The sequence below is a fragment of the Paramormyrops kingsleyae genome, chromosome 3 (assembly GCF_048594095.1).
Source record: "Paramormyrops kingsleyae isolate MSU_618 chromosome 3, PKINGS_0.4, whole genome shotgun sequence".
NCBI classification, from domain to species: domain Eukaryota; kingdom Metazoa; phylum Chordata; class Actinopteri; order Osteoglossiformes; family Mormyridae; genus Paramormyrops; species Paramormyrops kingsleyae.
This window is the reverse complement of record NC_132799.1, coordinates 7,282,076-7,426,254: the sequence shown is the minus strand read 5'-3', so window position 1 is coordinate 7,426,254 and position 144,179 is coordinate 7,282,076. Positions and strand designations below refer to the sequence as shown.

The 144,179-nt window shown below is 48.6% G+C and overlaps 2 protein-coding genes across 3 annotated transcripts in view; one reads left to right on the top strand and one right to left on the bottom strand.

The window, feature by feature from the left end:
• The window catches only part of LOC111859274 (sprouty-related, EVH1 domain-containing protein 2-like), a 24,706-nt gene extending 13,958 nt beyond the window's left edge, over positions 1-10,748 (bottom strand). Inside the window, exon 1 of the mRNA XM_023841806.2 lies at positions 10,250-10,748. Within this exon, the coding sequence (XP_023697574.1) occupies positions 10,250-10,275 (26 nt within the window). The 5' untranslated portion in view covers positions 10,276-10,748. The remainder of the gene's footprint in view (positions 1-10,249) is intronic.
• Positions 10,749-93,013: 82,265 nt separating this feature from the next.
• On the top strand, positions 93,014-143,463 carry LOC111858682 (homeobox protein Meis1). Of its 2 annotated transcripts, none has more exons than XM_072709511.1 (13): positions 93,014-93,625; positions 94,755-94,975; positions 96,173-96,314; positions 96,637-96,687; positions 97,269-97,319; positions 98,301-98,447; positions 106,487-106,598; positions 118,522-118,664; positions 130,389-130,465; positions 137,308-137,370; positions 138,263-138,348; positions 138,547-138,638; positions 142,560-143,463. In XM_072709511.1, exons 1-12 carry the CDS (start codon positions 93,614-93,616, stop codon positions 138,603-138,605), a joined length of 1,164 nt encoding a protein of 387 aa, XP_072565612.1. In that variant the 5' UTR covers positions 93,014-93,613; the 3' UTR covers positions 138,606-138,638; positions 142,560-143,463. The 2 variants fall into 2 exon arrangements, with proteins under 2 accessions (XP_072565612.1, XP_072565611.1); XM_072709510.1 differs by having other exon boundaries at positions 93,016-93,625; positions 137,308-137,366; positions 138,259-138,348.
• The last annotated feature ends 716 nt before the right edge of the window (positions 143,464-144,179 follow it).

The window sequence follows — 144,179 nt, the reverse complement described above, 5'->3', positions numbered from 1 at the left end:
CGGGGGGGGATCCAGGAACCACGCATCCTGTGTTTCTAAAAGGTACACAGAAAGCTATTTGGAGAAGAGGACACCGGGGAACAGGGGGACAAAGTCAACAGAAACACAGGAATTTTTTTTTACTGTCCCTGCAGAACGAGAGACCTTAAAGACGCCTGTTTCCATCTCCCAGGCCGCAGGGAAGTCCCAGCCAATCCGGTGCCTTCCAATGACAATCAGGCAGGTATGGTGTCCCCAAGCAAGGCCACCAGTGAATAATCGCCAGTCACAAGGCAGAACTGTGACTCGCTTTATTTGTTGTTACAGTATTATTTGTTTTTGCAAATGACTGCTATATAACTAGTCCAGTAGAACCAAAGCTGCAATAAAATTTAAGTATGAAAGAAAAACTATTTGAATCCTGTACCCATGCAAATAAAACCCAGATGGGCTAGTGGGCTGAGATCCAATCACAGAGAGCCTGCATTTTTAGGGGGAGGATCGCTATTGGTGCGTATGTGATGGGTAACGTGCCAGGTAAACTGTGAGTGTTTCATACAGCTTCCCCTTTTATTTGTTGGTTCTGCCCCCTCCCACATGAAGATCTGAATCACGGCAAAAAAAAAAAAAAAAAAACACGAAGTGACCCCCCCCCCGCCATTATCTTGACGATCAGCCAATACATGTGAGAACGGAAATCTCTCTGTAATGTCCAGAAACACTTTTTCTTTTAGCAAATAAATGGTCTGATTTTGTTTCAAGGTGAGATCGCCTTGGGGCACGTTGGAAAAAAAATAAAATGTTTTTTATCATGTCTGCGTCTCATGGTCACTGAATTTGCACGAAACGCAGAGCAGCAGTTATCGAATAAGCAAACCTGGTACACAAAGCAACCCAGAAGTAACCGCCAAACAACCAGACAGGTATGTGGAACATTCGCAAAATACCCACCCCAATCAAAAGAATCCATGCTGAGTCGAAGATGTACAATGAAGTAAATAATGTGCATTTGACCAGCAATTATGGAGCAAATATGTCATATCATATATAGTTATATAGTCCTACATGCACCAGTAATACCAGTTCTTCACAGGAAAGAAAAAACACACACACACACACACACACACACACACAAACCAGGTGTACATTGCTAGCATTATCTTGGCTCAACCATACTTAAAGACATTCTGCTTAATTAAAGTGCCTTTTGTATTAAGCGAATGATTTAAAACCACACTATCAATAAGTTCACTGAGCTCAAGATTAAAAATAGCAGAAAGTGAGAAACATTTTGGTTTAAGCAATTTATGAAACTCCTGAGAAAAGTGCAATTGTTGTCACAAACAGTTATTAATGAGGAACGTTTCAGACAGAGTACACTGAAGAGTGTTGCTGCACGTTCTTTAGAAACCTGAGGGCATACAGTACAGGGCCTCTCAGACAGCACTGCATTTCAGAATAAAAGCATGACAGAGCTCACCACCCCCCCCCCCCACACATTTTGCTTCAAACAGAGTTTGGCACCTGAGGGCCTTCAGCAGAAAATGCCGAACTGCCCACATAAATTCAGATGTTTTATGCAGAGAGGTCAGCAAATTCCTTGAGGTCTGCTTTTCCTATGATAACCAAACTCTCAGAAACACTTTGTCACCTGCTTAGAAATTTATGATTGGACAGGCCCCTGAGAACTGGGCAGGATGTAATATTTAAAAAGCAAAAAGGTTGTATTTTTAATGCAAAGTATAAAATCAATGATGGCTCTTCGATACAGAAGTGCCTCTTCCCAATATTATACATCTACAGGAGATGATCTGGTGATCTACAGTGCCAGTGATCAACAGGAGATCTACAGGGTCCTCCCACTCGTCATCTGTGAAAGTAACAACACCTACACCACTATGCACTTATAAACTGGTAGCAAACATGTGACAAGACTGCAGTAAGTACAGTCACGCATTTTAACTGCGATGACTCGTCGCAACGCCTTAGATGGCTGAAACCGGAGAAACATCAACTGTTAAAACCGATTGACATCATAGTACAAAGATAACAGAGACAGTAAATGGTCTTTAAATCCAAGTCGATATCATGACTAACCCCGAGTTAAGTGTATTTTTATGATCCCCTCTTAATAGGAGTGGCTAAAATAATCGGGGTTCCATGACACGTTAAAATAACGCAAGGATGAGGCCGAGGAACCATCGCATAGACAAATGCAGTCTCGCGCAGAAACGCAGTCGCGGTCGTTTGAAATGGATGAGTCTAGAACTGACGACTTAATCTGTGAATCGTGCCTGCTACTCCTCCCTGATGCTTATAAACGCCCTTACAATCAAATTTAAAAGGAAAAAAAAACCTTCTACATAAAAATACATGCAGGTAACGGCAAACACTAAATGTGGGAATGAAAAGTTTATTGGGCTGCTTCCGCCCTTAAAGGCAGGTGAGAAGAACAGTTGTAACCAAGACCTTGATAAGACCAAGCGATAAGCCTTCAAGTCTGTCTGCTCCTCACTGTCACCAGCCCAAACCGCCAAGAGAAACAGAACTACACACACCCCCTACCAGAAAAACACTCATTCGTACTAAGGGCATATTTTATGCCCCGGAGGGGGGGAAGCATTTTGGCCTTACTCTATCCAGGGCTGGAGGTTTAAGCCTCTGTGGAGGCTGCAAGCTCTCTCCCAGTGCAGAACACGGCCTACCTTCCACAGGCCTGTAACATGCTGTTAGGCCAACCAGTGTCTCCAAATGGACTTCAGTGTATAACTGAGTGTGTGTGCGTGCATGTGCTTTGTGATTAATTGACATCCTGTGCAGGATGCACCCCAGCTTTGTGTCCTGTGCTGTCAGGGAAAGGATCCAGGCAACACTGACCAGGATAAGCAGCAGGAAAATATGTGGCTGATTTTGTTAAGAGAGAACAACCAAGTGTACAGTTCTCACAGTAATAGGACCTGCAGCGCTTGACATTTGACTGTGATCTGGAGCAATTTGTACGGGACGTGAGAGACTTGATGTGGGCCGAGGATACACTGAGGACTACAGGAACCTTTATGTATTTTATTGTTTATGCATCTATTTATCATGTTATTTGTATGTTAAAACCATGGAGGAGTATCAAACACTAAATATTGTCCAGATGTGCAATTTCTCATCTCTTAAACGAAGTATTTCTTATATCCTTAATGTTGATTGAACTTTGGCAAACTCAGACTCACTCACAAGGTTACAAAGTGAAAACTTTCTGCTTGGGCGAAAATTCTGTAGCCCCGCCCCCTCGCAGTTACCCACAATTCCGATGGCACGGCTACCGGCTTCTATCCCTGGAGACCCCGTCACCAGGAGCCAATAACCTAAATAAGAAAAATAAGAGAAGCACTCCCATGCAGAGGAGGCCTGGGTAGAAACTTTGCCCGTTAGCCCATTAGCATCCCTGCGAGTGTTTTTAGCGGCCGGCCCAGCCGGGACACACCCTGTTGGATGCCACCGGGGGTGGGGGGGGGACGACCACTGCGAGGCTGCCGGAGATAGGCCACACAGGGGGGCCCGCCGAGGTATTTTCAGTCTGGCCTTTAAAGCGAGACGGGGAGCAGGCCTGCAAAGCCAGGCAGCGGAGGCCTATTTGTGGCCGACCGAATCCTATAGAAGGCCGAAAGCCAGAAAGAGGCTGGGCAGGCTGACTTGGCGCCATTCTTCCTGAGACGAGACGAGCTTTTATTATACGGCGTCTGCCATACAAGACCACGGCAAAAAAAAAAAAACTAAACATACTAACTTCATTTTCTCCAAATAATCATTTTGAATGGTACATCCTCACTACCAAAATCCAAAAATCAAAATCCCCCCTCCCCCCCCCAAAACAAAAAAAAAACACCATTTTCCATGCAACACATGCAGAGTGTCACAGTTCCACAGCACACCCATCTGCATCTGGCGGCCTTTGTGGAATCAATCAGACATGGGCAAGACCCTCGAGCTCAAACAAGGACCAAACAAGCCCCAGATAAGAGATCAGGTCCCAATGGCGGGTGAGGAGAGGAGCTGGGCGATAGCACATCGATATTATATCGCGCGACAATCACCAGGGCTTCCAGTGATGGGTGTTAAGCAGATTAGTAGTGCGCATAAAATATTAATGAGATGCGTTTTGTGACTCCCAGAAGTTACATAAACTTGGCGTATATGTTTATTAAATTTGGTTAGCGGAGTAGACTACATTATACTGTTTTGGTATACTATGGTCTGGTATACTTCAGTGTGATATGCACTCAGTGGTACTTTTTGCAGTTCAAACTCAGACATTTATTATTAGTTATTAACTTTAGGCATTAGAAAATGCCTCATTAATATTTAGGGTATTACTAATACAAAACTGTAGGCGTAAATCAATATCTGTACAGGACCAAAAAAGCTGGCGTTCAGCCAAGTGTTTCACCCATCATCTGAAGCCTTGGTGATCATTGCCCATGCGCAATATAATATCCATCTGATATTGCCCAGCCCTAGTCAGGAGACCCCCCCCCCCCCCATAGCAATGCACCATTAACTCACTTTTCTTTTCTTTTTAGCAACCTGGTGGTTCTCCAAGCAGAGCACAGCTCCACCACGCTGGAGGTCACCAGGCCTAAACAACCAAGGGTGTGTCACACTGCAAGAGCCTGAGAAAAACAATCCCTCATCGGTGGAGGGTGAGGCTGGGGGTGGAGGGTGAGGCTGGGGGTGGGGGGGGGGCGGCTAGGCTCAGGTATCGATGCCAGGGCCCTGTTGACTCACGGCTCGTTTTTCAGATGCCCCCGCTGCCTAAGCAAGAAAAACGGAGGACGACCTGAAATCGATTCTCACAGACGGGTCTGGGGTGGCCGCAGGCGACCTTCATCCGGCTCCACCGAGCCACATCCCTCCGAGAGCGCGGGGCGAGGCATATATATATATGTAACCAAGGGAACGTTTCCACGGTTTCTCAAGGCGTTTACCGGCAAACACGAGGGAGTCTGCGAAACCAATGGCATCCTGGAGGTGTCTGGCACTAAACAGAAGCTCGGTGGAATCGATTGGCGTATCAGTGTCGCTGGAGCTGCCTCGCCCCGCGCTCCAGATATTGAGGTACGTGACTTCCCCGTGGGGAACTTGAAAGGAAAAAAAATATATATATATATATATATATATATATATATATATATATATATATATATATATATATATATATATATATATATATATTTTTTTTTTTTTCCTTTCAAGTTCCCCACGGGGAAGTCACGTACCTCACTGCACACTGAATGTTACCAAAACAGAAAAGAAAGAAAATCGTTGCTTTATACCATAATTCTGAAATATCTATGAAAGACAGAAAAATAAAGGAGACCGATGATTAGCTAGCTAATTTCACTCATCCAACTTGAACAATCACATTAGTCACATCCGAGCAAGATTCAGGAAGTTACAGCCATTCGTAGTTTTTTTCTGGATATGTCGAGATACCTCAGCTTTTGCTAAACTCAAAAGAGCAGCCCGATTTCCTTGTACGCAACACTGAAGAAATGCTTATATTTTTAAGCACTGGAAGGCAATCCGGAAAGCTGGCGATTTCACTAACAGAAACAATATACACCAATACAAAATTATTATTTTTACGAAGCATCAAATAGCCTTTTTTATTTAAAAAAAAAAAAGGCTATTGTCATCAAAGGGCTGAGGTAGACGGAGATGCGCTACATATAAAAAGTCTAACTAAGTAAGGGATGTCGAAAGTCGAGACACCGAAATAAACTTCAGTCCCTATAGTGCTGTTTGAGCAGAAGAATCGCTGAACTGTTGCAGCTGTGAAAATAAGGAAAAGTCACTTTGGACAAAAGCACCAGCCAAGTCACTAATTCACTAAGATATACACCACATCTAAAGCAGAGAGAAGCTTTTACCATTGTGCAGTGAAATGCCAGTGAACCCCAGCTTAATATTACCAAGACGGCAGCTGAACAGGTGTGCAGAAGATATTTAACTCCCCCCCCCAAAACGGACATTTTTCTGTATTTTAACATAAACAAATTTACCCCTATGGATGGAAACTTAAACTAGGTTATCAAACTAAGAATAGACAGCCAAAAGACTAAAATAAAAATAGCAACCATATTTCACTAAATTAAATGTAATATACAAACAAATTAAGCGCGCCAGTTTAGCTGTAGTAGGTTGGATTTAGAAAGTGTTGTGGTGGCGACACAAGAAGAAAAAACAGGATTCCTGGTAATAACCGCTGTCAGTTTCTTCATAGGATTACGGTTGTAAGGCCTCTTTGGTGGTGTGACCACATTATCTTCTGCTACAATCTGATTGGTTATATAAAAAAATGATAAATTAGGCATCGCGATCAGCACCTTTAAATTTGTTTCTTTCAGCTGTCCTGTGGCCTCAGCAACACAATTAGCAGTCTTTCAAGATAAAGTGGCCAGCTAAGAAAAGAACTCTATTTTGCTCATTTGGCAATGCCAATGGCTATTAAACCAAATGTAACCCCCCTCTGGACTATCACAGAATTTCTTCATTAAAATGCATTTATATTTAAAGTGAGAGAAAAGTACAATCGCTGATAAAGTACGATAAAGTACTTTGTATTCCTTCAATATATAAAATACATTTTCTGCAAGCACATACTTATGTAAATTACCAATACATGCTAGTCTAATTTTAAAGAATTAAGTCTGTTCTGTTTTTGGCATATAAATATATGGAGATGACACATTAATATAACACGGAAATGACCTTTGAAAGAGAGCAGAGTGCACATTGATTAAAGTCATTTCGTTCTTTATCTTTGGAGTTCATTGTGTGTACATTACAGGTAAGATAATGACACGCCTATTATCTTTACTGTTTGGAGTGAGGAAATGACTATTCTGAAAATTACCTGTCACATTCTTTCATTTGTGCCATGTTTTTATATACACTGCATTCAGAATTTATTCAAACCCCTTCACCATTTCACATTTTATGTTGCAACCTTAGGCTAAAAACATTTAATCTTTTCTCTTTATACATCTACACACAATATCCCACCATGACAATGAGCGAAAATTGGCCTTTCGAATTTTTTGGCATATTTATTAGAAGTAAAAAAAACTGAACCATCACATTGACATAAGTATTCAGACCCTTTACTCCGTCCTTAATTGACGCACATCTGGCAGCGCTTACAGCCTTAAGTCTTCTTGGGTATGACAAGACCAGCTTCGTGCACCTCCATCTGTGGATATTCTGCCATTCTACACTGCGGATCCTCTCGAGCTCTGTCATTTTGGATGGGGACTGTCGGTAGACGGCTATTTTCAAGTCTCTCCAGAGAAGTTTGACTGGGTTCAAGTCCGGGCTCCGGCTGAGCCACTCAAGGACATTCAGAGTTGCCTCTAAGCTGATTCTGCGTCGTCTCTGCTTTGTGCTTAGGGTCAGTGTCCTGTTGGAAGGTAAACCTTCAGCACAGTCAGAGTTCTGCAGCACTATGGAGTAGGTTTTCATTAAGTATATATTCCTGTACTGTGTTCTGTTCAGCATTCCCTTGACTCTGACTAGTCTCTCAGTCCCTGCCTACGAAAAATATGACCACAGCATGATCCCCCACCGTACTGGACCACTGGGATGGTATTGTGTAAGCAATGAGCTTCACCTGACTTCCTCCAGACATTCAGTTAGAATTGAGGCCAAACAGTTCATGGGTTCTGCCAGACCAGAGAATTTTTTTCCCCCTCACAGTCTGAAAGTCCTTCAGATGCCTTTTTGCAAACTCTGAGTGGCCTTTCATTGGTCTTTAACTGAGAATAGGCTTCAGTCCCTTTACTCAGCCATAAAGCCCCGATCAGTGCAGTGTCGCAAGGACAGTTCTCCTTATGGAAGGTTTTCTAATCGGCATACAGGACTTTTTTAGCTCAGTCAGAGTGACCATCAGGTTCTCAGTCACCACTCGTACGAAAGGCCCTTCTCCACGAACCGCTCAGTGCGGGCAGACGGCTATGTCTTGGAAGCGGCTTGACTGGGGGCACCGTAAAGGGGGGAGAGACAGTTTAGATGATTTCAAGAGCCCCTGAGAGATAGAGGCCCTAAAACAATTGAACATAATTGGATTGGTCCGGGTTGGGGGTCCAATTTGATATGCAGTCGCGGGGCCCAAAAGCTATAGAGGAGCCCCGGTTCTTGGTTGTTACAAAATTCCATCCATTTAAAAATTAGGGGGGCCACAATACTCTTGGGAAACTTCAATGTAACAGAAAGTTCTGTAACCTTCCTCAGATCTGTACCTCAACACAATCCTGTCTCCGAGTTCTTCAATCTCGTGGCTTGGTTTTTGTTCCAATATACATTGCTAGCTGTGTGTGTTGTATTGACAAGTGTGTACTTTTCCAAATCATGTCTAAATCAATTGATCTAGCCACAAGTGGACTCCAAACAAGGTTCAGAAACATCTCAAAGTTGATCAATAAAAACGGGCCGCACCTGAGCTAAATTTAAAGCGTCACGGCTTAACTTTTATTTTTTAATAAACTTGCCAACGTTTCTAAAATCCAGTTTTCACTTTGACATTATGCCGTAGAGTGTAAATTGACACCGGGAAGGAAATTAATTCAAACATTTTTAGCATAAGGCTGCAACATAAAATGTAAAAGGATCGTGACTCTTCCTGAATGCACTGTAGCCGATACATGTCAGCTTTAATGAATGAGTTTGGATTGAAACTTTTAAGGGCAAATATAAACACTTCAAAGCAGCCTGTAATATCCTATTGAATTTCGCATCGCCGCTTGAGTAATTCGTGTAGAGAGCAGAGAAAGTCACACGTCGGCGTGAGACGAGGCTGCGGCGCGGTTTCCTGCAGCCATGAGCCCTGCTTCGGGATACCTACGTCTATCTCTGAGATCACAACTGTAAAAATGAAAATGACTGATGAAAACGAGAGCGAAAAAAAAAGAAAACCCCGGTAATTTCTGTTCCCTTTGTGGCCCAGTAAAACCACACTACGATTTAGATAACGACGCCGGTGTGGCGTATCGTATAGTGTTAATCTAAACACATGATATCTGGTGTCGTAATGGCATAGAAATAGACATAGACATCTTATTACTGCGCACTCGGACCAGCCGATTGAAAGCGGACATATACGCCTTTGCATTTTGCCTCGCTGACCCATTTGCAGGTGACACCGGCTCCACTTTAAATCCCTTTTAGGTCAGGCAGCCTGATTTAAGTTTATGAATGGACCGGCGTTATGGGACTATTCCCATCTTCACAATTCAGCATTTTGTGTCCAACATCGCTCGCATTTGCCCCATTATGCGGCCTGCCAGGCACACGGGTAATACGGTTATTGCAACGCCTATACCATATTTTTTTCGCTCGTCTGCAACGCCCTATTTATACGGATAAGGCCGACTGACGTTATTTAAAGACATAATTTAAGAGATCGCCGGTGCACTACCTCCCCAGATATAGCCAGATATTTATTCAAGACCATGTGTTTACGTTGCAAAATTAGACAAACCGCTCCGTGTCCCGAGCGATCGGCGGTGTTTCGGCCGCGCGCATTTAAAACTGCATATCAGTTTACACAAATCCATTTATAATAGGAAAATAATATAATCCGATTGCCAAATAAATCATATCGGGTATGCAGCTCCCCAAGATGCAAGCCCCGGGTCTCACCCGATTGGTGTTTTTTTTTATGAATGAAGTGCGGTATGCAAATTAGAGCGATTCAAGAAAAGAAATGGCGGATGTTACATATCAGTCGGTCCGGCCGCACGGCGACTTTCTGGGCGCCCCGGAGCCTGCGGTCCGCAGAAACCCCATCATTCCTCCACGTCGTAACTCCTCGTTTGCGTTAAACGCCGGAAGGGAGGGATCGTGCGCATTTTTACCTTTAAAAGCCGCGTCACTGGAGAATTTTTCTGTGTTTTTGAATGGCCTATTCAGTTGTAAATCCCTTTTAGAAAATGTTTCCGATCCACCCCACCCCCGTCCCTCCTTCCCTTCCCTTTCTCGAGACTGAATCCGTGAGGGGGCCCACTCTCCCCCCTTTTTCTCCGTGCACTGTCAACGCATATTGCCCACTGCTTTACAACTCGGAAAACAGTGCGGCAACTTGGTCGAACTTCATAATAACGCAAATCCCCCCCACCGCATGCAGAAAAAGTATACACACATGCAGGCAAATATAAAAGCACAAGCGGATAACCTAGTGCAATTTAAAGCATGAAAGAAAAAAATGGTCTTTTGATGTACTTACTCGTCTGGGTGTGTTTCTTCGGTCATTTTTTTTTTCCGTTTCACCTACAGCAGTTTCCCACAGTGAGCATACGCTCCGTGCTCTTCATTTTCCTTGCCGTCTTCACTGCAAACCACCTTCATATCACAGAGTATCCGCTTTTATCCGCGACTGCTTTGCTCTTCGCTCCTCTTCGCCTCGGTACCTTTACTTCTTCTCGCTTGCGGGTAATTGATCACGGACGCGCAATACCACCGAATGCGCATATCCAGCCCCCACCCTCCCTCCCAGGTTAACGTCTTCCGACCTCCCCCCTCCTTTTCTTCGCTTCTCCGCCTGTAATTATTATTACGATAATTATTATTATTGTTGTTATTATTATTACCGAGATCCGCCGGCTTTGGCTTTGCGCTGATGTCGCGGAAGGTGGCCCCGTACGAGCCCCATCTCCAGTTACTCCATGTTGGATTCTGTAGGCAGCGGCCAGCGCTGAGGAGGAGGGAGGGAGGGAGGGATAATGTGTGTGTGTGTGTGCGTGCGTGCGTGAGAGAGAGAGAGAGAGAGAGAGAGCGCGCAGGCGGAAGCCATGACGTCAGCGCAACAGCCTCTAACGGCGGCCCATGCCGCTGGGGGGGGGCTGCCTTCCCTGACGGGGAATCACCCTGGCATTTTCTATAACCAACACTCATTTACATCCATAGTCATCATAACTAACATAAACGATTCAAGCGTATTTTCCAACGCAATTAGCACTTCCGTTGCTGAAGGCATTAACGAAACTAGTGTGTGTGCTATGGGAATTGTATACAGCTATTATTATTATTGGCCGACAGACTTTGGCTCTGGAAAGGAGTTAGCGAATGGATATACTGTACTGTAACATGTTTTATTACTCAGTCTTAACCCTCACACCTAGCTGTGACCACATGATCAAAGATTGTGCTTAGTTCGCGCAATTATTTTACTACAAGAATAAATTACCAAAAACAAATCCGACAAAGACTACACATATTAGTGGAAGGATAGATCTGCCACATTTAGCTGTTATCTGTTATAAATAGGCCTACATCATTCAGTGATATTATTAGGAAGATGTTATTGAGCGAGCTCCTCATTTTATTGATTATTTTCCCGGGAACATAATGATAACTCAGGTTGATTAATTGTCATGTGAGAAACCTAAATAAGCATTTCCTTCTTATAAACAGTTAATTGTCATTCGCAAAATGGTTGCAGGTAATATACGGTAAACGAACTGGATATACTATGCTATTTTAAGCTTTAAGATGTAGACAAATGTAATTAGATAATTAGGCATTAGTTATTTAGTTAGTTGTTTTGTTTCTAAAAACGCATTAAAATATTCCTAAGAATGGGCTGGCATTCCACCTAGGCCATCCGCAGTCTTATGCTGCTTGGCAGAGACTCTAGGCAACTAAAGACTTCACACCAACATGAATTACAAAAGTTTAATTTGCCCGTACTTTAACTATTTTGCCTTGTTATTTATTGCGTTAATAAACAAGCACATTATTATATCACACATATAAATAACATATTTCAGTAACAGTGTTCTAACCCTATATATCTTGAAATATTAATTAAATATGCTGAGGAAGAGAGAAAACATGATTGATGAACACGTTTAAGTTTGTGTAATTTTTCTCTTGTTGAGAACTGGTTAAAATTCTTGTTTGGGAACCGCAATGATAATGGTAATAGTACATTTCATAGACTGTGCCTGGATACGTGGCTGATGACGCTTGAATTTAGTTTTATGGTTTGTAGCGTCATCTGGTGGTGAAATATGGCCAAGCCAATTTAGGCTTAAAGGTTTTCCCGGAATGGTGAGCGTCTATTATTAACCCCACGGACTTTATAATGCCCATCTATTAATTGTGGCAGAAATATCACCGTAATATACGCAAATGCCATAAAGGCTAGTATGTATTACAAAAGGTTCAACTAAAACTGAAAACAATATATCCCAAGGCAAGATTCGCTTGTATCAGGTGAGGAACAATGACACGGCAAGGACTTTATGCATTTAATTATTAGTCATTTTTATCAATGAATTATTTATGCTCTAGGAAAATAGATTTAAAACCTTGTCCACACCATTTATATTTTATCACAAGCCAAATGTTTTTCAGTTTCAAAACCAGACATTCCCATCCAATTTTAAGTCTCAGTCCAGTTTCAGTAAACTCTTTAATTTCTCTTTTCTCCATAGATTTCCTCATGACAGCAGCTTCAGCCACAAATGGATACATCTTGTAGTGAGTCAGTTGTGTGTTAACTGTAAAAAACCTGCTGAAGTAAAGGGAAATGAAAAGGGAAGTTTTGACTGTGTACCTAAACTCTGGGCTTTAATATTTTAGAAGAAATGAAAAGAAAAGAAAAAAATAGCCTTTTTTAAATTTACCCAGATGGAACAGACCTTATTGAAGCTGAATTTGTTTCTCTTTGGTATGTATGTATTGTGCTGTCTCATTCCAAGAGTCATAGGGAAGTTAAACTGGTTTTTGAAGATTTACCGCCAGCTAATTCATTCTGACATCTAAATCTTTCAATGCTCTGCAGGTTGCAGTGTGATGAGATGGACAAGAACATGGACATAAATCACTGTAAGGCTGTCGCTGGAAAAGGGAATATTGTTGTGGAATTTATGTAAAACACCGTAAAAGAAAAGCAAAACTATTTCAGGGAAAATCTATTTTTTTAAGGCCTCAGAATATGAATTATTTTTTGTTACTCTAGTTTTTGTATTATTATTTATTGAGTGGATACGTTATGGCAATGTACAACTCAGGATCAGGCAGTGTCTGTGGAATAGTTGGAGGTTAAGGGCTTTGCTCAAGAGCCCAGTAGCCATATGATTAAACTGCTGGCAATGGGACCTGAACCCATAACCTTCTGAACATGGGCTCAGACTCTAACTCACTAAGGTATTGTACACCCCTATATGTATGAGTGTGTGAGAAAATATGTAAATAGGCCAGTGCCAAAGTGACATTGCAACTATGGCTGGACTGTTTATGTTCTAACCTCGATGTTTTCGAGTGAAGCCTGCGGCCATGTTGCTGACAGGCAGGTATGGGGGTGGGATGGAGCAGCGAGAAGCAAAGGCTTCTTTACACAAGACAGAGGCTGAAGAGTAATTCTGTCCTTTAACCTTTTGGGACCCACAGGCCTGCCCTCTTCTTTAGGATGTAGCCTGAACACACACAGAACTGTTTTAAAGACAGATCAGGCGCCAGTGGAAAATGAATGGGGGGGGGGGTGAGCAAATTGAAATGCAGAGCGGGGGTAGTGACTTAACCCAAAAACATTGTGCACACTGCACACAGCTCTACAACTCTAGCAAGTGCACAATTACACCACATGCACACTAACAGATCAACAAACCCCAGGAAATATGTACCATTCACGCCGTCACATGATAGCGACTCTCTAAGCTTGATTTCAACCGAACCAACAATGTTTGCCGACATAAAGCAGCTACCTACTTGAAATACTGCAGGAAAGATGCTAATTCGGAGTCCACCAAACTCAACGCGACCCAACAAGCTTGCGCTATGTTAATTAGCTTGCACTCACCCAGGCAACCAATCGAATGGATTTTGAGGATTTGAAAACGTAGGCTAGATCGTGACTTTGGATTTGCTAAATTATGTATTAGTATTTTCAAATGAAAATAAAAATAAAATTCGACCTTAATCTTCACTGAGAGGTGGTGGGGTAGTTCACTTGAGGGGGCGACGTCCCCTTATGCCCCCCAGTGGCGCCAGACCTATTTAAAGAGTTCCCATGGATCCAGATATTTTCCATGGGGAGCCCCAAGGTCAAAGGTCATTGTGAAAAATCAGCAAATGACAGAGGGGAAGGTAGATATGTAAACCATGCAGAGTGCCATTTAAATTGCTTTTAGCCAAAATGGAAAAGCACACAGAATAAACTGGACTTGATTTGAAGAAAGAAAAATCACGGTGACCCCTGACCGCAGCCCAGATTGAGGCCAGTGGGATTTGCAGAGGCTAAGGCGGCACTCTGTAAGGATGCTGTGATTTTTTTTCTCTCTTTTTAGCTTGTGACCTCTGCAAATGGAGCACTGACAGGGAGAACACAAACAGTTTCAATTATGTTTTTTTTTTCGGAGGGGGGGGGGTAGGAATCGGTTCCCTTGATTAGCACTGTGTTTAGGAAAAAAAAAAACAAAAAAAACAGAAATTTGTTCTCACTCAAATCAATCCACCAAGATGGCAGCCGTATACAGCGAAAGTGACAGTTCATAGTCACAATTAAACAACATTCTTCACCTAACTTAAAGAGAGTTTGATAAGCTGTACAATAGCACAAAGGTCATGGTTCTACAGGTCACTGCAGTTAGCATAGCTGTTATGGGGCTGCAAACATTTTTTAGTGGCTTTATTGGACACATGACCAGCCTGAATTGCTTCTTTAAGGCTTTCGATATCACGGTGCGTCCTGGGTTTACTGGGTTTTACATTTTGGCAGAAGTAGACTGACTGACAGGTGGAAAAAAAAAAGTTTTGATCTTGTTTTTCTGGCAGCTGCTCACAGATGCATGGGCTTTTGGTCTGCCTTTGCCGATTCGGGCATTGGTCAAGTTTTTTTAAGTTTCCAAAGCATGCTGGGAATATTGTGCGCATCTCATTTTCATTATTAACCAATGGCAGTGGAGCTGTAATGTGGCAGCTTGTGAGTCGTTGTTTTGATGTTTAGGTATTTTGAATAGTAATAACAAATAAAAATTGCTAGATGTGTTATTGGCATTTTCTGAAACATTGTATAAAGTGCAAATTGTGATAAATGTAATTCCTTACCGAGTCACCATATTAGTACTTCTCTATTCTGGTTGTGCCCTGAGAGGGTGGCACTCACACAGAGCATCAAACAAGGTCCTAATGGGACTGTAATCTCCTTCATGCTATGCCTCTACTCTCCCAGACCAGCTGAGTAATGAAGCATGTCAGCAGGACCCCCCTCCTCTCTGAAGGCCCCTCCCATTGCCTTCACATGCACAGTGTGGGGAGGGGCTTGGTGGGCTAATTCGCAGGTTGCTGGGAAAAGCTTCAAAATGGCATCAGATATTAAATTTGATTTTGTTTATCTGGGATGTTTGGCCGAACAATTAGCAAAGTTGACAGACTCCGCAAGTGCGAAGATTGGTGGGATTACTTTGTGTTTAGGGAGATGGGGGATTCTGATTTGGACCCTAGATGGGGATTCTGATTTGGACCCTAGATGGGGATTCTGATTTGGACCCTACCAATGCTGACACCAAACCTACACCTTTCAGTCTTTGCTATTTGCAGGTTCTTTCAACTGCTGTGTAAACTGTATCTAGACCAGGGGTGTCAAATTCCAGTCCTGGGGGGGGGGGGGGGGGGGGAGCCCTGTGTAGCTTAGTTCTTTCTCTGTTCCACCAAAAATGATTCAGCTCAAGAGCTGTGTGGTAATTAGCACAAGGACCTGAATCAGGTGTGTTAAACGAAGGGAAACCAAAGACTGTGCAGGGCTCCGGCCCCCCAGGACTGGAGTCTGACACCCCTGATCGAGACTTCTAAAAGGTGCAACACCCTGATTACGTCAATAGGGGGAGTCAAAGATCCTTTTCTTGGTGAAAAAAGTGGCACTAATAGAAAAAGTGACTGCTTACTTTGACTCCTAATTGAGCCTGATTGACCTTACAGGGAATCAATCTCCCCCATAGCCCTGGGGGGCAGCGTGTCCCTTTTGTGCTTGTGGGGGCATTGGCTGGATGAACGTGCACGCCATGGATAAGGGGCGTACCTGAGCCCTCAGAATCGCAAGCAAAGGCCAAACAAAGGTTAACGACTACAGAAGACACTCAGTATCAGTTTTCTACCCATAATTCCTCACCTCAGGCAGGCATTTTCAACTGTTTTGACTTGTAATTGTATTTAATTGCTAGTGGAAAGCAATTTTCCCCGCCAACCAGGTATAAACATGGTGATGTCTGGATGTTTCGCTCTCGAATCAATTCCTCACTCTGGTTTTAATTAGCTTTCCGAGCATTTACTTGCACTTGTCCCTAGACAGCAAACCAATAATCAAGTACATTTGCAACAGTCCCACTCTGTTGCGGACGCACCATATAATTCATCATTTTTAGGAAATGGTAACCAATCAAGGTTTAGCTCTTGAGGGCCCTGGGAAGCGAGATCAAAGAGCTGTAAGAATGCAAGCCCATGCAATTTGCTTTTGTGATTGGATGGTATGGTTTGGTTAGTGCAGTAGCCTCAATTCTCCAGCATTAGGAATTTCAGTCCCGCCTCTCGATCTCTCTGGGTGGGGCTTGGATGTTCCTGGAATAGATCCCAGCCTGACTGTGATCTAGTACTGGGTTAACAGTTTTGGAAGGTGGAATGATGGTTACATGACTAGAAAAACTGAGACGAACCAGTTAGGAGGACCCAATGCCCTAGAGCTGGGTATCGTTACAACAGACACATAAGGCCTGCATCCATTTCTATTCCTGGTCCAAAACTCTGTCCAGTTGGTTGTGGTTTCCTCTATTTGGCATGGCGTCTATGAGTCTGGTGGCCAACAAGACTGCTTAAGTCAGGGGACCATGCTTACTCTTGGGTTCTCCAAGAAAATGATGAATTCTTGCCCAGCTTTCTCTCTTCATTTTTTCCACAGTGGTGGATTGTCTTTACTCTACGTAATTAATCGGTTGGCGAGGCCACCTTGGACGACATGTCCGAACGGTAGAGATGCTGAGGTTCAAATCTGCGTGACCCACGTGGTGTCTGCTTCCTCATAGGTTCAGATCCAGGCTTCCAAAGCCGTGATTGGTGGGATTCCTGGGTTCTGTCACTCATTGATTAAACTAACCTCTTTCCAATGGAGTTACACTGGGCAGTGATTGGTAGGGCACAGAAAGCCCACCCACTATGCCATCTGTACCACATTAGCCGGCAAAGTTACTGATGCTGTATCGGATGATCCCTGTCTTTTAACTACATTTTTGAGCAGGCATCAGTGATTTTATCAGTTTTAAATTATATTGATACGCCGAGCAGATACCACAAAGTAATATGTTTGTGAGTCTGGCAAGAAGATAAATCAGAGCCTGGACTCAGATGTATGTTATATCAGTAAGAGTCCCTTAACAATGTTCTCTTTCTGGCTCTGATAGGTTAGGCTTCTGGGCTGGGTATGGATGTTTACACGTACCTTAAAGGGTCTGCTTTACTCTCCCGAGGTGGTCCTCTATGAGTTATGTTTTGTTTGGTGTGAGACACTGTTTTACAACTTTGAAATAGACAACCAACAGGCATGTTTTCATTATTCCGTCAGTTTCATTTTTAGATGTTATTTAGTTAACAGACGCTTTCATCCCAGGTGACATACTATTGAGAAAGTAGGGGCAGTCAGTCCATGGAGCACTCGTGGTCCCTGATTATGGGACTCGAACCAGCAACCTTCTGATCAAGGCCACAGCACGCTTTGAGCACCCTACACATAATGCTATCTCATTCAGCCACACCCCGCACTGCCCTCACTGCCCCCCCTTGTCATACCAGTCCTACGTGGGAAAGATTCGCCACACACACGACAGAAATAGTAACCTCTTTGTCTGTCTCGGTGTCTCTGCCGCTCGCGTACACACGCATGCACACACACTCGCAGTCAGGCAGAACGCGGAGAGGGAACTGTTCTGAGCGCGCTAACAGACGCCCCTGAGATATGCCAACGAAATCGGCGAACCGTGCCAGCGCGCCTCAGAACCCTCGGCCTTTCATCTGAGCGCGCCTTAGAAGAACGCGCTCCACCTCTGGCAGTCTCATCAGCGAAGATCAGGAGATCTTTCTGTTTCCACTTCTGACTCTCTTCTGCTTGTTGGGCCCGGCACTATGCTCCTCTCATCTTCCATCACGCGCTCGTAAGACAATCCCGACGAGAAAAATTAGGTGCTTCGTAGATTCCCCTTCCACATAATTCCCCTCGAGCGGAAAATAATAATTCACATTCTCTTCTTTCACTTATGTTTTCAATCTTCATCATCTTCGTTTTTTTTGCGAGAGGAAAACGTCAGCCAGAAATGCTCCCCTCCTCCACGTTTCATTCTCTTATTTTCTTACACAACAAGATTGTGGGCCTAGAATCTGTTCAGCAGAAAGACAATGCGTGTGAGAACAATTGAGGAGACCATCTACAGTCCGCTGGACATCAGCACTTTGGATTATTACGAGAGACTCGTGTCCATTAACTGTGAATTGGCCTCACGGTGAACGAGTCCTTCATCACGGCCCTGTCAGATAACCTCTGCTGGATTCTCACCCCGCAGGGATCGATAGGACAGATGGGAAGACGGGGAAGCTCTTTATCCTAATCTCCTACGGAGAGTGTTCTTGGCCCAGACCTCAGGGGTGTGATTTTCTTTTGCCGGAGCGGGACCACGGACGAGGGTGAATCCGTCTCACGTATCAGAGCTCATCCTGTGCAGTAGTCACCATTGGTTCCACATAATGTGATTCGGCTCAGGGCTAAATGCAATCCCCTTTTCTTCATTGTTGCGGTTCGGTGGGGGTGCGTGGACAGATTTTGATAATATGTCCACCAACGTTTCCTGAGCAGACAAGCCCTGCTGCTGTTCAAAAATGCGTTGCCAGCTTATTTCTATATTTTAGCTAAAGAGTTGTGCACTACACCCTCTCACCTCCAGGGTTTTGGGGTCGAGTCCCATCCCAAGGTCTTTCTGACAGCTCGTGTGAGCGTGTGCCCTTTGATTGGCTGGCATCAGTGTACAGGCTACATCCTGCCTCGTACCCTGTGCTGACTTGGGTTTGATGCAGGCTTGCAGTCGCTCTGTACTGGATGAACAGTTATGAAAGACAGACTGAAATCAGGACATGAGAGCAGGACTGTAAGATCTGCTGCCCTCTATATGTCAAACTTTAATAACTAAGCAGCCTGTTTATTGATATGGAAACAATGTTCAGGAAGGTAGTAAAGAGTGTTGAAGAGTACTTAACACAGGTTAGTGTTGAGGTACTTTGGGAACAAGAAACTTCTAGTTAGTAGGTTAATAATGTGATTCTTTGGTGTTGGATCACTTGGTCATATGTGTTGTGGTTAGATACTGCATGTTAGTTTACTCGCCTTCCAAATATTTTTCCTTCTTCTTGAGCATCTACGGGTGTTAAATAAAAGAATTTTCGGGTTTCAGATGTTTGAGGAGGGAAAACCAAGTTTTGTAGATGTGTTTTACTCTGATTTCTGGCAAAGATGGTTCACGATTCTGTTTTAGTGAGGGCATCAGTACAAGAGGAGAAGCACAGCCCTTTCCCAGAACTCCCAAGGGAATCGGCTTGGTTTACAAAGAGCAGCTCCTGACATCACAGTGTAAACTGAGGACTCGCCCCCGTGGACCTGGGGAGCCGCTGTGGGCACCTGGGGTCGAGAGGCAGGCAGCCCATGGTGGGATGAGGGGGGCAGGAGCCCCGGCAGCATCGCCCCAGGTCAGAGACACCGGAGAGGCTGTGTGCTGTTTAGTCTGCTGCTGGTCAAACCGCTTTGAATTATGGGAGAGCCTTTAAATCGAGATGCAACCACAGGGAGAAACAACTAGCCTTCCGTTCTCAAATATATAGTAAACCCAGCAAACCATTTTCAGTGTATGGTCACGTGTGCATGTGTGTGTGTGGGTAGGTGAGTTATGTATACATTACATTATGGGGACCAAATGTCCCCACAGTGTGATTAAAAACCTGTTACTTTGAAGTTGTGGGGACCACCTTTTCGGTCCCCAGAAGGGAAAATTCAATTTTATAAAAATCTGTGACTGTAGTCAAAAAATTGAAAAAGCCAATAGTCTACTATTTAGTTTGGTTACTTATGGTTGCAGTTAGGGCTGGGTAGGGTTAGGGTTGTTAGAAAAGAAAGGACGGTAAACACAAAAGATATGAATGCATGGAGACACTCACACACTCACACACACACACACACACACACACACACACAAATTTATGCTTTAAAACCATCTGTGACCTTCCCCTCCAGTAGCTATGTCGCTTTTTGTTTCCACCACATACATTTCACCATAATAACTCAAATACTTTTAAGTCTAGGAGCAAATTTTTTTGCCCGTAATAACATCCATTACAGGAACTTTCCGGCATCCTCAGGTTTCGTGGCAGGGACGATCATGAAATATGACTTTATTTTTTACGGAGAAATAAGAGTTTGTGCTGCTTAACTCACTGGCTTACTAAATTTAGCCGCCAGCAAAGCAATATGTTCACTTTGCATCGTTAAATGCTGGAAAATGAAGACAGAGAGACTTAATATAATAACATAACAAAGGCTTGTGAGGACAGTATTTTTTCCTTTAAAAAGCTACAGCCGTACATGTATCTGTATTATTTAATACTCAGCGTGCAGGACATTCCTGGACTGTGTGGAAAGGAAGAAAAAAGACCTGAGGGGAGAAAAATCTAGTTGTTGTCATGCCAGTTGTTAATCATGCAGAAAATGCGGAACTTAAATCTGCTTTTGGCTTAATTTGTAATGGGGTCTCTAGGGAGGAGTCTGCGTAGGAGGGGTGGCGGGCTGGCTGCGAGGCAGAACCGAAATCAAGGAGCATATGCATGCATGCCTCCTCCCCCCCTCGCCCCCCCCCACACACACACATGCACACACACACACACACACACACACCACACAGAACCAGAACTGTAAACTGGGAATCTGGTAAATCAGTGTTTTCCAATCCGGTCCTCGAGGACCCGCAGACAGTCCATGTTTCTGCTCCCTCCCAGCTTCCGGCAGGGAGCAAAAATGTAGACTGTCTGGCAGGGAGCTGGGAGGGGACAAAAATGTAGACTGTCTGGCAGGGAGCTGGGAGGGAGCAAAAATGTAGACTGTCTGGCAGGGAGCTGGGAGGGGACAAAAATGTAGACTGTCTGGCAGGGAGCTGGGAGGGAGCAAAGGCATGGGGGTCTGGGGGTCCCCAAGAACCGGGTTGGGAAACAGTGAGATAAATGAATGCACTATACAAGCTGTTAGGGTATTCCGTGGAGGACAGGCCTCTTCCGTGGAGGACAGGCCTCCGACTCTGGTGCCATATTTATGAATCGTGGTCGGATTCTCGGCTGCCACGTTCCTTTGACCGGGTCACAGCTGGATACCCGTCTCCGAGCGGCCAAGTTAAAAAATATATCTGCCCAAAAGGAAGTGATGTGATGAGGGTCAGGGCGTCTCCTGTCATCACTCTAAAATACATGTTTTTTTTGGAGGGGTGGAATGTGATCATAAACGTGAGGCACATTGTGGTCCAGTTTGTTTGGTGTTTTTTTTGACTTGCCTGCAGACGACCCATAGTGGGTCGGGGGCGTTGAGACTGAACGTGGGTCAGCTTTGTTACCGTGACGCTCAGACTTGGACATCAGCCCTAGGTTTAAGGAAACAGTAGCCAAAAGAGCTTGTAAAGGGTTAACAGGGACGTGACCCCTGGCCCTCGAGCCGTGTTTCCCAGCCCGGTCCTCGGAACCCACAACCAGTCCATGTTTTTGCTCCCTCCACACTCCCTGCCAGGGAGAAACATAGCTTCATTTCACAAGAGCATAAGCCTATAAGAAGAGCCATATTGCTGTTAAAATGCAACCTCAGGAGATAACATTACAATAAGTGTATTAAACAGAAACATTCCAATAAACAAGTGTATTATTTGGGGGTGCGGGGGGGTAGATATTCATTATTACAAACGCCGGCCCCCTAGAGGCGGCAGAATGTTTTCGGTGCAGCAGACCAACATAGAACGCAAGACACGCATTGTGGTTAGTGGCTGAGACCTTTTAATAATAGATATGGCGGCTCTTTTAAGCTCTTGGAAATTGCTCTCATTGTTAGCAGCCACAATTGGTTTAATACTAGCAGTGACAGACAGGGAAGCCAACAGCTAATTATACGGTTATGACATTTACCTTTAACACAAATACATAAAACATGCATATTAATTTACACTATTTAAAGATGCACATGGTGCGCTGCAAAGCATGCTGGTAACTGCATAATTAGTACCGCTGACCAACCCCAAGGCATCACATTTATGTCAGCCAATCATGGACAGCGGGCAGGATCAGAACGAATGAAAAATTCCACCTCGGGGGCCCTGCTCAGGCAGTGCGGTGAAACGTCAACTTGCGGTCATACGATGTGGTACCGCTAAAACGACGTTGATTCTTTCGATTACGTTTCAAATTTACAGCCAGGGGGCAGATAATTTACACCATCTACTGTTGTATGTGCATAATGACATTTAAATTCTAGTTCTCAAAATTTTAAATGTGTTTTTATTTTTTTTTGGGCCATCACAAAGATTTAATTCCAGATATAATACCAGTGTGTTAGCAATGGGGGGGGGGGGGTGGGAACAGGAATGTGTTCCAGAAAAAAAACAGTATTACATCATAAATACGCAACAGTGGAGTGGTGTAAACTCCACCCAGCCGGAAGCCGTATGCATCCCCGGCTGGGGCAGGTGTGCTGCTGTAGGCCTTTGCCGTCCCATGATGCACTGCGGCGAGGTTCTGCAGGAAGTTCACGGCACATGGACTCGGTTCCAGCTGCTGTCTGACATTGACTGTGATATCGGTCCATGTCTGAGACCAGGTCTCTGTTAAAGTGAAGCTGGAGGAACATTGTCATGGTGGGGGATGGGTTTGTGGGGGGGGGGGTTATAGTGGCAATATGACCTGCTATTCAGGGCTTGGGGGGGGGGGGGGGACAAGTGTTGGTGCTAAGAGAACTTGTGGGGGGGGGGGGCCACAGAGTGCGATCCTGTGCTCTGGCCTGCTGACAGCGCCACTCGGACCCGCTTTAAATTACTCTTTTCACCGTTAATTGGCAATTACAGGATCCCCCCCCCCCCCCCGCCATGCCTGATGGAATGGGGGAAAGTGGAACTGGCCTGCTTTTTAAGGCAAGAAGAGACATCACAGAAAGCCTGCTTGGGTGGCTGTCGTCTTACATGGGGAGGGAATTGGCTGTTAATTAGCCGGCTGATCCCGCGGGAAACACTGCGGTTCTGGGTGTGAATGCGAGCGGGTGGGTGCTGATGGCATGGCCCACTTATCATATGGCCCTCCCCCCCCCCCATTGCCGTTTTGGAGTCTCACAGGGAGTGTCATCCTTTATGGTGGGAAGTGCCCCTCCCCTTCTGCCTACGGAGATAATTGCTTTGAACCACAGTGCGTGTTGGACGCTGCAACTCTTGCAGACACGCTGGTGTTCCTGTCTTCGCACCCGCTGCCCTGCTGTAGGCTGGTGACCGGGGGGCTACGACCAATTCCAGACCCTGATTTCATTGTTTTTTAGCTCGTTACATCACCGCTGACTGCCAGCACTGAGACTCTGCCCAGCCAGTAGAGCTCATGACACCCAGAATGTTTTTGTAAATATTGCTGCGTTCCATTTACATCAAAGGTTGGAAGCTGGAGCTTGGAATTCCAGTACAAGAAATCGGAAATAAAAGTGCAGCTCTCACTAATGTTGATGAAGGGCGCGGCCATCTTGAATTATGAGGTCAAGGTTGCAGAGGTGCCCCTGACTTTCTGAGTCGCAGTTCCGACTTCAGGAGGCGTGCCAGTTGAAATTCCGGACTAGGAAGTCGGAAATTCCGACTCAAACGGAGAGCAGCATAAGGCCAGCTGCACTGAAGGGAGAATGGCTACAGATTCCCCATCCCAATGTTCAAAATATTGTTGACAGGTTAAATGGGAACAGATACCGTGATTACCTCCATACTTTTACGTTTTTAATAAATAAAAACTCCCCAGTGTAAAAGGACAAATGATCTGCTAAATAAAATGCAAGATCACCATCGCCCCAATCTTTACCCAAATTAGACAGACTAGGCGAGCCAGTGTCCCATTTAAAGCAAAATAAACAGCTAAGTGTTTGTGAATGAGAACCCCCCCCACCCCCATCCTGAGAAATGTGGTGGGGGGGGGGGGCAGGGTGGGAATGATCGGGCAGAGGTTTGCAGACGTTGCCTCGCACCCCCCAACCATGGTCATGTGACACCCCTTATGCCGCAGGTGAAATGCATAAAGAGGTCGACTTGTACCGGAGACGGCTGTGACATCAAGGAGGCAATACCTGTAATCTCCAGGCCCTGGGTGTCTACTGCCCCCCCCCCCCCCCCTCCATCATGGCGGGGGGGTCGCTTTCGTCTTTTGACACTAATTCATTCAGGTCTCTCCTGTTGCCTCTTTGGAATCATCATTATTATTAACATACAAAAATCACCTTTTCGCAAACTGTTTGTTGTCCTTAAATGAAGTCATCATGGAGAGCTGTTTTGAGCTGTTTTATTTCTCCTTTTGCCAGATGAATCTTTAATGTGCTGCATTTAATCCCACTCCGCCTATGGCTTTTTCACAATGTATTTCCGTCTCATTTCTCTGCCTCCTTCAGCTCTCTCTCTCTCTCTCTCTCTCTCTCTCTCTCTCTCACGTCCACGTTGTGCAGATACCCCTCCTATGGACAGCTGATCATGCAATATCTTGCTTACTAACAAGGCTCAGCGCCTGCTTACGAGGACACCCCCCCCCCCCCCCAGTGGCAAACCAGTGGCCAACCAGTGGCCATGGAGAGGGAGTCGCTGTGGGGGAGGCCAGGTCAGTTTGGGGAGCTGAGACCTAGCGTGAGGGGCTCGGGGGGGGTGGGATACTGTGGCTATGATCAGCTGTTATAATGTGAGGACCAGGAACATAGACATTTCAGGCCTGGAAAGGGTAAAAGCCCATGGCCGTGGGCATCTTGGTGGGTGGGTTAGGGTACATCTATGTTCAAGTCAGTAGAACCAACCGGCTGTTTCATTATTAACCACACTCACACACACACACACACACACTCACACACAGACACTCACACACAGACGTGCCCATATCAGAGTCTTTTTTCCGCTGTTCTCTTGTTCGTCCCAAATCTTTGCGATCGCTCAGAATTCACGGCTGGAGCGTCTAACGTCCATGCTAAGCCGCATGAGGAGTTACCAGGTTAAACGGCAATTACTAGGATGCTGATACCCCCCCCCCCCCCAAAGAGAATTTTTGGTGCCACACAGTGATTGAGTAAGCAAACCTCCCTGAGGTGAGCCCCTCCACCCCCCTCCGCCCCCCCTCCTCTCCTGGCAGTCCGCGCTGCCAAAGTCACGACAGAACATGTTCAGATTTCACCTTTTATACGGCGTGACGTCGTGTGTTTATTCTCTCTTGCCTTTTCTGTTCCAATTACAAAGAGGCGAGAGGGGGATTAGCTGTGTGTGTTCATGAAGGCATCTCGACGGTTGGTTATGGAGGTTAAGGACTAGCTGCCAAAGCCTCCTCTTCTGCCCCAGAGCCCTCGGTGATGCTGGTAGGGAGGTAGGTGCCAGACAGGCCCAGATTCAGGGCTCACACACCCAGGATGCCAGTATGTTATGAGCCAGAGTGGAAGATACCTGTAGGACGGGGTATGTGTGGAGGATGGTGCATACCATCACCATCTGGGGGGGGGGGGGTCTGGGTGAGATCAGGTCTCACCTGGAATATTACAGTGAACATATCGGGCTGGGGGGGGGGGGGCACGATGGGCTCTTTTCCACTGTGACTGGCGCTGAAGACAATCCTCCTACACAAAGGCAAAGAATTTTTATTGACACCTTTAGCTCTGTGATTCATGGGTCAAATATGGTAAAATTAATATGAAAATGCATTTAAACACTGACACAATGTAATAATTTAAACGCAAACACTGAGACACAGACATTTTTTTTTTTTTAAGAAAAGCTAAACTGTCTCAAAAACCCAAGTTGAGCCTCTTGCACTGGTTTTGACAGAATACCTACAGTTTCTAACAAACATTTTGAACACAAATGGATAGAGTTATGGAAGGAACAGCCTGACTTATGGTTAGCTAATAGTCACTTTTGCGTTGAATGAATTGTAATCAGCACTGAATGGATATACGTCAGTATGAAAGGTTTAGGTCTGTCTATCCAAATTAGGTACCTGATTTAGGAGTCAACATAAAGGCGACACCACAAACATTTGGAAAGAGCACGATGGTTAAGGTTATGCACTTGCGACCTTTAGAGACCTTCTGTGGCACTTTGGAGAAAGCGACTTATTTCGTTATTGCAGCTGTTATGAACTGTTTGCTGTTCGCAAGCATTGTCTCAGCGTTACAATAATAATGTTGTGTAATTTTTTCTTTGACTGTTTTCCATGAGAGCCTTTATCCTCTATTCTCAAAAACAGCTCAAAAGACAAAAGTGGGTACTAGGAACCAAAAAATAAAACTCCCTTTACTGATAGTTTCTTGTCTTACACAGCGTGAGCAAGTTCAAGCGCTCTTCCGCTGGGTTGTAATATTCCAGGCGGCCACTGGAGGGCAGTGTCTCACCGAAAGTGAAGCTGGCAGGGACCCTCCCCTCGATCCGCGAGGGCGTCCGAAAGTTGCTCGGGGTTGAGGAACTTGCTGTTAGAGTTCCACCGGGCAGATGGCGGCTGTCAGTGTCAGGTACCCGTCCGGACAGGTGTCCGGGGCTGGAAGTCCGGGACGTGGGCGCGGAGCTAATGCCGCGGTGGCAGACGCCTGGCAGCCCTGTGGCGGCGTCCGGGAATAAAGTTTCCGAATTTTTTTTGGTTCATATTTAATAGATACTTTTACTTTTAAAGTCTGAATAATCTGAGTTGTCATTTTTTAACTTTATGTTTTTAAATATCTATTCATCTGTTTAATTATGCATTTCCTCATGAAATCCTTTGTTTCTCTGGGAATATTACATATATGGGGAAATTATATGGGATGATATTACATATATTATTCATGACGGCCTAATATAGATATAAACAATGATTTGTACTGTAATATACAGGTAATCTGGTCTGTCACCGTGTTACAAAATGTGAAAACAATGAAAATATGGAGGTGACTGTCGAAGATGAATCTGACATTACAGTCTCATCTTTGCCAGACAATTTTCACCATTTATTTTAGAAAGGCAAAAAAAATCTTCTGAAGCGTGTGTGTGTGTATGTGTGTGTGGGGGGGGGGGTAACTGGTGTAGAAGATGTGGGGAATTTTGAGGGGAGTATGAGGTAGATTGGATAAGGTTTTGGGTGAGGGGGGAGGCCAAAGCAACGTCGCGATGCAGACCAGATTAGCACCACCTGGGAGTTGGGGGTTGGGGGGAGGGGGGGGGGTGTGATGGCCAGGCATGCCAGGGAATGGAATGAATGAAAAATGAGTGGCAGCTCACTGGGAATACTGGAGATACACTGACATCATTGTATTGCATAGAGGTGTGTGGTCCAGATGTTTACCTCCTTGGTTTAAATAATCCCTGAAATGGCTGCATCGCTTCAGAGATTTAAGGCAATTTAAGAGATAAGTGAAAAAATACACTTCATTTTTTTTTTTACTTTTGGCTAATTCCTGTGATCGTCATACTGTATGACTAGCTGTCAGATGTGCTGTAGGCGGGCCGGCAAGCAAGACCATGTGACTCGGAGATGGGGAGGACAGAATGGGGACGTTTTAATGTATGGGGGGGGGGGAGTGGATGAAAACAAAAGACAGCCATTATGACTTCGACATGATGGAAAAGGGGACGAGCCGTGGGTCTCGGGAAGGGCGTAGAAGCGGGTGAGGGGCTGCGGGGGTGTTTTCTGGAAGCCCAGAGGCAAGGAGCCGGTTCGACTTTAGCAGTAATAAGGTTCTGCTGAATGATTGAAAAAGCCTGTCACCCAGTTTTGCCCCACCCTGGGACATCCAGCCCCACCCCCAAAACTGATCCTGCAGAAGCTGATTTAAAATAGAGTAACTTACTGAGACAAAACAAGGCTGTTTTTATGACTGTCCATTTAAATACATTTTCACATCAGGTGGTTCAGGAACAGTGACTCACTATTTTTTTGATAGTTCCAACCCCCCGTTATGACTGTGGGGGACAGGGCAGGAGAGGACGCAGAGTCACACGTCCCAAGGGTGCTCTGTGCACGGCGGGGGGGGGGGGCAGCTGTCGGATGTCCCGACCTGTCCTGTGTGAGGTCACGTCGCCACGGTGATGAACCGCGTTCAGTTCCATGGGAGAACCTCCGGTGTTTAACTGTGTTGCACTGAATCTGTGACCACTGTCTTTGTGGAGACCTACTGTCTCCATATCCCTGTGGGAAGAATCTCAACCTTCCAGACAGCGAATAGATCCACAGGATATAGGGTTTGGAATATGAAGTGATGTGATTTTATTAATATTCCTGGGATGAGATGGGTAGCTTACTGAGCAACTTACATAATATTTTACTCTCTAACTTAACCCTCCTGTTATGTTCAAATTCAATGACACCTTTTATTTTACATTATATGCATCAATTTTAACATCTTCAGAAATATTAACATGAAAATTATTTTTCCAAATTGTGCCCGCTGTTTAAAGTGTACATATTAATCATTCTGTTTTCCCAAAATACAAAAGATAACCATACTCTTACTCCCATAAATCAACCACGCAAATGTCAAGAGCACTTTTAACAATAAAAGACAACGTGCCATTTGAACAGGAAATAATAATACTCTGCCAAGAAATTAAACGAGCAAAATCGTAAAACAGACAATAGCCTGTCTATTGTCTCTGGACTCTCTCTCTAGCACAGCAAACCTGCTTCGTACTCGTGGAATATTACTTACAGGTGTACAGAAGGTCTTGTACTCTGACCTCCTGCATCACATACTGGCTTTGTGTCGATAGCCCCCCGGATACCGTTACGATGTCATTAATGTCCCCCCCTAACCCAAAACCACCAGATAAAATGCTATAAAAGAAAAAGGTTTGATTCTTAGTTCCTCTCCTGCCCCAAGAAGGACCAAAACGAGCAACTTTTCACCCCTTCCTGACCACTCAGGGTCAACAGGAGACCCCTCTGCCTGCTTTGTCAGCTACCCTTTCATTTTTTTGGGTGGTGGGGGCACAGGATGGATTGTGAAACTGCCAAAAGTGCCAAAGCATCCCAAAGGACAGTTAGCCTGCTTTGTGAAATGGCCCCCGCCAGGCTCCCCATGGGGTGTGTTGAACGATGATGAAATAGCGATGCAGTGAGGGCGGTGGTGGTGGGGGGGGGTTCAAAAAGCAGATCAAGCACTTCACTAACCGGCCCCTGTCCGTATACTCTGATTGGACTTCAGAAGCGGGCTGGGTTCAGTGTCGTCTGTCATGCAAGATTATCTGCTTGGTATTTTCTCCTCTCCTCGGAGGTCAAAGTTCAGAAATTCACAGAAGACAAAACCCCCCCGCCTTCAAGACGGGGAGGGATACGGGGCGGGAATCTCAGGGAAGGATCCACTTTGTAACGTCTGTTCTTCAAAAAATGATTCTCTGCCCTGGGTTTCATTAGAAAGCCTCCTAGCTGCTGTCGATGGTGTGGAAGGTGAAGGTCATTCTACGTTGGCTCCATGGGTCACGGCTTGAAGTCCAGGGTCCATAAGCTCTGGCGGATAGAGCTGCAGCTGCTTATTTCTCAGGGACGTCCAGTGTTTCGAAAACAAAATCTGTGCCTATATGAGGTTGTGTGTGTGTTTGTGTGTTTGACTGTGGGCATGAGTGTGTGTGGGTTTGCGTGTGTGTATGACAGCCGACCAGTGTTTGACACCAGAGCCAAGACAAAGGCAGTGATCCCATTCGGCTGAAAAGCAAGAGGGCTGGGGTCACATGGAGGGGGGGTTAGTTAACCTCCTGAGGGTCTGACCCTCCTGCCATCAGCAGTAAATATATTCCTTCCCACCTGTCTTGCTGTAACAGTCTGGATTCACAGCTGGGGGGGGGGGGGGGGGGCATGACTCTTCTCCACGGAGACTGAGCCCTGGCGTCCTTGCCTTCTGGGCACTGTCCCTACCCCAGGGGTGCGGAGAAGCTGGCCGACCCTTGGTGGATAAACGGAGATGCGGCCGTTCCCTGTTTCTCCTAGACGAGGAGCGTGAGACTGGTGTGGTGAGAGACACTTACAGTTTTCATTCCTCAAACGTACGGAAAACCTATAAATATTATTGCTTGGGAAACATAAGGGTGAGGAGCAGTGAGGAGGTGGCACAAGGCCGGGGCTGGTTTTGACATCGGCTCCCCCCTGCCTGTTATTCACCTCCTTGCTGGACCTTCACTCCTGTTTTGGTGGGATTGCTGGTTTTCTCTCTCTCTCTCTCTCTCTCTCTCTCTCGCTCTCTCTCATCCCAGCATCTGCTCTGGTAGCGCACAAACCTGGCCACACCCAGTCCCAAGCAGCCAATCAGAGGCCAGGACTCGGAACAGAATGTATGGAATGGATATTTGGAAGGGGGTGGGTGAGATGTAGACGGAGAGGTCTACAAATGCGGCTGGCACTGCAGACCCGTAACCCCCCCCCCCCCCCATCCCTTTCCTGACAGGTTGCTTTAAGAATAAAGTCACATCAAGAATAAAGTAACACAGAAAATGATGAAATTTTAATTGGGAAACAAAAGCAATGTCACGGGAAGTCGGAGACGCACTGGGGGCGCGGGGAAGTGTGAACAGGAAAAACACATCAGGGAGGGTCTGGACCCATATTGGGGCGGTGTCGTCTTGGAAAAAGCCATCTTCAAAAGACAGGCCGTGAAGTAACGGCTCCCAAAATGAGTCAGGACTTTTTTTCAGAGTCCAATTCCCACATTTATATGTATAAATGAAGCACAAACATAGCATCAGCTACATGCTAATTTTGTTTTCCGGGAATTAAACTTGTTGGGGGCGGGGGGGTAAAGCCACAAGCAGGTGCGAGTTAGGAGGTTGGGGGGGGCGGTCACCAGAGGACATCCTTCCCCCTCTGGCGTGTGCTCCCTCCTCACTACCCCCCCCCCCCATTTGCCAAGTTTGGTGTTTGTCTCAGGCATCTCCAGGTCCTCCGCCATCGGCGGGGAGGGGAGGGGGGGGGAGATAGGCTGAAAAAGCAGGGAATTGCTTAAGTTAATTAAATATCTGAGGGATGTCGCTCCGCACCCACCTGCCCCCAAACGCTGCAGTGAGGTATTCTAATTTCCGCTCGGAAGTCTCCTGGAAGAAGCGTGCCGGATAAACACGCAGCTCCGGGTGGAGACGGGAGTGCCCTCTAACCACGGCGAGCGTGGAAGCAAACAGCTCCGTCCTGCGTGGGGGCGGCGTGGGGGGGCTGAGACAGGCTCCCCAGGCTTCCCCAGCCCAGATGCTTGGTGGAGTCTCTCTTCGATGAACTCGCCAGCTCCCCCTGTTCGTCGCTGCGGTGACGGGGCCGCAGGGTACATCTGCAGGTGTGCTGGGCATTCCTGCGCTCCCACTGAAGCTCGACAGCACGCCAGTGAAGCTCTTCCCACAGTCTAGTTTATCAAACTGTGCAAAAGCCTCTGTTTTAATTGAAGTTCTATTGTGCATTTCAAGTTAAATGAGAAAGCTGCCCCCCCTTGCCATCTAAACACTCCTGAAATCGCAGTTATGAGATGGATGGATGGGTGGATGGATGGATGGATGGGCGGATGGATGGATGGATGGGCGGATGGATGGATGGATGGATGAGGTGAATCCTTTGTAATCAGGGCCCCCCCCCACCAGCTATAGGCGGTTGTTTACATGGCACATAATTAGCAGACACTTTTGTCCAAAGCAACATACAAGTTCAGCACTTTACAAACATACATGCTGTCGAGGAGTCAGTGAGGCATAAGTGCAGCTAGGCTGAGCTTCCAGTGAAAGCCCAGGTACGGCTAGGCTGAGCTTCCAGTGAAAGCCCAGGTACGGCTAGGCTGAGCTTCCAGTGAAAGCCCAGGTACGGCTAGGCTGAGCTTCCAGTGAAAGCCCAGGTACGGCTAGGCTGAGCTTCCAGTGAAAGCCCAGGTACGGCTAGGCTGAGCTTGCAGTGAAAGCCCAGGTACGGCTAGGCTGAGCTTCCAGTGAAATCCCAGGGACGGCTAGGCTGAGCTTCCAGTGAAAGCCTAGGTACAGCTAGGCTGAGCTTCCAGTGAAAGCCCAGGTACGAGTGTAAGCAGGATTGGAGCAGGAGCGACACAACAACAAGTAACAAAGCAAGAACCTAATAAGACTATTTAAGGACCAGAAGTTCAAAGTAAGAACATTCAGGGAACGTAAAAAAGCATGAGGCTAGTAGAGGAATCTCTGGAACAGATGGGTCTTGAAAGGTTCCTTGATGGTGGAGAGGGAGCCTGATTAGTGGGCGTGGTTTGGCAATTCGTTCCACCAAGTTTTCTTGGTCAGGGGGTGGTGGGGGGGGCGAAAAGGCAGAGGCGTCCCTGAGCGAGACCCTGTGCAGTGTTCAGTCCTTACAGTTAGCGTCCGAGCATTAAGGTAATATCTCTTACTCTTCACATAATGCCTCCCCAGGAGGGGGAGGGGTGCCGGGAAGCTGACTTACAGTTTCATTTGCAAACCTGCAGTCCCCCCCCCCCCAACCTGATTAATGAGCCGGTGTGACAAAAACAAGAGCTTTGCAGGCTTTGAAGATGTTAATTTTTAATAACTCTGGCATGGTAGCACTCCCCTGAGCCCCCAACCCCCCCTCCACCCTGCAGAAATCTGCTGACCGCTTTCAGGTTGCTGTTTTTCATGGCGTCCATTGAAAGCTGGGGGGGAGGGGGGTGCAAATTAGGGCAATAAATTTAGCCACTTTTCACAGTTAGATTTTAATGGTTAAAAGGGAGGGGCAGCCGGATGCTCATTGTTCAGGTGTCCTGTGAGCGGTTGAGTGTATATGTTTTGCATGTCGTGGCATAGAAATGCATATTCAGCTGGACGAAACCAGTTACCCCCCCCCAGAACCCCCAAGTCCCAGGATCAATTTCAATAAGGCAAGACTACCAGAAATCCAGGAGTCCATGAGCAGCTGCTATATTAACATTAAAGCTTGTTTGTTCCACGGACGTTTTTCTGGTACATGTGTGTAACTATTCCTCATCTTTCACGGTTCAATTCTGCCATTTTATTACGAGGGGTAAAGATTTCAAATTACGCCCAGTCCTTGAATACTGGGGGACACCTACAACTGGAGGGTGTAATGCCCCCAAGACAGTCCTGCCCCTCCACCGGGGAACATGGGAAATGACTAATTGCCTCATCCCCATGAGGACGCCGTCCCCTGACCCTTGACCCCCCCCCCAGTACCTTGTAACAGTGCCCAACATTAGTCAGGCGGTGATGTCGATTCGTCGCACGATGCAGTAATCTGACTGACTCTGAGCGAAGGCAGTGGCTGGCGGTGGACTTTTCTCAGCGCCCTCCATGATTCTACCCTGAATTAAAAATTGATCTTCCATCACAATGGAGCCATGCTATTGGGTCAGTCCATCAGGGGTATATACAGGAGGCGGGCCACTGACCCCAGCTGAAAGCTGATTGGCTGCCAAAATCACTCACCGATTCAAAGCATATCATTGGTTAAGGATAAGGTTGGTCCCTATATATGAATTATGCCCCCTCCTCTTCCTTCAGTATCACCTAGGTTTTGAATGAGTGAGGACAGACACTGACTGCCAGTGTGGTCTCTGTTAAAGGTCCCATGCGCGACGAGGTACGGTGCTGCAGTGCTCTCCTGTCATGCCCCCCCCCCCCCACACCCAACACAGCCCGTCATCACAGCCCCCGGGACACACCTTCCGCCGCACAGCCTGTCTCAAGTGTATGGGTGACAGCAGGGGTCATATTTATGCAAAGTGAAGGGCTTATGAATTATTTGTGGCAGTGAGACAGCATGCCTCCACACGGGGGGGGGGGGGTCAGCTGTGGTTGACGGGCCGATCGTACCCCAGTGTGACCCAGCTGCTGTTTCATTTCAGTTATTTTTGCAAAAAACGGAGCATTGTTTAGATCGTGCAAATGCGACGTCCTATTATCCCGTTTCCGTTCTCACGGTCTGGCTCGTGATAAGTGCTTTACTGTGGACCCAAATGCTGCTGAGTGAGAAGCTGGCCGACGGGAACCCAGACACACGACACAACCTGGATCTGCAAACCTGCAGCTTGTCAGACCAGCCGATCTCCATCTCCGTGCCACGATGGGAGCCATAATTTATGCATAGGGGCCAACTTTATTATTAGCCAATGATATGTTTTGGACTGGGTGAGTGACAGGGGAGGGGACACTGCTGGGACCAATCAGCTTTCAGTTGGAGCCAGTTGCCCCACCCCTGTATAGATCCCTGCACTTCTGGATGGGGGTCAGCGTCTGGTGCCCCCAAGCTGGGGCAGCATCTTGCATCTTGGCAGGGAACCTACTGTGGACCCCATGGAATATCAGGGATCGACCCCATCATCACCCGGCGTCGTGCAGGACTGTCCCATGGCCAATATCCCACATCTTGGCTCCATAACTCTACAACTATGAGTTTTCAAGGGACTGTAACTTTCCTGAAAAACTTGACTTTTTTTGGCACAGATTAATTATGGCACCAGCCTGTAATGTTGCAAGAGTAACTAAAATATTTAATAATGATCCCACAGCTAACAATTAGCTTTGCGTGTTCCTGAAACAGAAAGGGGGGGGATTGCGACACCTGGCCCAGAAGCCCCTACCCACTCGTACCACAATAATACCTCAACCCCCCTGCCAGGCCTCGTCACCACCCACCCTAAGCTCCTGACTGGAGAGGAGGGTGTCGAAACTGCCGCCACTGGTCCCCCCACCCCCCCGTAAATATTCCCTCACCCCGGTGGCTTTCGGAGAATCACAGAGTGAGAGAACGGGCCAGTCGGGTTGGAGACGTTTCCGGAACACATGGTGCGGGCTGTCAGCCTGGCTGCTGTGGCGATTCTGCGCACGCGACCACGGACGCGGACTTAAACGGGGGACGTAAATGAGCGCTTAATGAGACATCTCAGGGGTGGGGGGCAGCGCGGTGCGGGGAGGAGGGGGTGAGGGGTCGCAGCCGAGGCATCCGTTTGATGCATAGATCATCAAACAGCGAACCCATCAGTTGATCCGGTGGAGCGTGGTCGAGATTAATCATGTCGGGGGGGGTGGGGGAATGTAAGGAGGCAGGGTTTTGGGGGGGTGAAAATGACCGTGATGTGATAAGACGCTGGGGCAGGCTGATCCATTCGCAATACTCTGTCCGTAAAAGCAGGAACGCAAGGGCCGGGCATTCAGAAACACCCTGTATGAACTCGATCGATAAACATCGGGGGTAGATGATTAAATGGTGAAAGACAGAAAAACAAGCCTGTGGATTTCGTCCGACGTCGTGAGGCCTTCGAAGAGGAGCGTCCTCCACCCTCCTCTCTCATCCTCTCGGTGTGATTCGTCAGCTTGTCCTGAACAAGGCTCCTTCCTGTCCTGTTGTCTGTTGGGCAGTTGGTTTGCGGGGAGAGGGAGCGGCGGGTCAGAGCCCGGAATTCAGGCTTGACAGAGGGAGAACTGACGTCCACAGGACAGCAATTCGCTAAGCAAGGCGTGGGACAGCCTTACACAGCCTGGCACTAAACACCCCCCCCATCCTCATAAGGAGCCAGGTCTCCCAGTTACTACCCCCCCCCCCCCACACCCCCGCCCACCCGACTTCCTCACGCCGGGGCCCCTCCGAAATCCGACAGAAGGGCCTTTATCCCCTGGAGATACAGTACAAATCATCGTCGGTTTTATCTCAGCTGGGGGTGTCAGTTTTCTAAATGGGCTTACGCTTTTCCAGCTGTCCATCAGGCGCATTTTCCCTCACGGCTGCCCCCCCTCCCCCCCGCCTCTAACTTTGACCACCCCCCCCCCCCCCCACCCCAAACCGTGACTCTGTGGCTTTTCTGTGCCGGGGGTTTTATGGCCTCTCTCTCGCCCCTTTGTTGGCTGGGGGTAGGGGGAGCGGACGCCGCGGGTCGATCCTCTGCTCGCTGCCTGGTTTTGTTCCAGCCGCCTCATCAATAGGCCCGATCCTGGGGATGCATTGACTGGAAGAGAAGGGCAAGATTGAAATCCGCCACCCCCCCCCACCCCCGTCACCCCCCCTCACCCCCCCTTCGTTTTTTGTTCTGGCCTCTTTTTGTGTGCAGCGGAATGTCCCTAATCTGGCGGCCGCCGCTTGGAGATGCTCGCCATCGACATGCAAATGAGCCGCTCAGGCCTCGCCCCTGGGGCCTGGGGAGGGGCGGAGGGAGTGTGTGTGTGTGTGTGTGTGGGGGGGGGTGACTGGGGGGGGGGGGGGCATGCCTGGACCCAGAGTGTCATGCCCGACGTGGAGAGCCACGCTAGAGTGTTCTCTGGGTCTTCACTTTCCACTTTTGTTATTCTTTTTGCATAAATCTGTTATTCCCTTAATATCTGGAAATAAAACTGCATCCTTTTATCCGTTAATGCCCCCCCCCGCCTCATTGCACTCATTGTCGTCCGTGTGCTCCAGGGTAGGTAAAACAACAGCAATGTAAAAATTAAACTCAAGAACGGTGGCAAATCCCCGTCATCATCAAGGAGGATCACGATAACACTGGCAAGAGTGATACAGGACATGCAATAAATAAATAAATAAATAAATGTATCTCCCAGGGTGCATTGCAAAAAGTTTGCAGTAGACCTGGAGTTTTGTAACTGCAGCTGGAGTATTTTATCAGATAATGCAGAGGGGGATCCTTTCACTCTATGCAGACCATCTCCTGTTTTTTTTTAACAAATTCAGCACCCGGGAGTCTCCAGTATGTCACGACTGGTCCTCGAGTCGGCTGCTGGTTCCTGCACGTGTGGCCCAGTGCATCGGGAAAATACGCTAAACAGCCGCCTTTTAATATTAATTGAACTCTCAGGTAGAAAGTCCCACTTTTAAAAATTAAAGTTGAAGTAAAACCATTGCAAATCAAAAAGTAATTAATGTCTCTGCCTCAAACTTGAATTCCTGGCTTCTAGGGTGGTGGTGCTGGTGGGGGGGGGGGGGTTAATGCTCCATTGAGGTGCTCTCAAAGTGGCTGCATGGTAAAGTGTGTGTGGGGGCGGTGGTCCGTACCATCTGTGCTGAAAACCCCAACTTCTGTTGCATTAAACAATTAGGCCTCCCTGGCTTTCAAAATAAAAGCTTAAAATGCAGTCCCACTGCCAGCCTCCGCAGGTTTAACTTTTCATATTTAATTCAGGTACTTAGAGTGCTGCCGCATAATATCAAAACCTCCCCTTTTTAAGGATATTTCATGGTAACTGCGACCCTCCGTACCACTAGGGGGCGACGTTAATCAACAGAGAGTCACCTAGCTAGTGCCTTCCTTTGTCTTTCCTGGATGTTGGATAGAGGGACTTTTATTAGCAACGAAAGATGCCTTGTTAAATGAAGCTAAATGACGAGTGAGTGACTTTTCTCCATGAGCGCTAATTGCTAATGCAGGCGCATGTAAGCTAATGGGCCTGAAAAAAACACAATGGCCTTCTAACCCTAAAACTCATTACCGCTGTCAGAAGTGTCCTGTAAATGTATTTCAGACTCGGTCACAACGTCTCCTCATCCGTCTTTTTGATCTAGATAAACACATAGCACTCCCAGCAACAATTAAAGCAAACCATCACCCTGAGCCTCATGCAGAAAATGCCATTTAGAAAATATATGAAGATGTTGCTGATGTTTCTTTCTAATGTATAGGTTGGAATGTTGCAGAAGTAAGAGATGTACAGCTATCAGGCCTAACTTGTTCTCCGGTCCGGTCTGAACGGTGTCTCTGAGTAGAACAGGTACCCTTAGTGGAACTGGATTAATGTGGAAGGATGAGAGCCTAGGGACCAGTGAAGGTTGACTTGTGACATCTATTTTCCTTATCATGGCTGAACCATCTGCTCTGTCCTGATCCCCCATCAGCTTTTTTTAGGAAGGAAGTGATGTCAATGAGAAGGTCAGGGGTCAGAGAGACAGAGGTCCATGCTCCCTGCTCCTAAACCTAACCCTGCCCAGCACTCAGCTAGGATCTCCTCCCTCCAAGCTAGAACATGCAAAGATTCTGATGGGTACGTGATGGTTTAGTGCTTCAGTAGCATCAGATGCTGAGGGTCTTCATCCAGGAAGAAGCTTTGGGCTTGTTACTTTACCTGACCCTGGTTCTGAACTTCCTGTCTTATTTCCTGCATTGCTTCAACAGCCTGTACCTAAGAATCTAGTGCTAATAGGAGTTGCTCCAGAGTCTGTATTGAGCTCCTTGATCTTGCCTTCAGCCTGAAGTGCAGAATATCTAGATATGGAGTTTGAGGAGTGATCAGTGTATTTTTCTGTCGCTACCGTGAATGTAGGCAAGCTTGTGTGTGTATGGGTTTGAGCATATGTCCGAAAGAAATTTACTTCTTGTGCTTGACTGAATTTCAGATCCTGGTTGTTGACATGACCCAATTACAGACCTCCATCAAGAAAGCCACGCCCCCTACTCTTAATGGATAAACCTCCCTGGCATATAAATGGGTGAGGAAACGTGAGGTTGTAATTAAACACCTTGCTCAATCTAATGTGCTTCCAGAGGTGTGCTGTTTGTATTGTTTATGGAGATCTTCGCCACTGCGTCATAGTAATGAAAATGAATTGGGGGGGTGAAGGGGGTCTGCAGATATATCAGATTGGCTACCCAGAATTCCCTCTGCATTTCCAGCCAACTGTATAAAAGGGGTGGATCAAGTAATGTCTAAATATGATCAGGATAACTAACTCTACTTCGCTTCATAACCGAACATATGAATATTTAATATATATAGAAGGACATTTTCGATCATTGTTAGTGTGCAATACATTCATGAGTGGTAGGGTACCCTCACAGAATTTAGAGAGACATCATTATCTGTATGATGCTCCAGGTTGAGCAATAGCTACCAATAACATACAATAAATATGGAAAGTTCCAGAAAATCATCCTCCATTTCTCACGGCTTCCGAGGCCTAAAATCCTTCTTAGCACCTGTGGTCCACAGATTTGTTAATGAAGGGGAGTTCAAGTCATGGTGGACCTTCTGTGTGGGTCTTCTGCTGGTGGAGGGGGGGCGAGGTGTGGGGGTCGAGATCGTCGCCGTGGCGCCAGGCCGTCATACGTCTTGAAAATTACAGCACAAGCTAATGACGCAGTCCTCGGTCAGCATGACTCCTGTCTGATCGGAAGCCCGCTTCATTAGCGGCACGCTGGTAACAAAGCGACTCCATCCGCGGCGATGATGGAGAGCAGGTCCTGCTGAAGGGGGCAAGGAGATTGAAATTATAATTATAATTGGAAATGGTCGGCTGAAGTTATTACGTGGCTATTGAAGGGTGCAGGATTATTATTTTTTGGAGTCTGGAGCTATTTCATCACCCCCGACAGCGTGAAAACAGAGTGGAGAAGCAGGGGGTCTGTCCTGTCATGTGGTCATGGTTCTGCAGTGACTCTGGGTCAAATCCATGGTGGTGGGACACTCAACCTGTGCAAGGGGGCTCCAGACAACCTGGAGATCTGGAGACCTACACCTGATGGGGGGGGGGTGGGGGGGTGGGGCGAAGAGTGCATGCGAGGAACTTTGGGTTCTTAAGAGCCGTGTTTCTCAAGACAGTCCTCAGGGCCCCCCAAACGGTTCACATTCCCCCCAGGGAATTGGGAAAGAGCAGAAATGTAGACTCTCTTGGGGTCCCTGCGGACTGGTTTGGAAAGCCCTGCTGAAGGGCGCTGCATACATGAAACCACAGACGAATGACAAACCAATCACATGGAAGCTGTCCATTGCATTCCCATGGGCTCTTGGGTGCTGGTTGAACTTCCTTTGTCTGAGTCACACTAAGCCTTAGTATTTAAAGCAGGGACACCAGCCATTTTCTAAGTAAAGCAAGTGCTGTTATCCAACGTGACATACCGTTGCTAAAGCAGGCTGAGACAGTACCTGGAGAAACTGGTGTTAAGGGCCTTTCTCAAGAGCCCAGTGGTAACATCACAGTGCCACCCACAGGATTGGAACCAACAACCTTCTGATCACAGACAGAGTGTCTTTACCTGCTGAGCCACGTACGGCCCTTTGTCTTGCTGGAACCAATCCCTGGAGACACACTGAGATTAAACAGGACGATTGGGTAGGGGCCCGATCAAGGACACAAACTGCAGGATAAAAACGAGGAGCCTTTGCCTCTAAGTATTAATTGCCTAAATGGTTAATTGCAGCCGCACCTTAATTAACCCACATACCTCTTTTTTTAAAAAGATCTTTTTGCATCGGCCGCTCAGCTAAGCTGGTTGAGACTGATGAGCAAGATCTCGAAAAAAGAACAACAAAGCGAGATTCTGAAGAGAGCCCGGGGTGGCGAGATTTACCCGTGACGAGCGGGGACGTATTTTTTTTCCGAGAGCTCAAAAAGACTTCCCGGGGGGGGGGGCAGGACTCTCCCGGCCTGATAAAAAAACACGGGCCGCTTCAGAAATTTTTTTTTAATTGGTTCATCGAAAATGTTAGCTGTGATTAGTTACACAATCTAACATTAACCTGTAAATTAAAATTCCTCGGTGCAATTTGATGGGTGATTTAATTTGGTGCTGCTCTCTGCTCGCCGGAGGCTCAGCCCATTATGGGTTCTTTATATAGCCTTAATGATCAGCAGGCGCAGTGCGAGTCCTGATTACTATTGTACACTTAGCACTACATAAAGCAGGGGATTAATGTGCCCCAGAAGGATTGTTGCTATGGATCTCCCCCACTCCATTCCAGGAGATGTTTCTACAGCTTCAATTGTCCATAAATTATGATCCCCAGTGAGGAGGCCTTGGGACTGACTTGGAGGATGGCGGGACTAAGAGAGCCAGACCGCACGGGGGCACAAAAATGAACCGAAGGGGTGGGCTGGAGAGGGGTGGTAAGTGAGGAGCAACGTGGGGAATTGGTGTCAGAGCTGGAGGGTGTGACTGCACCCCCGCCTCACCCCACCCTATCCCTGTGTCCCGTGTCTCTATGGTAACGGCTGAGTCAGGGCTAACTGGACAACTTTATTAGAGAGCCTGTGATGCGATAGGGCGCCATCGCCAATGGCAACTGGGGAAGGGGACGTCAAGGTGGGCTGACACCCTGGCGAGCCGGTTAAGCGGCAACGGGGCAGTGTGCTTTACGAGAGCATCTCGCCTCATTGGCTTTGGGAAGCTCCAGCCTTGCACAGGTCCAGATACAGAATCCAGCCTGATATCTCCAAAACTCTCCCCTGGAAGATTCAGAGGGACTCGGCACTTAAATGTGGCCCTTGAATATGTAATACCAGGGCGGGAAGGTGACATTTTGTCAAAGGGCCCAGAATTTCTAGGTTCGGCTCTGCCTCCACGTCGCCACCGCGTCTCCTGCCATCATCTCCTAGTGGCCATGCAGATTCCTCGTCACCAGATCAGGCTCTGGGGACCTTCTGTCAGCCACTGACAGGTCACATGGTCTGTGCCCGCTTTCTGCGATCACATGACCCTGGCAGAATCCCTGTCACACGAGGGCCTGTTTTTCTCCTCATCTCAAAGCTCCCTGTCAGTGTCTTCCTGGTTAGATGTTGTTTTTTTTTTTCGGGTGAGAGGGGGTCTGGCAGAGAAGGGATTCCCCCCCCCCTGTCAACTGGGGGTGACCCAGCGTTATTTCTGGCCTCACTGGGTCTCTTCCTCCCCTCCTTTTAGTGGAGTATGAGAACGACAGAGGGGTGTCCAACGAGGGCTGAATGCGCAATCGGCAGATGATCCACGGCGGCCATGGGAACCTCCATGGGGGGGGGGGGGTTCCCCCCCATCGGATCTGTGCCCGTCTGACTCAGGGGGTTTGCTGGAGGAAGCCAGGCCCGAGCTTCTCCACAAAAGCTCAGAGTAAATCTCCTCCGCTGCGTTCACATGTCTTCCTTTGTATGAAAGATCGCAGATTCCACAGGATAAAAATGATAATTATTTTCCCCCTCCTGTGTAATTCTGAGATTATGGAGCTTTATTATCTCAGCCGAGTCCCAGGGCCAGTAAAAAGAGGAAGTACTTAACTGTGTTCTGTTAGGTCAATGTTATGCATCTCACACGGGCTGTGCTGGATTTAAGATGCCGCGGGTTCGTAATTGGATCGGATCCAAGGCCCAGTGCGCTTTGCGAGCCGCCCACGTGCAGCGCCGCTGTGATTATTAACCGTCTGGTAAAACCCACATGCCTCCCGCCCCGAGCGCACCGGACGGCGCTTCCCGCCGATCCGGATGGTAGAAGGTGCTTCCCGCCGATCCGGAAGGCGGCCGACGCCGCGGGAACGGCTCTCACACGCCGGATGGGTCCTGCTAGATCTGGGGAAAACTGGCGGAAATCAATTTTACCACCTCCCGCCTTGAGTCTAGGTTTGCTGTGCTTCGATCTCCCTGTGGGGAGGGGTGCAATGAGGCAGGTAGAAGGGGTGGGGCCGGGTGCTGTGTCCTCACACATCCGGGGTTAGGGGTTCGAATTCCCTGGCATCCCACCCAGGCTTCGGCCCAGCCCCGCTGCCCTGTGCATTCTGGGATATCCCCATGGCTCTCTATCCCCCCAGTCACCCTGTACTGCCATGGAAACTGGATGATAGATGTTTACTGAAGCCCTTCATTCTCTTAGCAGCATAACAGCGGGGCCCCTCCGGGAGATCTTTCCGGAACCGTGGCGCCGCTTGTCATTGAGACGAGAGGCGTGACAGTGTGCAGCGGGACCCCCCAACGACGCTCTCTGCTGACCCAAAATCGGAGTGGCAGCTTCCGATTCCGGCGAAACCGCGTGTGAATAGGGGTTCGGAATACTTTACAACAGCATCATCAAAGGATCAGTATAATACCGGCAGTTAAATGAGTGTAAAGAACGATAACTCATTTTTCGTCATGATTTATGTAGGCGATGCTTTTATGCAAAGCGTCACACATCATTCTGAGAGAGCAGGGTCAAGCAACCTCTGCAGCAATTGGAGGTTAAGGCCTTATCTTCAGTGGCCCAATGACCCCTCAATGGGATTTGAGTCAGTAACCTTCTGATCACTGATACAGCATTCTAACCTGCCTAGCCACACTGGCCCTGTGTGAAAATGCCCGGGTGTCCGAGCCAGACCATTTCTGTCCCCTGTAAGTGGGAGGAATTGCTAAAAAATGGAGAGGAAGTGAAGATGACTGGTCTTACAGCTGGGTGCCAGGAAGTCTCTGTCTCTGAAGATATTTACCGTGACCCGCTCTGTAACTACCGGAACTGGGCGAATAATGCGAGCCGACTATCGTTAATCTTGCGTTTCACTACGTCGCCGTTAAAATAATGCAAATATGCATGACCATGTGAATTGTATTATGATGTATGAAGCACAGATTGTACTGACCTAATTCAGCTGCAATTCCATCGCATCCGATCTTACAGGGTATTTTTTAAAGCCAAAGGAAGATGAATTTTGAAACGGTGACTTTTTCATTCACTTGCACACATGTCTAGCGCTCCACTCATGTAGAACGTAATAATTTATTTATGTAAGTCTGTTTTTCATCCTTTTGGGGGGGGGGCATGAAAATACCTCAGGGTGGAAACAGGGTAGCGGAGCGAGCTGCAGAAACTCGATTAGGCTTGTTAGCGACACGGTCGTTACGAACGGGATGCCACCCCCGTCCCCTGTCACTGGGGGGGGGGACCCAAGTGGGCCTCCAGCACTGCTGTCACACCGGAACCGTTATAGCGGACCGAGCAAGTTCTGCCAGCTGGCCCAGATGCTTGCGGCAGGGTTCCCAACACCGGACCAGCTGTGTCGGATCTACCCGACTCTCGTCCAGTTTCCTGGGATGTCACCTCCTGTCCTCCTGGTCCATCCATGCGTACAAATCGGGCTTTGCCTTCTGACAGCCCCTCACCCAACCACCCCCCCCCCCCCCAGCCACCTCGCCGTCTGCCTGCGGTCTCCAGGTGGAATAGTGGGGCCCGGGGCCGCTTCTGCTTGGCTTGGCTCAGCGAGGTGTGGGGGTGGGGGGTTGGCCAGATGGGCCGGCTCGTCGGGGCTGGCGGGTACGCCGATTCGTCAGGTACTTCACCCTCCCCCCGCCGTAAAATAATGAAGGGGAAGTCACGCTGTGGTGAAGTTCATTAATGAAGGCGATGCGTGGAGGAGAAGATAAATGAGAGCGGAAGTTTTTCTGGGGCTCGAGCTGGTTCTGGGCGGTTCTGTGTACAGCATCACTGACGGCCATTACCCACATTGCCCTCCACTTTCATTTCATGTAGCCTCACGTCTTATTCTGCTCTTTTTACACTAATTGATCATGTTCGGCTTCATAAAGAAATGGATTTTTATGCGCTGGTGCCCTCGGCTCCCGAGCCATGATTGGCTCATTGATTCCGACACACCCCCATCCCCCCCCCCACCGCCCCCTTGGAGCCGTGGGCCACTCCAGCGATCGCTTCAGTCTTAATTGTTCCCTTAATTAGGCCGTGCGGCTCTCGTGACTGGGGGGTGGGACGCGTGCCATATTGTGCGTGGTCTCTGTCGACTTTTCCTGTGTGCACCGGGGGTCGTCTGTGGAGGCCGTGAACTGTCGAGACCCTGCCCACCTGCGCCCATACACCCCACTGCTCCGCCTCCCTCCTCGAGGCCCCCACGACCCTCCTCCAGAGATCCTACTCCCCCTCTACTCCCCTTCTAAATGTGTTCATTCTCTCCCTGTCTTCCTTTTCCCCCACCCTCTCTGTATGTCTCCCTCCCTGCCCCCTCCCAAGGCCTCCCCTGGCACACCGCCCCCTGCTGGAAAATGAGAAAGTTAGCTGATGCTGTTCCAGGGACCCACGTTGGTCGGCCCGGCCCGGCCCTGGCAGCTGTCTCTGATTACAGCCCTCAGCCCTTGGCTCTCCCGTGCTGGAGCCGATTAAAGCGGAGGGGAGGAAACGTTACCCCTCCAGTTATACACCCCCGCAGCCCACCCCCGGGCGCCTTCTGTCTGGGATAATCGTCGGCACAATATCACTTGATGGTCACAGTGGTGGCATTTACCCTGACAGTGAGGGCGTAAGGTGTGCCACCCCCCCGGCTATAAAATGCCCCCACTGAGCCACACATGGGCATCCCTGATGCAGTGGACCATGCCATGCGGCAGGTGGTGATGGTGGTCGTGGGGGGGGGGGGAGCATTAGGGGATGGTTACGTAAACACTCGAGGGGACAGGCTCGGATTTAACGACTAATTAGCTATTGTTTTCCTTTGTTGGCTCTATCCCGGTCAACCCCCACCTCCCTCTACACGCAAGCGCAGCGATGATAATCGGGTAGGGGTGGAGGTGAGAAACACCTGCTCAGTGCTTGTAGGTGAACCGCTTCCCCTCCTCCATCCCACCGGACCCTGCCCTCCCCATAGGAGACATTTGCGAGATACAGCGGGTCTAGCAAGCCGTGAGCCTTGGAAGCTCTTCGGAACCGGCCGGTTTCTCCAGGGCGGGCCATTACTGTGTAATGCCTCGTGGTTACTGCGGTGCTCCATCACCAGGTCACCGCTCCTGCTTCTCGTCACGACGCCCATTAGACCTTGCTGAACAGGATTTCATCGTCCGGTAATCCAATGAGCCAGGAAGTCGTGTAGGAACGGCGATACGGATTACAGGGTCTAGCAGACCTTTTCACCCAGCAGTAATTTTACCAATGGGCTTCCAGAATGATGGCCGTTGACTCCATAACTGGACCTCGGGTGATTCCCTGTCATCATACCTGCCTCCCCCCCCCCAGCTCTCTCGATGAAATCCTGAGCCTAAATCCCAGCCCTTCAGGAAAAACAATCACTTTGGTTAGAGAGGCGCTTGTAGAGTCAGTAGCCCAGTGGTTCTTCAGAAGTACCCCCCCACCCCCACCACCCGCCAGCCTGGACGGCCCGGGCCCCGCCCGCGTCGCTGCAGATGACAGGTTAGCTGGGAGTCCTGCTGGGCTTCCTCTCAACATGAGGTTAGCTCCGATGTACCAGCAATCAGCAGAGAGCGCACTAAACCCTGACATGAAACCAGCCCTTGCTGTGCTGGATGGCCACAGCGGTATAAATTTCAGGTGATGACTAATCCTGTACGGATGCCCAGATTGTCTGCCTCCCCTGTTCTTCCCACGCGTGCTGTTGTTAACGCTGACGGCCACAGATTAACCTCATATTTTTAGCCAATCACAGTGTGCCGTCAACTGAATTCCACCGTTCCCGCGGCGACGGCTTCCACCCGGAATATGTAAATGTATATGCTGGCGTCTCATCCTCATTGGTGTCAAGGTCGCCGCAGCAACCGGCGTAATGAGGTAGCGACAGTAAGAGAAGTATCTTAGTGGAAATAAATTGATTTTGTCGGTGACGTGTTTACCTCGTCTCGTGTTGCCCTCGTCGTTATCAGGCCTAACCTCTGGAGATATGCCGGTAAATGACGGAGGTGTGTTGTGGGATTACAGCACAATACACCTTGATCAGCCGCGAGCGAACAATGAATTTATCACACGACGAACAAGCAGTCCCATTCAGCCTGTAATTATTGAGGCCTCATTTTGGGTTAATTATTGTCATTAGCATTATACGTTCTAAGTGAGCACATAATTTAGAGAGGGGTGGGGGGGGGGGGGGGCGTGGGGAAAAGTAGAAGAAAAAGGCACAGATGAGCTTTACAGACGAGCAGATCGTTTGGTTTTCAGAAATTGACAGAAAACAGCAGGGAAACAGCCAAAAAGGGAACAATTATTTTAATGATCCGACTCACACAGATGCCACAAATTAGATTTAGCCCACAGATCCCCTGCCGAAAACGGTGAGCACTCATAAACTGAACAGAGATGCAACTCCACATCTCCTACATCTCCAACGATGCCTGTGTGCACCCACAAAACTTTCCTAGCCGGTGTGGAAATCATAAAAAAACTTAATAGCTGCATTCATTAAGCAGTTCTGCTTTTTTAACGGTGGGGATGGATTTTGAGCATTCTCATGTGTTTGTCATGCTGGTGTGGGCATCGTAACGATTGGTTATCAGGAATTTGCATATTGACTTTTGCCTAGCCATTTGTGGCGCCCCCCCCCCCCACCCCCAAATGAATGAGAGCCAGGAGCCAGAATTGCTTCCAAACTCTGTCGCATGTAGTAAGTTATCTTCTGGGCGGGACGGCGAGTGCGAATTATGCTTCTGGATCCAGGGGAAAGGGAGGGGGCACATGGGGGGGGTAGCTCTGTTGGCACTATTGCGGTTCGATTTCTGCCTTGCGAGGCCATAACGCAGACATGTCACTGTAAGTAATAGCTGCACATGGGCAAAAAGAGTAAAAGGGAGTGATGGGGGAGAGACCTAGCCCCCGCTTTGGGGGGAGTAGAGCACCGAGAGCAAAAGCTTGTTAAAATCCTAATAGGAGCTATGAAAGGTTATTGATCATCCTTCCTGCCTTGTTTGGGTGACAAAGTGAGCATTTATAGGACAAATCCACAAGTCCCCAAACTCTCTATAAAACGCTCCCCTGCCCTGCCCCCCCCCCATCAGCTGGACGTTGGTACAGGTCCGCCCTGCCCCCCCCCCCCATCAGCTGGACGTTGGTACAGGCCCACACTTAGACACAGACCTTCCATACCTGGTAGCTGACTGACACCCCCTTCTGGCCTGCAGCCCGTGCAGTAGTGGTGCCCTCACCGGGCCTGAGTGTGATCTCAACTTGATGGTGAAAGGTTCCTGTGCTAGTGATCGGTGTCTTAAAATCTTCCTGGTTAACGTACACTATACGGACAAAAATATGGGGACACACCTCTCAGTCATTGAATTCAGGTGTTTCATTCAGATCCATTGCCACAGGTGTATAAAATCAAGCACCTAGTCATGCAGTCAGGTTTACAAACATTTCTGAAAGCATGGGCCGTTCTGAAGAGCCCAGTGATTACCAAGCATGGTTCTGTCATAGGATGCCGAGCAGCTGCATGCAAACCTCAGATCACCAAACGCAATGGCAAGCATCGGATGGAGTGGTGTAAAGCACGCTGCCATTGGACCCTGGAGCAGCGGAAACCTGTTTTGTGGAGTGACAAAGTGCTTCTCTGTCTGGCAGTCTGATGGAGGAGCCTGGGTTTGACAGATGCCAGGAGAACGTTACCTGCCTGACTGCATTGTGCCAACTGTATAGTTCTGTGGAGTAGGGATAATGGTATGGGGTTGTTTTTCGGGGGTTGGTTTCTAGGTGCCTTAGCTTCAGCATACCAAGATATTTTGGACATTTCTCTGCTGCCAACTTTGTGGGAACGGTTTGGGGAAGAGGCCCTTTTCTGTTCAAGCGTGACTGTGCCCCAGTGCACAAAGCCAGGCCTTCAGGTCCAGCATCAGTGCCTGACAGGCTAACGCAGTGTTTCCCACTCTGGTCCTCAGGGACCGGCAGACAGTCCACATTTTTACTCTCTCCCAGCTGCCTAAAACATGGACTGTCTGTGGGTCCCCAAGGACGGGGTTGGGAAACACTGCCTACCAAGTAGGAAATTCGACCAACGCATAAAGTGTAATAACAAGAGAATTAATAGTTTCATGATAGATATGTCTGTGGTACACCTCCCTTTCGTACACCTCCATTTCGTACACCTCCATTTCATACACCTCCCTTTCGTACACCTCCATTTCATACACCTCCCTTTCGTATACCTCCCTTTCGTACACCTCCATTTCATACACCTCCCTTTTGTACACCTCCCTTTCGTACACCTCCCTTTCGTACACCTCCCTTTCGGCACCCCTGCATGACTCCCACCTTGCTGAACAAGCTGAGGTACTGTGCGGAAGACATTAGGGAAATTTATGATTTTGCTATTTATCTGAGCAGTAAGTGGATACTTGCTTGGCAAAAGCCCTATTTTATCATTAGAACATAGGAAAATAAATGGTAATACAATGAAAAGTAACAAAAATGAAACATTTTCTCCAAAATTTACTGATATCGAGTTAGCTAGAGGAACTTGTATGAAGTTCCCAAACTCCACCTCAGAGGCACTCCAGTATTTGTTCAATTTCACCACCTACTCACTTAATTAATCAGCTTAATTAGTCAAATAACTTGAGGTATTGATTAGCCAAATAAGAGGTGCTATTGGTTAAGTTCCTCAAACACCAGGAGAACAGTAACTACGGTAACTACAAATACTGGGGTGACTCGAGGAGAAGTTTCCAGATGGCTAAGCTGACAAACTTGGACAAACATAAAATCATATTTTTACAGCAATATAAAAATAACCCATAAGCATAATTTGCTTTGGCGGCGTAAGGCTTTAGCACAGTACTGTACGTACAGTTAGATGGGTCATTCACTCATCCAGCTCAGGCTGATATTGTCATCTTAGCCCCCCCCCGACTGTCACCCTGCGTTTGTGAGCTTATGTCTAAACCCAGAGTTGTTTTTATCTTGGCCTCTCCCTACCTACCGATTTATTCTTTTTATTATTTACCTACTGGTTTATTCACTAGTACATATACAAGGTCAATATATACATCCACCATTTTTTTAAGTAAATCTGTTATGTAATTACTCATGTTTTGTTAGAATAAATGACATTCATATGTTGTATGATTGCATTGAATTGAAATGAATTAAATTCCTCTTACCGTCATTTCAACTCAACATCTTACAGGGTGTGACCAAGTCAATTCCACGTCCAATTCATAAATCCTGAACCCTGATAGGCTACATAACGAGCTAAGCAATCAAACTTGCTATGTGTTCAGTCACATCTTTCGAACTGGGAATGTTAATCAACCCTCATGACCAGCCATGGCAGAGAATTGTGCCAGTCAACAGAAGACACCTTTTCAGGCAGCGCCGTCCAGGAAGCCAAGTTGCTTTTACACGTGGCCATGAACCACTTAGACCGTCTCATTAGTGAACAATTCATAGAGAAATACAGGCTGGCCTGTGGTGAAATAATGAGCCTCCTTGGTCTGCTGCAGGATAAATCGATAAGAGGAACATTCCGGAATTTTGCCCTCAGTGCACCGTGCAGCTCCTGACAGCTCTCTGCTTCTATGCCACTGGTGGATTCCTGCAGACCTACAGATGCACATGGCCTCACCAAGGCTGCTGTGTCCTGCATCTGTGCATTGATCGTATTTCTGTTGCAACTACATAGAATCTCCAGCAGGAGGGGATGCCTTACATGACAAGAAGTGGCTCAACCTTATTCATATTTGCAGCCCCTTGAATCCCACCTGCACCTGTCGTATAGGGTTCTTGGCCTTATGGCCTAAATGTCTAAATGATATGCAACCATCAAGGACATTTTACAGACATTGTCACCAAGCGACCTGGGAATCCACATGGTGCTTATATCTGCTCCAGCTTTGGAGAGTGTCAAATGGTAATGGATGGTGTGTTTCTGGTGGCTGGTTAAAGGGAGACATCAGGCATCCTCTTAGCGAATAGCTGCTGATTCCAGTGTTGAATCCCCAAACCGTGGCTGAGGAGAGATATCACACCACACGCCAAAGACACACGCTGCTGTAGAGGGTGCATTTGTCTCTATCTTACCCATATTATTCACCTTTTCGTAAAAGGCCTCATGGCAATGATACAATACATATCAATTATTGCAAAGACCTAGAGAAGTGTTCCATGTGTCAGAATTTTATCAGATTTTAGACTTTTCAAAATAGCCCCCTTTTGCTTCAATGACAGCATTGCAGACCCTTACCATTATTTCAACCAGCTTTCAGATGTAGCCGCCTGGAATGCTTCTCCAGCAGCCCTGAAGGAGCTTCCACAACTTGGCTACCTTGCTCTTACCATTTGACCCAACTCATCCCAAACCAGATCTATAGGGTTTAGGCTGGGGGGGGGGGGCAGGTCATCTGTCACAGGACTCCTTCTCTTTCCTTGCTCACAGGATAACACAGGACTTGCAAAACCTCAAGGTGTGATTAGGGTCGTTATCTTGTGGGAAAGCAAACGAGTTTTACTAGGTGTGTCCAGACTTTTGACTGGTACTGTGTCTCTCGCCCACTAATGCCTCTGCCCAACTGTATCTCCTTTTGTCTCCAGCATCTTCCCATCTCCTGCTCACTCATTACTACTGCATCCTGAGCATCTTACATCCCCTTTTGCTTCCTCCTTCTGTGGCTACCAGTGTACGTCTGCAAACATCTTCCTCTGCCTGTCCTGCTATCTAGGCAGGCTGCTGTTAGCGCCATCCACAGGCCGCTGTTAGCGCCATAGCCGCTGTTAGCGCCATCCACAGGCCGCTGTTAGCGCCATAGCCGCTGTTAGCGCCATCCACAGGCCGCTGTTAGCGCCATAGCCGCTGTTAGCGCCATCCACAGGCCGCTGTTAGCGCCATAGCCGCTGTTAGCGCCATCCACAGGCCGCTGTTAGCGTCATAGCCGCTGTTAGCGCCATCCACAGGCCGCTGTTAGCGCCATAGCCGCTGTTAGCGCCATAGCCGCTGTTAGCCCCATCCACAGGTCGCTCCCCCTCGCCGCTCCCTCTGCTTTCTCTTTCTTGAACTGAAATTTACATCTGAAATAATTTTATGTGCATTACATATTGAACTGATTTTCTATTGCAGTTAATAAAAATCCACTGAGAAGTCACATCAAAAGGTTTTTTTTTGTCATTTTCTCCCAGAAAAATCATGCAGTGCTTCTCTAAACTGACTAATCATTGAGTTCATTTTATGTCTTTTGATGTGTGTCTCAGAATGGAAAAAAAAGGACCAAAAATGAAAGCGGGTGGTCAGGAAGACACAATGTGACATGAGCTGAACGTAGCGCAGCATTTCGGACACGCTCAGCGTCTCTGAGTGTGGCGCGTTCCGTTTCGGTGAGTACGGTGCTCTTTCAGGCTACAAGGAGCACGGAAGGGCTCTGTGAATACGCCCCCCTGCCCTTCGGCTGTCGGCGACGCGCCGGTGCTGTTAGCGTAGCGTGCTGCGGCTATCGCCAGGCTGCAGGACCCTGCGCAACTGGCCGGACGCCTGGCTACCAAATGCACCGTAATGGGTTTTTGATGACAGATTCCACTGGAGCCTATCAGTGTTACACAGAATGACACTGAAACAGGGCTGGACCCGGGTTCCCCTATGGGTTTTGGGAATACTGTGCTCATTGTCTGGGATGTGTTTCTCTTTACACTTACTGGATTATCTCTGAAAAAAAATAAACATTCACGACATTAATATGATGTTTAATGAACAATGAATGCTTTTATTAATACCCTTTCGATGCGTGATATTTATGTTGTGGATCTCTGACCCGTCAGTCATCCGCACGTTTTATGCGCGTGTGTGGACGAATCGGACACTCTTCGTCATCGTCTTCACTGAGATGGGCCACGAGCCTGCAGCACTGCTGATGCACGAGATCAGAAAGACGCGGAATGCGCTTGGGTATACCAGGGCAGCTTGACAACAGTAACCATGACGCTTATGACTGCATAATGACACGTGTTCTTTTGTTTGGAGCAGTGCTTCATAACGTCGCGCTGTCAGGCCTTGGTCTCTGATGTTCGGCGTCCCCTCTCTGAAATGTTTAGCCGCGCCAGTGTGACAATCCGAGTGAACTCTGACAAGACAAATACCTATAAATTATTTAATGATGGCTCCACTTTTGTAGAATTATTTAAAGTATCATAATTGCAGCTCTGCTTCCCAGGATCTGTCTCGGTGCTGGTTTCTCTACTGGGAGTGTCGGTAATCACCGAACGGTGTCACGTTCCAGGCTGGGTACAAAAATATCTCCTTAATGACTGGCAAATTGGCCGAAAGCGTTGACCTGGATCTAGACCAAACAGAAGACGGTGTTTTTTCAGACGGGAGTGAAAGCTCCATAAATTGTCACCATATTGCTGCCCCCCCATTTAACTCTCCAGTGAGTATAAACACAGGATGACGTGCAGGGTGAAATCAAACACCCCTGCAGACCTGCCCCCCCACCCCCACCCCACGCTCTTAATGCCTTTATTATTCTTGCACTTGTTTTCACGCCGCAAGATGAGATACGTGCAGTCAGTGTTTACCTTCTTCGTAGCGCGGTACAAAAGGTATAATTAGGATTCATTTAAGTGTATAATGGTACACTAGAGCTGAAAGAAAATGGGGGGGGAGGGGGGTGCACAACTGGTGTGTCTCCTCATGACAGCCCTTCCGTCTCATTTACCGAGAACATTGCCAGCGAGGAATGAGACATCGGTGCCAAACTGCCACCCTATATTTCTCCTCCTCAGATCCCAAAGAGGGTTACAATTAACCAGCCATTTGCTGAAATCATCTCGGCCCCCTGAAGCTCTCCCCCCCCCCCCCATAAACGCACTGAATTCTCTAGAAAGATTTTTTTCCCTCCCCTTGCCATGACCCAGAAGGCTAGCAGCTCTTAAAAAAAGGGAGCATTTCAGCGTAGAGTGTCGGACAGCAGGTGGCGCAGTGGTCAAGGAACTGATCCCGAGTAGATTTATTTTGGTGAAATCTGGTTGGCTGATCCTGGTAAAAAGCTTTCCCTAAATGATGACAAGGTGACCATTTTGATGGCACGGTGGGGGGGAGCGGTAAAGGGGCAGGACCGTGATTTGTTTCTTTGGTGGAAGTTTGACATCTGGCTCGGCGGCCCGTCAGCAGGGATGTTGGCCCCCGCCTGTGGCAACATGAGAGCCGGTGGCTGGGTGAGAGATGAGTGCCTTGCATTTGCCAAGCAAAACATGCTTTTCTCCCTCATCAACACGCCTCGTGCCAAAGCGATCAGGCCGTCTGCTCTGCTGAAGCTGACTCTTCTTTGGCACATTTTAATATTGTTCTGAGTGTTTGTTATTGAGTTCTGCTTCACATATCCATATGTGCCAAGGTGCCAGGGGTGTATACAGGGGCGGGGCCACAGGGTCACTGACCCCAGCTGAAAGCTGATTGGTCCCCAGAGTGCCCATCCCCTATCACTCACCAACTCAAAACATATCATTGGTTGGCTCCTCTGTATGAATTCTGGCTCCTCTGATGCCCCCCCACACCTTTAAAAAAATCCTAGAATCAGATCCGGAATGTGTCTGCCGTTAATTGCTGGACTCTTCTTAGCTGCATAAAGAGAAAATCAAAAGCTAAATAAACAAATCCTGAAATCTTATGCATAAATTGTAGCTTGCCAATCACGGTTACACGTCATGCCTTTATTGCAGACAATTTTTAAAAATCCCTCACCACTGAGATGACGTTAAGTGTCTCTGATCCTCTGTATCTGACTCCCAGAAAAGTTATTTAAAAAGAAAGATGTGGATGGCTTATTAAAATGTGCCGTTCAGCTATATGAGAGATTAATACCAATGTACGCTTGTATAAAAGAATCACATTGTTAATATCTTTCTTCGTATCTGGCATTTCCATGGAAAGCCAGCCCTGATTTTTTCCTGTCCATCGGTCCAGCTGGGATGGACCGTAAGGCTCTAATCATAACCGCCACAGTCTTTATCCTGCATTAAAACACAGTCTTTGCGGAAGCAGGAAGCGTAGCTGTGGCAGCATACGTCCTGGATCAGGGCCCCTTCCACGCTGGCAGGGAAACCCCTTAGCTGGCCGTCCTGACATGCCCTGGTTCTCTGGGGACTCCCAGGATGCCAAAGCATCGATGGTGTTGGAGGAGGCCTAGTCCTTCATGATTGTGTGGTTGTGTGGAGGTTTTCAAGCTGCCCAGAGAAGCTGCTGGACCCAGTGGTCACGGTGGACCCCACCAGGGCTCCTTTTGCTGGGTCCATCTCGCCCTACCAGCCTCCACCCCACTGTTTAAATTTGAAATACCTTGTGGTGCTGTGCGCCCCCCCCCCCCATTCAGGAAATCAATTAGAGCGTGACCCTGAAGCCCTGGAAAGAGTGATCCTTCCTGACTCTCATCCTCAAGGCCTGTTCTCTGCTTCAGACCCCGCCCCCAGGCCCTGGAGCTGATTTGGAAGGCCTGGTAATCTAGTGGTCCTGGTGAGGAGACCAACAGTCCCCACCTAGGAGGTTAACTGGCCTTCCAGAGGTGCCCTTTGCTCCTTGTGACCCTGGCCGGAACTTTTAAGGAGGGTGGTTTGGTATCTTTAGCTAAGCGATACTCACTGCATGTTCATATGTCACATGATACCTCTGTTTAACAGTAATAAGCCACTCTGCTGTTGATCTGATTTTGCAAAGGATTGTGGGTAAATTTAACATCACCTGTGTTTATTTTTCAGGTGAGTTTTGCTCGTTTTCAAATCTATCCTTTAACTTCAAATCCACCCACCCACCCTCAATGCAGTCTGGCTCTCGACACTTCTTGCTTTCATGGAGGGATCCTAAGCAAGGTTGGGCATCCCTGGGCCACCCCATTTCCTGGGGGGGGGAGCAAAAAAAATGAGACCCTTTCTTAAGGAATGCTCGAGGGAGCAAACCAGGCAGGCCGGGGATGTGATCCTCGGAGGAAGCATTTCAAATTTCCTAATTGCTCGCTAAGGGCTAACGGGGCTGCACGCTAGACCCCGGGAGGGACGGAATGGCGGAGGGGGGTGGCCCATTTATGCCCGTGTAAAAAATAAAAAACAGTGGATTGAAAAAAGCGCGAGAAAGTGAAACAAAACAAAAGGCTGAGAGGAGTTTTTACATAATGAAATGCTTTTCTTTAAACGAGTCGCTCTCTCGAGTCTTGAATTGCTTGGGTAGTGGCCTGTATCTCTCGTCGTTTAGCCGCCGAAGAAACGGGCACCTCGCGAGGCCCGGCGTTCCAAATTAAACGGATTCCTTTTGTGTCCGAGGCGAAATTCCTTCACTCGGCGGAGCACATTTGTGTGTCAAATGGACAGCGTGGATCCTTCTATTTTTTTTTTTTTTTCATTCTAAAGTCCAGAGGAGAGTTTGCATCTCCTTTGTAGAGGCCTGAAGGAAAAATCCATTTTTGTGGAGACGGGGATCTGGGGGCTCCCTGACAAAGCCAGCGGCCCGGGGTCAATGGAGGAGCTGGGTGCGGCAGGGCTCTCCTTTGTCCCGGGGATAATTCAATCGGAAAAGCAAGACAGCGAGGCCCGTCTCTGCATTTACGGCAGCCGGCACCGCCTGTCCGGACCGGTTTCTGCCTCTTCACAGGAGATTTATCCCAACATGGCCGTCTCGCCTTGGAACCTGGCCACTCAAAAGCCCTATTGTCCCCCCGCGGAGAGGAAGGCCCTTCCGGGCCCCGCTCCTTTTACGATCGTGGGGGTGTGGGGGCTTGAGGAGCCGTGTTGATGGTGGGGGGGGTGTGTGTCTGTGGGTGAGGGAGGTGAAAACCGGGGGTGCGGTGATATGGGGGGGGGGCGGGGGTGGAGGGGTCATCTTCCTCCTTACGTCGCATAACCTGTGTAGCTTTTGAGGAGGCCGTCGCAATTAGGCTGCGGATGATGAAGCGCCGCCCCCCCACGATCAAAGCATTCCTGGCGGGGAGGGCTGGGTCTGACCGTGCCATGGCACCCGTTGGGGTTGACAGATGCCCGGCACATTCCGGGGGGGGGGCATGGGATCAGTGCCCACAGCGACGCCCAGGGTGGAACAAGGGCCAGAGGGCGGCAGACTTCAGGTACACACATGCTGTCGGCACCTGGTGTCCAAGAGCATAGGAACCATGGGGGATGGGGGCATGTGTGCCCCCCTGTGTTTAATTTGACTTCATATAGAGCTTCACATTTAAATGATTAAGTTGTCCTTCCATCCATCCATCCATGCATTCATCCATCCATCCATCCATCTATCCGCCCATCAATTTTCTACCCACTTGTCTGATTCAGGTTCCCGGGGTCCTATATCAGAAGCTATGGATCCAAGACATATTAAATTAAATTAAATTAAATTAAATTAAATGCGGTTTTCTTCTTTGCTGTAGTGTTTTTTTCTCAGTGCAGAGGTCGGGGCAAATGCTAAATGCTAAAGGCTAAAGGCTACAGGACGTGACTCAAAGCACAAGCCTGTGCCCCCCCCCCCCCCCCCCATTCCCAGTTTGTGGGCCTCTCTCCTCACAACGTCTGGACACTCTTTTGTGTGCATCACTGAGAGCAGGATTTAGCATGCTGTCTCCTTTACGAGGTACTTCTACCCCTTGGCCCCCGCCAGAGGCCCTGCTCCCCCCCCGCCCACCCCATACCTTTCCCACAGAGGAAGCCACTTCTGACCTGGGCCATAACATGCCGGAATCCCCGTCTTGTGCCGAGGACCGTGGGAGCTCAGGTTAGCCCTACCATCTGCACCTCTCACCAAATATTCCTCTGTGTCAAAATATCTAAAGCTGGGAATAGTTCAGTCATATCCTGGAGAATCCTGGGAGGGCCACTGCAGTTTTACCTTTGAGAAAGGAACTTAACTTCACTCCAGGGCGTCCACCAATCAAAATCCACATACTACAGAAACAAACAAAAGAAGGGAAAAAAAACCTAAGCAAGGGACTCCAGCAAATGTGGAGCACAAATGATTATCTCACCATGTAATTAGGTGGATAAAAGGGGAAATATGAACCGGGAACACAGAGCTTAAAAAGATTTAATGAACTCTACAGCTTAACCCCCCCCCCCAATCCCCATATCCCCATTTTAGCACCGGTGTCCCTTGTTCAAAAAAAAAAAAACTGTTTAATGATTCCAAGAACTCCATCGCGCTCCAACTTTAATCAATGAAGTGCATCAACGGGGAGCCAGATTGGGAGGCATTGTTCACGCGGTCCAGCGCAGTCACCATAGATAACCATGGAGAGAAGCCCCGTCAGAAAGCCTGCTGTTCCCAGGCCTGAATGGCTGGCCCCGGAACGTACACGTTATATAAATCTCCTTTTTAGAATGTCTGCCTTTTTCAGCCAAGATCCCATTCAGTTACAAAAAAAAAAAAATTAAAAAACATGGAGAATGCTGGAGAGACGTCCCTGGTCTTTTAATCGTGTCTGCTAAAGTACTAAAATAAGCGAACGGAGGGGGGAGAAAATGTTCAGGAAATGGAGACATCTTTTACAGTCTGAGTGGTTACTGTATTTTTGTAAATTTCACGAGGACTGGCAATCTCGGGAGCCTGGCCGCTGTGAGACCGCGTTTCCTCCCGCCCAATCCCAGCATTCCCCGTTTCTTTTTTTTTTTTTTCATCCTCCCCCTGGGGCTCCGCAGGCCCTTGGGGAGGGACCGGGACCGTCAAGGACGATGTCTGTGCAGACCGGTCTCTTCGAGAAATACAGATGTGAAACACACGCGTCCCGGCCATGTCGCCCTGGAAGGTCTCCAAGGCGGATTAATGAAACATTTCTACATCTGTTTAATAAAGCCATTCGGTCCACAAGGAGACCGACTGGGTATTTTATCACTGTTCTGGATTGCTGAAAGTGAACAAGATTAGTCTTACGAACACCACGTCAATATATTGTTTCCGCAAAGAATCCTGTCCTTTTTTAAACTTTTATTACACCTGTTTCTGATATATTTTGATATTTTAGTTGTTGAAATACTGTTTTATTATACTATAGCGTGTAACATACTTGTGGTTTTACTGCAGTTGTGTCCCAGACATTGGTCACTAGGATGCGTCTTCTTCAGTCTCAGTGTCATTTTCGCTGCTGACAAAACTCCCAGCAGCACCTGGGGCCGGTGACAGAGTGCATGGCCTGTACGCTTCTCACGCTGCTGCCTGAGACCAAAGACAGCTTCATGCCTTGGCTCGCCTAACGTGACCTGGCGTTTGGGTTGTCGACATGCGCAGGGTGAACCTCTAGTCATTCCAGAGGCACAGAAGACATCTGGAACTACATCTTCTTGTAGGACTTTGCAGACGGTGGGTCAGGACTTTTGGATGGAAGATCGTTCCTCCTGAACGCCTTTGCTTCCCCACACATGCCTCCCCCTCTTCATAACGGGTCTTAAATCCGGAGTTTCACCTCAAAAACGTCGTCAGGCTGGTTTCCGGATACTTCATGGACAGGCCCCTGCCTTGCACGGTCTCCACGGGATGCGAGTAATATCTCTGGTGGTCGATGCACGTCTGTGGTCTGTCAGCGGCATTTCAGCGGTTCATTCTTTTGGTGGAGGATTAAGAAAACTGGTAAAGGGCAGTAATTATCCTTTTTACAGATACTTTATCTGGATTAAGTCCAGATTCAGACAGCGATGCAGGAAATCCGATACCTGATAAAAGACCATTCTCTCTGAACTAAAGACAATACATAAAAATTCGAGTTAGTTAGAAAGAACTTCCTGGAGTTTCTGTCTTACAGCCAGCTCAGGCATTATTAACTGGCTATTTTATCCCACCATCCTGAGCAGGATAAGTAACTGGAAGATGGATATATTGTCTTATTTATAAATCAAACTTCAGTCAGTAGTAGCGACATAAATGTGGTACCTATAGGGCAAATCTTCACAATCATATCAGAGTCAATAGCTTTTGTATTGATGTGTCTAGGGGGTGGATATCAACAAGGCTCCGCCTCCGACACTTTAATTGGCTGCCACAGTTTGACAGACAGGTGATGTATGGAATCACAGCTGAGTTCTGCTGATAAATGTGAAAAAAAATACATGTAACAATGGACTGTGGGAGCATCCCTGAACTGTACGTCTGAACATGGCCGTAGTCTAGCTGCAGGGGGCACAATGTGGGTCACCTAAAATGTGCTAAAATCTGTGACACACTGAGCCTGTCAAGTGATACGCAGTGGCTAATAGACCTCATCGGTTTGGTGGCCACATCAGAAAATTAGATTTCGGGGCGATCATCACTCATTGGGACAGTGCTGACATCCCTCCCCAACCCCAACTGCCGTTTATGTTTTTAAAAGACTGCCCTCTGGCTGGTGCCCTCCGGACTAAACCCTAACAATAGAAAGAAGATGTCTAAGTGAGCGTGCTTTCATTTGTGAAAGCGTGAAGTGGTTTTCAATGGCGTGACTCTGGGGGCTCAGGAACAGTGTAGGGTGGGGTAGGGTGGGGTGGGGTGGGGTGGGGTTGGGGGGGGGGCACACGAATGTACTGTAAATTCTTGATTTACGAGTTCCCTGCAAATTTCAGGGTTATTGGATTGTTTTTGTTCTTAGAACTGAAAATTTTGGAAAATTCATTACTCTGCAAAGCCGAGTGTCTCCAAAGAGTGTACTGGGGGGAGAGAGAGAGAGGGAGAGAGGGAGGGAGAGAGAGAAACAGAGAGAGAGTGGAAGATAGAGACGAAACCAAAGACTTTAGCTGTCTGAAAAGATGCCCCCCCCCGCCCCCATAAAGACAGCGAAAAAAATGAAAAATAAAAGAATACTTTTCCCTCCTCTGCACATGATGATGTTTACTTGTCTCGTTAAATTATTCACCCAGTCTTCGATGGCGAGGCCCCAGCCACACCTGCTTAGATTTTCATGCTGACTTTTTTGTCAGTAACCTTGATGTGCTGAAATTCTTCATATATCTCTGATGCTGAGATCTATCATTTGTGCCACTAATTCTCTGCAGGATTTGGGCACATTTGCCAACATCTGACCAGCAGCTGGACTCTGCTCGCTCCCCCTGGGGAGCGTGGGACGTCATAAACATTTTAGAAGCGGTTTTGTACGTTTTTTTCCCCCCTGTGGGAACTGTGGAATAGTAATTTGGAAGAACACCACACGCACGCGTGTTCAGAGAAGGGCCGGTGACACGATTCGGCCAAAATAGAATAAAACAAAAACATTTTTAAAACCCCATCTGAAATATTCTAAAAAAATATTCATGGTACTGTCTACGGACCGTCCTCGACAAACAAATGTATTTGCTGATCTGAAATTGCCTATAAATGTTGAACCGGGGAAGTTAACATTGAGTAGAAGCATCTTGGGCGCTGGGAGGGCCGAATGTGACGGCCGTACGGTTGGCGTCAGTTTTGATTTGCGGAAACCGGCAGACAATAGGAAACATCTTTAAGGATGAGGCCTCCATCCCATCTTCCACGGTCCTGCGTCGCAACGCTCCAGGCTTGCGTCACAAAGAATTAACCCCTAAGTGTCTCAACACGGGTGTGGACCAGAATAAAGCCCCTTCATGGTGTGTTTCTGATCTGTCCCCGGTGAGAGGGAGGTTATCCTACCGTGTCTGCTCGCCAGTCTTCTCTGTGAGATTATTCTAATTTTTTTCCTCCTCTCTGTCTTTTTTTTTTTTTTTTTTTTTTCTTCAAATTCTCTCCATACTCCTCAGAACGTTCCAGCGATTTTGGATTTGCCGACACAGGCCGGAGCCGGTGTGCCACGCACACGCAGCCGTGGATGCTGGCAAAAACCAAATTGCCGGATTCCCCGAGCCGCGACTGGGCCATCCCATGGGGGGGGGGGTGTAAGGAAAAACAAAGTAATTTCCATTAGGCATTGTGGAGGGGGGCACCTGTGTCTTGGGGTTCTTCTGTTGCCAAGCATCCAGAGTGCGGAACCAAATGCAGTGAAGTCTTCTTAGTTTAATCATTCACGCTGTACCAACATAACAAAATTTGCGCATAGGGGTTTTTTTTTTGGTGTGCCACCTTTAAATATTTTCTTGAAAATTTAGACCAAAACTATTGTACTATGAACATTACTGATCAATATTTTTTCCAGAGTAGAATATTTAAATAACACCAGGAAACAGGGGCTGCAGTGGAACCCAAAATCCGGCTTTGCCTCAGCAACGGAATCAGTGGAAATATGCACTGTGCTTATTCTGGACGACGTGATGTCACCTGAGCTTGCTGTTTCCTGTGCGGGTGGGTTGGGGGGGGGGGGGTTGCTGAGTTCATAAAAAAGCCTTCTGTGACAGAACCCCATTGGGGGGGGGGGCATGGCCTGACTGGAGAGTCTTGTTCCTTCATATTTAATTCATGCTCCCCTACCTGCTTAATGGGGTTTTCGGATTGGCCGCCTGCTTCCAGGCATAAAACACAACTTGTTTTTTTTTAAAAAAAAATCCAACCCTAAGGCAATGAGCGAAAAATTATTCATACCTCCTACATTATAGGCTGCAGATAATATAATATGTAAATATTAAATTAGGGAATGTCAGAAAATGTTAACATTTGTTGATAGCTACCAAAACTGTGCAACTCTTTAGGTAAAAAAAAAATATATAAATATTCCTGAACTGAAGATGATCAACTTCAAATGCTACTGTGATAATTATATAAGGTCACCTGTGTGGTTTATGCAAACTTGTTTAGGGCGAGTAAGTGATGTGTAAGTGTTTTTGCCCATTTATAGATGTGGTCTTTTACTTTCTTCTATCTGCGTCCTGAAAGTATGTAATTATAAGGCTTTATGTGGCCATAGGCCTCCCCTAAAGCTTCCAGGTCTGACTGTTTTCTAACAAACCACGTTGTGCAATGACATCACAGTGGCTGCCATGGCAACACCTTATAACACATTATTAGGTGTTTTAATCGTACAACTCCAGAGCATCCATCCATCCACGGGATAGTTATAGCTTATCCCAGTCTGGGACTTCCCTGCAGTCCGTTGTAGGGAATCACAAATACTAATAAAAGACATATATTCATAGCAAAAATAAATATTTCAATGCAAATAAAATGAATGTACTTTCGCGCTGCAGAAACTGCCGTAAGTCACACTTTTCTGCAGTTAGACGTGCGCATCCCGCAGGGAAAAACTGTGCAAACTTCCAGTAGCTAATTACGGGAAGTTCTTTGAGTTTCGGCCAATTATCTGTATACTTGCCACTTTGCCGCGGCCCTCAGTGGGAACGCGTCCCGTTAATGACTCGCTCGTGGCGTTAATCACTCTGACGGTTGGCGGTTCCAGCGACGGCGGCGAAGTGCACCTCATTTTGAGCTTATTAAAGCAGAGGAGGGAGCTCTATCTGTAATGAATTTAAAGCTCGGACCACATCGAATCTGAATAAATCAAACATCAGATTAATTGCTCCTTGCCCGCCGACATCACTCAGCATGTCTGGGGTCAGTGTGTGGGGCCCGCATGCCAGGGCATCCAGTCATCGACAGCGAATTAGCAAGATTTTTATCGCGATAGCCAGAGCGGGCATGCTGGGAATGGGGATGGGATGCAGGCATGGGAGCAGGGACCTGTACCAACACCACCAGCAGGTCACAGCTGAGCCGTTCGTGATGGGACAGGGGACAGGAGACAGGGCTGCAGTTTACCGCTGTCAGACAGGGGAGCTACAGGGTTTGGTCCGGTGTTAATGCCACAGGGGGGCACCTGGGGGGGGGGGGGGGTGATCACCCAAAGATGCTCCTCTCCACCCCCGCCACCCCCCATGAAAATCTTGCCACCTTCCTGAGAAAACCGCCAGGGCACATGTGTATGACGCTTTTATAATTAACAGTGATGGCAGAGCTGGTTGTGCTGGAGTGGCGTTAGACTGTTCCCGGCGATCACGGTCTGACGTGCACCCCCTGATGAGCAAGCCCCCCCCCCCCGCTCCGGAGGGCCTCTGCGACATGGTCGGCGAGTTCATTAAAACATAAGAACTCGACAGACGAAACCTGCGAAATACAACAAGCAAGGGTCCCCGTCCCGGGCCTTGGCGGGGTGGGGGGGGGGGGGGGGGTAAGAGGATTATCCAGAATTCGTGCCCCGGGATTGACAGGGCTGAGGGCTCGCGGTTTTAATTGTCGTTGGTGAGTTTTCCACGTCCAAACGAGACCCCAGAGAAAGTTGGGAGGAAAGCGAAGAAAAGCGAGCAACACTTAAAGGTTGTTCGTGGAGATGATGTCAGCTGCTAAAGCGATTGTTCAATGCCTGAGCAGAACAGGAGACGATCCCTCCAGGCACTATTGACACATTATGGAGTTAAAGGCTTGATTTGAGATGCAGCCCATCCTTCTTTCAAAAGCATATGTTTTGCCTTCATTTTAACTATTGAAACTTGATAGTATATAAAAGCCTGAAAGGATCCCCTTGGATGTAGCTCAGCATGATAGGAAACTGTGCTTGGGTCCAGAAGGTTGTGGGTTTAAATCCCATAGCTAGAAGAATGATTGTATCACATTGGGCCCTTGAGCAGGGCCTTTAATACCAACTGCTCCAGCGGTGCTGAACCTGTGCTCTCACCCCAGAACTTGCCCTCATCCATACATGTGAGTCTGTGTCTTTCCTGGAGAGCGAGATGGGATGCAAAAACTTCCCCACATGGTTCAAGAAAGGATTCTGTTCTATTTAAACACTGGCGCTTGATCAACTACTCAGCTGAAGTCCATATGTTTCAGCAACATCATCACTCACGCCGTTCTGTAACATCGTCATACTGTTAACACATCATAGCATTGAGAATCATGCGAGGTTGTGAGGAGGATGTTGGGAGACCCTGCAGAGTAAGGAAACACCCCCACCAGTTTGTTACCATGGTTCCTTACTGGTCGCCGGGATCCTAATCTGTTTTCAGATCCATTTTAGAACAGGGGAAGACGTTTGAAAACACATCATGATAGTATCGCTTGGCCGTTATCAGGGAGAACCAGTATCTCCTCGCGGCAGTAAAGGGCAGGGGGGGGGCAGCTTTTTACACACACTGGTATAGACTCCAAAGAGTCTATACCAGAGCCCTGAGTCTGGTGGATATTGACGTGGGGGGGCTGGTCTGCCTGAGGTGCCTCTGTTGCCAAACCTAAGGGAAGAAAGTCACACCAACTTCAGCCCTGATTCCTCTGGGCGTGGCTATAAGGACAGAAGGAGGAGGAACAGTAGAAGGAGCAGTATGGGGACGAGCAGGAGGTGCTGGAGGAGTGTGTGTTCCTGCGACTTTCCCGTGAGATTCCTGCGCCTCCAGCTTCCACTCCCCGGAAGACGCCTTAACGTGCTGAAAACGGTGCAGCCTTGTCTCATAACAAGGGAACCACGGTGGTATCTCCAGCGACGTTTGGACCAGGTTCCTCTGCATCCTGAAAATGTGTGTGTGGGGGGGAGGGGGGGGCGGTGGGTCACCAGGGTCTGAGGACATGCAGTTCTGGAGGACATCCCAAACTAATCCCAGCATCCCGGTCTCATTACATAGCAGTGTTAATGTGTAGAAAAACGAAGCAACTGGCAAACGTTTCACCTGAAGGGTTTGGCGGCATTTCACAGTGCTCCCAGAAAGCTGAGCCTCGCCAGTATTCATTATTTACCCCCCCAGCTCAATTAGCCCCCATAATGGTATTTTTATGTGCAGGAGTAAGATAGATTCTATGTAGAGGAAAACACAGATTGTTTTGTATTGTTTTTCTGCTTAATGCTTCAGGATGCCACTGAAGTAACGTCATCATTTATTCATCCACGGTTTTAAGAGATTTCATTCTGTTGCATGTTTTCGTGCGTCTCTGAGGAAGGGGGCTCCCCCTGTACCACAGCGCGCCCCCCCCGGGAGCGACCTCAAAACCAGGGGGAATCCTCCAGACCGGAACTCAGTTTGATCTCGCTTAAATTGCCAGGGATTTGGCAGAAGGGCAACAGACGAAATATTGTCAATATATGTTGAAAAAGAAGTACAGTTTTATTGTGGCTTTTGGAATTTTATCTCGGAGGGTGAAGGCACTATTAGTCTTAAGTAAGAAAGAAGCCTTTTTTGTTCAGATTTCGTGCTTGTGCCAGTAAACCTTTTGCCCAAGAGTTTACAAATTATAATTGGAAACCCAACATATTGCTTTAGAGGTGACTGCGTCCAGTATTGTCACACACTGGATGGCGCAGATTATACTTACTGCATAAAAACCTTATAAGACTGAGGTTTTGGCTGCGGACGCACGCTAATAAATGCTGGATGTTTCATGCGGCTTACAATGAACATGTAGGAAAGCAGAATGGACGGAGACTCCATGAGATGCATTCACAATGCTGTCTGGAATATTCTGCTATAAGGTATCTGGCTGGGAACTGTGATGGCCAGCAGGTAAGTTGTGTCACCTCACACCTCCGGGATTGGGGTTCGAGCCCTGTTCCCTCTGTTTGTGTGCTTTTGGGACGTCCTCCATATTTTGTGTGGGCCGGCACGTACCCCGCGATGGGCTGGTGTCCCCAGCCTTGTGTCCACTTCTTCCCAAGATACGGAATCACGTGACCTCGCGCTGGTTTCGGAAAGAGGAATTTTGAGCTGGATAAAAATGGAAAAGAAACTAAAGATAAACAAAAACGTATGCAGCATGTGAAATGTTTACAGCAACCTAAAGTACAGCACAGAGCCAAAGCTGGCAGGTCCTATTTGTCTGACTGTGCCTTGCTTTGTACCCTCCTCCCCCGGGCAGCTAGTGCCAGGCAGGAGAGGCGCCCCGGAGGTTCGGAACGGGGGGGGGGGCCTCCTCGGACCTCCACCTCACACTCCTCCATTGTTTTTATCGATCGGTCCTGAATTTGTCTTTGTCCTCATTCCATCCTCCCATCTGGATTGTTAGGAGTCCCTGCTGTTTTGCTTATATAACTCCCATCTCCGGCTTTAACGGTTTTATTCACATTATATTCTTAAATCACTCTTTTTTTTTTTTCCCAGTTCCTGTCGAATGAGGTGCAGTTTGAAATGTTTAGATTTGGAGACGGAAAACACTTCATAGCATTCGGGTTACCCAAAACGCTCGTCCTTAAGTCTGAAAACAATATTTATGTGTGTGTGTGTGTGTGTGTGTGCAGAGATTCTGTTCTTGGCATCCTGGGATATTTTTAGTCAGCATAGATGGGAGGAAAAGAGAAGCGGTGATTCCTCAAGTTGGCTTCACATTTCAGGGCTCGGCGTACAAATCCCAGAGTAACGGCCGTGACATACCTCAGTGCGGATTGGCAAACCCGTCATCTTCACAGAGGAAGAAGGGACCAAGGCATCCAAGGAGGGGCGTGGCTTTGGAAGGCCAGGCCGCTCACGCTCAGATGCCGTTCTAAGCTTTCTGGGAAAACTTTCTGAGATCAGAACCTCAGTATTTGGCCATGGGGGGAATTTAACAATCGGGCTACTATGGATCTCAGTCCTTTAGATTTCATTTCCAGCTCATCAAAGAGAGTGCCGTTTTTTTTTTTAATCTTAATCAATCTTAATTTGATGAAATCCTAATCAGGGCTTAATATCTAACATCTGAATTACGGTCCTGGTTATCTGGCAGCTAAATGGTTTTTATTGGTAGAATGTGTTGGGGGGGTGGGGTGGGAGAGCGGGGGGATAGATGTTGATACTTCCACTTGAAATCCAAAGGGCTGGTTCCACTATATGATGATGGGAACATCCACCACCAAATTTAGGCAAAGACATGCAGTGATTACAGTGCCTGTGAGTATCCCCCCCCCACCCCCGCGACACCTTTCGGGAAACCGGGTGATGATAAATTTCTTAGATTCATTTGCACCCCCCCTCCCTGGTTCCCAACCATTGATACAATACAAAGTTGGGGCTTAGCTCTGAAACCCCCTCTCCAATTGGGTGGGGATTACTAGGAGTTCCAGTGCGGGTACTCTGGGTGGGGGGGTCAGTGACTCAGTCTGTGGTTTCAAGAAGGGCCATCTTAACCTCAGCAGTGACTAGGCCTGCACCGGCCATCTGGCATACTATGCATTTGAATCTACCAAGACATGTATATTGTGATGGGGAGGGTCCCATGGTGGGCCTGTCTGGGAGGCTGAGGGCACTGGAAGAGACCTATCTGTCCGCAGAGAGCATGTGGGACCGGATTCAAGGCCCCAGACCCAAAGGGGTGACATGACCAGGGTACCTGTCCGACTGCCCTGGCCAGCTCTAGGTTAAATCACAGCCATGGATGAGTTGCAGACAGTTGACCTGGCACAGGGTAGAATCACTGGCTTCCAGAATGAACTGGGCCTACTTCAGAACCCAGGAAGATGCGTGCCAAGCGACAAAAACAGCCCATTGTTCCAAGCAGGAAAACTGCTTAGAAACAAAGCATAAAATAAAAAAGGGGGGGGAGAGAAAAAGGAAATCGTTATGGAGCTGAAACAACAGCGCGACTCAATCCCTTTGTGTCGCCTCGAACAAAAGGCACGTTTGTGGGAAACGTTTTGATTGTGTGGAAGGACAGCTGTAAGTCTCCATAAAGACGAGCACTGAATCGGCCATTGTTCCTCCGCTGAGCCTCTACCTTTCGGCACATAGGGGTTAAACAAAGAGCCTTTGTCTGGCAAACACCTTGTTCCGGCGTCGCCAAGACCGAAGACTCCACGAAGGCTCATCGAAGGAGACCAAGGCCTCGCTGATGCCTGCCGCTGTATGCATGATGCCAGGGGAGAACGTGCCAGTTTGGAAGACACATCATGAGTTTAATGAGTACCCAAGTTCTCCGAGTCAAGGCGGGGTCCATCACGGACATGAGTTTCTTTGACTATTCCTGATCTGTTGAGCTGTTGAGGGCCCAACAGCAGCTGATTGGCCGATGATGTCTTTGGCCAAACGTCTACTGGTTTGAGTTGCACTGTCATACCCTCAAACAGACCATCTAATCTGAACTGCTTGGGCCATAACCATGAAATGCAGTGAGTGGCCAAGCATCAGACCCCTCAGTACCCATTGGCCAGTTCAGACATTGGCAGCTCTGCGACCCCAGTGTGAGCTGTGCTTCTGGGAGGAGAACATCTCTCTGCATTGATGAAGATGAGGTTCCTGTTATTCTTCTGAAACTCACTTTCCATGTACCTCCTCCCCCAAGGAGCCCCTGACAAAATGTCACCTAGAGCCCCCTGACCACCTCCCTTGTACAATAATTTTGTGTATCTAAGGGCCCCTGTAAGGTTCCTACCCCCCCTGAATCTGTCAGGGTATCCTTGGCCCTACTGTACAAAACAGCCCCTCAAACCTATTTTTAGTCCCTTCTGTGCCTGTTTGATCTTCTGTGTCCTGCTAATGCTCCCAGGTTGGACCCCCCCTCACCCCACCACACCCCAACCACCCTGTGCACTTTTTACGGCAGCGCCACCTGGTGGAGCGTGAGACATTAATAAAGTGTGAAACCGACGACAGGCTTTACGGGAGACTAATTTGAAAAATCTGCTTAATTTGTGATTCCTCCCTGCAGTGTTTTTACGGCCTGGATTGGGGGGGGGGGGCAGGTGGTGGGGGGGCTGAGAGAGAGAGAGAGAGAGAGAGAGAGAAAAGCCCCAGCAGTGGGCTGGTGCTGCCGGTGCACTCGACGCTTTCACGCAGCCTTCGGCAGTGAATCCACGGCTTTCTGGTCGGATGGTTCCAGAAGTTTCAGCACACAGTGGATTTTACAGGGGGAGAGTGGGATGCTCCTTTTGGCATGGGGGGGGGGGGGTAAGGAGTTCTAAACACATTACAGTGGATCTAAATGAGTGTTAATTCAAACTAATCTGCTCCCTGTAGGATTTGGATTACGTGGCTTTAGCGGGCTGCTCTATTAGATTGCTAATAGCGCAAAAGGGCCCCTAATGGCAGTATTTAGCAGGCTTGGAGAAAAGCAGTTTGATCTCGAATGCAGAACGTTTCATGGATCGCCTGGAAAATGAAACGCCCTCACATATCTCATTGAATGGACGCTAAAGGAGAACAAAGGGACGACCGCTTGTTCCGTGTCGCCCTCGTTGTGACGTTTCTCTTCTTGGGAAATGGAGCCCCCGCCCTCCCCGGGACTGAGCCCATAGCGCAACTACCCTCCCTTAAATTATTCAGCCAAACAGTGGAAATAATGGAGGTCAATTTTACCAGTTTTACATTTTTGAACCTCTCTCCGAGGGAGGGGGTTGTGATGTTCCCCCCCCAGTCATCATGCCCCCCCCTCCAGGGAACAGGTCAGACATTACAGGCAACCCTGGGCTCCAACCCTAACCTCACCCTGGTGTCCCATAGCGTCCCTAACCTCCAATTAGCCCTCGCTGGCCTGCCTGTGTGGGCGAGCCCACTGGGTCCAGCCCTGTCCTCATACCAGCCAGTGTCCTAACAGGCCCTGGGGGACAGGAAAGCCCTCAGTCAGACGTCCAATTGGGCTTTGGGACATTTCCAACAGGGACAGAACCAAGGCCCCAAGCCCATGTGATTTTTTTTTTGTTAGCTATACTTACGCAATCGCATTTTCAGGCCGTGTTGGCATGTCTCTCACATTCCTGCAAGTCCCCACAGTCACTGAGACGCATTTTTCAGTTAGGCATGTAAGACAATGAAAATAAAGCCCCCCGCTCTGGGGATTTAAGGAGGGGGGGGGGGGCTTACTAGCGAGGCAGGACCGGTGAGGGGTTGGCAGGTGGGTGGGGGCTGAGATAATGGCATGAAGCCCTTCTATGATAGATAATTTGACACATATCTCCAACCCCACCCCCCCCCCACCGCCACCATCCCCACAGTCTGCCACCATCCACACTTCACTCCCGCAAAGTGTGGCGGAGGGAATCGTCTCCCCGCTACACCGCGCCACTCCGTCCAAGGCCTGTTATTTTCAATGATGGAGAATCCCCCCCCCCCAAAGCTGCCTTCCATTATCTACCCTTTGTTGGGGAGGTGGGGGGGGCATCGGATTCCGATTCTATCCGACATGAAAGTTTGTCGCGAGGCCGCTGAAATTGGAGGCATATGGGGGCCGGGGGGAGGTCAGCGTGTCGGCCACGCGCCCCAGCTAGGCTCCGCCTCCCACCCCCTCCCCTCGCCAGCAGCCCTGTTTCCGAGTATGAAGCCAAAATGACTGAAGAGAGAACTAAATGACAGGGAGGACCAGCCAGTATGTTACGGTCTCCAATCCCTCCTCCTGCCAAAAAGCGACCTGATACCCCCCCGTTTGCTGGCCGTGTTATTGGGGAGGGGGGTGAGTTTACCGGGGTAGATATTATTTCTCTTCCTTTTCTTCTGATGGAGTCTGCAAGAGGAGAACCTGCCCTGGGTGACTTCCTCACCTTCTCTGCGGCTGAAACGAAGCCCCCGTCCCCGGGGGGGGGGGGGGGGTAAAGCAAGAAAGAGGCGGGAAAACCAGAGGCTGTGCTTTTATGTTTAGCGACGTCTATTTTTCCGACTCCCCGTCGGTACTGGAACCTGTCATGGTGCTTCGGCACGAAAGACAGACGAGTGACACGCGGTGAAAGACGCCTGTGTGACGAGGGACACTTAGAGAGGTCCGTGCCCGTGTGTGGACATGCACGGGGTCAGCCTCGTCCCTGTTTTTGCATTAATGACGATCGCCACGAGGAGATTGCGATTCCGAAGCATGGGGATGCTACTGTTGGGGGGGTGGGGGTTTATTAAAGACAGTTGTGGCAGAAATTATTCTCGGGGGAGGGGGGTCACAGGAATTTTTAAAAGGTGAAATGGCTTCCCAGGCTCCAAACAGATGTTTATCTGGTGACATCAGAGTGCATTGTGGGAAGGGGTGTGTGACGTTTATGCAGCTCCGAGTTTATTTACCACGGCTGCACACTGACGGGTGATTAAGCGCATTTTTGACAGCCCTGGCGCGCCTGAGCACAGTTCTGTTCCCTAAACCCTGGTCTTCATGGCCGCGTGTTTGCACCGTAATGAGGAACAGTAACTGTGGGTCTGCCCTTCGTCCTTTGCTACTGCCAGCTGGCACCTGCGCCCCCCTGCTGTGTCACGTGACACTACAGCTGTGTCCACATGTTCCCCGGGTTGGTACGTCAGCTCGGATAATGCTCTGCTTTTGATCACATCTCTCTGGCTTTTCCCCCACAACGATTTCATCATATTACTGAAGACTGACACCTATTACAGCTCATATTCATTTAGTGAATTAGTGCCCAATGCGCAGTTCAGAGGCTTTTTTTAGCGCTGACATTTCTTCTTCCAGGAGGTACCAGCGATGATGATGAACGGGTTTGGTTGTGTCCCTTTGAAGTCTTAATGGCCTTTGCGGACAAACAAGCCATATTTTCTGGATGATATACGCTACCTGGGATTTCTGTTCAATCAGCACACATCGAGCAGCCAAAAAGTTGATTATTGCTCACCCCCCCCCCCCCCCCCACCACCCATGGTAGCTGAACTCTGGGGTTCCTCATGAGGCAATGCACTCAGGAATAATCGGAGAGGTCACAAGCACACACCCAAGGCATGATGGGACATGACCTCTACATGGCATCCCATTACAGCCAAAGACTCGCAAGTGGGCAGGTTGAGCCATCCTCAAATTAACCTGGCCGGTCCAATTTAGCCCGAAAATTAGAAAACGAATACAAATGTTTGCTTTGCAAATTCAATTGCTGCGTGCAGACAGCCAGTAGGCAAAGAGAACATAAGATGAATCTAATTAAGGGCTTGACATTCAGTCATTCTTTTTTATCAGACTTGACTGATCTCAGGTTTCTGGTGTTTTTGAAGGACTCGACCCAACGGGCTGCCATTTCTGCTCGCTGCCAAAACAGTCCAGTATTTGAATAAATAAAAGCTCAAACTTTTGTATGAGGAATAATGATATTTTACTAATATATAATTTATTACACAAACTTTTGAATTCAATTAAACTTAAATCAAATTAGGTACAACGTTACATTAAACCATTTAATTGGATGATTTTGTTAAGGTAATCCATCGGCCGTGGTATATTTACTAAGGTTTGACAAGAAAAGTTTGTTTGTCGTAGACGTGATTTGGGGATGATGTAAATATAGGGATTGACAAATGAATATGTGTCGAAGGGGGGGCCATACTTAATGTCAGGTCTAAATTCTAGGGGGTAGCTGGAAGAATTGACCTAAGCGATTTGATGTCCGTCGTTTGGATTGGAAACATAAGACACATTAGAGTGGACGGACTGGAAGCGGACCAGACTGGAATATCACATATTCAACAGAGGCAGAGATAAGGTCACTGTGCTCCCACGTATTCTGGTACTAGTAGGTGGGGGTCGGGGGTCCTTTATTAGACACGGCCTCTCGTTAGTAAATCAAAAACAGGTGACGAGATGCTTAACGATGCACGATTTGGAAACCCTAAGGCACCTCAGCTTAGGGAGGACTCGGCACGTGGCTCTTTGATGACGCCAACTGGGACTGCACTCTGCAGGGGTTCTACGCCAAGTGTCAATCAAAGTGACAGACAGGAAGTGAGCGACGGACAAACCCGCCCCCTGGAATGACTTTGCTTGGTCTGTTTGCAGCTACTGCTTCCCTAATCCAGAAGCCTTGTCTTTTCTCTGGTTCACTGCATCTGCTTCTGTAAGACACAGCACCTCCCCCTGGGCAATGATGTATACGCTCTTTTACAGTGTGTTTCCATCCCTTTAATGCACTCAATTGTTAGATATTTGCCTCGTGGCAGCTCTGTTCCTGCGTTTTGTGTACGGACACAGGCCAGTCCCAGGTTCTTGACCAGGGAAACGGAGACCACAACTCAGTGTGCTGCTATGTAGACCCCCCCCCCCCCCAGGTCCACCGGGAAGGGGAGGAGTGCCTTTCTGGAGGGGGCGGAGCCTGAGGGCGAACATGTGCTTCCTGTGGTTTGGAGACAGCTTCTCCTCCACATGTCTTGTCATAAGTCATCAGGATCTGAGACTCTCCCTAATGGTCTGGAATGTGCTAAGATCATCATTGGCTGCTTTTTGGAGAGTGTGTGTGTGTGTGTGTGTGTGGGGGGGGGGGTGGAGGGGTGTCTCCCCACTAGGAGACTTCACTCTGACAGCCTCCTCAACCTCGTCGTCTTGGTCATACCTCAGCTGGTGGGACGGCTCTGATGGCCTGGAGGGAGACGCCATGACATCATGGACCCACCTACTCACCACAAAGCGCATGAAATCGTTTTCTACATGGCAACTGGCATCAGATTGGGATAAGGAAGAAGAGTCAAAGTGGACTTTACACAGAGGTGGAAAGTTCAGCTCCAGAAAGTAAAAATCCAGACCAAGATTTTGTTTCAATCAACCAGTTGACTATAAAGAGTCACAGTCACAGAGTCCTCAACTGGTTGGTTGAAACAAAATCTTGGTCTGAACTTTCCACTTATGACTTTATGATGTCTAAGAAATGTATGTGTGTGTTTTGGGGAAAGTATTACTTCGTCTCAATTTACAGAAATACGTCCAAGCACAAAATGAAACGGTGCACGTGAAGGGAGAGGAAATATTCCGGATGTGTGATTAATATCTCCGAGACCTAAACGCGGCCATTAGCACAGCGCAAGTTTGTCAAAAAGCATCCGTCAGATTAGTCTTGGTCCGGTTACATTTGATCTGTAACATTCTTCTGAATTTCCAGTGAATTTTTAAATGTATGTTCTTGTGTGGAAAACTTTCAATGGGGGTATTGTTTCTGTGAGTAATGCATTTGTTGTGTTTCCACCAGAGGGGGCTAAGAAGGTAGCCAGTAGTGTCCGATTGGGGTGAATTCCCCTCCATTAAACCAAGACACTGAGGGCTACTGGCTTGGAAGGTAATCACAGGCTCCGCTTATCCACGCAGTGAGGAACTGCTTTAAGTCTCTTACCTTGTACCACCTTGGGAACTCACTGCGTGGGATTACTGCCCACAATTAATCCTTAAACTGCATTAATCTTTCACTGGAAGAGCCAGTTACTCGTCAGTCATTCATCTCCAAGCAAATAAAAAAATTGGTGTTGAAAAACGAGCTACAGAATGTAGGGGGAAGTGTTTGTGTGTCACTGTGGAAATATGATGGGAAAGTATTTGTGTCCTCCTGCCAAGCGAAGAATTACAATAACACTGAACAAACAACCTCGCAGTTTAGCGCCTCATCCGCGGAACAACCGTAGTTTGTGGCCCGTTCAGGACAAACATGTTGCCAAAGTCATCCAAACAAAACCGTCTAAACATCACTGTGGACGTTCAGGACCGGTCACCCCATTGGGTGGCGGACGCTTGTGGTGGCCACGTTAGGATGCACCCACAATGCACTAGGAAGCCATGGTAAGTAAGCCTGTATAATCTCTCAAACTGGCATCATCTCAAAGTCATTCACACATGAATTACACAGCATTCTCCTGTCTTTTATCAGACTATAAAGTACTTCTCTTCTCCTGCCCAGGGAGAGCACATTACTGCCAAGTTAAATAACCAATAGAGATTTCTTCAGGAAAACTATTGGACGTCACATTTCATTCCTTTTTTTCCCAACCTCCCCCCACCCCCCTGTTCTCTGCGTGTTCCATGTGATTCTAATTTTGAGCTGCTCTGGTTGTGCTGACGTCACTGAGCAGCCCCTCGACCGCTGCGTAAGGGCTGAGGAATCAGGGCTGGTTCTGCCAGAGGACTGTGCTGCAGGTGGCCTGGAGCGCCAGTACGACTCCCCCCCCCCCAGTCTAACTCCTAGTTTTTACATTAATCACCAGCACGGCAGTCCTGGATCGGACCCAGGCCAGCTGCCCCGTATGAATTCTAGGCTGCCCTGACTACCTGAAGCCCCCCCCCCCGTCATCACCCTCAGCCACCACATCTGCTGATGATAAGTTTCATTTCCCTCAATTGGCATTAATTAGAGGATAATGGACTGAAACCCATTTATTTTACAGCGCCGGGCAACAACGTGACGACTAATTGTTCTCCCCTCGTGATCCAGCTTTTTTGTTTTTTTTTTCCATTCCCCCTCCCTTCTTGGCAGTTTTGGGTGGGTGAGGGGGGGGGGGGTGTGGTTTCTGGGGGCACAGGGCGTGTCACTTTTAAAGGTTCTCAGAGCTACTACCACCAGTCAAATGGGGACAAGCTGGGGTTGCATGAATGGGGTGGGAGAATCCTTCCTATTGGCTGGAATCTGGCTGGGCTGATTCTGATTGGCCAGTCTCTCTCCATGGCCCACAGGTCATGACCACAGCTTGGGAAACACTCTGAGCTGCTGGTGTGTGCCTTGTATTAATAACACAATTACCCAGATATATAGAGTAAGCAAAGAACACCAACTATACCTTGCATCCTGATGAGGTGTAACAGGCTTTTATCAGCATGGTGGCTCATTGGCTGAGTGCTGTCTTTCATCTCTAAGGCTGGGGGTTCAAGTCCCGCTGTGTGTGAGGAATTTGCATGCTCTCCCAGTGTCGTACTGGTTTTTCCAAGGAAATGCACTTAGGATAATTGGCATTGCTATGCTGCCTGTTGTGTGTGTGCCTTCCGATGGACTGGCATCCAGTCTGCGCTGGTCCCCAGTCCTGCACTGCCGGTGACAGGCTCCAGCTGGCCCTCACTGGGGTAAATGGGTCGAAGATGGCTGCATCTCTCAGTGTAAGTTCTGTCCTTTTTTTTGTACAAAATAATACATATATGTTTGTATTACATGTGGAGAAGTAAGGATCAGAATATGAGAAAATGTAGAAGAAAGACACAAAATAGGTGAATCCCAGAAGCAGCAGCGTTGTTATGGCTACATGCGTGTGTGTTTTGACTGGGCTACATAAATGTGTGGCAGCGAGTTGGTGTCAGGGGGCATGAGGCTGCTCAGTCTGGCAGGCTTCCTGCCACGGCTCGGGGAGCGTGGGGGGGCCAGGTCGCCTGCCAAGAGCTGCCGTCCCGGGGAACAGAGACGCCTTGTGCTGCTCTTGCCGGTGGCGGTCCGCAGCTTGCACACGAGGACACACCCACAACCCACCATGGAAGCCAATTGTGGGGCACAGGACACCTGCGACGTGTCAACCTGGCCATGGGATGCGGCGCTGCCAGGTGGGAGGGGGCGTCAACCTCTCAGGACAGAGGGGTACCTGGAGCCAATCGGATAGCATTGCCATGACACCTGTGTATAAACACAGGCAAGCACATACATAGACGCATCCTGACGGGCACATGGACTCACAGAATGCTCCCCCACCCCATGCACACGCACATCATGCACACGCACGCCATGCCCTTGATGTCTGGATGCTCTTCCTGTCCGTGGCCCCTAGGGCTTGGGGGGGGAGGTTGACGGAGAGGGGGGGGGGCGCAGGAGTCAGCTGTCCAGCAGCCCTTGTCAGCTCATTAAAGCAAATCCCAGAGCCCGCGCGGTGGAATGTAAATGAGCCCCCGCGTTTGATGTGCGGGACGCCCCCACGGCCCCCCCGTCCCCCCCGTCCCCAGCGAGCCGCATGTGGCATGGGGGGGGGGGGATCCAGGCAGCCGGGTGGCGGCCTGGCTGTCCTCGGCATCGCCGTGGTAACAGGGCCGCGAGAGTCGGCCTTGAGGAACGGGTGAAACCGTAGATGTGTAAATCCAGTGCAAATCCCCAGACTCTCCTCTTTCATTTTTCCCTCCCTTTTTTGCCCCTTTAACCAGCTCGACTTCATCCAGTAACTGGATCACAGGACTGTTTACAAGACCCCATGATTCATTTGGGAAATGGGGACTTGAGTGGGCTGGGGTCTTCGCTGGCAGGTCCGGAAACCAAAACTTCTGCGAGAATACACTCTAAGAGGTTTATACGCGGACGGGTGGTAAATGGTGCAATATCAGTTACTGTGTTCCCTGGTGTTTACTTCATTGAGGATGGGGCTGGACAGGGGCACTCTAAAGGTGGTGGGGGGGAGTTAGGGTGATTCCAGTGACAAGAGCCCTTAAAATTTGTAATATATTAGATTGGCCCAGTGTCATATACTTTCAAGGGACCCAAAGTCACCAGCAGCACACCTGGGGCTGGGAGGGTGGGTCCCTGGAAGGGTCCCAGTTAACCAAACTGGACTTCAGAGCTGAGCCATTAGAAACAAAAATAGAAGTCTCAGAACCAGTAGATCGTAACCACGTTTTTCAGGATTAAAAAACATCAATTCTTCAGCTGAATCCCACAGCGGCCTATCCTAACCACAATCCTATGTTGTGTTTTCATCTAATAAATGTAATAAATCTTTATAATATGATATCGGCACAATCTGAAATATAATTCTTTACCTAAAGTAGACACCATGAAGGAGAATAGCCATATTCTTCTTTTTGTAAATTGACTTTCTGTCGATAAAATCAACACACAAAACAAGGCATCCAGTGTGATATATTGTTGGCACATCATTTTAAGTGCCGGAGCCCCATTTTAATCCCCTTTGGGCCGCATAGTCTCCATCTCTGTGGTCGCAGTTGAAATTGTTATAGTGTTTTGGTTGGCCAACATGTCTATGTCATGTAGATCATGGGGCCACTTTCCTTTCAAATAAGTCATGAAGTGTAGCGCAAACATACATGAACACTTAACATGCTGTGTGATTTCTGTCGACTGGGGCGGCTGTGTTTCATGCCAGTGCAATGCATGTGGAAATCTTAGATGTTCAGGATTCATAGAACAAAATAATGTATTTTGCTATGTGCATATAACAATTTGGTATTGTTTGAGGCTATTCAAATGTTATGGTTGTTTCGTAGCCTCCCACTTCCCACTGCTTACCCAGGGCACGGCAAGCCTTTTCAGGGAATCACAGGACGGGAGAGGCCAAGATGTGATGCCAGCACATTGCAGGGCACATTTAAAGGCAGAGAGAGAGAGAGAGAGCGAGAGAGAGAGAGAGAGAGAGAGCGCAGTCTGCCAAATTACATGTTTTTAGACTGTGGGGGTAAATCAGAGTAAAAAACCCATGGAGAACATGCAGGGACAGAATAACTGCATGTCTTTTTCACTTGCACAACACCAGGGGATCATACAACCCCCACACCTACAGAGCAGAGGCAGGATTTGAACCTCAAACCCTGCCGGTGCGAGTCACTGCTGCCCATTGCACCTCCCCATGAAATGGAACCAAATAGTTTCCTGATGTGAGTTATTGTTTGTGCACATTGCACATATATGACATGGGGGTGACATTAAAAAACATTCCTTGGAGAAATTTGGATCAGTTTTCCGAAGCGGTCTCAAGTTAATGTTTTCCGGGCAGAATTTTTTTTGCCAGAGGTCACCATGTTAGCAACAACCAAAATCACTTTTTTCCCTTCGTTAAATGGGAAAAATTCACGAATTCGAAATACGAGTGAAACATAAAAATGTGTGTGGGAGTTTTTATGTGTAATTCTGCCTTGACAGACAGCCAGATAATATCTGTGTTTGCAGGGCCTAAACCCAGTCTGTCGAGTTCATGATTAGCGTGACACTATATGTTAAGCGACCCTTAAGCGCATGGAAATTCCCCACTAAAGAGTCCAACATTCATGTTCATTTCATGTTTTTAGTGCTATATGAGTCATATAAAACGCTGCCTAATTGAGCAGTACCTTGCATGTGCTATTTGGTATTAGCACCAGTCGCTAACCCAGGCTAAATGAACTGGACCCACGATTCAGTTATTTTGTCCTATCTCTTACTGGTTCCTGGGCAGTCATTTTCCCTCTGTGTGACCCACTTATTCCCTTGTGTTTCTGGTCTGATTAGGTGTTGGTTGGCACAGCTCAACACGGGTTGGCATGGTTAGTCCCAGTTCAGTATGGCTTGGGGTAGCTTAAAAATTATTAGGGCCATTCACGGTCCAGCTCAGCAGAGTCTGGTTCAAGACCCTACAAAATAATAATCCAATAAGCTTATGTATGAGTATATCACATAATGACATGTTATTAAAATGTAATCATGTTTAACGACACGGTTACCGCGCTGGAGAGTGACAGCACCTGGTTCACACTGCAGGGAGACGACTACGCTGTAAGTTCAACCACAGGTCTGGCTGGGCCTGGCTTCCGGCCCGGTCGCATCCAAGACCAGAGCCCTCGTGTCAGGCAGTCCTCGTTTATTCCAGGGACAGATACCTGAGCTCCTTCGCCTACCCACACACATTCCCACAGCCTTTTACATGCAAGCGAGTGGCCTAGTCTTTAGTTACTAAACTTACTGTGATGCTGAATGTCACCCTTTCCACTAGGAGAGAGCCTGACCGTGCCGTCTGAAGGCCAGCCAATAGGGGACAAGGGGCAGGCACTGGACAGGAACCAAATCTCCTGATGCAGACTAGCAGTACTGCTTATGGCTTTTGGGGGAATCGACTCAAGGGTATGACAGTGACCTGTTTGGACCCCATCTTCCCTATGGGAGCCAATTTCAAAACATGGGCTGTAAGCGAACGGAATCCCAGTGAAGCGCAGTGTATTTGAAACAGACACACTGAACAAATTAATCACAGTTACATCATAATTTGACTGAACACATGGTCCAGTGGAGAATAACACTCAGCTGTGTGTCTACACTGAACATCCGCTCAAAAAACAAAACCCGGATCGATTTCATCATATCAGCGGGATATGTTAGGATTGCAAGCTGTGATTTAGCAACTTAATTAAGCCAAGTAACTTTTATTGTCCTCTCATCCAAACAGACATATTGATTCAAGAAGCAGCCTGGTATGTGTTATGAATTGCAGCCTGAGATGATACATAATGAACAAACGCTTTCGAGTTCACCTTTAACTCAAAGCATCTCAAAGTGACGTGAGCCCCAGAGTTTTTAACCTCAAAAAGCGTAGGCTGGTCCAGGAAAAAACGCCGGAGAAGCCGCCCGCTCGTCCCGATTTCTGCACAGGCCCCCCTATATTTACACAGCCCCGCCATCGCTGTTCACAACCTCTCCCAGGTGAGGGATGGAGAACAGTTTTCCGAGGAGGATTTATGGAAAGGTGACGGGTCAGAGCGGAAAAAACGGAACCGTGAGTCCTGCCTGTACAGTGGCCCTTTGCGGCCTGTAAAATCGAACCTGGAGTCTGACGCTGCTCGCATGCTATGTGTTGATTACAGCTCTGCAGAGTATAAGAGGTGCAAACAGTAGTAAATGGTGATTTATTTACCAGCACTAATGTCTGCAATGCTTCTTACTGCATATTTAAAAGCACGTGACCTGTTCAGCCAAATAGTTACTTCAATATTAGGTCTAATTCAAGAACTCGTGACCACAGGTGGAAATGAGCAGGAGAGCGTTTTAAACTGGATTTGAGGAAGCACTTATTTACACAGCGTGTAGAGTATGGAATAGTCTTCCTGTTCGTGTAAAACAAGCTAAAACCTTGGGTTCCTTTAAATCAGAGCTAGATAAGATTTTAACAACTCTGAGCTATTAGTTGAGTTTCCCCAAACGAGCTTGATGGGCCGACATTTTACCGTGAAGGTCAGACTCATTAACGGTTTTATTCTGTGGGAAATAATCTTTGATAAACACAAATGAGGCATTGTTATACCATAATGGAGAACATCCAAATTTCAGTCTTAATGGTGAACTCCCCCCCACCCCAGTGGAAAACCAAAACAGGTTATTGGATACTAAATCCGCCCCCCTAGCCCAGTGCTCTGTATGGTGTTTAAGGTCAAGTCACTTGTCACCTTGCACCTGGTAAGTGTTTTGGCACTCCCCCACACCCCCCAATCAAGCCGTGCCCTTTCCACCCCTCTGTGGTCCTGAGTTAGAGGGGGGGTTTCACACGACAGAGTTAGACTGGGGGTGTCGTCCTTTTCCCACGGCCACCGTAACAGCACAGCTCTCCTTGGGGACACCCACTGCCACCAGGACCCTCCCCAGTGTGACCCCGACGTCTGCGTGTCTCCAAACCCCATAGCAGCCATTTAAAGTACCCTGTTATAATGTGCAGATCGAAACTCCCTGAATGACTTCAATCTGTATCCCCAGCAGGGGGCGCTGTGTGGCTTAGGCGGTTAGGCTTAGGTGCCTGTAATCGGAAGGTTGCAGGTTTGACTCCCATCCTCTGCAGCAGGCCCCAGGGCAAGACCCCCCAAGTCCTGTCTCAGGAAATATTTTGGGAACGTCTAACGCCTGCAAGTGAAAATTTTGCCCTAAAGTCCGAGGCGAGGTTCACCTGCTTTTTACCTCCCTGCTCCACAGGATCTGTAAATGCTCTCTCTCTCTCTCCCTCTCTCTCTCTCTCTCTCTCTCTCTCTCCCTCTATCATTGGTTCCTGTCCCAGATCAAATGTTAGGGTTTAAATAGCTAAAGTTTGATGTGGATGAACAACTGTCCATAAAACATTTTAATCCCCGCTGCTGTAATGTATTTAATTTCACACTCTCTGATGGTACTGCCCCCCCCCCCAGAACACTACACCCAGAAAACCAACCCAGGATTACTGGAGAAGAGATGGTGAGTGGGTTGGTGGGGGGAGGGGGGCACTGTAAATGCTGGTAAGTAAAATAACAGAGGACAGCGTACACCCTGCATCGCCCCCCCCCCGCCCCTTCCCGGCTCGTGGCAGGATGCAGTGACACATGGAATGGGGGTCAGAATCTCCCCCAGTGGGTGGAAATGGGAACACTTTGGATGCAGGGAATCCCGGCATTCCTGCATCCTCTCCACTGCCCCCATGTTGGAAAAGATCCACTCAGGAGCCTCAGCCAACCCCAGGACCCCCAGTAATCCTGTGAATTGGTTTCATCTCAAGGTCAAAAAAACAAACTTGGGTTTCAATGACACCCTGGTACTTCTGCCTCCCAACATCTAAGCCGGTTCAGCTTAGAAGACTCAAGACCCAAACTCATAGAACCGCGACGGACTCTGGATCCGATCCCCCGCTCTCCCTATCTCTCAGCATCTCTTTCTCTTTGAATAAATAAAAAACAAAAACCTTTGACCACCCCCTCCCCACCCCGGCCACAAGCCCATTTTGACACAAGCCAGAGAATAAATGCCATGTGTTTTGTTTGGGTGTTTGACCTGGCTGTCTGCAGCTGTCCTGGTACCAAGTTCTGTCTGGCTGTAGGGCATCAGGTAGACTTAACCACGCAAAGTCATGGGGATAAATTTTATTTGGTCACTTTTTTTGAAAACTTGTGTTGGCCTACTAAGATGAAATTATCCACGGTGATAAATTCTCTCTCTCCTGCACTTTTGAATAATACCATGACAGCCAATCACAGGACGCCCTGGACGGGATTTCAATCCTTTGTGGGACACGCTCTCACACGCCAGCCCCCTGAATGAAGATCTGCTAATGAAAAGTGATTCATCCAGCCATTTATCTAACCATTGTTAAATTCCCCACCTCCTCTGATTGTAAGACTCTGCGTTTTGCTGTGCTCCCCTCGCTCTGCTTGCCTTATTAAAGCAGGGAGGGAAAAAGTGGAGAGAAAAACAAATATGACAACATCCGTAAAACGACTTTTAGAACACTACACTCTACCTTCGCAGATGATGGTAAAAATACCATCGGTTCATCAATCATGCAACACAATCATTTAAACAATAATTGATTCTGAGCTGAAATGCCTACACCCAGGGTAGATCACTAATAAAATCTATCGTAATCCCTCTGTCCTGATTATCGGTTACATGATTTGGGAAACAAATATGAGAAATCAGACCGGAACAGATCTGGAACGCTGCGCTTCCGGAATGTAGGGTGCAGTGATGGATCACGCTTGATACTGCAATTGACTATAAATGAACGAGGATGCTGATCGCTCAGGGTGCAGTTTGCTGTTATCTCCTATGACGACATGCAGTGCCTTAAAGGTAGAGATGGGGGTGAAGTGGGTTTAGAGTAGGGGACAGTGCTGGACTGGTTCAAAGCAAATCTAGGACCTTAATTAGATGTTTTTTGAATAGATTTCTCTGCATGAATCACACTGTGATGTTTACCTCTTGAACTACGACTAGAGGGAGGAATTACATCACCCTGCATCCTCCCTGCCCCCCATGCCGTAAAAAGCCATTAAAAAATTAGATATAGACACCCTTAGTGAAAAATGGCCTATTCCCGATGTGGCCTTGCTTCCACAAAGCCTCCACATCCTCGTCTGGATCCACCACCCTTGCTTTTGGGGGTCAGATGCAGCACCCCTGCGTAACCGAACAGGTGAAAAAGCATCTCGCTAATCTCAGCATTTAGTGTCCCACTTGGTCAGCAGCGAGGCCGTAACGATTCTGCGAACTGGCTTCCGCTTCGGCCCTGTTTATTTACCCGCTAATCGATAGCTAATCTTCAACGGAGTCGGGATGAAATAAAGTGTGAAATGATGGGGACGGCAAAGAGAAAAGCCAGCCGGATAAACCCCCCCCACACCACCGCTGAAGCCCCCCCCCCCCAGGGATGAAGCAGTGTGTTAACTGCTTGTTGCTACGTACGGGGTCTCTGATCTTGAAGGGCCATTACGGCAAATAAAAGGGGGGGGGGGGTTGTGTCTCTGAGCCCCTTCCTGTGGATGCAATGGGTGCCGACGTGGAGTCCTGAGTATTTCTGGGCCAGATTCAGCAGCACGACCGGCCCGTCGTTCCTACTCCAAGGCATGGCTGTTTATCGCTACTCTTTCTTTGCACCTACGCTGAGGAAAGATGCCGGTCCATCAGACGTGAAGAAAGGAAGGAGGGACACAGGGAAGCGGGCTGCAAGAGAGGGAGAGGGAGGGATGGAGACAGGAAAAAGAACAAAAAAAAGAGAGAGGGAGAGAGAGAAAACCGCATGGTTGTGTTAATTCTTCCATATCTAAGCCTCTTTGCAGAAACTCCCTTTGTCTTCAGACCTCAAGTCATTTAAGACTAATCCTATCACTTCAGCTAATCTGAACTCTGGGAGCCACCAGCCTACCTTCCTAAAACCTCCTTTGTTGCTCCCCAAATAGACGCCGCTAAGTTTTGGTCAAGAGTCACGGCCGGCCTGCTCCCCCCTCTCTTTCGCCGCTCAACCTCTGCCCCCCCTCCTGACCCCCCAGCTGCCGTGCCCCCCTCCTCTGAACACCACATGACGTTATAATGAAGTACCCCTCTAAGACACCCCCCGTCCGCTTGGCACTGTGTCAGCCTGAAGTATCACCACTCTCAAGACTGGTCTGGGGACAGTGGCCTGTCCTCGGGTAGGAGCCCCGTCTGGGGGCCTGTGGGGGGGGGGGGGGGGGAGGGGGAGTGCTTTGTGAGCATACTGGAGTACCCCGGAGGTGGTCACTTCTTGTTGATCTTTTGGTTTCACAGAATAAAAAAACGGAGCTGGCAAGTTTCGCTGGTAGCACCAGTAATATTAGACAAAAGTATACTGGTTATCAATTGAATTTTCTGATGCAAAACTAAAAAGTAAAAAATGTATTTATTAAATGTAACTGAAATACAAAAAAAAATAAAAAATCCCATTTGCGCAATTTTTGCTCTGCTACTTCTATCTCTTCTCTTTGCCCTTTCGTGTAGTTTCCAAGTTAGCAGCTGTGCTTGTGGTCAAACAATCAGCAAGCTGTGGCTGTAAAGACCTCCCCAGGAGTTCGTGTTCGAACGAAAAGTACCTAGTCAGAAATACGTACTAAAAAAGGGTTCTGGAACTGATTTCTTGGTTCCTTGGGTTCCAGACAAAAGTTCCTGCAGTGTGAAAGCGCATAAAATTTAGGTTTTATATATGTGCATTGCAACAGGAAATGATATCACAGTGAGGGGAATCCATGTGGGGGGGGGGGGGGGGGGGCTGCAGAAATGCGGCAGGTGGCAGGGAGACCATAAGCTATGTGAATTCAAAGATCAGCTTGAGGATTTTGGAGAGTGGACATACAGCCCCTGGGGAAGACCTGTTAATTCTACTGTTGGGGGGGGGAGGGGTTACTGACCCCCTGTTCTTAGCCTACAGCTCGGGGGCTCCCTGCCAGTAAGCCTGCTCCCTTTCAGGCTGCCTACTGTCTTTGACTTCATTTTCTCAGTCCAGTTCTCCCCCCCCCCCCCACCACTCTCCACCTGACTGCCGCTGTGCAAACTGATGCTGTTATCTGTGAGGGGCTCCGAACGAAGAACAGCCAGAATGAGCAGTCGATCCTTCGGCTACACAGCAAACACAGGGAGGGGTATATTTTACAGGATCCTGAGGTGCGGAGACCCAACGGGCAGTGGATTCCACCCTGATGAGGCTGAGGTCTACAGCAGAGGAGGGGTTTGGGGTCATGAGGATCTATCACTCAAACCGCCCATCATGGTCAAAGCAGTTCAATACTCAACTGGTACCATACCAATAGCCAAATCAGTTCAGTACCAAAACCCAGTCATATTTGATGTGGAAACACACTCAGGTTCAACACAGAGACATGGTCACACTCGACATGGGAACAAGGTCACGTATGACACGGAAGCACGGTCACAATTAACATAGAAACACGTTTATGATTGACATGAAAACATGGTCATATTCGACATGTAAACGTTTGACACAGAAACACAGTTATGTTATACATGGAAACATGGTTACATTCGAAAGGAAATATGGTCACGTTCGACACACAAACACGGCTATGTTCAACGCGGAAACATCATCACGCTCAACACAGAAACATGGTTATATTCGACAGGGAAACATAGTTAGGTTTGACACGGTCACGTTCGACTCAGAAACACGATCACGGCCGACTTACGAAAATGGTCCCATTTTTTCCCTAAGGTCCAAGCATAGAAGCAAAGTCAGTATAGGGACATTTGTTCCAGCAAAAAAAGAGAAATAAATCAGTTGAGCACGCCTCATAGGGCTTTCTACATGGGCTAGTTAACCGTGTAGCGCCATTTGGAATTATGGCGCTCGTTCCCATACTAATATTTTAAATTAATGATGTGGCCAAGTGTGGCTACTTTCCGACATGGCGGGCCCCCTGGGAGTATGTTGTGGTTTGAAGTTTATAGTCTGATCATCAGTGTCTGTCGCCGCACCGGGCCTGCCAGTGACACTGAGGACACCGTCCCCGTCTCAGCGACAGCTCTACCCCTCTGTCGCCCCTCAAAGGATGGGAACGGCCCCTCCCAAACCCCTCGGAGCGCCGTCAACTCCGGGAGGCTCTCGGGGCAATCAGCAGGCCTGGCCAACATCTGCAATCCAACACAATCAGGGCTCAGTTTATCTAAACCAAAGTCGTATCAGATTTCACTCGCTGGATGGAAAAGAAAAGCAGTAAAAAGGGGGAAAAAAATACAATAAAAGATTCCTTTAATGGAGCAAGGGAACATTCCGAAACATGAACATGAAAAGTTAATCATTTAAAAATTGTGATTTACGTTAATGTGTCAGTGGTTCTGCAGAAACTTAAGTGTCCAGCTGTCTTTAAAGGCACCAATTGGATCTCTTGGAAGGCCCCCCCCCCCCCCTACACGTGAGGACAGACTCGCGGGTATAAGCTTACCTCAGGGGCCCCGCATGACTGCCAGCGTCAGATCCTATTTACGAATGGTTGATTGGAAGCCTGTAATCAGAAGTGTTGGGTCTTTGGGACAGCACTACTCCGATCCATGCTAACTGCCCCCCCCCCCCCCCCCCCCCCCGCATCGAAACTGGGCCTGGATTTCCATCCCAGCAGGCAGGGACAACCCGGATCCCTGCGACAGAAAGAATCTGGACTGAATCAGCTGCTTTGCCTTCATTCCACAGTGATGAGGAGCCCAATAAACACGTTATGGGTCCGTAGAGGAAATCCGGGCCCCTTGATTCGCAGATGTCCCCATCCACCAGGGATTCTTCATGCATTAGTGGCCCATACGTATTTTAGCGGTCGAGCCCCCGGCCTTGTTTGCATTGAGATGGCCCAGCATGATGGAGCCCTCATAGGGTTACCGATACCAGCCCCGCCCTCGGAAGCAGGAGACGTTTATTATGCACATAAGTGTCAGGGAAAACTCACACAATTGTCCTAGAACCGGACCGTCGTTGCAGAATGCCCGGCTGCATTCCCCATCATGCCTACCCCCGCTTACCTGCCAGCGGGGGCCGCCGGGCTGCACGGGCGTCTGCGCAGGGCGGGGCCAGGGTGAGGAGCTCATTAGTGGAGACGAGAGCGCATCTTCACACTTTGGGTCCAGCCGCCGGCACTCCCCCCGCCCCTCCCTGCCCTACGGCCCCTCTCCCAAGTGCTAATCAATTCTCAGTGTCCGGAAAGAGGTGCGAGACTCGTCCCTGCACTTCGTGATTGGCCCACGCCTGAGGAGGCTTTGTCGACGCCTCCCATCCACGCTCCTTCTCCTCAGTCGCCGCTTTTCACCTCCGGGACCCCAGGCCATGCTTTGCCCCTCCCCCTGCTCCGTGGATCGAATCCCCCGGTCTCTACTCACACCTCCCATGCCATTAGCGCACCTGGCCTGACGGCCCCCCCCCCCCAAGCCGGTACCTTGGAGCACAATGTGAGAATTGCCATGTGACGCTACTCACGGAAGGCCAGATGTCACTCCCATCGTTTTTTATCAGCTTTGTGATGCGCAGCAGTTAAAGCTCCACATGATAAAGAAATAACATTCTGCCGAGATCATTTTAAGTACAAAAAGGCCTTTAATTTAATCACACATTTTCTCATTATAAATCCTATTACAGATTCTTCCTGTCGTTATGATCTATTTCATCCAAAGGAGCCACCTTAATAAATTCTCCTCTGACTACCATTGTTTTTGGTTACCAGTGCTAGTTATAACGTTCTACTCATCCTTCTTCCAACCTCTCATCTGGGGGGCAGGAGCATGGCAGAGGGCACAAGGCAGGGGTACACCCTGGACGGGATGCCAGTCGTCTGTAGGACAGATGTGATTTAGATGCACCAACTGCATGTCTTTGGGCTGTGGGAGAAAAACAGTATACCCAACAGAAACCCACCCAAAATGGGAAGAACATGTAACACACATGGAAACGGTGGGATTCATCCCCCAGCGCTGGAGGTGCGAGGTCGTGTCCTGTGAACATCATTAACAATTGTTATGAAATGGAAACATTTGCCATGTAAAAACAATAAAATTACATTGGAACTGTTATAAAATAATTTACTGTACATTTGCACCCACAAAGGTACTTGTGTGTATTTATTTGTATATATTAATTGGACAATGATTGATTCTTTTCAAATTGGAATTAATTATGAAGTAATATTACTGTTTATGACATTAAATCATAGAATCAACATCTAGCAATATTTTAATGACTATGCATGCTTGTGTATCGATATTGTGTAGAAATTTTTATGAAGTTTGGAACTGTAGAAAATTAAATATACATGCAAATACATGTGTTTCCTAAAAATATGTCATTGATATTAAGTTTAACTTATTTTCAAAAACCAGATGGCGCTTCTGTAATACTGTTTGTACAACTAAAAAGTCATTTTTCCATTGCCGGGACTTGTAACTTTCAAATAATGGTTTCAAATAATTCCTCAAATCTCCAGTAGACGGCGCAAACGATTAAGCATTTACACGTCCATGGCTCGGCTCTGCAACCGACGTGCTCTTTACATTGATACATCTGGACCAACAAGTAAATACAATATAGGGTACTGCAGTACTTCAGAAATCGGAACTGTAGGCCTATATTTGACAATTCAAAAAAGACAGACAGAAAGAAAAAAACATTTATCTCAACCTTTATAATTTTATTATTATATTTTACATTTTAATTGTGAAGTAATGAAATGTGATCAAAGAAAAAACAAACTTTTGATAACAATCATAGCGCTTAAATATATTACTGTTTAACTACATTCCAGGAACATATTATGTTAAAGTACGATTTAAAATATCAATATTGTATATAGAGGTATATTTCAAAACAGAAAATTACAAAGTCATTCAAAGTACAATTTTAACTTAGCTGGGACTTTATTCCAAGATATCCCTTTAATTATTGCATTACAAATGGGCAACAATAAGCAATCGGCTTCTGTTTATTATTAAACAATCATTCTAACTTCTTAAATTGTTAAAATAAATACGTCGTCTTGCCGCAGCAGTCAGTGTGCACATGAACCAGACATTTAGCAAATAAAACTGAAGGTCTACGAAGGCCTCGGAGAGCAGGCTCTTTGATATTCGATATATTGTATTGATCGTGTACAGTTATTAATGCGAAGTTATCACGCAGCATCTCTCATAGAGCAGAAATGATTCATCTCTATGTGAAATAGGTTCGCGGTGCGATTCATCAGCGGTCTTCGCTGCAGCTTCGGACGTATGTATTTCAACAGGTTCTGTCGGAAATTTCTGCCAGGGCTGTGAAAAAGTGACCTCTGCTTGACTTCTGAACCGCAATGTCAGCTGGTCTCAACAGGAGCCCACGAGTGGAGGGGAACCAGTCAAGCTGAAGAAATATTATTTAAAATGATTATAAAGAAAAGAAAAATGATTTTGCAAATTATTAGTGTGCCACATGTTTGTATAAGCGAAAAGATGAAAACTGAAAAGTACCTTTAAACACACACACACACCCACACGCACATATATATATATATATACAAGTAGGAAAGGAATTTCATTTGAATGGGCCTAAGCAAAAATGACAGGTTTAAGAAAATAAAGTAATAAAAAGAGCGTGTCCCAGAGAAACATCGGGAATAAACGGAGATCAGAATGGCGTACTGTAGATTAATTATTAATTTATCATTACATATTCTGTTAAAAATGTAAAGCTCGTTTCGCTTTTAGACGCGGTGCCTGAATTCTAATTAAACAGGCACAACATATATTTCCATGTTCCATAATGGATGTAATTGCGGCGTTAACACGAGCTCCGTCATATAAAATTGAATTGTCACAACGTACTACAGACTGATTAAATAACCTATATGACCCTTAATGTATAATATTAATGAGATCGTGTAAATGGGATATAGATCGTGTTCGCTGGAATAACCGAATTGACTTTATTTGCATACAGTATGGGCACCGGCACCCACGAAAACGGCATTGCTAGCTTTAACAGAGTCATTTCTTTTTTCCGTAGTATGTTAGGCTTTATCATACCCCTTTATAGATGTCAATAGGGGCGACTTAATTACTTTATAATGCCATTATAGTGCCGCGTTGCTGTAAAGCCGAGCAATAATTCGCCTTTCAAGTCCGCTTTAACTGGGTATGTTTTACAGTGTGCAATTCAAACTCTCCGCGTGATCAACCCAAGAGGGGCCATACGGGAAAAAAACACAAAACAACGCATATTTTTGAATTTAGAATAACATACAAAATTGTTTATTTGCGCACTATAAAGCGAGTATAACCTATTTAAAAAAACTAAACTTTAAGGGCGTGTTTGGCACTAGTATGAAAGCGCAGCTAAAGTAAATAAACAGTAATACGATTATAGAAATAAAACAGCATACAAGATAGTTAACGTAAAGATAGTTACTTACCGCTTAAATCTTCATTTTGAAAGCATTTTAAATACTCACATATGACCGTATTTTGGGCCGTTCGAGCTTTTACTCAAGCTTCCGTAGTGTATATAATCATCGCTTGTGCTCCTCCAAGCTCCCTACGTCGCTCTGTAAATTCGGAGCTGAGCTGCGCATCCAACGCTCCGCTTGGCGGTTTGGGGGCTTGATAGTAATTTCATGCTTGTAAATTTAGACGAAAGATCCCAGCACAGTTCTGACACGGGGATCGTTGAATGTGTGAAGCTTGCATTATCTGATATGACACTCTCACTGGCACCAAACTGTTCTGATCGATGACAGATACTGCGGAGACGAACTCCGCGCACCCTTCACTGGGGTATTTGAATACAAATAACGCGGTTTGCACCTTGGCGCGAGGCTCGGCGTTCGCCAAAAATATTACCGTGAGTTGTGGGAATAAAATAACGTGATAAATTAATAAAGACTATTCAGATCAAAACGTCCAGTTGTCCACTTCTCCTTGGAATATTACAGCATTACATAATTGTTGTTTAATTCAATGCATTGTCAAATTAATTATAGACTATTTTCCTTTAAGGATTGTTAATGCACTTCAAAACTCATAATTGGGTTAGGCCTGTTGATAAATGTACTGTAGTTGGGTACTTTTATAATTAATGTTTTAAAATATTGTTATGTTTGCAAACATCATGCAAATTTGTTCTAAAACACGCCGTATGCTATTGTTCCCTTCAATGAGCTTCCCATTTTGTAAGACGACGATAAGGTTACTTTGAGAACCGGGAGCAGCTCTCTAACAAAGTAACACCATAATTTGCTTTATCCGAACAATCAACAAAGTTGGAATAACTTCTAAAGGAATACATAATTCGTGGATCACACAAATTATCCAAAAACCTATGGAAGTGTAGGCCAAATAATTTATTACTTCAATAAATATAATACAAGTTTGGTACATTTCTGAACAAATGAACTTCACTGATTTTGTTTTCTGCTCACACATCATACAGGCCGGTGATTTAGTACAATTACATTTTTAATTAGCATAAAAAGCCTGCGGAATCGCACTTACATTTCCCTGGCAATATGCTCTGTTTTTGTTTTTCTTTTTTATATGCAGTATTCCTGCCTAAACATCAGGGCTCAAGTTGATAAATCACTTGATAATTGATAATCTTTGCAGCCAATGAAAGGTCTGAGTCGTTTCGGCAAACTCTCATTGGACGCCGCCTCTGAACACCCCGAAGACTATAGTGACTTGGAGCGGCCCATTTCGCAGGCTTGAGGGGGGTGTGAAATTCGTACAGAAACAGAAAATTGATACCTCTTTAAGAGCTTCGCTTGATATTGCGCCTTGGGTTCAAAATCTTTTCAGGGCAATGTGGTAAATTGAGCTGTTTTCACGTCTTGTTAAGTGAATTAAATACTTCTGCTCCCTTATTCAAAGGCTAAATTATGCTGAAATTAACTGTAAACATACAATTTTCCGTAAATGGTATTTTCTCCAGTGCCAGTCAGTATAATATGTCATATTAGTAAAAGTGGAACTAATAATTTCTTTTTAAATATTTAAAGAAAGCAGTCTATACTGAGGACAGATGCCTTTGTTTTGTTCATTTAACAAGTCATTCGGCACAAATTGCGCATCGGCGTGAGTCAAGGATATTTTGGACCATTTTGCCGTAAAGTTCTTAAAATATTACAGTCAGGCATGACGACTGTACGTGCTATCAATACACGACGCACTGAACCATTATTATTTTTTGTTTTTTCTGTTGTCGTTCTGTGAGCAAAGTATACCTGATCTAACATCTCCTGCCAGTACATCAACTGCTGTCATATCAGCGACGTACAAAATGCAAGAGTTGTAATAAAACAAGGATAACGCGACAAAAAAAGCACCGAAGTGGCATTATTCTAAACCATGTGTGCTCTGCATATCAGCATGCACACTGACTTCGCTTTCCAAGGTTTTTTTCCAGACATTTTGCTCCCCCCCTCCTATGAGAGCAAGTTCATGCAGCCCATTACATTGTGCAAAACGCGACCTGTTATGGCCACCACTACTTCCGGGTTTCAGCAGTCTGGTCCAGATCCACTTCTTCGCTCCGCTCGAGACGCGCGCATTGTACACACACGGGCAGGCAGCTCGCGGCATCGATCGTGGCTCCTTTAAGAAAAACTAAGCCAGAAATATCACTCCACCTCCTCTTGATCTCATTTAGAGGCTATTGCATAAAAAAATCAGCTCAGGAGGCTGAGAGTGATCAAAGAAAGGAGAGAGCTTGATTTTTTGTGACCAGTTGAGTATTAACATTTAAGGTGTCCCAACCAGTGGAAGCGCACGGCGGATCATCATTCATTCAGCACTTTGACAACCTCGCGTTTGATTGACAGCTGGAGTGGCAAAAAGCCATGAGTCACTAGTTTTGTTTGAGGGGCATTTTCATACTTGTTTGGTAAAGAAGATTTGTTCTTTCCCTGCCGTTGTCCTGTGAAAAACGAAGGAACTAATTGCATCGCTTTTAGGCGAGCCCGAGCTGAAGCTCCAGTCTCTTCGCCTACATAAAGGAAAAATAAGGATTTTCTTTTCCTGCTTTTGGAATTTGCGTGCTTATTCCTCTCCACCCTGGCCTCATAGGGGATATATCTGAAGTTCGAGGAAGAAGAGGGCGCGAGACAGGCCGATGGCGCAAAGGGTACGTACGATGAAAAGTTTCGGCAGCTAAAACGCAGCGGCTATAACGATTAAACGTGGCTGATGACAGACGGTCACAAGAAAAAAAAACTTTTCTTCGTACGTATAGCATGTTAACCACCTTTTCAAAGTTAGTTTTCACAGACTGGCTTGACTATATAGCCAGATACATAATAATCTGTTACACCTTCTCAGTGAACACAAAAAGTGCGTTTACTTCGGATATTTTCCAATTGAGTCATTACATATTTTTTAGCAGAGAAAGATACACAGTAACTCCGGGAAGCAAGGGACCGGTGCTTGTACTGTTCACGAGCGTAGTATTTTTTAGGGATTTAAATCAGGCATTACATATGAAAATCCTTTACATAACATGTACTTCATATTCATTTATTTATTAAATTTAATTAAAATTACATTTCTCGCGCAAAACCTATTTAGTCACAAATTGGTTCATGTTCCTATATTACACAATCCCAATAATTCATCATACAGCTAAATAATTAAAGTAGATTTTTTTTAGAGTTCCATCCATGAGTAATCATTATTTTAACCATTGCATGTTGGACAGCTTTCATTTCTTACAGATTTGCAAATTATGGCAGGGATCTTAATTTAAATTAAAAGTATGAACATTAAAAAGGAGTTGCGGAAAACTTACCAAAACCTTTTGCTACTCAAGGTGTGACCACGACAACACCCTAGTGGCTATTGACACCTTTACGGTTTTAGGGCATAAATGTGTTAATTCCTTTTATCACACTTTCACTGTAATTGCTTTGGCTCTTAGTACATCATCATGAATAATTAACCCCACACGTTAAATGTAACGTAAAAGGAGGACTTGTTTGTTTACAAAATTCCTTTTAAAACGCAATTGATTTTGTTCTTTTTTACCTGTAAATACGGTTAACAAGTTAAGTTACAAGTAGATACGAACTACACCGCATCGCAATAATGCGAAACATTTAAGCGGGCGCAGAGCATTAAAAAAAAAACGTAGGCGAAGTCGTTTTTGCTCGGCTTGCACGTTCAAGCTTGTTTTATATTTCATTTTCGTGGTATACTTTTTAAAATAATTGTAGGTTGTTTTTGTGAACCGAGCTTGCCCTGTTTTTGTTGTTGTGCAGTACGAAGATCTGCCCCATTACGGCATGGAAGGCGTAGGAATCCCGACCACGATGTACGCGGATCCTCACGCCGCCAGATCCATGCAGGCTGTCCATCTGAATCACGGTCCCCAGCTGCACTCGCACCAGTATCCGCACGCGGCCCACACCAACGCCATGCCCCCCAATATGGGCTCCTCCGTCAACGACGCGCTAAAAAGAGATAAAGATGCCATTTACGGGTAGGTTTAGGTGGCTACCGTGTTCATATTTTATTATTAGAGGGGTGGCCCTAAAATCCAACAGATTATTTGTTTCGGTGCGCCATAAAATCGGAAGAGGTCTGGAGAAACAAAAAAAAAGTTTAGCTGAGGCAGGGAAAGTCGTTATTTGAACACAACTTCGTATGTGTCTTTTAGTAAACCTTTACTACTTTTCTCGGGAAATAATTAATTTAGTTTTTTTTTTGCTGTGTACCTGTTTTCTTGAAAATAATATCTGTTACATTAAACAATATACCAAACACCAATTTGTTGCACTAAACGATACCAATGTGTGTCACTGACTGAGAAATATTTAGGGAAATTGAAAAACGACATTCCCTTAATTCTAAGAAGGTCAGACACATACTGGATACTTTGAGGCAATGCAAAGAGCATTTGAATTCACAACGTGACGTTTACAGTAACTAATGCAATGTGGTTGTAAATATGTGAACCGCTCTTCTAAAAATAAACATTGTAGTAACAAAGGCTGCACTGCTATAATAATTATTATAATTAATATCTTCAGGCACATACAGAACTAAGCCTGTTTCTACTTTGGAAATAGGGTGGGAATAACTTAACCAATCCATATTCTAGTGATACAACAACTCGTCGAAAACATTATTGGGCTACATATGAATTAGATTATTTAATGGAAGTGATGTATATCGAAAATGTCTAGATAAACCTGATTTGTGTAATCAGATTGCAACTCTCCTACGTAAACTTAATACACAATGCTAGTTAGTACAGGAAAGCTAAAAAGCATGCATTGATTGTGACAGCCGCACTTAAATCTCGTTGGCTTTTGTTGCCAGTTCTTAAAATAACATATTTAGCTCTTTTATAGCGGCGATTTATAAGTGGCCCTCTGTGTAAAACCGAGTATTTCATTATCTAAAACGTGAAAGGAGGAAAGATGAGTAAACGGGGACTAGGGGGTAGTGAAGTAGTTGATGCTGTGTACGGCCTTATTTGGTGTGAAACTATTTGGCTTTAGATTGTTTTGTGCCGAAAAAGGGACCGTCGTTTATTGATATTCCCGCCGTGCTGTCTTGACTGTTGTTTACCGCGGTTTATGAAGCACTGCGGAGTAGTAGACAGAGATTAAAAATATATATAAAGTTGACTTCAGTGTCGTCTGGAGACGCTTACGATTTTACTCTATTGCAGGCACCCCCTCTTTCCTCTCCTAGCACTGATTTTTGAGAAATGTGAATTAGCGACTTGCACACCGAGAGAACCCGGCGTTGCTGGAGGCGACGTTTGCTCCTCGGAATCCTTCAATGAAGATATAGCCGTGTTTGCAAAACAGGTCAGAGTGTGGCACGTTATGCTCGCACGTTTTGCATTCAATAAAGTTGCTCGCGTAGTGCATTATTTATAACTCACGTTGTACATCACGTCTTACATGTGTAATGTTATTGCCATTGTTTCAAGTTGTGAGCACATTATAATATTGCTTGTATTAATGCATGTTCAAGACACAAACATGCAGTCAGTTAAAATTGTGTAGATTTTAATTGTAACATGAAGGATATGCGTGATTTTATGATAATATATGGTAACTCCGCGAGACTTTTACCTCGTGACTTCCGTAACTTTTATAATAATGGAGATTTTTTCCCTTGATTTAGGTTCGGGCAGAAAAGCCTTTATTTTCATCGAACCCTGAACTGGATAATCTGGTAATTATACATCTAGGTATTTTTTTCGAGGCAGAATACTTTATATTTTGTAAATTGCATTTTTAAAATTCTCCCTAATGTATCGATGCTCGATGTGCATAGGCAATGTCTGAACGTTAAACGTAACCCGTTGCAGAAGTTCAGGGATGTGCTTGGTGCAGTAGGTTCAAATTTGTTTGCATGATTTTGTGTTGCCACCATTTTTCATGACAAATTCCCGTCCTTCCTGTTGGCACTGGATAGCTGGCCCAAGTCTTGAACTTTTTTTTTTGGAGTCAAAAGTATTCTGTAAAATTCATTTAATTTGAGTACTCTCTTCTCATCACCAAGGCAGTTAATTAATTTTTTTTAACGCGATTAATTTTTGACGTCTTGATCGCGTGCCTCCGATTTGAATGTTACAATATTTCAGCATCAGGACATAATAATAACAGAATAGTAAAATAAACTGGTAATTTAGGAAACAGCTGTATTGCCGTAAATCTTACGTTTGGATAATAGAGGGAGAATGGCAAGAGATTCATAGATCACTGTGTTTTATCATGGTACATTAAAAAACATATTTTATTATTTTTTTCCAGATGATACAAGCAATTCAAGTATTACGATTTCATCTCCTGGAGCTAGAGAAGGTAATTTTGTCTTACTCTCTGTGGCCGGTGTTACAGTGCAGGCCTACAGGGTGCATTTGCATAAATGTCTTTTTTTCTGGTCTGTTGTAATTAGTGTCAAAATCAATCTTGGCTCCTATTTCTCTTTCGTGTTTAATTACAATTCAAGCCACTTAAACGGGAGCAAACACCCCTTAGTGGAAATCTCTTTTTTAATTCCGCACTGTCACCTATTGTGCAGTATTTGGGCCGTACTAAAAATCACACGACGGGCTGACCCAGCGCATCGGCGGTCGCTGCATTGCCGAAAGGTCCACAGAAGGATTTGATTAACTCCCAAAAGTATTACTTAAGGTTGCAAGTTTAATTACTGCAGACAATTCCGTGTTTTCTACGTCGGGGCGTGGACTGGTGCGCTGTTTCAACACGGGAGACTGAAAACTTTAAATATATGTTAATTTTGCGCCGAGAACTCTCGGGCAACTTGCCGTACATTAGCGAAACATTACCGGATACGATAACGCTACTGTTAGGTATCTGTGATAGAGTAATGGCTGATCTTAAAGACCTGAAGGATGTGGGACAAGTGTTGGAAACGCGGTTGTTTAACACCCCGCCTGATATCCTGAATGGCGAGATTGCATGGAAAGCGCTGGTAATGAAATAACCAGACGAAATTAAACAGTTTACCTTAAATGTCACTCAAGAAGGTCGCCGATGTAATAGGCACAGCCTCGGGAGCAGATGAATTTCGCACGGGTGTTGAATATGTTGTAGCCCGTGAGTCGTCTTGTCACTGTCAATTTTCTGCGATATCTCAATTTTGGAAGAAAAAAGTTATCCCAAATTCTGGATGCGTCTGAGACATGGATGGGGTTGCGACATCGCTCCCATTCCTTGGCTCGCCCTGCGTGTGAAAAAGTCGCACGTGTCCATCCCCCCGTTTTGTCCCTCTGCAGTTTTTTTTTTTAAATTTATATCATTTCATTTTGTATATATTAGGTACACGAGCTTTGCGACAATTTCTGCCATCGCTATATCAGCTGCTTGAAGGGGAAGATGCCCATCGATTTGGTTATAGACGACAGAGAAGGTGGATCAAAATCAGACAGTGAAGAAATCACAAGATCATCCGGAACCCTAGATCAGGTATGCGGTCTTCTCCTTCATTTACTGTGTAAAAAGTAGGATATTCAGATTGTCTTCTGGGTCAGCGCACTGCCTCTCCGCTATTTGCATACGATTAAGGCTCTTTTAAATTCCATCGGAATGAAAAAAAATTTGAATAATGTGGCTATTATTGCTTCATTAAGGTTTGATCCCGGAACCGACCCAGGGAGATTAGCTTGTGAAAGCATCGCCATAAACTTGACCTGTTTCGTGTCTATTTTAATTTAGTCTTTTCTTTTTCCTCGTCTTCTTTTTTAATCAGAACGAAATTCCATCGGTGTAATTTTCAAATAAGCAAATGGACTAAAGTACTTAGTGTTTTATTGAAAATCGCACTGATGAGCCGAGAGATTTAGTAGGGGAAAAGAGGGAGGTTAGGTGCCTGGGACTGTCTCCTGCTGTTCACGGTTCATTAGTTGCCTTGTCAGTATTTTTCCTTAAGACACGAGCCCACGTTGCTTACGCCTGTGGTTTCTGATCGGTGTGCGCCGGTTGATGTGAATGCATATCGTAATTTCTAAAAACGGTTTACAGATCTGTTTATCTTGCTTCGTTTTAGGCTGCGTGATTTGTTAATAGTTAAAGAATATTTAGGCTTTATCTTGCGTCGTCAATGCGCCCCCCCTCCTTCATGCAGCTCGCGGCTGCTGAATTGTTTATTGCGCGCTGAGGAAATGACTGGTCTCGTGTTTTCTGGGAGCTCGGTGCTCCGCTGCTCTCTGCCTGTTCCCTGCGCACATGTGACGCGTGGAAGGCCGCTGCCGAGGCTCTACCGACCGATCCACTGACCATTTAGGAGAATTATAAACGTGTATGGCGGTGCAATGGATAAGACCATCAACGGTTAGCAAAGAGGACTAGTGACTGCACCCGCATAAAATTAATGGACCGATCAGGCAAAAATAATATAAATTTGTCAGTCACCGGCTTTTATTTTTAAATAGCCGGGCAAAGTGAAAATCTTAGTCCCACCCCTCATTCAGCTGGGATTGTGATGACACGACCGTCCAACAGCCACTGCGGTGTTCTCAAGGGGTATGCTCACCAGAAAATTAAGAATTCTGAAACATTTAATTGTTAGGGAATTGAATTAACTTAAACATTGAATTTAAAACGCAAATTGCACGCTTCTATGTTTTCTTAATATTCTTGTAACGAGGCTGTTTTTTTTAGAAGTTTACCATTTTATATGTCAAATTTAAGATGGCAAAGATGGAATCTCGAGAGATAGAAATAGACTTTTTTTAACACCCTTGGGTTCCAAGGTATATAGAGCTATTTGAACAAATTATGCTGTGCTTAGGGGCACGGAATCGGATCTTTAATTGACTTTAAGATGGAGCCATGCCCTAATTTTACCTAATGATAGGCCTGCGCGTAGCCTAAAATGGGAGGCCAATGTATTTTATGTTTACCCCGGTAAATTTATGAAATAAAAATATAAACTAAATCTCATTGGTAAGGGAGCGATCACGGATGTAAGTATTCTCGCGGTCAACGGGAATCTAGCGTTTCAGTGGGCGTTATGGTAAAGTGCTGATTTAGTATGCTCTCTAATGATCGTTTTGGGTGAGTGGCGTGTGTGTGTGTATCCAGATATGCACTCAGTGGCCTCTGAAATTAATTGATTTATCTTATTTTCGCTTTATCACCGGTATGAGCGATATATATGCATATATATACACCCTTTGCTTATCATTTCTCTTGTGTTTTCAGTGTGCGGTTGTTAAGGGGTGACATCGCTAACGAATTTGTCGTGTGTGCATTATCTCGTTCCATATGTATTTTTAATACATGCCCTCAGGCATAAAGTTGAATTGGACTGGAAAAAATTTCTTTGTGCAAATTCTCAGCAATGTTAACAAGAGGGAGAAGGAAGACTCATTTATTCATAAACCAATTTATTCAAGCTAGAGGACTGCACCAAAAATATTACAACAATATAAAAGCGAAAAAAAATCTCAGAAAAATACTTTGAATTTATTAAACTGATGCCAAGCGTTCTATCCTGTTTTTTCTGCACGCTCTACCCTGACATCCCCTCCTCAGTTTTGTTTAATTATTTTTTTTTAAATCGTTAGTAACCTTCTTTTTGCTGGGGTGGTGAGGGAGTAGAGGAGGCACCCCCGACGCAAAGACCACCGCATAGCTGAGAGGTGAAAAAGTCACGGGCTCTCTGCTTGCTAGCGAAAAGCGGCCAAGCCAGTTTAAAATCAGGTTGTGTACTTCGGGCAGCGATGATAAACGCCAAAGCCCCCCAGGTGCCGCTTGAGCCGGAGTGACTGGTTGCTGCTTTAACCCCTTCGCTCCGGATTAGGTTCCACTGCTCTCTCGAACCACGAAATAATTCCGCATTTTAATCGGCGCGATCGCGGTTTAAAAACACACTTGTTTTCTGGAAACGGCCGGTAACTGCATATACACGAGGACTTCAGTAGGCCTAGATAAAATATCCCGAAATGCAGTGCGATGTTTTCGACCACTTTTGTCTGGTGAAGTATCACCCGGAATGTCAATGATGATAATCATAGCCTTCTGCTTGGTGTCAAGCTTATGCATTGTTACATTTTTCCAGTGAGAAAAAAAACGTAATTACTTTAAAGGGTGGGCTCATTTAGGTTCTTACCAACTCTGAGTTTGTCTGGTACTCGTGATCAACACTTCAGGATTGAGCAAAAGGGGTCTGAGACACAAATAGGATTTGTACAGCGGCTTGTGTTCCTGAAGAGGGCAGGGAGTGGCTCGCGCATTCGCTCATTAGGTAAAGGACTTAAAATCCGCACAACAGAGCCCAGGACGGGGGCAGAGAGCCGCTGTCTACCTCAAGAGCCTCGTTGATTATGCCATGGTTACTGGAGTGGGCTTTAAAACAATTAAAAGGGCTAATGATTGTGTTTGCTTTTTTGTGTGTGGATATGTGCGCGCGTGTGTGTCTTCATGACAGAAAAGGTTTTAAACACAGAGGCTGTATAATTGCTTTCACACTTTAAATTGGGGCAAGGGGCTGTCAGTGATCACTTGCTCTCCCCCCCTCCCCCCACTGCCAGCGGAAGTGGACCATAGCTTGCTGTCTGTTGACAGTGCGTAATGGGGGAGGGGGTTGTCAAGAGTTGCTGTACAGTAAGAGGCAGGTGGTGCAGAGAAGTTGACGGAGGCTCTGATTTCATTACGTTTCCGCACTGGACTTGTCCCTGTGTCACTGACCCCTGCCGCTTCCTAACAATCCCCACCATGACATTTCCGCGGCCAGGGGTCAGAAATTGAATCTTTATTTGTGGACGCCTGGCCCCCTGCTGTTTGTACAGCCTGTTGCGGCTATCTCGGGGGTGGTTGACGGTGCTGGGGAGGGACCTAGACCTCTTAATGCGATGGAGTCCCCTGATGGCTGATGTGATTGTCTGCCTTCACGCTCTGGGTGTGTAGGTTTGGCTTGATGTACAGATACAGGATAATCTCGGCGTGCTTTGCCAGATCTTATGCCGTTCCATTTAGATGGATGCTCTGTACCCAAAGCACCAAAGTAATACCATCAAAGCAATTAGCAGTGATGATCTTCTTTAAACCAGAAGGCTGCCAGTTTGCGTCCCCCTGCATTAAAGAAGGTTGCAGCCTTCTGTTGAGTGCTCAACAAGTGACACAAAGACTGCGCTGTGTGACAACCCCCCTCTCCCCGCCTTATATTAACTGAAGCATAGCAAAGTGGGGGGGGGGGGGGGGGGGCGTGAATCTGACCAGCCAAACAAAAACAGATGTTTGATTCATCCTGTCACTATCCATGCAGGGTCCATTTCTATACGCAAAATTTCGTGGAACCACCTTGAAGTTGAACAGACCTCTACGTTTCTGATTAAGATGGAGTGATTTGGCGGAGAGTCCATACAGGGGAATGAGATTATTAATGAGAGTATTATAAACCAGTCTGAACGATCACCTATAGCATGGACTAGGCAACCGAACACTATATTTTAATTCAGTTCTGTGTAATTATTTAATACAATTGTTGGTGTAATTCTGACATGTTTAACAATAGTAAGTGATGTATGTGTTGTGTAGTTCATTATTTACATATGTGATGCCGGGAGGCAGGGAACAATTCGGGGAAGTTTTAAAGTAATTGGGAGTAATAATACATTTTGTTGAACACAGACATGATTATTAGGGTCATTACTATAAACAGCTGCTGTTAAAGGCTGATTACTTTTCCCTTAATCTTTAAGACGCACTGCTGAGTTTCTGGACACTGGGAATAATTTGCAGAATTCCTATACGTTTTAAAATTCTTGTCTCATGTTGAAGCATGACGCGTTTCACCTTAAACTCGGGACGTTAAAGCTGGTGTTTGGACTCTTGTGTGGCACTTTGAGTTCAAGATCTGAAGAAAAAGCATGGATTAATTGGAATATGTAACTCAGAGGTTGAGGGTTAGGATTAATCAGAAGTGTATCCGATGGGATCGAGGTTGTAACACATTTTGGTTTTGGTAAGATTAGTGACTGAAACGTCTCTGTTCTGCTTTGTGTTGGGAAGCTGAGACGTTACATCAAAGCATTAATTGGTTTGGCTCGACCTCCAACACACTGATGCTTTGAGAGTCGTCAGCAGTTTTGTGTTTAATGTTGTGGTTTTTTAGTTTTTAGTTCAGTGGTTTTAAATCATAAGCGTATTGTGGACGCGACCAAAAATAAACAGTGAGTCATTTCATTGCGATTTTCGGAATCGCACCTGCATTTTGTGCGTGTTTAGTGGAGTTAATTAAGTAAAACATGTGATTACCCGCTGTATCTTTTGTAAAGCCAGAAAATATATACCATTTGACTGCCGAGTTATTTGTTTCAGTGATTAGTAGCCTGTTGTGTGCAGTTAAGCTGGTGGTTGATGGTGCTGGTCTCGCTGATGGGGATGGGGGTATGCCAGTTAAACAGCATCTGCATCCCTGTCCCTGCATATCGAGAGTGCATCCCCTGGGCTTTCGGTCGCCAATGTCGCCGGTCCTGTTGCTGCTGTCGCCGATCGGCGTCCCGGAAAGCAGAAATAAACAGCGTGCCCGCAGCGGGGGGGCGCACTCTTTATTTATCGGCGACTCCCGTGACAAGATCCCACATTCATTCATCTTGCTATGTGACCACACATTTAATCCCCGTTGATCCGAGCTTAGAAAATGAGCATTTGGGAAAACTGTCACTTTTAATGTCTGGAAAGAGTTCTGCATGAGTTCCGTATAAACGCAGCGTGAGTTCCATATTAATACCAGCACTTATATGTCATTATTTGTATTTGGCTGCTTGTTTGTGTGCGATTTTTTTCTCGGAAGATCTCTTGCATATAAATGACTATCTGTATCCTCACCAGAGGTATTTAAAAGATAGGTTAATGCCTGGCGGCTAGCGTTTTCTCCTTTTCCTTTTTTATATTAGTATAATCGAGTTGGCAAGCAGGCGTTTTGTGGATGAGTGCTTGTGGAATATGGGGAGGGTGCTGAGAAAAAAAGGGGGGGGGGGGGTGAAAAGCGTCTAAGACCCGACACAATGAAAAGGCAATGAATTGGAATGCTTCACCGATCATAGAGGAATCAGAATTTCCAGCAAGGAAAATCTTTTCACGGCGAATTAAGTGGTGGAGGAAGAAGGCAGTGATGAAAGAGAGGAAGAGAGAGTGAGGAGGGGGAAGAGAGAAAGAGAGAGAGGGAGAGAGAGAGTGGTAGGCGCGGGTCTCAAACGCTAGTCCCTCAGCTCAGGACCGAGGATTTAAGAACTTTAGCTAAGGCCGCACAGAATAGAATGTGGAAAATTGAATTTACTAAACAATTAAGCATTGAATTAATCTACATCCTGCACTGTGGAGAGGCAGAGGGAGGAAGAGAGAAAGAGAGAGAGAGAATATGAAGGGGGAGGGTAAGCTGGGAGAGTGAGGGGGGAGAGTGAGAGTGAGAGAGACAGAGAGCTGAATAAATCCAACTCAGCTCATTAGTAGGACAGTGAAGCGAGTGTGAGTCTCCGCGTGTCGAATCGACGCTGGGCAGCACCGTGCACCTTCACTGCGCGCACCTTCACTGCATGCACCTTCACTGCGTGCACCTTCACTGCGCGCACCAGCCGCTGGGCTGCCACTGGCCTGCCGGTCCTATCTAGCTGTAGCGTGTTCATGCCCGTATTTGTTTCCCCGCTTATCTGCTTGCGTATCAGTGACCCCCCCCCCCCCCCCCCCGGCACACCGGCCCTGTGTTATCGGGGTGTATGCTATTAATTATCAAGCCAGATCGGCAATTGACAGGAGTGTCCGAGACATATGACATATATAGAATAGACTGTGACCCCCCCCCCCCACACACACACACAAACCCCCAAACCCTGCAACCCTCCCTCCTACAACCGGAGATGCCTCTCTCTGGATCCGAGGCCCACTCCGTCTCTCTGTCCCATGGGGGCACCCCCCGCCCCCCCCCCCCCCCCAAGTCCGTAACCTCCCATATGTCTGCCTGGTCTTTTGTTCAATTACAGTTAATGCAATAGTTTGCCATTTTCTCTTCCTAATTATATTTTCAAGTGGGATTTGCTGTGCTGGAGAGAGAGAGAGAGAGAGAGAGAGAGAGAGCAAAAAAAGAAAAGCAGCCCCTAACATGTTGGGACGTCGGAGCTTAGCGCTCGGGCCGTGTGGTCCCCCGGGTGCTGTACTGTTCTCTTTCACAAAGCTCTGAATAAACAAGTGCCCCCCCCCCCCAAAAAAAAGCAGGAGTCATAGAAATGGGCGAGATGTCGTTTTAACTGTTTGTGCTCTGAGCATGTGTTCCACATTACCCCTTACAACATTCCTTCGGTATGCCGGATAATACACCATTTTTCTTTCCTTTTTTTTTTTTTTTTGCCCCCCACCCTTTTTTTTAGCTAATACATTTTCGCCCCTGCCACAAGCACGTGAATTCACTGGCGGGGGGGTGAGACCGGCACTGAAAGGTGGAGCTTCGTGGGGTGGCTGTAGGTCACTGTTTTTTTTTTTTTTCGTTTTCTCTGTGCGAATTGGCTTTTTTCTTCATTCTTTGCGATTATTACAATAATATCGTAAAAGCATTCAGCTGTTATGATTCAGTCTTTATGATCCTAGGAGCTGATCATATTTTTTTTTTCTTTTTTTTTTTACAAGTAACATTTAAAACCCTAATCTAAATGAAACAGACCTGTACTGTACTGTAGCCCAAGAAAGGCTTCTAGTTTCTGTTTAACCCTATTTTCGTTTATATCATCTTTAAGGTGGAAAACAAGCGAGGACCAAATCCTCATGAAATATGTCTATGATGTAAACACGGGGGCTCTTTCGATCACGCCCCCCCCCCCCCCCCCCCCCGGAGGTGTTGTCTGGTCCATCACTAACCAGCCGGCATAACGATCGGCTGCGTTCGCTGGGACGACGCTGGTGCAGACGATGAGCGTGGGCTCGTGTGTGACTGTCTATGTCTACCCTACCAACAGAGGTTATTTTTCAGTTCTCAGTAATCCCACTCACCCTGTTCCCTACGCTAACGTTGAGCTTGAGAGGCACCCGGTGATAAGGGGCAACATCTGTTTCGTGTTGGGGCCCGGCATGTGGCTGAGCGAGTCGGGCCCGGCCGGCTGGCCGTCCCGCTCTGCCCACTCCCCTCCAATCTTGTCTGCTTCATTTGCTCCACACCATCCGCCAAACAGCTGACTCTCTGCTGCCATTGTGGGGCCTAAGCTTAATTGTCAACAGGACTCCCCCCCCCACCCCCCCTTCTGCACACACTCCATTGTAAAAGTCCATGTTTGATTTCCATTATGAGGCAGGAAGTCCCCCCCCATTGCTGATGTATATGAGGTATTGGGCTCCCAGATTTGCCTGGCACGTGGGGCTGCTATCACCCCCTGTCTGAAGGGGGCGCTATGTTTCTGGAGCTCCAGGGGCCACAGTGGATCACTCTTGTTTGGGGGGTCAGGGCTCTGATATTGTGAACCTGGGATTGACTGCTGCTCTTCTGTCTTTGCCCACTTGGCCACGCCCACTTACAGACCACATGGAACAGAGACCATGATGACACGGCATCCACGCGTTCCGATGGCACGCCGGGGCCCTCTAGCGGGGGACACACGTCACACAGCGGGGACAACAGCAGCGAGCAAGGTAAGGGCTGATGGGCTACACCGCAGGAAGGGGGACCCGCCACTGGGGGCAGTGTTTTCTGGGCCTTGGCGGCGTTATGCTGATTCACTCTGCGGCATAGTACTATAAATTAGAACCCTATGCTGGTCTGAGTTAGAAAGACAAATGTCCGGTGATCAGCGGAGGAGAACTTCTTCATGGTTTGTTAGCGGAATATTCCCTGGTTTTGGGTTCGCTTTGGGTGCCTGCGGAGAAAGTGAATCGAAAGAGAGGTGTGGCCATTAGCGGGGCTTTTGTTGGGCCCTTGATGTGTTTTCCCATGACGGCTGAGAACAGCACTGGAATTCGCTGCCCCCCAAGTCCGACAGCGATAACTAAACGGGCCGTGAGGATTCGCCACGCCACAGTTTCTCCGCACATCGATCGGCTGGTGCATCGGTAGATAACTTGAGAATATTTTGATGACGGGGGCGAGCGTGTCGGTGAGGGAAATCTTAGAAATCTTATAGGGGCATCTCGTGTGTCCCTGCCATGGGCAAAAGCGGACCGTGGCGGATTCTGATGGGCACGCCCCCCCTTGTTTCCTGCTGTGGGACTTTTTGACGCGCTGCTGCCGCCGCCCTCGCCGATGGCCTGCGGGGGATGGGGCGGGGGGGCACATGGGGCTGAGAGCACCTCCACTGGGCCGCATGTAAACAATCGGCTATACAGTTCTGTGTCTGCAGTGAACAACTTCAAACGAACTACGTGGGATGGGGGTGCATTTTCATTTATTATTGAAGGCACTGAAGAGGCTGCGGTTTGGGGGCCGATCATCCCACCCCCCATCACATGCCTGCTGACTAATGCCGGACACCTCTCTGAGGAGGGTGGGCCTTAATGAGCTCATCTCACACCTGATTGGGTCTCTCATTCACCTCCGCTCTCTCATCGACCAATCTGATGCTTCCTTTCCCATTCACCTCCACCTGGTCATCTGCCTTTGTTTGTGCCCCCCCCCCCCCCCCCCAATGCCGCATCATGGGCTCTGTTCTTTCAACTATAGTCATAAGATTACACACATGTTCCTGTATTTAGGAGTAAAAATCCATGCTATAGCTATCAAAACTGAAATTCTATGGATATGATGTCAAGATGTGTGGATGCCGCCTCATATTCTTACAGTGGATGCGTTTCGACATTTCGAAGTTAAACTTCGCCGTCAGCCGCAGTGCATTGAGTGAAATAATTGAAGTCATGCACAAGTCTGAATGTCATTGTGCTTGGGGACATAAACATGAACGCAGAGTTAATGTGGGTTAATTACTGACTAACGGGGGATAAGAACTATCTGTAGGTTGGGGCGTCTCAACTAGAATATAATTCCACATAAGCTTATTATTACTGTTTGGCAAATGCAGGCCTTGCTGTTTTTCTGGATGTGGTCTCTCTCTCTCTCTCTCTCTCTCTCTCTCTCTCTCTCACTCGCTGTCTTGCTCTCTCGCCCTGTCGCTCGCTCAGCGTAGAGTAGTTCCATCTCTGGTGACCTCCATTGTTTTCTTTTCTTCGTTCCCGTGGTCTTTCCGGGTCGTTCTGTCCTGTGAGGCCGGGTCAGTTTTGTGTGCCAGAGCTGACCAGACGACGGTGTGGCGTTCTCTTGCACCCGTGGCGGCCGGGCGGCCGGGGGGGCCTGACACTCACGGCCCATATGGTGGCCCTGGCGCTAGCCGGGCTCGGCGCCGCACAGAAGCCGCTGAGCTTCTCCGCGGTGGTGGCATTCGGAGCAGAGGACTCCTCTGACGTTTGGGTGGTTTCTGGTTTGGAGCAGGTCCTGCGGTATGGTCCTCCTCTCATGTGCTTTAGGCGAAGCCAAAGAATCTGTCTCTCTGTCTGGCTGTTTCTTCATCTCTCTGTCTGTCTGTTCATCTGTCTATCTCTCTGTTCATCTGTCTGTCAATTCATCTGTCTGTCTGTCTGTCTATCCATCTGTCTATCTCTGTTCATCTGTCTGTCTATTCATCTATCCGTCTGTCTGTCTATCCATCTGTCTGTCTCTCTGTCTTTCTGTCTGTCTGTATGTATGTCTATTGAGGTATTTTTGGTTACTTATCCATGAGCTGAGCATCTTTATACTTTTTTTTTTGGGGGGGGGGGGGGGGGGTTGGGGCAAGGCCGAACCAGGCGGGCAGCCATCCCGGGGGAGCGCCTGGTGCCAGATGTGAGGGACCTTCCTGACAGGAAAGACCAAAAGAAGGAAAAACAGAACTTGAGTGGAAAGCACCCTGTGTGTCTCTCTCTCTGTATCATAATGCTAAGAAGGAAGAAATACAAAGAAACTAGGTAATGACACGCTTCCGGCAGGTTCTGCGAGCGCTCATGAAGGAGCCGGCTCTTGGCGGTGGCGCGGTGGTGGTTCTGCTCCTCCAGTCTGCCCCATTCGCCACTGCTGGACCCAGACCAGCATCCCAGTGGAATTCTCCTTTCAGACCAGACTGGAACCATTGGTATCTTCTTCACTCTCTCTCCATTTTTTTCCTGGGGGGGTCCTTTGGACTGCACCCTTGCCCAGATTTCAGAAGCACCAAACGTGTGAGGAATTGCTGAGCTGGTACTCTAGGCTGGGGCATTTAGGGCGGGGGGGGTTCCTTTATATATCGTACCCTTGCTCCATGCAGGAAAACGCCATGATATCTAAAAGCCTGCCCCCCCCCCCCCCCCCCCCCCCCAAGAGTAGACGTGGGATGCGGATCTGTGCCCCTCAGGTAGGGTTTGAAAAGCTGGGAGGGGGGGAAAGCCAGGTAGAGTGTGCCTCCCCCCCAGCACCACAAGGGAATCCCCCCCCCCCCATTCCCACTTGATCCACGGTCCCGTGTCATGCGACGCCGTGCCTCTATTCTTCACACATTACGGTAATATGACTCGCTTCCCCCCCACCCCCAGGGCTCTCAAGGGGGGCAGCTTTCATTGCACCTTTTGCCGTTTAATTGCCGCTGCCGCTGCTGTGCCCAGCTGGAGCGGGGGCCGCCCTCTTCAGAAAGCAGTGCCCTGCCCTCTCCCTCCACCAATCCATCTGTCAATGCGTGTTTTTTGTGCATTTATTTTTTTCCCTGCATTTATTAAAAGCCCCTTTGGTTAGAACACCGATGAATGGAGTGCGGGTATGAAAGCCGTGTAGCTGAGGACTTTTTGGGTGGGGAGGAGGGGCAGCTTCGCCGGGGGGGTGGGGTGGTCAATGGTGAACCTAGTCGTATCCAGAACTGGAGGGCTTATAAATATGTGTCGGTCCCGGGAGAATCAGATTTGAGTACGACTCTTTTGTGGCTTTTGTGAGTCTTCTGTGGCTTACACAGGTAATAGGATGTGTGGGATGGTACCGCACCAGCTCTTCCACGTCTGGTCATTGTAAAGACGATCCATCTCTTTTGGGGGTATTAAGTTAAGTCTGGTGACTAACCCTGCTGCACATATACTGTATTACAGATGGTATGCTCTGCCTTCCTTGAAATACTTTAATCATTTTTGTTATTTAATTTAAGAGTTAGTGAGGCTCACCTGTATGGCAACCCCAAGGTCACCAGGGGAGCAGGCCCCGCCCCCTCGCTCAGGTGTGTGACCGTCGCTATGGTTACGGCCCCCGGGGGCTCCGTCTGACATGCACGTACTTGCCACGTGGCCATCTTCTTATAAGGTGGTTTCCGTCGGCGTGCGTCCCGGTTCTCGCGGCGGCTGGGCGCTTCAGGCGAACAGCGTGGGAACCTGGGATGGACGGGGGGGGGACAAAAGGGGGGAAAGTGGAAAAAATGGTTGTCAGACAAGCCACCCCGCCATATATCAAACGGTGTTCTGCTTTCTCCGTCTCCGATGCTGGGGAGTTTTACTGCTGGGGGGAAGCGTCGCAGATAATAGCCAGAAACAGGCTGGGGCCCCAGTTTGCTGCTGTGTTTGAGGGGGGATTCACTTGCAGTCAGACTGTGTGTATGTGGGTTATGTGTATTACATTATGGGGACATTTTTTCCGGTCCCCTTAATAACAACAGGAAAGTCAATCTATGACTGCAACCAAAAAAACTAAAGCCTTATGGTTAAGGTTAGGGCTGGGTTGTCATTGTAGGAATTTGGGTCATGCAAATGTGTGTGTGTGTGTGTGTGTGTATGTAAGATGGACACTCTTCCTGCTCTGTCTTTCTCTCCTCTACCTCCTGCTCGTTTTTTCCCAAGCCCAAAAATGCGATCTGAACCCCCCCCCCCCCCCCCCCCACCCCACAATTTTTCTCATACACGATCTCATTGGCGGAGCTTTGCAGGATCTGCCAGACCGACCCATCGGACGCCCATAACTGCGGTGTCATTAACCAGCCAGTCTCCCCGTCCTGACTACACGAAAAAAAAAAAATGCGTTGGAGATGCGGCCGGGAGTCTCCCGCCCCCCCGGAATGTGCCGCGGCGTGCCGAAGGAGCGCTACTGGCAAGAACTGTTCTGGCGGAATTGGCTTGTCCGGCGTGCGGAAGAAAAAAAAATGAGGAGAAAAAAACACGAGACCGGTTTTGTTCCCGGTGCTGTTTTGGGCCTGGTTCAGGTGCCTATTTTTCAGGGACTGAAACGGAAGAAGGAACAGGATCGGATTTATTTATTTTTGTTATTACGAGACGTCGAGGGATCCCAGGGAAGCAGGTTGGCTTATCGCTCACTGTCCACGGCGGAGACGATGTGGGCCGACGCAAAGCGGCTCTGGTATTAGGGGAGACGAGGCCCTTTCCGGAATTCACAGCGGGATTGGGCTTAGGATTCCTCCTCGGCGGACAAGGCCAAGGTTTCAGCCACGGAACCAGCAGCGTTCGGCCATTTTTTTTTTAAATAAAGGCGAGAAGAATCGTGTTGCTTTGTGCAGTTTTGGCTCCACCTGAGGGAGTTTCGACGCGTCTGGTTTTATGACACGGCCAAGAGAGACTGGGCGTCGATGAGAGCGGCCCGTCACTGGCGGGCCAGTGCGGATTACACAGGCCAATAAAGTCCCAAGTAAACATTACTTAATGTCCCCAAAGTGACCAGCTGGGGGGGGGATGCTGGATTGCGTGGTGTCAGAGATGTTGCACTTTTCAGGAATAACCTGGAGATTTGCTATTATAGGGAGACTTGTGGGGCGGGGACTGGGGGGTGGTGGTGGTTGGAGATTTAATGCCTGGCCTCACATGACAAACACATGGGTTTTCGTTTGGACAGAAATCTGAAGAGTAGACGACAGAGTCCACCTTGGATACCCCGGATAAGATCGGGCCCTCGGAGTTGCATTGGTCACAGTGCCGATTGATGTGTCATCCTAATGGCTCAGAGTCCTCGCATGTGCCTCGTGAAGCCCCCCCCCCATGTTTATTTTCAGATGCCCCCATGACGCAACGGTAAAAATAGAACGGGGGCCATTCATGTGCAACACCGGAGGGGCTCGCCAGCAAGGAAGCACTCGTCAGCACTCGCGGGAAACAAATCCGCACCGTTTGTGTTCCCACCTTCATAAACGCCACCAAAATAGCCCCCCACCCCCCCTTCGTGCAGGCTGGACCCCCCTCAAGCTCCCGTGATGTTTTCCAGGCACGGCTTGCGGCCTCCAACAACACCCGGTCATTTTGTCACTCAAAGTGGATGGGCTGGTGGCCAGTGTTTGCTCTGAAACCTTTGGAACATTCCAAAGACCTGAGTCTGGGGGGTGGCGCAATTTTTGGGTAAGAAAAATGGTGGGAGCGAGACCTCTTTCCTCCCCAAAATTCCCTCACTTTTGTCGATAGTTTGCCTCGGCAAATGCGCTCAAAGTTAATCTCGTTGACTTAGTTCCTGATTTTTCCCCCGTTTTAAAATAACACGTAAATCCACCCGTCTGAATGACAATGGACCTTCCCATCTTCACCTATAATAATTCGGCTCACTGTACGTCAGAAGCCCCCGACTTAAAGGGCGTCGCACATGGAGGCCCGCAGCGACGGAATCTCCTGCCTCCCATTTCGGAATGACATTCCAGGCAGCTCGTGTCATACAGGCACCACGTTTGGGGAATTTCACCCCTTCTGCATTCCTCCAAAGGTTCCTGACCTTCCTTATTTTATTATTTGTCACACAGTCCACTTCACAGGCAGGGGATTATTTGCGGGTGCTAATGCCAGGGAGGGGGGGTCCAGGACAGCAGATGGGGAGGTAGCAGTGGGGTGGTGGTGAGGGGAGGGGGGGGTGACAGGGGTTGTGACCACAAGCTAGGGGGAAGTTTTGTGTTAACAACTGGCCAAAAGCTTGACCTGTGACTGACCCTGGTCAACAATGTACCCCCCTCTAGGACAGACCCTGTCACTTTGACATGGATACCTGTTGGGGCGGGTGGGGGGGGTTGTGTCCGGGAGATAAAGACCACCTCAAAGGTTTTTTTGGGGATTTAAGTAGAGGGGTAAAAGCAAACAAACAGTTAAGGGGAGGGGCTGTTGGTTGGCTCTGTGTGTGTGTGTGTGTGTGTGTGTGTGTGTGTGTGTGAGTGAGTGAGGGAGGGAGCTTGCACACTCTAAGCTGAAACCCAGCACCCTGCTTGTGTTCTAAGCAAGAGCAGAGATAGAAGGTTTTGGATTCCACAGATGGAAAGCGACGATGACCTCGGGGACAAAGGGCCCCGGTGAACAGGTGTGGCATTTCGGTCCCCCGGAGCCGTCGGGGAATTCCTTCAGGAGGCAGAGAGATTGTGCGGCTGTTCCTCCCTCGCCCTGCGGGGGGCGCTGTAGCATAGCTGGACCTCCGTGTATTAATCCTCCCAGTTATCCAGTCTGGGTTGCTGTTTCCCAGGAGCGTAGCACGCAGTTCTCTGCAGTTCTCTGCAGTTCCCTGCAGTTCCCGCCGGACGGAGAGAGAGTCCCCCGGCAGTGGCAGGACGCTCAGGGGCCTCCGGAAACCAACCCGTGGAGAACAGGCCGCCGGCAGCAGGACAGCTGGGGGTTCTCGGATCGCCTTGTTCCCCAGCCCTCATTACTGAAAAACACAACAACAACAACAAAAACAAAAACACTGTATCATAAAGAGCAACTTCTCTGTTCCTGACTGTGTTGTGATTAATAACAGTGAAATCTGATGCTACCTCCCTTGGCGTGATCATCTCTGTTCTTGGTGAGAATGTCATTACTGTCCTGTCATCTTGGACAGAGTGCTGGAGGGGTGTTTTCGTTCAGTGTCCTGCCTCAGAACTTCGCTGGCTGAGCAGTTTGTGGCTTCCTGGGCCAGCCGCTTGGCCTGGTGTGTCTGTCCCAGGCAGGACCCATGGGTGTCATCCAGGCTGGGCCCTGCTTCTTCGGAAGTTCTCTTCCAGAGCTTGGTGCGGATGGGTTCGGTGGATCCATGTGAAGTTCTTCTCAAGCTCCGTCCGTCATATGATAGCTGAAGGAGGGGGCTCCATCGATGGTGAACGGCAAGTGCCCAAGAAGTACCCTTGGTTCTGGTCGAGTTGGCAGCCAACCCTCTGCTCCCCTTGCTCACTTGTATAGGTTGCTTTCTTTTTTGTGTAATAGACCGAAAGATGGGTTTTTGGTTTTGGGGGGAAATCAATGATTTTGTGGCATGTGGCCTTTTTCATTTGCCCACCCTCCCAGAGCCTCGCTGGAGTCCAGCGCTGTGATCTCAATGTGTTTTCTAGTGGATGGGGTGGGAAGAAGCTGTTTCTGGTGGGGGTCTGTGGTGACCCTGAGGAGATAGCGGTGGTCTGTACCAGTGATATTTCCTCTACCACCTGTGTGTATTTCACCCTCCTCGTCTTCGAAGTTGGAATAATCCGGGCTGACCCCCACAGAATGGGGGGGGGGGGGGGGTGGCGATTTCGCATGGGACACTGGGATGGGGGCCGGCCTGTCAGCTTGAACCTGATATCACATAAAAATACTAATTATCAGCATCTCTTCTGATTCAGTCTCTCAGCTTATAAATTACTAACTAATCACTGTCACTCGCTGAAGGAGCGGTGATTATTCAAAAAGGAGAAATCACTGTAATTATGGCAAGTAATTAAGTATTTATCTACAGATTAGTCATTACTTTATGTTTCTTTCCTTTTAATTAAGAAACTTACTCCGTGCAGAACGGATATTAAAATTTTTATTTAGCTCCATTCGCATTGTTTTGTGTCGGACGCACGCATGTCTGTAATTGCGTACGGAAAATATAGTAAAAGCAGAAGCATATCTAATTTACGTTTTTATTGGCGAGTTGGGGTGGAAAGGGGCTCTAGGGGGGTCTGGATTGTGTTCCGACTGGGCGTTTCATCCCTTCCGGGGGAGACTCTCGTCCAGCTAACCCAGTAAACGGGTACCAGTAGACCCGGCACCGTCGGCATCCCCATGGAACGCGGTGCTCGGTGACTGGGAGGCTCCTGGCGGACTCTGGATTTGGGGCCCCACGCTGGCAGAGGTTTCTGAAGCCGGGATCTCGCTGGCTGTTGCCGCTGGGAATTCCGCCGGAGGAATTCCGGCATGGACTCGCGTGGGTGGGGCTTGTGACCTGTGTAAAAGGACCCGCCCGCCACCGTGACCACTTTGCACCTCTGAATAGGCTCAATACAATAACCGCTGTTTGAGCTCCTGCCCCCAGCCCCAGTTTTCTCTGCCCCCCCCCCCCATTGGGAGCCCGGGGACCGGGTGAGCTGAGCTTGCCTGCAGCGGGCAGGTCTTTGCAGGAACTGACACAGGTCAGAAGGCCCTCTCAGTGGGGGGGGGGGGGGGTCTCACACACAAAAATCACGGTGTTTAAAAATAAGAAGAACGGGAAGAAGAAAACCTCAACCCCCCCACCACCCACTTCGGCCCCCTACCACCAGACCACAGCTTATAAGATTTTGTGATGATCAAAATTGGGGGGGTGGCGGCAAAATAGCTAGGCTAGAGGATGGGGGGGGGGGCTGATGTGCATCTCAGGAATGGGGAGATCATCCCTTATCCCGGCTTATTCCGGATCTTTCCGTCTGGAAGGATGAACAAATAAGAGTGAATTATGGAGCAAATTATGGAGCAAATAAACACTCTCAAATAATGCGAGGGAAACGGAAACTGGGGGTAAAATGGGGTTTCTTCTCTAGCAAATAGCCCCCCCCCCCCACACACACACTGAACAGACCTGCTCCCATCCAACAAGGACGGGATCCGCATGAGCGACCACTAGCTCCTTGCCGCTGATTTACAGAGGAGCATAAAAATGTCCGGCACCTTCCGTGACTCCATCTGCAAAAACAAAGGATCAGGTACTGCCAATTAGCGCGGGCCTGCCTGAGCTGCCAGATCATGGCGGATTACCCTAAATTCCTCTGATAATGTCACGATACGCCTTGAGAAAGAGAGAGGGAGAGAGGAGGATAAAGATGAGGAAGGACAGGGAAGATGGAGGCTGCAGGAGAGGGATCAGATCGGGAATAAGGGGCCGGGAAGCCTTGCTGACAAAGAGCCTGAAATGCTGTGACCCGCTTTTGGGGCGGGACGGCGGAATATTCTGGTGGATGCGCACCTCTCCGCGGCTTGCCGGTGGGCATCTCCTGGCACCCCCCGGCGGTGCCCTGTAATTGGCGCGCAGGTTTTATTTTATTTTTTTTATATATTATTTTGAGTGTGTGTGGGGGGGGGTAACGGCACATGGCCGGACCAGGCGATGTGACATTCCCGGGGCCCCTCTTGGGCGCCGAGGCGCACCGGCCCCCACCGGCCCTCGGAGTCGCTAAGGAGCTGTCACAACACATTAGCAGCTGGCTGCAGTCGCCCTCTGGCACTTCCTCGCGGTGCGGACCGCCGGTTCGAGCCGGGGTCGCCCACGGTGCCTACTGCTCGCCTAATGAGGCTGGCAGCTTGTTTATGGTCTGCCGGCATCCCCGTGATTATTTCCACCTCTTCGGCCCGCCTGGCCGGTCCGCCCCCTTCTCCGGCGGCGCGGGAACTCGGCGGCAGGGTCTGCGGACAACATGTCCGAAATCGGGGGGCGGGGGGATACTGTTGGAACGGGACCCAGCTGCTTTTCTGAATGGAAAACACCAATAAAAACAACGGTTTGGGTTATTATCCACTCCCCCCTTAAGATTTTATTGTTGAGGGACGATGAGTTCAAGCAAAAATTAGGAGAATAACATTGAGCACGGGTGGAAATTGAAAGCTGCTCTTTGAATTGTTTGAGTGCCCCCCCCCCCCCCCCAACATAAATCTATGAACCCTTCTCTGTGCCCCCCTGCCCCCTCCCCATTCCCTTGCCATTCCCGGGGTGCTGCTCTCACTTCAACCCCCCCCCCCCCCCGGATTTATTGTTCTAGGCTTTGCCGAACATGGGGTTGGGTCTATGTGGCGGATTGCAAGCATTTGCTTTCAATGAAAACCCCGTCTTAGATTACAGGGCAGCGGGGGCAATTTCCCCCATCTCAGATGGGGGCCGATCCCCCCCCCACCCTTGTTTGCCTAAAAACAGTAGGGAGGACAAGCTCCAGTATAACATTGCCCTGCTCCTTTAGCTCGAGTATAAACACGTACCAGGACTACAGATACTGTTGTGGGGGGTGGGGGGTGGGGGGGGTGGTTGAATTCTAGAAAATATGGGACATGGGGTTTTTAGAGGGAAAAATCTATCATTCCTCCACAATGAAGTGAGGAGACTGTCCGTACCTTAAAAGCTTCCCCCAGTCGATCCCCAGTTTCGTGGACCTTCTCTCTCTTTCCCGACAGGAAAGGGCTGGACTGGGTATTTTATATGGAATGTAGGAAGCGATTCCCCTCCTAATGGCGTATATAATTCAGGTGCCCTAAAGGCATGCTTTCAGGAATTCTTTAGCCCGAGGTAATGGGGGGAGCAGGGGCTGTTTTAGGGCCTTGATTATTCTATTGATGCACGGAGCTGGAAGAAAGAAAGAAATCTTCAGTGGATTATGTGCGATATTCCCATTAATTATCCCATTAATTAATTATCAATGACTCCGGTAGACGGAGTTAAAATATGGTCATCCGGCACGGCGTGCCGCTATTGCCGAATTCCATCCTTAATCAGCAGATAACGGCGTCCGGTCACGCTTCCTCCCCGCCGCTCCCCCCCCCAGCCGGAAGCATCACGGTGAAGGAGGTTATCCCGTAAAAAATTTCCAGAGCTTGCCGCCTTGTTTACCTGCCTCATGTTTCCTTTATGACTTATTATTTTATGTGGAGAAATCGCTTGGTGTCTGAATAATGCTAATAACCATTCTAAAATGGAGGGGGGGGGGAGTCTTTTCGGGGCGGGGGACAGCGGAGGGGCTTTTTATTGGGCCAGTGCTGTATAGAATGCCTTTAATAACTGGAATTATGATTTAGCCAGATATGTGGAGGTGTATTCATTAAATGCAGAATAGCCCCACATAACTTGCCGTCTTCTGCTCAATGGTGGGTTAAGCTCTCTCTCCTACCCCCTCTATGCCCCCCCCCCCCACCTCCGCCCCCCCCTCCCACCTCCCCGCTTCTCGTGTAACTGTCCTTAATAAAACCTTATCAAGCGTCGACAGGTCACTGTAAGCACTGAAGCGCTATTGTTATTAAAATCGCAGGGACTCAAAGCTCTGCTCCGTTATAACTTTATTCTGTGCCCCCCACCCCCAGCCCCCGCCATGCCTTTTGCAGCAGTACTGCACCCCCCCCCCCCCCCCACCTCACTGGAGGTAGCGAAAAAAAATACACGGGTGCTTTTTAATAAATATTATTTCCGTGGGCTGATAATGACACCAGAAGTTTTTCAGCCATCACTGGGGTTCTGTTGGTGGCGGGTGGCAGGGGGGGTCGGGGGCTGAGGTGTCATCTTTGTGTGGCTTTGTGGGGAGGAGACAGAGGATGTTGTTTTTAAGTGTGATGAAAAATGGATGTTAGCGGTGCCGTCTTGTGAGGAGTCAGAGCCCGGAATGTTCCCTGGGCCGGGATCACGGCACCTCCATTCCTGACCTCTGGAATTTCCCCGATTTCCCAGGCGACGGACTGGACAACGTGGCGTCGCCGAGCACAGGGGACGACGACGACCCCGACAAGGAGAAGAAGCGCAACAAAAAGCGGGGGATCTTCCCCAAAGTCGCCACGAACATCATGAGGGCTTGGCTCTTCCAGCACCTGACGGTAAGTCTTCCCCGCATCTCTGCGGCCGCCTCCTGTCCACAGAGCCCTTTTCCAGACCCCTGCACCTATGCTAACCTTTCTGCTTCCAACGATTTCCCACCCAGTGTCGCTTGAATGGCTTTCGGACCTCATTCCTATGCTGACATGCATAGGCAGCAAAATCAAGACACGCTATTCAGCAGGTTCAGTGGCCACAGTGGAAACCCTCCCTTTAGCGCTTAGCATCGAGTAGGCAGTAGCATCAGGCGGCTAAATTATGAGGGCTATGAGGTGGGGGCCACGGGGGCTGGTTATGGGCTCTGGGCAGCCAGCTCCCTGGATCGCATCACATGATCGCCGCTGGCTCTTTCAGGGCAGTTGTTGAGAGCACCTGCGCTGTGAAAGATGATTTCCCTCGCTGGGTGGTGTTTGCGGGGATTTAGGGCGTGGCGATGGATCCCGGCCCCCTCGCCGTCGACGCCCCTAGTGTACGTTGCCGCAGGGCAACACGGACACGGCCGAAAAGCGTCTCTTACAGCACGTTCTCGGTCGCGAGCAAGTTTCACGTCCGGCTTGTTCGCCCCAATGGATACGGACGGCCTCCTACTTTTTCAGACGCCGGGGCCCGAGGCGGCCCGGCCGCGGGGCCCATAAGACCCCCTGACCGCTGCCTTGCTCAGACGCGGCGGCTTGCGCGCCCCTGGCCGGCCTGTGATGTACACGTTGCATGCGAGCTCTCTGAGCGTGCGGTTAGCGTTTGATTCAGGCTGAAGCTCCGTCTGCAGAACAGATAAAGTGCTTTTCTGTACCCCCCCCTCCACACCCCCTGGTGTCTTCTGGGAGCATAAAGAGGCTGATCTGTTGCAGCTCTGGTATCAAGGCTGCCTTTCATTGTAGCGGGTAAGGGGAGGAGGGAAGCAGGGGGTGAGTTCTCTTTTTCTAGCCAGTCTTTAGCAAAAAGGGAATCTTTTTATTAGTTTCTGCTCCCGTGCCCCCACTTGGAGGCTGCTGAGCGCAAGCGGCACCCTGCACCTGCCGCAGCATGTGCTGTCCTCGCGGGAGGCCAGGCTAATGCTAATCTTCACTTTCATGCTACTGCTAGCTGACGCTGTTGCTGTAGCTAGCATGAGTGCTAATGCTAACAGTAACGTTTACACCTCTGCTAACATTGGCGCTAATGCTTCTCGTGCTAATGCTAACTCTCACTGCCCATGTCGGGGCCTCCAGACCAGGTGTTTGTTGTTCAGGGCCGAATCCCGACGTGGCCATTACCAGGAATCGGCACGTGGTATGAGGCAGACAGCAAACTATGAGCTAGCTGTACATATGCTCTGTTCATCTTATGAGTTTGTCTGTCAGAGCAGCCTTGCAGTGGTAAGGGCAAAGGTTGGAGGTGTGCTAAATGTTTGTGGGGGGAGGGGGGCGTATAGTAAACAGATGGGGGGGCCACAGTCGGGAGTATATTTTTCTTCTGGAGATATTTAGTGGGAATGCAGATCCATGCACCTGCATTGCTGTTCTGGTTGAGCTCTGCAGTCTCAGCAAAGACCTCCATTCTTACATCACGCCCGAGTTTCGTCAAGACCCCAGAGTGCAAATGTTAGCTTTACCTTCCCCGCCGATTGCTCTTACGGACACCCTGGCTCGAAAGTCATGCAGAGGGGGGGATGTTGGTTGCTTCCTCAGGAGTTTTGTGGTGGGGTGAGGGGGTCTGTGATGGGCAGCCGTCAATGCTGGATTTGACTGTACTAGAGACTGAACAGAGAGCTGGAGAGCCAGGAAGGCTGAGCAGTGGTTATTTCACATCCTGGTTGGTGGAGGCTGGCGTAATCCTCTCGGTCTAACCCAGATCCTTATCAAGAGGTGGAAGGTTCAGGTGCAGAAAGTGGAAATCCAGTCCCAAGATTTTGTTTCAACCAACCAGTTGAGTACTCTGTGGCTGTGACTCTTTACACTGAAATGGTTGGTTGAAACAAAACTTGGGTCTGGATTTGTGGTTTTCTGAACTTTCCTGTTTGCCTCATCCCGGGTGTTGGGTGGTGTATTTATGAAGCATCGTGGACTTTTGGATGGATTTGGGTGCCTTTGAATGACATCATGAAGAAGATGTTGCTGATCAGTAGGAAATACCCTGATTTTAACATGTGCCTTTGCAGTCTCCTGTTAGACAGGAGTGTGTCCTACACCTTCATTTTAGTCGTGCCTCTAGGTGTAGCAGGTAAAACCACATTTGGGAACGAGATTGTGGAAAAAAAATGCTGCTCAGTTGCCTCTTGGGGGCGCTGTGGAGTACAGCAGAACACCCCCCCCCACCACCACCACCACTACTACCGGCATCGTTTCGCTTTGAACTCCAGCACCACCCCTTCCCCCTCCGCCCCCCCTCGCAAGCACTATTTTCTTGTTTAATTTAACGAGAAGCGAGCGCTAAATGAATGCCACGGCCCAAAAATTCCCACTGTGCCCGCGTTCCGAGTTACGATCCCTGGTGAAAAGGCAATTTGTGAAATTACATGATGGAGTAATTAGACGGAATCCCGGCTTGAGATGGTTGCCTTGCGAGTGGCGGGAGGTCCTCGCTCGGGTCAGTGTGTTGCCGGCGTGGAAGACCTGCCCGCCGGCCGCATCCATCGCTTATACGTGGGCGGGGGGGCTCAGTGGCGATGGCTCGTAAATGCAGGCGTGCGGGCGAATTGGGCTGCCTCGGAAAACCCAAATTGGAGGGCCTTAATCCCTGTTAACGCAATCAAGGGCAGAGTCATTTTCTTTATGGGTACGTTCCCTGGCAGCTCAATTAGCAGGAACTCTGTGTGAGCGGTGGTTTTGAACAGAACCAGGTGTGAAAAAACAACGCCATAATTCATCTCTGTGCCTTTCGTTCATGAATCTTGGCCAGTCAAACGGCAGTAAAACTAGCTCTCGCCCCATCGTGGCTGGTCACATGACAGTAGAACTAGCCCTTAACTCATGTAGGCTGGGCATGTGATAGTAAAACTAGCCCATGACAAATCTGGCCAATCAGATCTTGCCCGGTCATGTGACGTTGCCACACAGTATTGAAGAGCAGGCTTCTTTCAGTTTAATTGTATTCCATTCCATTCATTTCTTTTTGTTTTACTGTACTGAAGCAGTTTTGCTAAGTTTTATTTAATTTAAAGCTTTCTAGTCTGGAAAGACCTCCATCTGTCTCAGTGCATAAAACCTAAATGCGTCTGTTTTGATGGAGTTTGTGATTTTACAGCACAGCAGTTTTTTGTGCAGAGTGAGGTCCCGGCCGGAGTTGAGTGCACTTAATGTGCGGTTAATAACACAGATAAACAGGTTTGTCAGCAGCGGGAACAGAGGCCTCCTGGGTGCCCCCTCTAGATTGTTAGTGGGGCGGACGGCTCTGGCGCAGTGGCGAGTTGTGATGAGGCCTCGTCGCCGTGCGTCCCTGTCTCCATAGCGACAGTTCCTGAAGATGCGGGTCCCCTGGTCGGCAGAATTGTCGCCTCTAGCGCTGCGGATGCTTCCTTCAAAAAGCTGTTGAGGATGTGGGCGGGGCTTGGCGATACGAGATTGGGCGAGGTGACAGGCTTCCGAAGTTGCCTTTGGATCCGGCAGGGAGGACAGACCTACGGCGTAGCACCAGACAGGGGGTTCCCTGCATGCGATATTCCTCATCCGTTGGGAGTCCAAAGTCAGTCTGGGCCGCAGATGCTGTTATTTTCTGGTTGTCCTCTGCTGGGACCCAACATGTCAGCATGCCAGTCGTCCACGGCAGAAAGGGCACGCCGTATGCTTGGGGTCCTGGTACTGGGCCCAACCCTAAGGCCTCCTGTTCCTATTCCCAGCTGGGCTTTGCCCCAGCCACGCTGAAACAGAGAGCCCCCGACCAGAGACCCGTGACACCCCACCCCCGGTGAATGTGAGCAGCGAGAAGCTCCGCCCAGCGGTCCAAGCTTGCGCTCGCCAGGAGAAGAATTCCATTCATATTAATATTTGCAAATCCAATTTGGCAGCCGACGGTCTCTGGTTATTCCTTAATTTTGTCTGAGTAGAAGTCAGAATTGGAGGCGCTGCTTGATAAGAAGATAAAGGGCCCTTCAGATGGCTCATGGTGAAAGGCGCACTGTCCCTGTCCCGCGGTCACACCGTCGCCACGTGATCGTTTGTTTCCTCGCTGCTCGATTTAGTGGTTTCATGCCAATGTTTTATGGTTACTTTTTTCCACAAAAATAAAATCAACTGTATCATATTTTATTTTATTTATGTGCAGCTGCATGGTTTTTTTTAATCTTTTATTTCATTCTGTATGGATGCTTTTAACAATTTTGTGCATTTGTCTTGTCGAGTGTTTTTAATGAATCGGACAGTGGATGTTGCATAGATGGACAGAACAGGGAAACAACTCACAAATATCTACCACAGAATGTCCTCTCCTTACATTGCATCCTTTGGTTTATGTCCTTATAAACTAGCTTAGTTCTTTCCCTGTTCTACCATTAATGATTCAGCTCAAGAGCTGTGTGGTAATTAGCACAAGGAGTTGAATCAGGTGTGTTAAACGCAGGGAAACCCAAAATTGTGCACGGCTCCGGCCCCCCAGGACTGGAGTTGGGCACCCCTGCAGTACACGTTCATTCTGCTCTGTAGTTATATTCAGCACTTTCGAGTAACTACCTACCAGACCATCTGAGCCAGGTGATTGGTTCTGCCTGAGGACCAGTTGACACACTGAGGCCCGCAGCCCTGCTTCCAGACTCTGTGTTTGATTGATCGTGTCTGTTTGTTAAGTAGTTTGCTGTCCCACTGGCCGTCTCCTCTGACCTGTCTCGTCTGCTCAAGGCTCAATGTTTGTTATATAGACAGCGTGATGTGGCAGTTGTTAGATATGTGGCAGTAGAGTCAGTGGGTCAGCCCCCACCCACCCGCCCCCCCCATGCTCCAGGTCCCCTCACCCTAGATACAAACACCATCCATTACCCATCTGACGGGCCCCAGGGAAAGCCAAGCAGAATCTCTGTGGGGTCTGTCTTTGTGGACGCTGGACAGGAGGTGGGTGGAATGGCAGGGGGGCCAAATTAGATAGAGGTGATGGACAGGCACCACATTGCTATGGTGGTGGCAGACTCAGCCACCCCCACACCCGGTTGGAAAGGCCATCTGCGGGGTGATTGATGGTGCCCAGTATCTCCATTCTCCAACCCGTTATGAAGGCTGGTTAGTAAACCCTGGTTCGTATCACACAATTGGGCTGTTGACCTAGTTCTGGGTCATCAGAAGTATTCCTGTACCTGGTCCCATAAATCCAGATTAAGAACCTTCTCTTATCCCTGGAGCCGAGAGGACGTAGCATCTTGAGTGAGACTTGCCCCTCCCCCGATTAGCGAATGGCTAGTGCGTTAGCCGCGAGGTCCATATGGGCTGGATTCCTGAGTCAAGCCCAGCCGCGGGCGGCTCTCTGTTGGCTGCCACTGTTTGTTTAGAGAGACAGTTTGACGTCAGAGGTACGGGCTTGGATTTAGCCCCGGTGCGTGACTATCATCGACAAGAGGTAAATTAAATGATTTTATGCCATCATGTGTAAGTGCATAAATTGGTTAATGGACCGGACCTGGGGCGGCGGATTGAATCCTAGACCCTTTTAAAAACGCCTTTGTCTTTACCACCATCGATTTCTCCGGGATACGAGAACCGCGGCGACCGGTCAGTACTGGAGAGTTCCCGCACTCCCCATTCTCAGCTCCATGATTTTTGACAGGGTCTCCACGGCACCCCCTTTTGGTTGCTGATGGGGCTGTGTAAGGTGGGGGCTTTGGTGCGGGTGAGCATTGGTGGTTGACCGAGGTGGCCTCAGTTTGGGGAACTGGAAAAGGGGCGCAGTGATAGGGTCTTCCGGAACCGCCCTGCCCTGGTCAAGATGGCGGTCTCCTGGCTCGACCTTCCTGGCACTCGCCCCACTTAGTGTGTATGGTGGGTGATGGAGGGGGAGTCTGGGGATGAAGGTGTTTGTGACGATAGATTTAGTCATTGATCAGTCAGAGTGGTGCAGCGATGAAGAAGGGAAGAGAGGGAAAGGAAGCAAGGAAGACGGGTCAAGGCGGTGTACCTCCACCTACCCATAATCCTTTGCGTTACCTTCATGAAGCGGCTCAGCCATAAGGGAGTGATTGTGGGACCCCTTTGCCTAGATTTAACTGCCTTCTGATCCCTGACCCCAGCCTTCACATGGGCAACAATTAAAACAGCGGGGGCAAGAGGGTAATTGCAGTAATGACATAATGACGTAGCGACAGCAATTCGAATGTTCTTCTGGTCCAGAAAATTGCTTCTTTAGGGTATTGGGTTTCGTTTTCCTTGAGCAGGAGAAGTAGGTGCTGCGTTGAAACCCTGTTAGCTTAATATTAACTTCACCAATGCTGCTGCCCCCCATTGAATGCTTTTCACGCATGTTGGCGTATCCCAGTTCAGCTGCATTATGGGGAATGAGGTCCAGGAAGGTTGACGTTGGGAGTTGAGCTGTAGTCCCTCTGTTTACACATTAGGCTAAGCACTAGCCTATGTGCTAGGCTAAGCGCTAGGCTAAGTGCTATGCTAGGCGCTAGGCTATCCGTCTTGCTGCTGCAGCAGGTATTAGCCCTCCCCTCCCCCCCGCCCCAGACAAGCGCTCCACCTCCAGCAGCGACAGGCCCAGCCGTGCCGACTGGCTTTTAAATGTTCTCCTCTCAAATAGGCGGTAATTACGGGCTTAAAGAGGTTCAGCGGCCTGCGTAATCGCCCTTGAATTAGCCGGGCCTCATCAGTCGCAGTCCATCGAGCCGCTGGGGCCGTTTCCCGGCCCGCGTGGGGCGCTGAGTGGCAGGTGTGCACCCGCAAACGCCACCTTCCCCAAATCTGTCCTCGTCTGCCCCCCTCTGCACACACAACCCCCCCCAATTTGTGTTTATGTGTGTGTGTGTGAGAGAGAGAGAGAGCGAGAGAGAGAGAATGACGGGTGGTGGTGGTGGTGGTGGGGGGGTTCTCTAACGAGACGGCCCCCAGCCTCTCACAGCCAGTCAGCTCTCCTCCTCGATGCCCGCAAGGCAGCTGCAGGCCTGGGGGAGAAGGGGGCCCGGCGGGCTGCCTGGGCTAACCCCAGCCCCCCCAATGCCCCCCCCCCCACCCTGACATGGCTGCCCAGTTGCTCCAGCGCGTGTGTTGCTGAGCATGGACTGGGACCGGACTTATTTCGGTGGGTACCCTGCAGGCAAATAAATGAGTAATTCAGGTCACCCGAGAGGGCAGGGCCCTGCCTTGCCTCTGCTATCCTGAGATTGCCTGGCCTACACTTTTCTGGTTGCCCGGGGCAACGGCCAAGGTTGCAGCTCTTTCACAGGCCCGGCGCCACCCCCCCACCCCCCACCCCCCAACTTGCCGACTGAGGGAAGAGAAACCGTCCTCGATTTGATACGGACGGCTTTCCCGCGGAAGATTATCCGCGACGCCCACCGCTCTGCGGCTAAATGTAGCCTCTCGAAGAGCCGGGCCGCACCCGTGACGTCTATTTCATTCTTTAGCCGTTCATGTTGCTAGTTGATTCATCTTCGGTTTAAATAAAAGCCCTGTAGCCACCGACCCCCCACCCTCCCACCAGGACGTGTATAATTCTGTCTTGTTCTTCTGCACTTGACTCTTCCCCACATGGTGCAGAATTATCCGCTTCTGTGCGTCGACCCTATCAAAGCCGGGAATATGCGCTGGTCTCGTCCGCCGCATGAAACACCCCACGCCTGAGCTTTAATTACACGCTTTCGCCTCTGACAGCTTCCAAACTGTACTGTTTATATATATATATATTCATCACTCATAGGCTGCTATCTGCAGCCTGGCTCTAAATCAATGAAAGATGAAAAACAGAAAGGACTAATTACAGTCTGTGATACAAGACTAAACGTCTGATTTTTTTTTTTTTGTTCATTCATCCTCGGGATAAATTAAATGAAATAAAATGTTTTCAAGGGGGGTGAAGTTTTCAGTTTTTTTCTCCTTCTCTCAGCGCAGAACAAGGCTTTCTAAAAACAGCCAACGTGAATAATTCATGTGCTTTTGTGTTGATTTAGCACGTTGCGAACTTCACAGCGTCCGAACGAGACGGTGTCTCCGGCTGCGTTTTGCTAAGTGGGGGCATGGCAACGTTTTGGTCGAGTGGGGTGGGGGTGGGGGACTTGATATTATTGCCCCCAGTTGTTTTTTTCTCATATTTTCCAGGATACAGAAGTTTTTTGAGCACTTAAAAGTTTCTCCCATTCTTCCTCTTCCTCTCATTCTAAAGGCTGCACCCCTCAATGGTGACAGCTGGGGGGGGCACACCCTCACCCTCAGAAAAGATGTCTGCTTCTTCTCTGTGGCACAGGACTTTGTAAGTGATCATTGGGGGTGACAGCAGCCACTTGTCACTCCGGTATGGCGTGTCCTTGTCCAAATATTTAACGGGACTTCCCCCTTCCCTAGCTCAGAGGGGGTGTGAGCGTGCAAGCTGGGGGGTTGGGCTGGGACCTTATTGCCTACCCCTGCCCCCCCATCTGCATTTTTAATGCCGGGAGACAGAGGGTAGGAAAGCAAGCCTACATTCAGATCCTGTTTCTTTAGAGCTCCAGCCCAAAAACATGGTATATTTACTTGGGGGGGGGGCAGGAAGGAGAGTGGCGCATGACGTGCAGGTTTCAGCGATGTCCTCGCGGTCGTCCCCGTCCCAGGTCGCTTCCTATCGTGGTCACCCTGCCAAGAACGTCCTTCTGGGTCTTAGAATGTTGGTCACCCTCCCTCTGTGAGTCTCCCTGGGAGGTGGGGGGGGGGGGTGTACAGTGTTTTCTATACACACTCATTTATGACTCTAATGTAGTGCGGCTGAATTACACAGGATATGGGAAAAAAAACGTTACTTTAAATGGAGATGAGGGTAAGGAGCAGAGGGAGGGTGGGGGATCGAGCTGGGGGGGGGGGCGCGGGCGTCCTCTCTCAGAGTAACAGCTGTCCCCCCCACCGTCATCTGGCTGGGGGGAGGAAGTAGCCTGAGAGAGGGCACCTCTCTGGGACATGCTGGGTGATAAAGCGGGTTGCCCCCCTCCACCCCGGGGGGGGGTCTTCATTTTGGGGAAGTCGGGTATCCTGTCTGTCTCTCCGTCTGACTCGTTGGTGCCGGAGCGCTGGCCCTTTATCACCACGTTCCCTGTCAGGCTCTGGGGGAAGGGGGGGAGGGGACAGGGGCAGCGTGGGCGCTGGGTCGTGCGTGAAGATAAGATAGGGCAGCGGTGGAGGGGGGGGGTTGCCACCCTGGCAGAACGGGGTGGAAACTCTGATGAGAGTCCATTTGGACAAGACATATCATTAAGATAGGAAGGGCAGCGGGCCGGCGGGCGGGGGGCGGGGGGGAGACAGGGAGTTGTCGGACAAATTTTCCAGCTGTTCTTCTGAGATGTTTTCCCTTCCCTACGAAGCGTCGTCCCGGCCTGAGAAAACAGCCCTCAGCCCCCCCCCGGCCGCTCGCTCGCCGCGTCTGAGCTCGCGGGGATGATAATCGTACCTTTGTTTGCTCTGTCCTTAAAGGCGGCCCCCTCCACGGAGACGAGCCGGCGAGACGACAAGCTGTATTTTTGATATACGCTGGCGACATTAACGGCAGGGGTGGGGGGGGGCTGTTGTGAAGGGGCCATGAGGCATCTCAGCTGTAATAAATCGCCGAAGCGAAGGGCTGCGATTGCAGGGGCACATTAACAGAGGCAGCTTCTCCTACAGGGTTTATCTTGCACTCGGTTATTGGCTTGTGCCTTTACCCAAACCCCCCCTCCCCCAAGGGTGAGTGACTCAGCTAAGGAAAATCCCACTCCCATCCTTTGCCCCCCCCCCCCCCCTCATCCAGACACTACAACAACTCTGGTTACCTAGGAGCTGTTGTTATGGTAACAAAGGTGAAGCAGGACCTGGTGGGGTACAAACTGTTAGCCATTCCCGCTAATGCTGATGTGATGCTTTCTGTGGGGGGGGGGTGTCTGGGAAGCCTTGGCCCCGCCTCCTGACATTATTTCTTTGATATCTCTACTCCCTGCTCTCTGGCTGTGACCGCCGCCCCCGTGTCCCTGTACTGCCTCGATTTGACAGTCTTACATGCAGTTACGGCCGGATTAGGGTAGTGCATGCAACAAGAACTCCACCCGGTCAGCCGGGACATCCACAGCCGCGTGATCACTGCTTCCCATTGGGGGGGGGTGGCCAAAAAAAACCCAAAAACTTTTGTTTGAGAGCAAGGCCGCCGTATCTGTGCTCGGCTGGGGAAGGACACATGGGGTCACGGGTGTCATGTATTCTGTGAGCACGATTCACGTGTCAGGTTATTCACAGATAAACTCCCTGGGTCCTGGGGAATAAAGAAGAAAAACCCACACCCCCCCGGCGACCGGGAGTGGGGGGGGTGGAGAGATCACAGGCACCAGGGCATGTGGTCACAGTGTCCATGTGATTAGGACAATTATGTCTGTCTCCCAAGTGGTGCGAGGCACTCGGGGCGGTCCATTCTGGCATCACGGGGTCCGACGGAAATAAACCGTGCCTCAGGAATGTGTTTTTTGTTTGTTTTCCCTTCCCGACGCAGACTTCGTTACCATGGTTTGATGGAATTATCCGGTCGCGGTGTTGAGGAAGAGCCTCAGAGGGCAGCGGGGGGGGGAGTGGGGGGGCCACAATTATAACAACCCCCTGCATGTGTGAAGCTGGGCCGCTGCAGTTAGTGTCATGCAGGAACGACGTGGCCCCTTGTCCCGTCCCCCCCCCCGCGTCTGTGCGGATGTGTGCAGTTCCCGGCGTTCCGGCACAGTATGGCGTCGCGTCACGGCTCACCGTTTTGGGGCTACTGTCTGAGGATGTTCCGCTGGGTGCCTCTGGAGGGCCAGTATGGAGATGGGGAGGGTGAAGAACACACTTTCAAATGACAGGACAGAAGCTGAGTTCAACTCCCTATGAGGTCTGTTCTCCTGGGGGGGAGGAGATCTCTCCCTGTGCTGTGGGCACAGACCCACTCTGTTCAGTCCCAGCACCCTCCCCCCCACCCCGACACAGTCATGGACTTTAAAGGCCTCCGTGGGCTGGGAGGCCTGAGCCTTTTCGTGTCCTGCTCTGTGGGGGGGGGGGGGGGGGCACTGGGGCAGAATGTAAACAGCTGGACCTGTTTTTTTTTCCCGCCCGTCGTCCGGGTCCGACGGCCCCCACACTCCTGCCCCACGTCATCCCAGTAAATGACCGCATGTCCCATCGGCTTCTGCCAAAAATAAGACTTAAAACACAGAACCTTTTTTTGGGGGTGCGGGGGTGAGAATGAAAGGTAGGCTGTTTTTCCAGAACGTTCCCGGCCATTGTTGGGTGTCACAATCTCTGTCGCACCCCACCCCCCCAATCATTTCTTCATGAGCCAACTTGAATAAATCGGGGGGGGGATTCGTCAGCAGCGAGGCATCCTAATTAACGTTGCTGTTTCTACACTTCGCTTAACTTTATAATTGGCTTGCCTCTTCACTGCCATTAATTACACCTTCCCGTATTCCATTAATGACTCTGAGAATAAGACACACCTCCTGTTTTATACTAATTAACAGCTGCTCCGAGTCTTCCTCCACTGCATCCTCCCTCGCCCCTATCTGGCGTCAATTAGGCCTTCAAAAAACAAATGTTAAAAAAGAGCGAGAAAAGGAAATCTGTTCATTAATTGATTTATTTATGTTTTGTCCTCCACAGCATCCGTACCCCTCGGAAGAACAGAAGAAGCAGTTGGCACAGGACACGGGACTCACTATACTACAAGTGAACAACTGGTGAGTCTTTACACGCCTTTATTTACATGCAGTCAATGCCATTGCCCTGGCAACCAGTTCCTAATGATCTGAATGAATGTACCCCCCCCCCCCCTCCATTCCCAATGTGCGTCTTGCCCCTCGGAAAACCTCACCCAGATGGGAACTGGTCCATGTTGTTGTCGTTGTTGTTGTTTTCTGATGGTGGAGGATGCCGATTGTTTGTTTACAAACACGAGCTTTTGTTGGCTCCTCCCCCACAACACCCTCGTCTGCCTGGGGGGGGCCGCGACGTCCGCCGTGACGTGTAAACAGCCTTTGGCGCGTGACCTGGGGTTCAGATCTGGATCTGGATCCTGCTCCAGCGCCATTGTCGCCTAATTAATGAGAGCTGGGTAATGGCTCGAACCCAGGGCTGACCTCCCATCAGCGCATCCTGGGGATTGTTCGCTGTGACCTCACGGCTGGTCTGTGTCAGGCAGGCTTGGGTGGGGGACTCATCAGGTGAATGGGATGATGTCACCATGTGGTGGGCGTGGCCTGGGCAGTGTGTTACGCTTGACCGGGCTTTTACTAAACCTCATATCAGCCACTGTAAAGCGAGTGAAGAGCTATAACCTGGAAATGTACTGAAAGAGAGAGAGAGAGAGAGAGAGACGGAAGGCCCATGAGGACGAAGGTCTGTGCACCTGACGTTAGACCATCTTAGTAGTCCTCCATTGGCCATCTCCATGGCAACCCCTGCTGATGCGATCTCATGAGCTTCTTGTACTTAGAGCCGATTGCCCGTGCTATGATTTTATTTACTGCACACCCCCATGGTCCAGGAATCATCTATAACATAACTAACATACATAACAAGACCAAACGGTACGATAACTATCCAAAGGTGTCTAGGATAGCCCTCTTTTGCCCCAAACTTCGTAATTCTGGTTTAGCACTAGTTAAATCTGGTTTAGTCCTAGTTAATCCCAAATCAGCCGTGTTTGACTGAGGAGTCAGATCTGGTCTAGCATTAAGTGGTTTGTAAAAAAAAAAAACCGCATTAAACAGGCAGCCAAACACACGGAAGCTACACGGCGCTTCAAAGCGCAGGGGGCTGTCGCTGAATTGTTAACACGCGCGTTTTCCCTTTCATTATTGATGATGGCGGAACAGGGCGGCTGGGGGGGGGGGGGGGGGGGCATCTGTAAATTGTGGCTGTGGAGATTAAATGTGAGATTCTAAAGAGCAGCCGGGGATGGGGGTGGGGGGGGGGGTCAGGGGTGCAGATCGCTCATGAATTATTGGCAAGTACACAGTACTGAGGAGGTGGCCCTCAGCGCGCAGGGGCCAGGGGCCAGGGGCCGGCAAGATGGGCTTGGCCAATCGCGTGGTAGCTAGCTCAGAGGGATGGGTTTGGGGGGGCGGGTCCATCCTGCTGTGTCTGTGGACTGTTTCAACTGGTAAACCCTTTAATCGGGGAGAGGGGGCAGGGATGTGGCCTGGGGGGGTCAGAACAAAGGGGGGGGGGGTGAGGAATTGTACCTCCTTGAATGTTATCAGCTGAGATAAACGTGTGCTTCTTCATAGCTGGATTGGGTGTCTGAGCTGCTTCTTCCCCAGGCTCTGGTCAAGTAGCTTAGCGCTCCATCGCTAGGGTCAGGGAGGCATTTTAAGTTTTATTGCCCCCCCCCCCTCCAAGAATAGCTGTTCAGCGTTTCTGTTCTCTTTAATCCCCTCCCCTGTGCTTTTTATAAACATGGGGGGCGCCCCAATGGGCTCACTCGCTTTTGTTTGCGGGGGAGGGTTGTGACCCGGTTCACCATGACCCCTCCCCGACCCCTGGCGGCCGCGGCCCCTTTCCAGGGCGGGTTACGCGAGTCGAGGAATGCCGCCATTCCGGGTCGAATCCCGGCGGCTGGTAGACAGACCCGGCGGATGAGCCTTACATCACACATCCGGGAGTGCATGGCGTAGCTCATGGGGTCGACGTGCGTGGGGGGGGGGGGGGTGTCGGGGTGAGACGGTAAGAGAGCGTTCTGAGAACACTCCATAAAGCACGAACGATCCGAAATCGATGGCGGGGTCCTCAGGTTTCAGCACAGGCCGCCCCACTCTTCCTGATGGAATTTAATAATCCCCTTAAAGACGGTGTTTGGGCCCCGCGATGGATTGTTTTGTCAATAAGGCAGCTTTTACGAAGGTCTTAAAAGCAGGAAGAGCGGAGTGCCGGGCGTGTGGTGGAGGAGAGGAGGGGGAGAAACAGAGAGGCGGCGCTCAGAGGAATCGCGGATCCTGTTTCTGAGCGGGTGAGAGAGAGAGGGAGAGAGAGGGAGAGAGAGGCCGGGAGCGGAGGGCAGGGAGGGGGAGGCTTCTTCGCAGGGCCCTGCTTCCCGACACAGGCCTCCCTGTGCAGAGAGGGGTTGCGACTTGTTCCCTGCCTTCCCCCCCCATCCCTCACCTCCAGCCTCCTCTGTATCTCTGCTTTTTTAATCCCCTCCTTTATCTGATAAGGCTCTTGCACCAAAATCAGAACTTCTGATAAAAGTCAACCCCGGCAGGCAACAGGTGACGACTGGGTAGAGGACCTCTGTGTGTGTGTGTGTGTGTGTGTGTGTGTGTGTGTGTGTGTCTGTGTGTGTGTGTGTGTGTGTGTGTGTGTGTATGTGTCTGTGTGTGTGTGTGTGTGTGTGTGTGTGTGTGTGTGTGTGTGTGTGTGTGTGTGTGTGTGAGCGGGTTTACCTATCCTTATGGGGACACAATGTCCCCATAACGTGATAAATATCTGTTTTTTTTCCCTTATGGGGACCGGTTTCCTGGTCCCCATAAGGGAAAACTCTATTTTATAAAAATCGGTGACTGCTATGAAAAAACTAAAAATGCAAAAACTCTTGTATTTTGTTAGGTTACTTATGGTTATGGTTAGGGCAGGGTAGGGGTTAAGGTTGTCATAGTTAGCGTTAGCATTTTTCCCATTGAAATGAATGAGCGGTCCCCATAAGGATATGTTTACCCTACATGTGTGTGTGTGTGTGTGTGTGTGTGTGTATCTGAGTGGCGGGCAGGTCCCTCAGGTCCCGGCAGCTATGTATAGCACCTTCAGCACGAGTCTCCTGGCCTTTCAGCAGAACACTACCCCCCCACCCCCCAGGTTACAGAGGTAACAGAATAAAGTGTACCTGCAGACCAAGCCATGTGTTACAAAAGGTTTGTTTGGGGAGGGGGGCAGAACCAAGAGGGACAGGTGCAGTTGGTCGTGTTTTTAAGTCCCATAGTTTTATCACGCCTGTTGCAGACCCAGCTTGGAGGAGTCTAACCAGGACTAAAGGCTCCATCTTTTCAGGATCTGGCGACCTGCATGGGCCTGATCCACCCCCCCCCCCCCCCCGCCACATTCTGTGTGTTTTAATAAGGAATTAGGGGGCGGCCTGACTCGTGTGTGTGTTTGCAGGGCGTGTGTGCATGCATGTGTGTGCCTGTTTCTTTGTTTGACAGTAATCCACCCGCGGGCCGGATTAAGTGTGCATCCCCTGTGTGTGTGTGTGTGTGTGTGTGTGACTGTGTCTGTTTGTCTGTGTGTGTGTGTGTCTGTGTGTGTGTCTGTGTGTACCTGTGTGCTGGGGAGAGCGAAGCGTGGGGTCATTATGAGGATGAGGGGCTGTTAGAGAGTTACAGTGTGGGGGGGGGCTACGGTTGATTCTGTGACTTGGGTCCCTCTGGGCACTCTGCTTGGTGACCGAATTATGCAAGATGCCAGGTGAAAAACACTGCATGGAGGGCGAGGGAGAGAGAGAGAGAGAGAGAGAGAGGAGAGAGAGAGAGAGAGAGAGAGAGAGGGAGAGAGAGAGAGAGAGAGAGAGGGAGAGAGGTATCCCGCTGTGGAGTGACCTCCTGCCCACCAAACCCCAGACTAACTGGGTGCAAAATGACCCAGCAGTTTAGGTGGGGTCACCTGATGCTGCATACAGCACTCATATTACCCCAGCCCCCCCCCCCCCCCACCCTCAGCAAGGTGAAGGAGAGCTGACTTCCCCCCCCCCCCCACCCCCACCGACATATTCTCACTGAAGGACCTTTCGATTTTCACCATCCCTGGAATTTCTCAGCACAGGCAGGGTACCATAGCTGATGCCCCCCCCCCCCCCCCCAGCCCATCGCCACCATGATGGGGATGGGAATAAAAGAGTACTGGGACCAGAGGATGTGAGTGGGGGAGTGGGAATGACTGAATTAGTGAACGACTGTGAGAGTGGGCATGTCCAACAGTGTGTACACGCTGTATCCAGGGAGGGGCACGTGATACGTGGGCAGGCGGAAGACGGGGGTGTGTAATGCCGGGGTAGGGGGGCAGGCTGGGTGACGGCCACAGGACAGTTTGGATGCAGTAGAGCGATTGTCACCTGATGGTGGGATGACAGTATTATTTATGTTGTTTAGTACAATTCGTACAATTTTCCTCAGCTGGATATTTTAGTGGTGATACAGCCCCAATCCCCGTCCCCCCCAACTCACCAACAGACACGAACGCCCAAAGCAACCAAGCACAAACTCGACATGCGCTTTCTCGGTGGTTAACCAGTCGTTCAGAGATCTAGACGTAGATGAAATGCACGCCTTTTCTGGAAAGACCAAACGATGTCTCTGAAATATCTCAACGACTTGGGGGTCCAGAGGGCTTTCAAGGCGCCTGGCGCTGAACGCGCCGCAATGGGATCTAAACGCAGTGGCCTGGATTCTTAAAGGCCCGAACGCAAGATCATTGAGTCCGGAGTCATGTGACATTTCCACACACTGCCGGGGGAGCGTTCCTTAGATCTGTGAGGTCCGACCGGGGTGAAGCCAACGGGGTCGCTGACTGTGATTCGGCATTACCAGCTGCAAATAGCGGGACCCTCTCGATTAGACGCACCCATGTAATACCCTCTCCACTGACCTATGGGGGGGGGGGTGAAAAAAATCTGGCACTAAATATAAGTATAAAGCTTCTTCCCCAACCCCTGGCCCCTTCCTGATAGTTAAGTTAAACCAGTAAAACCAGTAAAGCAAACTGAGATTAGTGTGAGAAAAGGCAAAAAGTCAAGGAGGGGTGTCACGGACCTTTTTGGGGGGGCCTGCCCCATGAGGGCACGTGGGTAGGATTAACACTCTCGCGTTTTTCCCCCGGTGTCAGGGTCACCGGTTGCATATGTGTGTGGGGGGGGGGGACCATGACTGACTCTCAGCCCCCCCAACTCCCGAATCATGACTCCCGATTCTCCTCATTTCTTGTCTCTTTAAAGTTGTTATTTTTCCTTCCTTTGTTTAAAGTGTAACTGTGCAAAGTCCCAACAGTGGCGTTTTGCTCAAAAAATAACTCTCCATTGTCAGGGAGGATGGGGGGGGGGGTGAGGTGTGTGGTGGGGGGGGGGTTGAATAGTGGCTTCATTGTGGGGTGGTGGGAAGCAGAGCCTGAGCAGGCCATAAACGCAGCCCTGTGGTGTGTGTGTGTGTGTGTGTGGGGGGGGGGGGGTCACACAGAGGTGAATCTCCCCTTCTGTGGGGGGGGGGAGGTTTGACTGGCAGCGTGCGGAACGTCACACTCAGCCTTTGTCTCCAGCCCCCCCCCCCCGCCACACCCCCCCAACATTGTGCGACACTTTTTTTTTTGGTTTAAACCGTGCCACGCCGGACCCTATGCATGCTGGCATGGGGGAGATTCCCGTCCCGTGGGGGGGCTGAGAGAAAAAGGGGTCACCGGCGAAGCAGAGCTGACCCCCGCGTGACCCCAGCTTCAGATCCAGCCGGGAAATGGAGAGAGGCAATAAAAGAGGCCTCGCCGGAGCCCCCCCCCCCTGTGGTACGAGCGGAGCGGAGCAGGCGGTGATAAAAGTACAGACGTTCCCTCATTCGATGGTGCCCCGCCATGCCATTACATTCTTTTCCTGTTTTTTCTTCCTTATTTAAGACAAAAAAAAACTTTTAAAGGGCAAGGTGGACACTTTGCAGCGAGACGGAGATCGCAGGGGGGGGGGACAGTCGACCAATTAGGAAGTCAAGCAGATGCCCACACGGGCGGCTGTTTGTTCGTTTTTCTTTTCTGTTTTGTTTTTCGTCCTTTATCTTCACCTTCTGCCCCCCCCCACAACCCCTGCCCCACCTCCCGATTCTTTGCCTTTCTCTGAAAGGGCCAGCGCTGCCATTGTCTTGCCAAACAACTCCTCTAATTCCCCCCTCCCACCAAACTCCAGCCCCCCCCCCCCCACTCACCCACCAAAAGATGAAATGGAAATATCCAGCCACAGTAGGGAGGAGGTGGGGGGGTCATAAATCAAGTCAGAACCCCTGAGCTTGCACTCTAAAGGGTCATGGGGGGTCACTGGGGGTCACAGGGCTGCTCCAGAAAGCTTTAGGCTGAGCAAGACCAGAGTGGGGGGCGGGGAGGGGGGGAGAGGGGTAGGGATGGGGGTCATAAGCCATGCATGCCAAATATGCTGACTTCACAAGCACATGCACAAACTGGCAACCTCCCCCCCCCCCTGCAGTCACATGGCCCACAAGGAAAAACATTTTGTCGTTGAGAGGGAATCTAAGGGTCCAACAGGAATCCAGGGTAACAGGAACGGTGAGGCCTTTTCAAACTCGCAGCGAAGGAGTTTCCATCCGTTAGCGAGTCAATACAGGCTGGATGCTTAGCGAGTCAATAACATGCCTCAGCTATCCACCATCAGAGGGTTCTGATACGACGGTGCCACGGCCTTCCGGGCCTCTCCGGCCTGTGTGTGGCTGTCAAGGGCCACCAATCTGCTGTGGGTCACGGCTTCTCCACACCTCCTTCCACCCTGTCAGATGATTCGTGTTGTTATTTGTTTAAATAACCCCCCCCCCCCCTCCATCTCTTCCAGGTTCATTAATGCACGACGGAGAATAGTACAGCCCATGATCGACCAGTCCAACCGAGCAGGCAAGTCCTCCTTAGCAACCACACCCAAGTCCTCCATGACCCATGCTCCGAACCTCCCCCCCCACCAGCAACGTTACCCGGCCCACTTACAGCTCGGACCAGCTGGACCCAAAGTGGGTGTTGCCATCGCGTACCAGAAGCAGGACGTAGGGGGAGGGGCAGGTGGAGCTGGCTCCTGTCCGGCGCGTGCTCCCTGCCCCCCCGCTGCCCACCCCCTCGCCCCGCTGCCAGGGGGCCCCGGAGCATGGCTTGTGGTGCACTGCCCATAAACTTTATTACCTGTAATAAGGGTCAGGGGTCGGTGAGGTCAGAACTGCATTAGGGACTCTGTAAAGTTCAAAGGCAGTCCCTGGGGGCTCGCCCATGTGGGAGCCCATACAGGGGGTTAGTCCAGTTTGTTTAGGATTAGAGTTTGGCGGGGTAGGGGTCCTAATCCTTTTCAAATACGCTACTGATTGTTGAAGCTCCTTTAATTAGCTATTTGTTATTCTAACGGACTAACTGGGTCTCGTTGTTCCCAAACTAACGCTCGTCCAACTTCCGAAGACAAACTGGCCCCCCTGCCCATTTCCTCAGACTGGGATCACATGGGATTGTGTTCGTGAATGGGATTTGCATTTTTTTTTTCTGGGGGGAAAAACAGCTACAATTAGGCAGAGTTGTTAAAGAGCTGAACCATGAGGTTATGGGTTCAAGTCCCAGCAGGGTGGGGAGTCCCTGCTCTCGTGCTGCTTGGTAGGGAGCTCAGGCGAAATCTGCTCTGGTAAATTATCCAGGAGCATAAATTGGTTCAGGGTTTGTTCTTTTTTTTTTTTTTTTAATAAGAGGTTGGATAGTGAAGGAAAACAAGAGCAATGATAAAAATAATGATTCCCAGTCGTCTCATTTGCAGTCAGTCAGGGCGCGCCCTACAACCCCGACGGGCAGCCAATGGGAGGCTTCGTCATGGACGGCCAGCAGCACATGGGCATCAGACCGCCTGGTAAAGCCTGATTACGTGTCCCCACCCCCAATCCCACCCCCACCCCAAACAATTCCTCAGGTGTGGTTTGTAACATACCCTCCACCCTTTTGTTTTCCCAAGTGTCAGTGAGCTAACAGGGACCTCACCCCCCATGTAGCTATCCCCCCCCCCGAAAGCTGATCTCCGTGCTCCTTCCTTTCCTCTCTCTTCTTCCAGGGCCCATGAGCGGAATGGGTATGAACATGGGAATGGAGGGACAGTGGCACTACATGTAACCGTCATGCTAAGCCCCCACAAGCCAGGGGGATGTAAGTAGCCGCAGGATAAACACGCACGCTCCTCCACCTTGCCATTTTCCCCCGTTTTGTTTTTTTTTTCTTTAAGCGGGGGTGTGTTTCGGTTTCATTTGGGCACCTGAAGGCCCCCCCCCCAGAATGGCGTGGCGCGTTGGACGCAAATTGGAGCGGGGGGGAGCCTGTGAAAGAGAGAGAGAGAGAGACTGGCAGGGGCGAGAAGGGACAGCAGCTGGGAGGAAAGGAAAGCAGACTGGGGGGGGGGGGGGGTTGCCATGGTAACCGTCTGATTGGCAAAATGTAAGCGGCCGGGCAGCGGGAGGAGGAGAGATCTTGTCCCCAAAGTGTCATAAATCTGTCTCACGGCAGGTAATGCGTGAGACGCATTAATGCATTGACCTGTGAGATGGGGGCTAAAGAAAGAAAGAAAGAGAGAGAACCCTGAGGCAGAAGACACTCCCACAGGCACTTTGAACCCAGTGTGGCGCCACCTAGCTGTGAGGGTGTGACATGGCAGCAGAGGCTGCAGTGTGTTCACCGGGCCATCCTGCCACACTCTCCCTAATTGGCTGTGTCCAAATTAAATATGCCATCACGGGCAGCGTGACGAATGGACCTGACTGAGCCGGCCTACAGAAGCGGGGGTCATTAATGAACTGTTCCTGTGAGATGGCCCCAGTGCAGCAAACCTCCCTTGCAGGCTCGCACTTCAGCGAGCGAGGATAGGCGAGCACCGTGTATGTCCACTCCGCGGTTTTTATTCCGGTCTGCCCTCGGTGTGGGATCCGTAGCGACCCCTTTCTTACACAACTTGGGGAGAGGGGGCAGCAGGAACAAGGCGCCCCCCCCCCCCCCCCAATCCCTGGCTTGTGCAACCCCTATCTTCCCAGCAGCTGCGTTAACTCCCAGAATGCCGTGCTGAAAGGCCCACCTCCGAAGGTCTCAGTTTACACGCCAAGCTCTGTAATTGGGCCACGTGTGGAATCCAAAATGAGACGGGAACACTGGGGGCAGAGGCGGCGTGTAACCAAGACGTCGTCACCGTGAAGAGACTCCCCTTTACGACTTCATCACCGATATTTCCTGTCTGGTCTCATTTAAATATTTTTTGCTTCGTTTCTAGGTCAATTAAATGTAAGTGATGTGTTATACTCTTCATGACCAATTAAATTAATAGGTTATTATGAAAAAAGAAAAAAAAAGTTATCTTATTTGATTAAGGGACTGAGGGTACGTTATATTTTATAAGCAATTTTCATTAGTTGGGAGATTTTCCTTAAGGCAAGATTAAGCAGCTATTTGCAGGGGAGAGACCCAGGACCGTACATGAAGGTGTTCCTGGTTGTAACTCTACAGCATTACTTAAGACCAAAGCCAATTAATCCTACTTATAGAGAAAGCTCTGCTTTGTGCCCCTGATGATTATGAAGCTTATAACCCTTAGAAAACGGGCTCCTGTCAACCCCGATAGACCACAGCAAGCCATGCAGAAGACCCAATCTCTTTGATTGCTGGGAAAATTACTGTTTTCCGTCTGCACCCCTCCCCTGGCACCCCGTCCCTCTTTTTGTTATTTTGCAAAATTAGCCAAGGGGGGTGAATATTGCCTTTTTAAAATTTGTATTCTTTTTTGGACTATAGTGATCACAGTGCAGAAATTAATTATGACCATATAGGGGTTTCCCTCGTGCCCCAGTGCGGTTTTGCTGCACCGCCGTGCCAACCCTGACCTACCCGCCCCTGCCGCCGCATGTCGTTTGGGGATTCCGCTCCCCCAATTACGAAGCCTCTCGGGGTCAGGGTCCCCCCCTTTCTAGAACCTGGACTCTTTTTTTTTTTTTTTTTAAATCCCCTTTTAAGTAACAGTGAAAAAAAAGAAAAATGAAACCTGGGGCTTTTTGGGGGGGGGGGGGGCATAGATGATTGCTGACGCACACACAGCTCCCGTTGATGGAGTCCCCTGGTACCTCTTAAAACCAGAACCGGACCAGGTCGTTCGCATTAATGAGCTAAACGGCACGCTCTGTTCCCGACACTGTCGCTGCAGCAATGCACCTGACCTGGTCGCATTTCAAACGGCGGCGAACAAAAGGACAAGAGCAGAAAAAAGGCTTTTAATGTTAACTGGCGCCCTTGAGTGTCGCTCTTAAAAATAATAAAAAGAGTGTTTATTTATTTGAATCGACCAGAGGCAATAAATCGTGCACCGGTGCCTGGAAAATGGCCCGCAGAGGCAGGGCTGTCCGAAGCATTTGCCTGTCGGATGACAGACTCCAAGGACCCTTGTCCTCTGCCATCCTCCCTGATGCGGCGTGGGCTTGCACGTAACATACTTGTGAAAATGTTTGACCCGGTCGGTGGGGGGGCACGCACACACAGCGTTCAGAGATTATAGTTTGCAAAAAAAAAATGTTAAAAACACCCAGCATCGGATGAACAGCAGGTTTGTTGGTGCAGTTTTCCAGAAAGATGGTCAGGCCTCCTTGCTTACATTGGGATAATACACTTTTTCCCCCCTGCATCCTTATATGTGCACCTAAGCTCAAAATTTAGCCTCGCTGCAAGCCCCGGCCTGCCCCCAGCCCCACCCCCCCACCCCACCCCAGGGGCAACAGAGAGGATACATTTCAGAACAAGCTTGGTGCTTCCCCACCTTTTCATTTTAGCTTCTCTAACAACTTTCACTCTGCTTTTGAATCATGCATTTATTTATCAATACAGATTTCTCTGAATCACGTGTTAAACGAACACCGTCTCTGTGTGTATCTCCTGGCTTGATCTTGATTTACTTTACCTGTTCACACACATTCATGAATATAACCCTAGTTTCCCTCCAAATTTATATGCTTTTCTAGAGCTGAAAGTAGCAGCAATTGTTGTGTGACTTATGCAAAGTAAATTTCTATTCCATATTTTGTAGCATAAAGACAGGAGCCAGCTGGATTGAATTAGGGAGCCTTCTGAGATTCTCGGATCCTTCTGGAAGGCAGTGTGCTCTAGAAGCACCCAGCCACTCTTTGTGGCCAAACCTGTGCATGAAGAGACAGCCTCTTTAGAGTGAATGAAACACGATTATCTGACATCCCCTGTCTTCTAATGGCAGCGTTTAGAAGCCAGTTACGTTTTTTTTTCCCCCAAAGAGTTTTCCGTACTTCCTGTTATGGCGACATGCAGGCAGAGGCTAGGTCTAGATTACAGAGGGGTGCGGGAAAAGGGGGCGGGGCTTGACATCAAGTAGATGGGCTTCCGATTGTAGACTCTGAAATAGCTGGGGTTAGGGATTGGACGGGAAACGTGCACGTCCACGCATAGGTCACATGACCTTCTGATTCCCTTGACCTCAGCCACAGATTCCGTTGCCGGTCGGGTTTCCTCGGTTATAGTTGATCCTCAGGCGCCTTCAGAGTCCCTCGTGGCGGACCGAGCCGAACAGCTCGTTCACGGGCTCCTGTATCGTCCCACCGGGATGGACTATATCCTGGATTTGTGCTGTAGTCATTTCCATCATCCCTCTATTACTCAGGAGACGCGTTTCCTTCCCGGACTATTTTCGGAAAGCACGGGACATATTTTCTCATCCGCGTGAGCATGGCACTGCATGACAGAAAATTTCCTGAAAAAATTGATGGCGAGAGAGAGAGGGAGAGAGAGAGGGAGAGAGAGAGGACGCCTTCCTTGGTGCCACGGTGCAACATAAACGGTAGAAGGCGCCAACCAGTGATCGCTGACACGATTACGACCGCGTCATTAACATTTTTATGGAGCGTGTGAGGTAATTAGCTATGGCCGGCGAGTGCTCAGGGGGCCGGGGGGGTGGGGGTCGGGGGGTAGGAGGTCATACTGCTGGCTTTGGTGTCCCTGGAACTTTTTCCCCTGACTGTATTCTGTTCCCCCCCCCCCCCCCCCATCTCTCCCCCCGTCCACGTACCAACGCAGGACAGCAGGGCATGCCAGGGAACGGTGTCTGACGGGCATCTGTACGGGCAAGATGAACTACACCCCCTCTCTGAGACGCCCCCCCCTTCCCCCGCGCTCTGCCCTTCTGTGGCACACGCCGTCCTGGGACATGCCCGCCACCACCATGTCACCCCCCTGATGTCAATGCACGGAGGACTGACCCACTCTGCCATGCCCACCACTGCATCCCCCCCCCCCCCCAACCGACGCTCAACATGGAACACTCTGCCCTGGGGGTGGCACACCATGGACCTAACGGCCTGAGGATTGTTTCCTTATTTCAGCGATTTAAGTGAATTTTAAAAAAAAAGTCTATTTTTTTTTCCTTCTTTGGGCGACGATGGTCATATTCAAACTGAAAAACTGACACCCCAGAAGAGGAGGTATCTTCTCCACAAAAGTGAGGAGAGCCAGCTGAGGACACTTTGGACAGGAGGTGCTCAGTAAAAGAACAGCTAAACAGAGACACGATGCGATTAAATCTATATCAGCTCTGAGGGGAGGGACGGGAGCGGGGATATACTATATACTGTTGTAAAATTACCTTGGACTCTCAGGAGAACTGAGAAATAATTATTGTAAATGCTATCGTATTGTTCTGCATATTATGTTGTTTCTAATAGATTTTTTAAAGGATGTGAAGTTTTTTCTTTCCACACTGTGTGTGTGTGCCGCCTCCATAGACGCTGACCTCCTCCCCGATTCACTTGATGTTTAAAAACGGAAGAGAATTAAAAAGAAACGATTCGATCAGATCAATGAAATCGACAAGCCTTACTCCCTTACACCGCGCCCCCCGCCCCCCGTGACAAAAACAAAGGGCTTTATTTGCGAAATTGCTGGGCATTAAAACAGCTCCGTCCTGCGAGGGAGCCTCTCTTCACCTCTGCCGTCGTTTGTCTACCTTTCATCAGCAAACAGATGTACAGCGGAAAGGATGCTGCGGACACACGCATCGGCCGATCAGCTGATCCGGGGGCGTGAGGCCGTTTGGGAACCAAAATGTGTGTGTGTGTGTGTGTGTGTGTGTGTGTGTAAACGATCGTGTGTGTGTGGGCGCCCAAGTGTCACGCCTGTGTCCATTCTCGCGTCTCAACTATGCCTCATCATGGGAGGGGGGAGAGAAGTTTCCCTAAGACATAAGTAAATTAAGTCTCACTTTCTGTCAAAGGAAAAAAATATTACTAATTCATGCGATACTTTTCCACGGTTCATCGGAGACTTTATGTATACGTTGTAAATAAATAAATTTTTTGTGGAAAAAAAGACTGCAAAAATATGGGTGTAATATTGCTTTTAAACCCGTATGATTCCTCGGATAGGCGTGAATTTGTTTTTGGAGATGTCTGTTTTCGCGAGAGACATAACTATGCTACTTACAGAAACGAAGGGCAGGCTCTTCTCTAGGAGATCTGCTACTTTTATATGAACTGAAAGGCTGGAGTGCAGTAACTACAACTGAGGGGGCAGTGCTTTGGAGCAAATTTTAGAAAGTTCAAGTGGGCCTACCTGCATAAGAATAAGCGAAAGCGATCAAAAGGCCGCTATCACGGTAAATCTCGTTTTACGCAGACACCACGTTTACGCATTAGCACCGCA

Excerpts from the sequence above, each read along its gene's own strand:
- LOC111858682 (XM_072709511.1), top strand. Across the intron at positions 98,448-106,486 it reads CATCCGGAACCCTAGATCAG|ACCACATGGAACAGAGACCA; the intron begins GTATGCGGTCTT and ends GCCCACTTACAG. Across the intron at positions 138,349-138,546 it reads CATGGGCATCAGACCGCCTG|GGCCCATGAGCGGAATGGGT; the intron begins GTAAAGCCTGAT and ends CTCTTCTTCCAG.